We start from the raw sequence: 122911 nt of genomic DNA, 5'->3' as shown, positions 1-122911 counted from the left end.
GTCAAAGTTCTAAGGATTTATCAAGCAACCTATAGGCCTATTAAGATTTTAAAATAAATACTAAACCATTATCTAATGCTTGTGAAGAACTTTGATTATCTTCTTTGCAAGATATATAAACGATTGGTATATTGAGAGGGAAAATGTTTAAATAAGACTGGCGATGGAAGCGTGTTGACACACTTGAATAATGAACCTATCATTGTGGTAGATAAAAAACAACATGAATAGCGTTTTACTTTCGTGTGTACACAGTACTTGAAAGGAAGTCCTTCAAAAAGACAACTGAATCTCGGATTATCGATTATGAAGAACTCGTGAGCGGCATTTAAACTACTTGAACCTATATATCGGTGTTCTACGTAAAGTCAGTACCCGGTACGTGTACACAAGTATCCTGGAGACAAAACACAACACATTCGTGTACATAAAAGCATGTGTGGAAATTAAGGATTTAAATAGATCTATATCGGTCGCGGTCTATTTATAGACATTTTGGCTTGTGTTAGTCACACTTGTAGAATTCATCTCGACGAGATTTAGCATTAATTCGTTGATAACTATAGCCTACTGCAGAGGGGTTATTGCAGAATTTGGACAAGGTGAGTATAAGAATGCATTTAACCATTAATTGTAGAAGTTCAGTGGTATTGGAGCTACGGAACAATGACTTATTATATAGACTACCATCAAAGTCAATGACATGTTTGAAATTTCGGTATACTGCATTGAAGTTTAATGCAAGCTAGACCCAGTTAATTAACCATAATTAAGCATGACTTATTCCGTCAAACCAATGGATGATATTGAAAATGTAATGATTCTATAAAATCTTCAAAATTGAATAAACTACACGGAAGAACGATAAACAGCATGCATTCCTCGCGAATTCACGTTTGATATCAATATCATCAACATGCTATTCTTCGATGACAGTTAGCTATATCATTAAACAGGTGGACAGTGTATACATAAACATTTACTTACATACAATGTACATATAGATCATTTGTCTTTTATTAACGATATACTTCATGTGTTTGTTCTACTATCCGTTTGAATATAAATATGCATATTGAAACTAGACTGCTGCACGGAAAATAAAATCTCTAATGACCCATCCCAGGTGGCAAACACAAACACAAATAGGCTGTTCACAACGCACCGGCCTGAACTACGTTTGGATATAAACATGCATATTGAAACTAGACTGCTACAAGAAAAATAGATTCTTTCTTTCTCAGAGACCTAAATAAAACCGAAACATTAGGTAAGACATTTAATGTGTAATGGTTACCATTTTGTTGTAGATGGTTAAGCTTGTCATGAAGTATGGACCTTACCAAAAGTGAAACGGTGTGGTGACCAACCTGAAGATGGTCTCTGGCCTGTTATGTAAGTAAACGAATTGTCTAAAGCAACAACACGTCCAAATCTAGTTCCTGATCATATTGATAAATAATAAACAAGATTGAATATCCTTTTGTGAGTGTTTTTAAAAACCAAATAAACATATATGAGAATATGCTATATATTCTTACATACCGTGAGTAGACCGAGTTTCCTCTGACCACGACACCATATCTGTTGTAGGGCCAGAGCGCACTGCTTTATGTAACAATACTTTCCTCTGACCCTGACATCGTTAAATTAATTGCACTTTTTTGTAGGAAAGAATATAATTTGATTTTCTCATTTATAGGAGAGATTATATTCATTATAATTTAATGTACTTTTTTTTGCTGGAGAAAATGTAAATTTGATGTAGACAGACGTAGTTATTTGAAGGAGAGATAACAATTTTATGTAATATTTTTTTTGTAGCCGAAAATATGATTTGCTGTACGTTTTTGTAGGAGATAATCTTATATGATGTACATTTATTTTTCAATTCAGCGGCTTTAGCATCCGCAGGGTCATAAGGTCACCACACAAAAGACTCAGAGGGAGGAGGCCTGTGAGTTATACATAGACTCCCAAATGACGTGGTCGTGTAAAATCACAGAGTTTAACAAAGGTGGGTGGTTTTTCACTACCTGTACATTTAAAATCACTTCCCCATCCCTCCGAAATAAACAACTGACGTGCGTTTATACAAATATCTTGATTTGAGTCTTAGTATAAAATAGACAAAAAAATATTTTTTACATTATTAATTTTGGTATATTTTTCGCGGAGGCTTGATTTAAAGTTTCACATTACAAGGAGATAAGCTAACCGAATGATGCAGGTAGTGTAATCTTGGGCATGATTCGGTGGCTAAGCGGAGGGTAGATCCAACTAAAACAAAGTATCGTGGTTTGAATTCTAGCATACTGTTTTCTGTCAGATCAAAATGTATATATTTTTTTATTTTATAATAATTTCGAAACAAGTTATATTTAACTTATATCAAGTTGTAAAATTATATAAATATCGTATTTAAATATATTTATCACTCCCGTTATCTCGGATTGAAGCGCGCGAGTGAGGTGGGGGGTGGGAGCTGAAACCCGGGAGAAAACTCAATGTATCAAGAAGGACCCTCACAGCGCCTCTATCCTTGACAATAATAGTAATTGATGGTTTTTTTTTTTTTTTTTTTTTTAATTGTTATTATTATTGTCATTATTTTTCTTTCTGTTAAACCCCATCCCGTTTATAGTCCAAATATATTTCATCAATGTCTATTTCCAGGTGAAAGTGTTTCACGCAAACTGTGTGAAAATGCAGTAAGCGCCATTGAAGCGTCGACAGGATCGTCCAAATGACCGTAATACCATGACGTAATGTAAGTAATTTATTTACATGTAGTTTGATGAAAGATGACTATTTTCTACTCCAGAACATTTTTTTTTCTCTTCCACAATAGTAGTAACGCTTGCTGAATAGTCAATCAACACATAAAATGTTGAAATAACGTAACTTATTCAACATTATAATAATACAACCTCAACAGATTTCAATGATTACGTGATTAAGATTGTAATGTTATTTTGAATTTCAAAATATTTTTTTTATCATTATTACTTTCTATTTATTTTTTATGATTGTTATTTTTAAAGACATTTTTATTTCATTTAACATTATATAAACATCACATACACAAACATTAATCAATTCAATTAGGTTTAAAAATAAATTTCCATCCTCCTCGTAGACAAATATCAAACTGATTCAAATTCATTTCTCACTCTAACAGATGATGCTGTTCACTGCTACCTTTCTACCTGGCTACTTCTCCAATGAAGGTTCCGATCTAAAGCAAAGACGGGTCGGAGCTTGATGTCATGAGAACGTAGAGAAAAATGAAATTATATAAAAGTATACCATGTCTTTGTTGTGTGTATTATGTTATATAGCATCTTTGTTTAATATGTAATGTTGTCACTGGTCCCTCATGTATGCATGGTGATTCATTGCAATGACCTTTCAAACTATCCACCAAACCGTCTTCATACTGTTGTAAATGTTGCGAAGACGAAGCTGTTTAAAAAAAAAAATATTCATGATTGTATTGGCTAATCCCACCGATAAGGTATTTCCTTTAAAGAGGCTTGCCCGCAGAGAGATCAGAAAAATTGGCTAAAAGAAAAAGATTTTTTACACATGACAGATTGTTGGAATTGTTGAGTTTTTCATTTTATTTTCCTTATAAAACGCTGAAAAGTGATATTAAAACCTCATTTTTTAAATATTATTTATTTAATCGCAACCCGCAATAAGTCCCCGCTATAAAGTGGAGTCTAATTTGATTGACACATCAGAGAAACAATCACGTGCACAGTGCCGCACAATGATAACTTCAAAGGCAGCGGCGATTTACAAAGAAGATTTGCCGTTATATTCCATACATTTCCCTCTCAGGTTGAGTTTTAAAACGTCTTTTAAATACATATTCTGTAATTGTTTTCAAGAAATAAAGTCGGAAAGCCTCTAATTTTGTCACATAGAAACGTGTACTGAAGTTTATTTAGTGATCGGAGATGTGCCGTTTACCAGTCCGTCTGCGGGTAAGCCTCTTTAAAATGGTTATATACAAATATAAGCAATTGTCTTAGGTACAGTTCCATTGAACCAATAAGCATATCAACAATCATTAAACAAATCTGACTTCATATCGCATAAGGAAAAATCCTAAAGAAGATAATGATATCGACCAAAACCTTTTCCGTTGTCTTAATAAACCTGCCTCTCTCAAAAACCTTGTGTTATAACAGGCTTGGCCATAAATGCATTAATATTATTACTGGATGTTACTGTATCACGTGTCTTTGTTGCCTTTCTAAGACCCTTCATTGATACTTCGGACCAAAATGTGGAAAATCGTAAGGAAATCACATATATTGTCTTGTTCTTTACATTAACATATACATATGATATATATTCAAAAATTTCCGTCAAAACTTCTAGGACTGACAGTTTGATATTTTCACATTGTGGAAGAAATGATTTAAAAGAGTGGCGTATGCCGTCACAATTCCTGCCATGATCCAAAGAGAGCAGCTTTGCTCAAATAAATTTCAAATCATAGTACGAAAACATCCAATGCCGTAACGTTACTTTAAATAATAAAAAGGATTAAGTATTAAACAAGAGTCACATTTCACTAACGATAGAGAATTGTCGCTTTAGACGTAAACTAATCTCTTTGAAAAGGTAAAGAATAATATCTATTACAATTTCTTTATAACAGAACTAGACAAGATTATCACGATCTGAAAAAAAAAAAGATTTTAAATTTGTACTCAGTACACTATTTTGTATCCATGTTACCAGGGAGAGAGCTTTAAACAATATACATAAATGAAGCGATCTATATATAGATTGTGTATTGACAAAGATAGGGTGTATACATTAGGAGACTTCAAAACACACACGTTTAAATACAACAGTGGGTTTGGAAATTACATATAGAAACAGATCGATATCGGTCACGTTCCGTTTCACGAGCGACCCGTTAGTGTTTGGACTCGCGAGGAAACAAGACCACACGATTTTATAGCGTTCACGACACTGAAAGGATTATTTCAGAATTTGGACAAGGTGAGAACAGTTATATGTATAAATATACTTCACATCAGGAGGCATAAGCAGACAAAATGTGCATGAGATTATTCAATTACAATTTAATCACGTATAAGTGGTCAAGCTTCGATACATATCAGCAGAACAGTTTAACTTTAAATCCCCTTTTAAGTATGATTGTGCCCTATGATAGGCTAAATCATTCAAATTTTAACCAACTGGTGTCATTTTGCTGTGTTTTTGTAAATGGTATTTTTTCTTAATTCATTAATTGATGTCATTCATAGGAAACTTGGCTTACGCTGTTACTGTTAACGTTTGTTAATGAAAATATGTCGAATGCAATTTTGTTTAACATCTTGATTTATACTGATTTTTTTAATATGTATTTTTAGTATTTTATTTCATTTATTTTGGCCTTAGACAACACTACATGATGTTACGTTTCAGTGATTTATAATGGTGTGTCGTAGTTATGAAATTGAACAATTTATTATAGATGGTGGGAGTAACTTTGAAGTATGGTCAATGCAGGAGATGAAACACCGTTACCTATGATCTAGATAAGGTCAAGCCCATAATCTGTAAGTCCAATAGAGTTGTCTCCCTTCCATGTTTAGCTAACACATATAGAAAAGCATTCTTTTGAAAAGACAAGTGAACTTTTTAATTTATCATATCAAAGCATCATTTATTATTATAACTCAATACTGTAGTTTGAAAGGACATTCAATATGATAATATTTAATGTTTTCATTTGACATGAAGAGCTTGCTCTGAAATCAAGTGAAAGTGCTAGTGATTTCATGGTTTGTGTTTTTTTTATTCTTATGCGAATCTATCACAATGACATTATATACCTTTAATTATATACATACATGTATATTTAGAAATAAAACAATAATAACAAAAACAAAAATTAATATTTTCTATTTCTTTTTCGCATATGTTCATGTATTGATATATATAAATACATAATCAAGTTGAAAAGTCCATGTGAAGGAATTGCAATGCCCTGAAGAGCAGCATTTGAATATTTCTATTTTTGAAAGTATTAATATATATCAATATATCTTTACAGTGTAAATATAATATTAAACAAGCCAATATAATGGATTTGTGAAATGTTACTATATACATGGAATTTACAGGAAATAGTATTTATCATACATATTACATATGTATACTATTATACATATTACATATGTATACTATTATACATATTATGTATACATTTGTTATACATATTATGCATGTATTTACTATACATATAATATATGCATGTGTTATACATATTATATATACGTTTATTATACATATTACATATATATTTATTATAACTACATATTACATTTCATCACCCAACAGCGGCCATATCTTTAGCTGGTCACAAGGTCACTGTTCAGAAATCGCCAAAGTTTGGGATCTGTGCCGTGTACGTTGATTCCAAAATGGTTTGGTCAGGTGACATTGCTAGGTTACAAAAAGGTAGGTCGAATTGTCAATGATATGTTTAAAATATCCCGAAACTTGTGACAAGATAATAATTTAACTAACTAGGATATCATAGCCTTACCAAGAGACGTTTTATGTATTGTCTCTGTCGAAACAAAGGAAACAGGGTAAGATTATTCTTACTATGATTTCACTGACACTTTATTGACATAAACATGACAAAATGATTTGGCATCAGTCATAGATTATATAAGTCCTCTCCAGAAAACTATGATACAACCAGGCATGCCAAATCGTCGATAATATGCCCATGCATTAGACGTCAATACGTTAAAACCATTAGGTCGAATCTTAAAACACGGTTTATGCATTACGAGCCACAAAACATCAGCTGTATATTTCTTTTGATATTTTATTTTGAGTTTCACTTGAAATGTTGACAAATATTTTCCTAATATTTCCATCCTTTTTCTATTTCCAGGTAAAGATGCTTGCGATCAAATGTGTGCAGCGGCTGTAAAAGCTATTGGGGCATCACAGTCATCGTAATATCTTGATGTAATGTAAGTGGAACTATTTTACCGTGTCTTAAGTTAAAAGATCCTGTCGGTCACTAAACAGTGACTCTCTCCAGAGTGCATTGTGGTCTCTTAATAACGAATCTCTACACATACCGCCCTGGTCATTTGGCTGATGAAGATAACAGTGTACACACTGTACTAGTCATTTAAACGTCACGCATAAATTTTTTTTTGATATTTTACGAAAGTTCTTACATAAAATATCTGATACATTTTCCGACCGATTTCTTGGTAGGCTTTATAATCATGTCATAGGAACCGAAATGCACGCTGGGGAATATTTGAACAATTGATGTAGTCAACGATTGTTAAATGAACGTAATAATAAAACAGTTTCCTAAAAAGATAATAAAACACATAGTGATTTAATTTAGTTTGATTTTCAGCATTCTGAATAACATTTATCAATGCATAGATTAGTTCTGAAAGAATATTAATTTCTATAATATTGAATATTGATAACAATGGTACTTTATTACAGGTGATGCAGTAGGCCCATATCTCCAATGACGGTTCCTTCTTAAACAGAAGACGGGAGGGAACTTGAAGTTCTGAGAATGTGGAAATAAAATGAATATAGATTATCTATCATGCCTTAGTTATGTGATGTGTTACCCTGTAGTTCCTTCTGAGTTGCATTTGAACGATCTCACCACTTTGAAACGTTTTCTTATGACCACAGACGGTCTGTGGAAATACCAGCAGAGTACCTGCTAATATCAAATGCTCAGTGTTTAATGCTGTTTATTAGATACGATGTCTAAAAATTCAAAAAACAAAACAACAAAAAAAAACATATCAATTGTAAACAATATTGTAAGCAAACATAGTTTATAGATGGATGCATCTGCAAAAAAAAGAGTCTTTATAATCGATTGAAAACGAGAATAATCTGTTATATACATTACGCAATTACCGACCTCTAAAACTTTGAGATTTTTTATCTTTTGAAGTGAATAAATGATTAATTGCATTCCGGAGAAATTCTAACATACTCCGTCTCTTTATTTAGTACGAAGCTTCCGGTCTAAGTTTGTTGGTGTTCATCATATATTTCTGTACAGTTGTGCCATTTTATGCATTTTCGTGAACAGACTATATATACACTGTGGGCTATGTATAGGTATCTTTAATCATTTTCAAATGACATACATTTCCAATGGTTAGAAGGAAGCAGACGATAAAAACAGACATTTCAATATGAATATACAACTGCATCCTTCAATTGTTGTGTCTTAAAAGGGCTCGTCAAAGATAGCCAAAAGGCTTTGAAATACAGATAGCATGTTCTAAACATCAAATTGGGGAAGTACACAAAATGCAATGTTTAGCTATTGCATTTCTTTGTATGAAGTATATTACTTTCATAATTTCTATTTTCTTCAACTCATTATTTTTTAGTGTAGTCTTTTGTAGTATGATAGGGAAACACGTGTGATATCGTCATTGTTAGACTAAACCTTAATTCAAAAAAGCAACGAAAGAATAGAAACAGGGAAATACGACAATTAAAAAAAAAAAAAAAAAAAAACAATGAGAAAGAAAACGTGAACATCCAGTAAATTAATGTGACGCGATGTACACTGGCAGGTCAAGGGTTTGCCCGCACATTCTAATTTTGCTATATAATCTTACCGTTTAAACATATTTTCAAAGAATTTTCCTGGATTCGTTAATGGGCTGATTTTATGCTGAAAGAGGTTTTATTTACATTTCATTTGATAATATTTCCAATATTTTCCATTGTCATTTATTTGAGAAATTCAGATCTATTTTACAATATGAATTTTTTAATAATGCCATTTTGATGATAATTTGGCAAGTTAATGGATGACGGTGCCACGGGAAATTTGGCTTTGTTGTTACTTTTGATTTCTACCTACATATGATGTATTATGCATAAACATTTTACGTGAAGAATGTCTAGATATTTCTTTTTCAACACACAATAATCAATAAAATACCACCCTGGATGAAAGCAGGGCAAGTGATGGAAAAAAAAGTTGAAAACACAAAGAAATCACAGCAGAAATAGGTTGTGCGGAAATAATTTTAACCCGAAACTGTATATGTATTCATGTATGACTTATCATCAAATTCATTTTATTTCTCTTTTCACAAGATAATCAAAAGTATAATTACAATATACATGTAATACATATAATTATTGAAGCGTTCGTAGTCAATGCACAGCTGTGTTTCAAAATATGTCATTTACATTTGTGTCAAGAAGGACAAATAATGTTTTTAATTATCCTTATAAAAGTACACATTTTCATTAGTGTTTTAATATCATTTTAGTCATCCGTTCATTAAACTCAAAAATATATGGTCTTGATCGTCGGAGAAGCGGCGGATACACTCCACGGGTTAATTGTTTGGTCTAGTATCTTTGACATCAAAACATCACACTTCAGCCTTGAACATAACTGTAACAGATGTAGCTATGACCAATCATGCACATCAACTAACATATCCATGCAGCCCCTTGGGAATGCACCGACACTTTTTGTCTAAGGTGGAGGAAAAACCACAAGGGAAAACTAAGTGCATTCGCGAGGACAGACAATATTGCCCTTACTGGAGGAAGTAGCCTACAGCTTACGCTAGACTGCAATAAGGGACTCCTGCCAAACTATTAACGATCTCAGCCACCAAGACACCGATATCATCTCAACATTACTATAATCATATTGACTTATCTACAGATATCAACACGAGTCTTATTTATATTGTTGCTATGACTTATTTTCTTATTTTGTCCTCTGGGTCTATTTCTGTTGAGTCGTATGTGAAGGTCAAAGCTCATCATCGATTGAAAGTGACTTTTAGTGTAGTTCATTATCAGTAATACGATAAAAGGTGTTTCTCGGACGACATATTGTATAGGGTGGTCCAAGAGGCGAATGTCTAGTGTTTGATAAGTGTGAGGAAATGGGATTAGGACATGACCGTCATCTGGTGTCAAGGTAATTAGATGCCCTTTGACTTCGTCCTAGTTCCGAACTATTTAGAATTGAATGTCAGTAAGCAGGACTTTTCGTTTTCTATAGTTTAAATCATTGTTCAGTAGCAATCTTATTTGGCGGAGTGGGGGATATAATTGTGTGGTCTATTTTTTTGAAGTTTTTTTTTTTTTTTTTGTGGGGGCGGGTTGTTTTGTTTTGTGTTTTTTCAAGCAAGAAAACCGAGGAAAGAAGGCATTAAAACGTGTTTTAATGAAGCCTAGACATACCCCCTATTTCATGGTGTCTTATAAATGTACGAAACAAGTTCTACCAAGTTATATTAATCACGCTTGTTGGGCCGGATGAAAGCGCGTAAGAGGTCCTACTGTGGGAGAAAAGCGAAGAACCCTTGGAAAACTCTCGTAATCGAACCCTGACCACCTAGGTGTTACCCATAATAGCAAACAAGAAAAGGAACGATACGATGCCCACTTCACACATGTTGATTTCGCAAATATGGTGTGATAAATAAGACTGTTTCCAACAATCGCATGCTATGTAAAGCGCTCTGAAGAGTTTTATTCTTCATAATGTCTGCCACTTTCTCACTCCTGGCTTTAAATTGAAGGTTCGTCCCTGCGAGAGGGTGTTTATAGGTTCTGACCCCAGTCCGCGACAAACCATTGTCATAAAATTGTTACGCGTAGCTCCCTGATATAAATACTGGTTCGTCTGTTGTTGGTTTAATATGATCGGATGGGATGTCACTCTACAGTGTCCAGGTATGGCCTTGAAGTGTGATGGCACTATAAAAGTGTCCGTCACTAACCCCATAATTCATGGACAAAATTATATTAATTGGGCGTTAAACACTTCTAAAGGATGCTATATATCTGATCTATGAGTGATTCTGTCGTGGAAGGTACCTACATAAACCCTCTTGTTAATTTCATTTGCATTCGCTAATCACAAGGAAAATAGGAACAGATAGGTCTTACCATTACTATTACATAACAAGGCGACCTTCAACTTGGCATCTCTCCATTATATACAAGTACGTATACCTAATACACTGATGTCATATCGTTAACCGAAATGCACATCATATGGACAGACTATGCATGCGCTGTTTGATCTATATCAAAAACTTTTGTTCAGAGTACAATGTACAGTATATAATATATAAAAAAAAATGCGTGTTTTATAAAACTACATGCAATTCTTTCTTCGAATCAATATTCAGGCGTGCGTTTTGACGTTTTCATGAATTGAATATTTCTTTAGAAAATATAACTACACACCGTCTGGAAATTTTCATTTTGTATTGATCTGAGCACTGAACGTGCCCGAGTACGTTCATTTGTAAGGCAGTACGTGTATTTAATTGTCAGACGAAGACTCACGCGGGACTCGGCCGTATATCGATCTATCTTGCGGTAAATGGGACCTACATCCTTTACAACTCTGTATTACTAATGGCGACATAAACCCTTCTAAAATCCTCTTTAGTTCATCTAATGCCAAACCCCAAGCCCGTTTCCGTTTCGGAATGTTACTGATATTGAACATCCGACTCTGCTAAAAGAAAAATGAGTATGCGTCCCTTTCTTAAATGGAATCGTAGACTACAAACTTAGTCCATGTAAGTAAATACGTTCCCGTATCTTCAGCACATCTTTTATCTCATTTAATACCAACTTTTTACTTTTCTCCTTTACTTCCCATCATTGACAATAGACATTTATGTGTTGAATTTGTATCATTTGATATAATTAAACTTTTTTCTGCCTCTCGAGAAAGACTACAAAAAGTATTATATTCTTATTAACGTAAATGTTCTTTTTAAACAATTCTGCAGATGTATCATATATATTTTACATTAAGTTTAAAACAAACTTGGCACTATCTTTAATTTTCTTTGTAATTCTCTACATCAACTTTTTGTTAAATTTTATAATTGATTAAGATTTGTATACAAACAGCTACTTTACTGATCCTGATCTGTCCTTACGATGAATTACCGTTAATTAAGAACTTTGATCAATTAGTGTTCAAAACTATTTAGTATATTTTACAGTGTTGTCTACGGCATTGTCCTTTTTAACAATGAAATATCAATTTTTCAATTAAATACAAATTCAATGTCGATTTCGTGCTCGGAAATCAACATGCAGGTGAATTATCAAAATGTGATGGTTAGTTTGTTCGTCTAATCACGATACAGAAGATATTAACACCTTTCAACCCAATACAGTGCTAGGTACGTAAGAGCCAAAAATGAATTAAACTGTATTATACAGCTGTTTCGTTCTTCGAGGACTCGTCTGTGATATAAGATACATCATACAAATGTTTCGTCTTTCTAGGACTCGTCGGTGATGACAGGAACATATTACAGCTGTTTCGTCCCTCCAAGACTTGTCTGTGATATTAGGGACATCATACAACTGTTTCGAAATTCAAGGACTCGTCAGTGATACTATGGACATTATACAGCTGTTTAGTCCTTCTAGGACTCATCATTGATGCTAGGGACATCATACAGGTGTTTCGTTCTTCTAGGGCTCGTCAGTGATACTAGGGACATCATGCAGCTGTTTCGTCCTTCTTGGAGTCGTCAGTGGCGCTAGGAACAGCATAGAGCCAGATCGCCCCTCTAGGATTCATCAGTGATGCTAGGAAGAGCATACAGCTGTTTCGTCTTTCTAGTACTCGTCAGTGACGCTAGGGACATCATATAGCTGTTTCGTCTTTCTAGGACTCGTCAGTGTTTCTAAGGGTCTAAAGTGTTGAGACATACATGTAGGAGGCGATTAGAATAGAACAAAGGAGTCAAAATCTACATGAGGAGGTGCAATAGGGCAATAATTCAATAAATGTCATTTTGTTGTTTACCTTTGTATTTTAAAAGAATGCCAAGCTTATGCATTGTGTTATATTTTGTAATGTGTTATTTTTTGAATACATTAACGCTTGTCATCCAGTTTACGCAAACACTATTGGGTATTGCTTTTTGGATAATGTTACTGAAATACTGTTCAGTTTAAAAAAAAATAATCTTTTATTTGGTCTGTATAAGTCAAACTTAACAACTCGGCGTGATTGACGTTTACCTAATGTAAACTTTCCATTTATTAAACATTCTATTTTGTTAATGTTATCAATCATGTATACAACTTTCTTCTAGTCGTTATACAAAACCGGAAACCATAACAAAACCATACTAAATTAGGCCAAAATTTGAAGTGACAAGCAATCCAAACCACACAATGACCATTTTAATACTTTATCTGATTTTTGTATTCGGTTGAGTGATAATTATCGATTATATTAAATACATTAATCGTGTTGTTTACATGTTTCAGAATAGCATATATACTACAATCGGTCATTTATTTAGTGACTTCCTTCACCAAATGGATTTTATCGGCAGTTAGTCCTAATATAATCTTCATCACAATAAATACAAAGGTAATTTTTAAAGAGGTTACTTTAACGCACGATACATCAAAGCAGAGGAAACGTGTACAGCTGCACTGTGCCTTATTCCATTCATTACTTTTTTTTTTTGTTTCTCGGGAATCTGAGAAACGGACCGATCTGTGCTGTCATGGTTGTGTCCTTGTGCAAGACACTTTAACCTAATTGCTCAGGGTGGCATACGACGAGACTCCCGTGTTTTTCAGTGAGATAGTCACCAACTAATACAAGAATACCCCGCCTCAAAAATGACCCTGGCTGTTCACGGGGCGATAAACCCAGCCAACAAAACCAACCTTATTACATAGCACTCATTTAAAAGTATACTAATTAATAAGGTTGTGTTGAAAAATAATGACGTAATGGACGTAATAACGACATGTAAACAAAGCCGTTATTCTAGCTCAAAATCCATTAAACGAGGGCAAGATATTAAGAAAATACAGATTTCCATGGAAACATTTGAAAAAGTAGAAGGATAATAAGACAAGATGTTCCAGGAGAGTACGTGTCATCGACGACACAGTAGAAATCTAGGTCAAATAAGACAATGTCCTCAAACTGAGAAAACAACAGTAATATCAACGAGAATCAAATGGGTATAATTACATATCGCACAAGGAAATAAGAAAATCAAACATATGCACTGACATTCGGTAAAATCAGCTGATAATTGCGGGGATATGTCATTATCAAGTCATTAAGTGGTGTCATTAGCCTTCAGTGTGTTTTTTCCCTTAATGAAAAATATAAAGTACTCCGATTTATGAAAGCTAGAAACTTTCAGTAAACTATCAGAAAATTAATGACGACAAAAATTTTACGGATTTCGTCGACGTAAGATAGGTGATAACTAATCGATAACAGAACGCTTTGATTTAGATTATATGATAAAGAAATCTTAAAATGTTAGAATTTTTCAATACATGAAAATATTTCACACTATAGTTATTTTAAATGAAATGGTTTAAATACACACGCAAAAAAACAAAACAAACAAACAAAACAAATAACAACAACAACAATAACAACAAAAACAACAACCAAATGAAAAATAAGCAAAACAAAAAACAAAAAAACCTGGTGTTTACAAAAATGACATTGACTGGCGTTTTGATAGATAGGTATTGCATCCGCGTCCTCGTTAAAAGAAAAAGACTATCATTATTACATCATACAGGTAACCTGTTTAGCGGAATGTATTAACTTGCGATAGCATGAACTATAATTGGTGCAATTGTTTTGTTCGTGACTCGAACAAATTAAATTCTAAATCATGCAAAATGTATCCACAGGATACCAATTGAGATAAGCCACGTATCGATCCATTTTAATCCTATCCAATTAGAGCCACTTGAGAATTTGTTCAGTGCATTTTCATGAAAAACAACATGCAATCGGGTATATTTAGCTTGCGGTAAAACCTTTAAAATCATAGAAAATAATATTTGCTATTTATCAAAGTTAGAGCAGCATTCCACTCTTGCGAAAACATTGCTTCGATCATGGCGTCACACCTCGGAAATTGTATAGTACCCAGGACAAATTGCATCGCAACGTTACAAAAATAATCTAAGTTGTAATATCGATATTTGAAATTTGGTATCTGAGATGATATCTAAGAAATAGATTCTTACTCTCTTTCCAGTTTCATTTACCTACACATTCTCGAAACTCTATTGCAATTTGTCCTTTAGCAAGCGATCTCTACGAAGGGAATCATGTTTATGACTACAAGCTTTTGAACATCAGCTCAACTTCGTTACATATGTAAATGCTAACTTTATTTATTTTAATATGATTGCGAAACATGTTATACTAACTTACATTAGTCACTCTTGTTGACCCAGAGGTAAGCGTGCTAGGGGTCTTTCTGTGTAGGAACCCGGAGAACCCGGGAAAACCCCACGTGGTCGTGCAGGTGACGCCATACCACATCACGTTCAATCTCGGAATCGAACTGCGGCTGTCTAGGTGAAAGGCAAGTATGTTACCACTGTGTCACCAAACCAACCGACATGTAAATACCATATGCTGGGAAAATAGTTACGTTTATATCGAGAAAATTGAATACATGAGAAATTATACTATCGGGCTTATCATACACTGTTTCTGCTGGTCCTGTAAGGCTCAAGGTAAACAATTGGTGTAGTAGTTTCAAACCGGTTCTGCACACTATCCACTTGTTTTATAAACCAGCTTTAAATAAGGTTTAAACTTGAACTGATTTATCAATTTGTTGTTGGTACACTAAAACAGGTTCGCGAAACTAATCAAACCATCAAATGGTGAGATTTGGATTGTTTCGTCTCAAGAAAGAGATGGTGGATTTGTATTTAATTTTTTTTTTGTATTTCATAAGACATGGTCATCCAGTGGACTGGTGTTATAGTATGATGACAAAGGCATGTTTTTTCATGCTTTTGTTTGTTTATTGTTTTTTGTTTGTTTTCTTTTCTTTCTGGTGTTGTTGTTTTTGTATAATTATTTCATTTCGTATTTTATTTTCTCTTCATTTTTTATTGTATGCTAATCAGATCAGCAAAAGTGTCATTATTCATTCTTAACATTTTCCAAATATATTGTGTTTCCTATGCCCGCTTAATTGTGTCTGCCATTTTCGATTGTCCTATAATTGTTCCGGGGTCATCTTTGTTTGTGTTTTTGCCTTCCTTTTTTCAGTGACACATATCTTTTCCTATTTTGCAACACGTTTAAGTAGGAATTGATGCTTAAAAGAAACAACAAATTTTCTGAAAAAGACTATACCAATGGAATATACTACAATGTTCAGTGGGTATTTGGTTTTTAACCTTTCCAGTACTAGCAAATAGCTTATTTCCTCACCCCTATCAAGTCTATATGAACTAATCGTGTTATGGTTGATACCTATGGAAATATAACCGAAAAATAAAAATCTTTGTTGTAAACCTATCATTTTAAAGATTTTGTTATATTATTAAATAATATTATAGTTGGCTTTAAAGAAACAAATGTGTGAAGAAAATTGTGTGAAAATGGTTTCTGCCTTGACAGCCTCCGGTACCGTTGTACCCTTTATGCTACACACAATCATGTTATGACTCACCCTGTTTCATATCGTGACGTATTCCAATATCAGAGACAGTACCACAATGAGATTGTTATCCAATCCATTCCAACTGGAGCAGATAGGTGAGCCCTAAATGACGTTTAATGCTCCCGAGGGGCGTAAAGCTATATCAAACTGTAGATAGTTTAATCGCTTGATGGAGTACCATTCCCCGACCAACACTGAAGTTTAGTGTTTCAAAAATATAAAACATTATGCAAGCCATCATCGTACAAGTAATTTAACTCATGTTCTGAAAAGAAATCCAATAATCAAATAGAAGGTCGTATTTACACTTCTGTTCATCATCGTCGTCGTCGTCGTCATAACATCATCATCAGAAATCATCATAATCAGAAATCATCATCAAATAATCAGAAATCATCATCAGAAATCATCATCGTCATCAGAAATAATCATCATCAGAAATCATCAGAAATCATCATCAACATATATCATCAGAAATCAATAGAAATCACCATCATCATCACCATCAGAAATCATCAGAAATCATCATCAGAAATCATCATCATCATCATCATCATCAGAAATCATCATCATCAGAAATCATCATCATCAGAAATCATCAGAAATCATTAGAAATCATAAGAAAGCATCATCAACATAAATCATCATCAAAAATCATGATGCGTTGGAAGAAAAAGGTTACTTATTTGAAATATCTACCATCATATTAATAAAATGGTGGAAATTATCTGGCAGAGATTTATCTGCATGAAATTAGATACGTTATATCAATTCATACGTCACACACGCGTTCTGCTTGATGACTACATAATTAACATTGGTGCATCTATACATCGACAGACAACGGCAAATCAAACATTAGTATACTACTACAACATCTAGCCTATAATAACAAAACTCGTGTCACATAAGCTGGTGTTCTGCGACTTTAATTCCTTCATGTAGCTGTAGTCTATTTTCAAAATTACAAAATTCTATTATGAGATGATTAAACTGACGGCAATACCTTAACATTATAATCAAATCTATATTTCCGAGACACGAAATTAAACAAAACCACACTGTGTTTTTTAATCTGGATTTTCAATTAAGACGAATTGGTTTTAACACGCTTGTTGTATTTTGTTCGTATGACTCATAAGCAGATTCTACAAGCGATAAGATCACTACATGTCGGAAACCTGAGCCAAGTACCGTAGTACGATTTCGTGTACCGTTTGTTTTTATTGGACCATACTCATTTACATAATGCGTCTGTGTTTGGTCTGGTGCAGTTGAACTCCATTACCATATGTCTATATCAAGGCTTATATGAACAAAGACTCAGTGGTTCCATAATGTAGGCTTTTATAACTGGTGCTGTTAAAAGAACGACAACCATTTAATCAAACACAGATGTTTGTCAAGCCTGCATACTGTGGTTTATTTCAGAGTATCTAGTACAGCAAAAACATATTAAAGTCAGTACATCGATTGATGAATCTCATCAGAAATTTCTGGAGGCGAGATCGTTTTGTCAAGCCTTCTAGTAAACACAAAACAACAGTCGGCGCACTGGTTGATAAAATCTCATCTGGAAATTCTAGAAGCGCGACAATTTTGTCAAGCTTTCAAGTAAAAACAAAACAATGCGAAGTTAGTGCTGCATTGGTTGATAAAACCCATCAAAAGTTATAGAGGTGAGAACAAAACATTTTATTTGTATCGCACCATCTGTTCATTATCACTCATATTTCTGCTACAGCGTGATGAAGCATTTAGAACATATCTTTATCAACATGCTAACTTCACTTTCCCCTTAATGACTTTCTCCCCAATACTCTGCACCTCTGACAGATGTTTCTATATTTGGTTAACCCGTTCGCAGTATCATGGGACCGAGTTCGAATAGCATACTACGGTGTTATTGCTTTTCAGTGTGATAACACTCTAAAGCACAATGTATGCTGATAGTGTGCCTATTATTTTGGGACAAAGTCTTCGTGGTACCGAACCGTTGTCATTGAAAGTATTGACGCAAGAAAAGCAACAAAATATACCGACATTACAAAAAAAACATAATTCAACCTCTGAAATCGGTTAAACGAGGGCAAAATATCAGTAACAAAATAGACGCTAAAAAGTACAAGGATATTAAGACCAGGTGTTCCGCAACTGTGAGGCCGTCTGCTTTATCGAAGACTACCGCCATACAAATCAAGGTCAAGTCACGATCTCAAATAAGACTTGGAATGGTGCCAATTGAACCACAAGGAATAGCAACATGCATCGAATACATCAGACTTAATATGTCACAGGTAATTAGAATATTTGTAATGAGAACATGATGTCGACCGATGAACTTTCCAATATATAGATAGTTGTGTGGGTTTGTTATTTTCTGCTTATAACAACTGAACAGTTTGGTTCATTTCAGATTATTTGGTCAATGACCTTTCCAATCTGGGTTGCCAATTCGGGTTCTAACATCACTGAGGTGTACTGGAAGGACGAAACAGCTGCATGGTGTATATATATATAATCGACCTTAAAAGGTACAAGGTCACCCACCAAAAAAGTTTTTTTTTCATTTCTCAAGTTACATTTACCTGTGTTACATCCTGGTTTCCTCTGCGATCTCATCCGAGAAGACAAAAGTGTCCAACAGTTTTAATTGATAAAATATCTTTATTACTGTTGCACCATTAAATAAACTAAATAACTTATTGTCGGCACCGTAAGATACACCGTCGGATACCCACAATTGATTGTACTACGCTACACTTATCACTAGTGTAGCATAGTGTAGTCAACCGTGGGTATCCGACGATGCGAAAGATCCCGATATGACGTATCTTTGAAAACATTCTGTCTTTTTGTCCAGAAGATGCCGATATTCAGGGTATGTTTACTATTAAGGAAAACAGTTTAACATGTTGTTTGATTAGGACAATCAGTAAACAAGCCGAATTGTTGATGAAACATTTATTTTTAATATTCGAGGACAAAACATTCGAAAATATATGCCAATTAAAATCAAGCATAATTTGTCGTTTGGGATAGGACTACGTAAACATGAGAACAGCAGAAACTTACTGTACTTTGTTTCGCTAAAACAAGATATAACCAGTCAAAATTGACATTCTGTTCTGAAAATATAACTTCTCAAAAATTCTAGAACGACAGTATTTCGTTAACTTGAACCAGTTACTGATGTGTTGCTTCTTATGTAAGGTAGCGCGCTATTTATACGGAAGGCTTCAACTACAGAGAGAGGCCGAGGGAGGCCGAGGGAAGCCGATCGATATGTGAACTCTCACAGCAGACCCGGGATTGCTAGATAACGGTGGTGTCGGAGTGGCGAGAGAGACCGCCATGGAATCAGTGTTTGTGTACGTGTCGGAGGCACCCTAGATCTTTTTCTTCACACAGGCAGCCTAACTAATAATTACGACCAAGGATATTGAGCCATGGAAGGACAGACGACAGAAAAGCACCACATTGACACGTGTTTCTGAGGCAGTGCAGAATGTGCACGACTATGTTTCAATACATCCTTGCAGTTGTGCTATCGATTGCGTGTTGTCTATAACAAGCTTTGGCGGGGCTTCCTTGCCTTCTATCGACCGTGTGTGCTTATCCCTCGTTCGGAACAGCCACCCGAGATTCCAAACTCCAGCAGAGAGCATGCCGATTAGCTTAATTACAGGTAAGCTTTCAAATATATTTGACGCAGAAGCTTTTTAAAAACCAAATTGCTTTTTTTCTTTCCTTCTTTAATTATGGCCGGTGAAGTAATTTGGCATACATTTCATAATGCCCTAAGCAGCCTATACAGAATTCTGTGTAACATCACGCTTTGTTTCTGCTGCCTTTTTACCTCGCTTTTATGCTACGTTTTGTTGTCTAAGTTAATGAAATATTTGATTTTACTGATTTAAACGTTTTGGAATATTATTTGAATATTTCCCATCCCTGTGCTGTATACAAAAACATCCCATCAAACAAAACCTATATCACGTCGATGAATCATGCAAATAAGACAGATTTTTTTTGATTTTTTTTTAAATAATTTTTATGAAGATGCCTCATCGCGGACAAAAGAGTAATTATGATCGATTGAAAATTAGAATAGGCTGTTGTATATTTTATACAATACGAAAAAGTTACATACGTTACACTTTTGTCAACCTCCAAAACAACTCCTAATAATATCTTTTACATTTATAATAGATGAATAATTAATTGCACCGCGAAGAAATGTCACCATTCACTGTCTCTCTTGTGTAGTAAATTTCGGTCCTATAAGTAACCATTATTTGGATGTTATTATTTTCATTTATTTGTTTGCTTGTTTGTTTGTTTGTTTGTTTGTTTTTATATTTCTATACCAGGGGGCCATTTTATGATTTTTCTTTTGTGAAGCATTGTATACACTATCGGCGACATGGCATTTTTAGAGTAGGGGTTACGTGATTCATTATTATTATTCATGCTATTTACACCACTAGTCTACATCAATATTGACAACATCTGTTTCACTCACGTGTTAGATACAAACAATACACAAAAACACATATATACTGGCCTTACCTATGTCACAATGCATTTGCATTACAAATACGACACTTATATAGAACACTAAAGAACAGCTGACGCTCAGTTTCATGACATGTGAAATTAATGTCATCGAATTGATCGGTTTGATGAAAGCAATATGACTATCACACAGAACACATCCACAACAATTCAAAGGTATTGATAATACATTGTTAGTTTTGTTTAAGAAATTTAAGGAGTATTCCTTCGTTCGGACATCAGAACCATGTACAATATCTATTGATGATATCTATGTCCGAACGATGGTCATATGAGTGTTTGTGCCTGCAAGTATTGAAATAAGCACCAAGATGTACAGGAAAAAGGCATATCATACACAAATACCGTATGTCTTTTCGGTAATCAGTGATACGTCGGGTCGAATTAAGAATTTTCAAGACTTAATACTCGAAGATCTTTGGTTTATCTTAAGAGTAAATCTGCCGTTTTTATGTAAAGATTATACCTTTTACTACTTGGAAAAAATACATATTTTCCAGTAAATTTAATGATTTTGATGACCTAAACTTAACTCAAACTTAAGAATGTCCCTTTAAAACAATGTACACATGTATAACATTACTGTTTATAACGAAAACACGCAAGTCCAAACATACATCACCGGTTAGTACAACGTGGAAAGTTACATTACATTACGATGTAGATATATACACCTTTGATGTAACACATCACACCAAGAGTTCAAGAATGCTAAAAGCAACAGAGGATACCGACATTATTGGTACAGTGTCAGATGTATGTCTGACAATTATACCATTAGGTCCATCTTCAATTATAGCAACAGGCATCTTGTATAGAAAAAACATTATGTTTAGTATTTTTGGAATACATAACACGTATATAAAGTAAATTGGCCCTACTTAACACTTGACGAAAACAGAAATTGATTGTGACTATAGTATTTGCATAGCATACCATTTTATTAATTATGATATTCATCAAAATGACGGATTAGATACAAATGATACATAGGAGGGTCTATATTGTTATAAAGGCCATATATATTTGTTTTTCATCATTAACAGTTGTACTAGATAATGAGTCGCATGACCCAGCCGGAAATACATCTATAAATAGCCTATATTCTAAATACAAGCATTTCTATTCATGATTTAGTTTCATATAGAAATTAGTGATAGGTACATTACCTTCTTCTAGACTCTAGACTCTACTGTATCTTATTCTCAATTTACCTGGAAGGTGCTAATATCTTGTGTGTCTTTTGTACAATCATGCAGTTACAAAACCCAGTGATGCACTATCGAGTCTTGTTTTTAAAAACTCGGTCAGTTGGTCGAAATGTCACTACCTCGACAACCTAGCGAAACCTCCCGCTAGGTCAGACTATGCTGACAGGAGGCTGATAAAATTTGTCTGGGAAGAAACTAGTGAGACAAAAAGGTGATGATACAGCGATAATATGACTTGTCACATAACACCACTGGACCATTCTCTCTTAAAGTACACACAGTAATAGAGTACAATGTACTCTGAAAAGTCCACGGACCTGAAGCACGCCAAATTAGTCACAACATATCTTCATGTAGTTTAGTAAAGTAGATTAAAATATTCATCTCAGCATACACAGAATATATTAAGATATACACTAACTAATAAGATCATAGTATGTTCGGACTTTTCCATGTAAACTGCAGGAAGTGTGTCTTTGTTTTTGTTGGGTTTTTTGTTTTTGTTTTTGTTTGTTGTTTTTTTTTGTTTTTTTTTGGGGGGGGGGGGTCTTTGTTATTGGTATCGGTTATTACTACATTACTGCAAGTAAGTGGGTTTTTTTCAGTATTACAACACTACCAGCCAGTTGGCTATACATATCGATTGATATATATTCTATAAACATATAGTCATTGTTTAACCTAATAAGGTAGAAATCAATAGTGATATCTAAAAGAGTATGATTATATCCAACTATAAGGATTATCATAAATACTTTAACATGATGTTTCGTCTATTGTTTTCTCATTGTATAAACTCTCCATCATCAACATATTTAGATTGGCTTAATTGCAATAGCATTATGTTTGGCTCGGGAATATTAGACAATTAATGAGGCTACTAATGTGGAACAATCTTCACAACCGAAGAAGGATTTTTTCAGCGTCGTAAACACAGAGGACATCACATACATTAGTCTATTTCTGGCTTCATTGAACCTCTTAGATTTTCTATGTTTTCTTTGTTCTTGATCTGACGTCATCTCTTGGGAGAATGCTTAATGATCGATTTAGAAGTCATTCATGTAATCTCATCAAAGTAATAACAATTTTTATTAATCTTATTCATATAGTCAAGAGCGGAAATCTTTGGGAAAAAGGTATATTTTACTAATATCTTTCGAAAACAGGTAAACAATATCATATGTGACAGCCTACAAGTATGTTTGATGACGTTGAAATTTCTTTTTTTTTCTTTGTTTGTTTCAGCTTTTCTAGTCTATGATGCAAACTGTTATCACATGGAGGCGCCCACGTGATGCTCATCGAAATCTTCACTATGGAAACCCTTGCTTGTTTCTGATTGGTAATGCTCTGTGTTACATCATTTCCGGTCTGATGCTTCTTGTGATTGGCGTCATTATTACGTCACTAACGTTCCAGAACTTAGAACATCATGACAGTGAGACAAGCGAAAGGTATGCTGGTCCCATTCTAATTGTAGTTGGAGTACTTGTACTAGCGAGAGGGGCTCTCAACCACATCCGACCTGGAGATTCGACCAACCCACAGAGACTCGTAATTCGAAGCTACACCGGAGAAATTTCAACCAGACCCATAATGGAGGTATTTATCTTCTTTTCGAAATAAAAAATATCAATTAAAAAAAAAACTAATTGGGAGCATAAACGTGAAAAATTCTTTATGTTCTTGCTTATCAATATAAGACTTTTAAGTTAAACTTCAGATCCCTTACGGGTTCATTTTCTTTCAATTTTCGTCAAATCCGATCAGTTACTTCAACAATTAATAGGTAAAGCATGCACCCAATCCTTTTCTTTGCCTTCGTGGCAGCAACCAGTGCGTCTTGTTGACTTTGACCTTCTGATGAGTGTCTTTGAACGCCAGTCCGTCATTCTTCAAAACTCTCAAAATTCTGGTTTGCTCACGGGACATATTTTCCGCGGCTCATTTACCTATAGAGAGTGGAGCACCGCGTTTGAGATACATATACGTAATCAGTGGATAGTTTCCCGGATTAAATTGCAATTATAAAGAACAACGGTATTGATTATCATATTATATCATCATTAGGTTATATTTTCTATCATTCGACACATTTTTGTAATTTTGTCATAATTTGTATGATACAAACATATAGAGAGGCTTTAAACAAAGTAATTTCCTACTGAATCATATCTTCTCAACGCTTTGATGTAAGTGAAAAACATTGATATCCAGATCTAATCTCCAAAAGGAAATATTTGATTACTTGTAGCATATCTATGTGTGACTGCATGCCACTATATTACTGTATATATTATGTTTTAAAATAAAACCGGCAAATATCGAGTACAAAATACATTAAAATACGCTTTATATGATAAAAAAAATTCACAAAGATAAAGATATATATAAAAACATCATTTTCAAAAGTAAAACTACATTTCCTCTAAGCATGTTACTACCTAGCCCCGCCCAAGGTGTGGCACTTCTTTCTTACCCGATTCAGAGCTACTGGAATATATAACCCTATTGACCTAATTCTTTAGAAGCCTCTCTTCTCATTTGCAGTACAGTAGTAACTCCATGACGATGTGCAGCGTCGTCAGTATAGGCGAAAGCCATGAATATCCCAGGTAAGCTTTTAGTTGTTGGCCTAATGAACACATTTTTGCAATAATGCGTGCATTGAACAAAAATGCATCTGGCGCATCAGTGTACATGAATTACCCAATACGGCATCCCTTTGGCACTGGTTAGCTAGGCAGGAAATGAAGGCGATTAGACGACGGTTATTGTAACACACGCACGTCGCCAGCAATTAGTGCGGCCAGATCGATGGTACTATTAAAATACACACCAGACACAATTGATTGGAAATATTTCAATTTTTCTCCATATTTTTGTTTGAATCTGTTTTGCTACAGTTAATGTTATGGTCCCAGCATCAGTAAGCGACCGTTTACCATTATGGTCACTTGAGCTCTGATATCACCTGATACAGATTTTTTTCTAACACGAATAAAAATATCATTCAATGTGCTAAAACAATAAAACAGCCTTAACTATTGTCTACCACACAAATTTTTATGTTTGAGTATCTTTGAAAAAAAAAATTCAAGTATAAATCTATAATTACCAAGCAAATTATTTGTGTGTCTTAATAGCATACTAACACTTATAAGATGCTATCTCCCTTGGAACAGATTTTTAATCGAACGCGAGACCTACGTTTGAGTACAGCTTGTAAGAGTTATATGCCCTGTGAGCGCTGATACATGTTACATGTAGCCAGGATATTTGCTTGAGATAGGGATGCAGGATGGAGGTGTAATATCGATCGATGTTCTGTATAATTCTTGTTTACACTAAACATTCAGCAACGTCATATATGTTAGGAATATAACCAGAGGACATTTCAGTAGAAGGGAACCCACCTGCTTAGCAATACAGTTCGGTCATTGACACGTTTTGATAATATCGTATTCTGTAATTACAGTCTAATGTCATACATATCTTAAGATTTATTCATATATATTAGGTTGCAATTGTTTATTCGAAAAGGAAAAAGGAAAATCACACACACACAAACCCTCACACCGTCATCATCATCATCATCATCATCATCATCATCAACAACAACAACAACAACAGTAGCAGCAACAACAAAACCTGATAATTCCACAGGACATACATCCAACACTATCATTTCATTACTTACACGATGTTGATGTACAGAAACTGGAAAATGAAATTGCTTCTCATAAAAACATATCAAGGGGAAATCACTCTAAATAAAAAGCAGACATTTGATCTGTTGATTTCCCTTTAAAATGTAATCGATATTTCTCTATGACGAACAAATAAGGCTGAAATGCCTATTTTGATAGGCTGATATGATTTACCTTAAAAATTGCATTTTAATACATAACCGTTAATGAATAGAACCACTTGATAAATATGTTTCATAGTTTCCTTTGCACAACTATGTTTAGAAAAGTAGTTGAAACTGTCAGTAATGGATATTAATAAATGTATTATTTATTAACAGGTTATCTATATATAATGACGATCCACCTTCGTACGACGCAGTCGTGGAGACGACAGGCGACCCGGCGTGTATTAGTGAGTCGACGACGACACGAGACGAGTCGACGCAGTCGCCAGACGAACAGCAGGAGTTACCTCCCTCTTACGAGGAGTGTTTTCAGGCTGCTGCATCAACACCTGTCGACGTAACATCAACGTCACAGGAAACGGAAGTAGTTAGTTTTAAAGACACGTGACCAACTGTTTCATTGTCTTCCATAAGTTGTCATCAAAGTTCGTACGAAAATGGGATTTATCACTTCACTTTATCAGATTTTGCAAGAGATCGGCCTTTCTAATACTATGCAAATCAGAAAGCATTTCACCAGTCTCTTTTATACTAGGTTGTATGATGATAGTCATACATTCGTGCCATTTTCACACCATTTCTGAGACGCGAACGTAGGAACTGATTTGAATGGATAAACTTGATGTATGACTTCACAGGTTTCATCATATGAAAAATGATCATCTTTCACATACAGTCAAATGTCGTGTAATATAATCAGGTACGCCTTGTGTAAACCGATAGCCTTTATTGATATCAGTAATGTCCCAATTGTTTTCATTTAATCATTTTTGTGTTGTGGGCAGGCTACGACAATAGCGCAATTTACGTTTTAGCACAGGGATTAAGAAACACTATGGATATGTAAAAATGCTTCTGACGCTTGTGAATTAGCGGATAACATGCCTGAATTAGACACGTTTAAATGGACTGTTTTATGTGGGCTTTTCATTTTCTCACAAGGGCAAATGAAATTATGAACCTCGAAGTTTTTTCAACAACTTTTTATATTTCGTTTGTATAATGTAAAATAAATTGTGTTCTGTAAATGTAGTTATTCTTATCATTGTTGTTAAGGATGCTAGTTACTTCATAATATGCTCTAAAATTTCATGAGCACCTAATCTTATTACTCGCGTGGATACTGTTCATTTGGTACATATTCAAATTGCACGAAGAAAATCTAGAAAATGGTTTTTATATCAGAATCCATATACAAAATATACATTATACATACACATGTATTACTTTTAATATTTATTGAAATTTTAATAACATGTTTCTATGAAAAAATTTTGATAATTACTTTTGAGTATCATGTTTGGACATATAAGCAATCAAAAGAATTTTAATATTAACTTAGATTTAATGAACTTTTTTTTGTTAAAATATCTTTTTTATATAATTCATTTTGAATGCCCTGTCAGTAATGAGAAAAATTGCTGGCAAGTAAACGAAATCGTAATTCAAACTTAAATTCATAATATAGATTGACATGGAGACCCTTGAAAACGGAAAGGAGAATAAGACCAGGAGTTCCGCAATAGTGACATATCATTTGTTAAAGATCCTACCGTTTGATTTACTTTTTTCTTGTTCATAACATGTACGTTGTTTCTACTGGAATATTTCATTCTTCTCGTCTTCTACTCGTCGGTATTAAAACTAGTATGGTATCACCTATGTGCCTGGGAGTAAATGTTTTGGATTCAGTCCCGGGCCGAGTCAAACCAAAGTCTATAAAATTAGTAATACATGTTCTCTGCTTGGATTTCAGCTTGAAAAGTGGCGTTAAGGAATGGTTTGTTCGTTGTCAGTTTAACAAGACGGGATTGGGTCTCACATGATCGTGTTGAAGTGTGACATTTCAGTGAGAAAAATCAATCTGTCATTGGTTCCATCAGTCGTGGACACTGTACTTAAATGATCGTTCTGTGTTATAAGAACGGCCTCCCCGGTGTGCGAGATCTATGCATATGGTGAGTTATATTGCGCTAGTTCGAAACTGATGTCGACTTTATAGTGCTGTCTCACTGAAGTATACTGCCAAAGACACTCAGTAGGACACTGCACCTGGTTACATTATACCGACACTCCTGAAATGTTGAGTGTTAAGCAGGCATACTGTAAGTAGGACACACAACTCCAGTAAAATCAGTAAAGTTTATACATATGTATCCATAAAATAGAAACAAAAATAACGAAGGAAAACGTTTCCAGTCGTGTTATGACCGGATGTCGTCCTAACAATATCCCAAGCAAAACTGCCTTGTTATATAAGTCCCAGGGGGCTATCACTACGCCATCGAGGTCTCCTTGTCGTTTATGCTATTTTCAACAGAACACAGGACATCAAAACGCTTGACAAGCTTAGGTTGCTGTTGGAGATATGCAAATAACGTGACCAGTCTCCATGGTCATGAGTGTGTATTTGGTATTATGGTGGCCGTGCACATGTGACGTCATAAACCATTCAGCCTCGTTACTGTCCACCAAATAAGCGAATCCAGGGACTTGCTCTAAACAGACGGCTATCTTGTATATACATCGGACTTGGGCGAGACAATGCTCATGGATTTTAAACATCAGATAAGTGCAAAATATTAATTTACATAAAATTGTGATGTATGTTCTTTATTATTGGGAGAGTGAATGTCTGATGATATTACACGAATACCTAGATCGCTGTTAAAAATACGCGAACACGACAAAGATATATATTTATATCTATATATTTATGCCCCTCAACATATATCAAGAATAACTCAACAGATATATGAAATTGATATGGCCATCCACCAGGGTGACATCTAAATTTATTACCGAGAAAGCCACCTAGTGGCTTCTAACATGAAATATTTTTCATGATTGCAAAGTAGTTGCACTCATACAATAATGCCAACTACAGTACAATCAATATCGAAATGTAGATAAAAACATATAAGAACCTATGCTAGCCTGAGTGGGGTTGACATAAAAACCGCCACAAAGACCTTCATTGTATAACATATCATGAATGTTTTCCTCACAAAATATAAATACAGAACAATTATGGTAAGTAATTAATATCTTAACTCTGTCTAAACATACACCAGTGTCTATGATTCACTATAATTTTTGTCAATAAAAATGTAAGAAATCGATAAATGCCGGGAACTGACGACTATCTATCTCCTGACATTTACCCAGGAAATCAATAAAATGAACTATGATTTTCGTTTCTAATTACATCATTACATCATATTCACACTGGACAAAGTGTGCTAGCGATCCCACGTGTTTACCAGTCATGCTTGACAATGATTCATTTAACAACTTTGGTAATCCTTAACAAGCCTTCTGTTGGCAGTGTTCATGACATTTGATTCTAACAGGCGACACTCTAAATTGAGTACTGTAAACGTGGTTATTTTCGCGGGGGGGTTAATTTCGCGATTTCATTATGAATAAACTATACGCGTGGGGGTAATTTTCGCGATCGATCAATCTTCGTTGGTAGTTCGAGAATACACAAACTGATATCAATATAAACGCGTGGGGGAAATTTTCGCGATCAAAAGAACTCCGCGTACTTACCATGAATTTCGCCCTCGCGTAAATTTCCACATTGACAGTAAACCTGTGCAAAATATGAAACAGTAGGGAATTAATGTGGTGGCCAAAGAAAAATTACAGGAAGATTAAATGTTCCGGTAATACAGGTCTCCTGATATCTTCAACGCCGGCAGCCAAACCAGATTGCGATAACGAGAATGCAAACTAAAACAATCATACCCCTGAATATATTCCAGAGATATAAAATCTTCAACCATTTATGACATTTATCGTGCTGCATCTCGAACCAAATCTGGAAATTTAGTGGGTCGAGTATATTGTAATATTTTGTTTTCAACATTGAAGCAATGTCGTAAATGCAGACAATCATGTCTGCATAATTTGTCTGTCAGTTGCATGTTTTTATCTAAAATTTTAATTTACTTCGCCTCACCTATCCTCTTCCCTAATAGATTTTCTCTTTACACTTAACGGCTTCTAAAAACAGTGGCATATGCACAAGACAAGAATTCAACGGAAGTGGATGTGTCGCCTGCGCAGAAAGATGGGAAATTACAAGAGTTATTGCACTGAAGCAACAGTGACCTTGATCTTCGACCTTTGGACCAGAAAAGCAATACCAAGCAAGCACTTCTGATAAGAAAGATCTGCATGAGGTTTGAGTTTTCTCCGCCCAAGAATACTTGATTGATCGCACGGAAACAAATTTTCTATTTTTAGTAACAGTACCCTTGACCTTCGGACCCGAAAAGCAATCACAAGCAAGCACTTGTAGTAAGAAAGATATTCAAAAAGGTTGAGTTTGATCGGCCCAAGGGAAAATGAATAATCGCCGGGAAATAAATTTTCTTTTTTTAATAACTGTGACCTTGACCTCTGACCTTCGGACCAGAAAAGCAGTCAGTAGCAAGCACTGGAAATAAGGAGGACCGGCTTGAAGTTTGATTGGCCTAAGGGAAAAAATTAAGTTGAGTTATCGAACGAAAACCTCTGCTTTTTGCAGGCGACACAAAAACTGGAATATCACTACCGATATAGAAACAATTAAGAAAGAGACAATAAACCTTCACGTTTGTCAGTTCAGCGATATATCTATAATTGTCATGACGTAAAATAAAGCGATAGCGCAGAATAATACCTGTAGTATCATATTTCTATAACTGAACGAAAAATGACTTTATTCAGAGACTGGTATTCAGAGTGAAATGTATAATCCTTCAGCTTCACGTAAATGACAATACAGGTCAACCACACAAGATCCCAATTTCTTTCAATATTCTGTTGAATTATTCGTGCACCGAATTCAGCTAAATTAGTGATTCCCAAAAAGAACGTTTCTTTTTCAGTCATATTTCCTTTCAGATACCCACTACCATAAACGATTTGAAATACAAATGCATGCCACAAATGCGGCATACTCTCGCTATGGAAACAAGAGATGGTTTGATTTACAAATATATACAAACTATTCAACATACACTCACTATGAAAATCAGAGATGATTTGATTTAGAAAAGTACCCCACCAATTCGACATACACACGCTATGAAAATCAGAGATGATTTGATTTACAAATGTACCCCACCAATTGAATGCGCTAATTATTACTTCAGTTTTCGAATGTACCTTCCGGTTGAGCATGCGCTTATATTCCACACGGAAAAGGTATCCTTGCCGGACGTTTAAACATTACTTTATATTTGCGCCAAGATATTTTGTTTAAAGAAGCAACGTTATTCAACGTAGATAATGATGGTACACGAGCTCGATATTGATTATCGTAACTTAGAGTCTGATTAAGAACCAGACGAGTCGAGTACATCAAAAACTCTTTTTATTTATTTATTTTTTTTTTTTTTTTTTTTTATTTTTTTTTTTTTAATTTCCAGATGTTACTCATAGGTTTTATTTCATCTAATTATTTTTTTTATCATCATTATTTCAAAGAAGCTTTGGAAAACGTGCAGACGAAATTAATCAATATACATGCAATATGACATTTTATCTCAAGTGCTTACATTTCATAGGACAAGAAATCATATAACCGGATTGTCCCCAACTACAAAGGACAATGCTCGTACTACAGTGTGCAATCATCTGTCCTACATCATTGCATGAAGATTGAAAAATGCACAAAAAGAGACAGGTTGAAAAGGTTTGTTGAGTCTAGTACGTCCAGTGCATAAAATGTTGTAAACATATATATCATTGCGGTACCTTTTTTGGTAAATAAAATTATAACGCTGAACTATTATTGTCAATCATTGTATTAATAAAACAGTACATATTTAAGTTTTATGATAACTATTGTGGATACTCCTTTTGCACATCAAATATAACTTGCTTGGTCACATATATAATAATATCACATTCTACGAATTTTACACCAATAAGCGTAAGCATAAGAATGCGATGACGTCATAGCTGCAGCCATGAAAACGCCAATCCTGACGGATACCCCATCTTATGGTTACAACTACTGACAATGTATGATTTATTTCAGTTTTAATTGATTATGAATCCAAATTTGACAACAAATGATGTAGGGAATGTAAACACAAGCATTGAATGACTTTTCTATGGTATTAATAGTCGTAATAAATGACAAGGCTGTGCAGACAAACCTGACGTATTGACCTATGCTGTTTACCTACACAACTTTACAGACAAACCTGACGTATTGACCTATGATGTTTACTTACACAAGCTTTACAGACAAACCTGACGTATTGACCTATGATGTTTACCTACAAAGCTTTACAGACAAACCTGACGTATTGACCTATGATGTTTACCTACACAAGCTTTACAGACAAACCTGACGTATTGACCTATGATGTTTACCTACAAAGCTTTACAGACAAACCTGACGTATTGACCTATGATGTTGATCTACACAACTTTACAGACAAACCTGACGTATTGACCTATGATGTTTACCTACAAGGCTTTACAGACAAACCTGACGTATTGACCTATGATGTTTACCTACAAGGCTTTACAGACAAACCTGACGTATTGACCTATGATGTTTACCTACAAGGCTTTACAGACAAACCTGACGTATTGACCTATGATGTTTACCTACAAAGCTTTACAGACAAACCTGACGTATTGACCTATGATGTTTACCTACACAACTTTACAGACAAACCTGACGTATTGATCTATGATGTTTACCTACAAAGCTTTACAGACAAACCTGACGTATTAACATATGATGTTTACCTACAAGGCTTTACAGACAAACCTGACGTATTGACCTATGATGTTTACCTACAAGGCTTTACAGACAAACCTAATGTATTGGCATATGATGTTTACCTACAAGGCTTTACAGACAAACCTGACGTATTGACCTATGATGTTTACCTACAAGGCTTTACAGACAAACCTGACGTATTGACCTATGATGTTTACCTACAAGGCTTTACAGACAAACCTTACGTATTGACATATGATGTTTACCTACAAGGCTTTACAGACAAACCTGACGTATTGACATATGATGTTTACCTACAAGGCTTTACAGACAAACCTGACGTATTGACCTATGATGTTTACCTACAAGGCTTTACAGACAAACCTGACGTATTGACCTATGATGTTTACCTACAAGGCTTTACAGACAAACCTGACGTATTGACCTATGATGTTTACCTACAAGGCTTTACAGACAAACCTGACGTATTGACATATGATGTTTACCTACAAGGCTTTACAGACAAACCTGACGTATTGACCTATGATGTTTACCTACAAGGCTTTACAGACAAACCTAATGTATTGGCATATGATGTTTACCTACAAGGCTTTACAGACAAACCTGACGTATTGACCTATGATGTTTACCTACAAGGCTTTACAGACAAACCTGACGTATTGACCTATGATGTTTACCTACAAGGCTTTACAGACAAACCTGACGTATTGACCTATGATGTTTACCTACAAGGCTTTACAGACAAACCTGACGTATTGACATATGATGTTTACCTACAAGGCTTTACAGACAAACCTGACGTATTGACCTATGATGTTTACCTACAAGGCTTAACAGACAAACCTGACGTATTGACATACATGTATGATGTTGATCTACTGATCTACACAGCTTTACATACAATCCTAATGTATTGACATATGATGTTGATCTACACGGCTTTACACACAAACCTAACGTATTGACCTATGATGTTTACCTACAAATCTTTACAGACAAACCTGACGTATGATGTTTACTGTATAACGTGGAGTATATGTTGCGTAAAAAATCGTTGTTTTTAATGGTTGGTAAGGAATTACGAAATTAAATGCAATGAATTTAGTTCAAATACAAGACTACTTTTTGTTTATATTTTTTTTTATTTATAAAAGTTTGAACCACGAAACTATCTAAATAGCCAAAGCAGATATTGTTTATATACACTATCCGATAACCATAGGATAGATCTACATAAACATGAATATTTATAAACTAAATGGTTCCGATAATTAAGTTCAGTATAATGATACTTATTAAAAATCGCGGTAACGTAATTGATGCAGAAATAAAAGATCGGTGTTTCGGGGGCCATTCTTGCTACTTCTGCCATGAACTTATTGTCTCTGGTAAAGTCAATGAAAAGTCATCAAAGTCAGCACTGGTAATGAAATAGATTTAAAGACAGTGTCAGAAAGAGTATCGTGAAAACCGCCATGTGACGGAGCTCAAAATAAATATTTGTAGAGTTTGTTCATTCTTTTACAATTTCCAAACAGATGTAAATCGTATCAACACAACACAGGGCTTTGAGAGATACTGGTTGATGAAGACCAAGTGAAATATTAGAGCAGACATCGTTATCTCTTTGGTAATATGCTATAATTTTGTGTGATATCAAGTTAAGCGTGCTTTATGGCGTTCATTTTAAAGATGCACAAAACTTTGATTTGTCCTAGATTACATGTCGTCGATGAAGCAGACGCTACACTTTCCGGAACATCTGCTAATTTGATTCACCAAGAACAACTAGAACAAGTACCTTATCTTGTGTGTGAGGGGTTTTCAGTGTGAGGAGGTGAATGTGTGCATGTGTGTGTGCATTTTGGAAGGTCTTCTTAATTCTTATTTCGTAAATTAATATAAAAGTTCATATGTCCCACGAAATGTGTTTAATACAATGTTATATATAAATATATATGCATTATTATATTGTTTCAGTTTTGAAACACATTGGAAAGTAGAAGTAGTAACGTGGAATAAAACCCAGGTTTCAATATCTGTTTAAGACAAAGTCTGATGCAATTCTGGTTTTCCAACACTATTGAACACAATTATTCGAAATGGCACGAATTACCTTGAGAGCTTTCATTGCAAATACACCATCCTTAATCATGATATACTTACTTTCCTTTAGCTGCTTTTACCCATGCTTCTAATATTTCTTCCTCTCCTCAAGGGTCATCGACATCCGCTCTCCCAGTGTAGCATTCACTACAAAAGAATTAGAATTCATATTCGTTATTTCATGATATTTTGTTGCATATTAAATTGTTTTGATGCTTAGTTTATATATATCTGGTCTTTTTTGTTTTTTCTGGCGAAAAAAAAGCAATATCCAGAGGTCGAAAGGTACTAATAAACTATGAAACCAAACTTACTCAATTCGGTGGGTAGTAAACCTCATCTTCAATATGGATCGTACAAAAGATGCAAAATACATTATCTGCATTCATAACAAAATCAGAGTTGGATACAGTAGAACCAAATGAAATAAAATACATCATAAAGATGCTTGATCCTTGTAATATCTAGAAATAGTTTTGGAATTGTCAATACGACTTTCATTTAGATTTTGAGAGCTGACATTTTTCTGAAAGTAGATAGAAACATATAAAGTGTTTGAGAGTAATCGAGTCTATCAAGTGCAATACCCGTTCAACGCCACATCACTTCTCATTGATAACCGTATATCATTTCGCAGAAAAAACAGCTTTGTTTCTAAACAATCAGAAATTATGCAACTGTGAATAATTTGACGAAAGCTACACACGTATATGAAACATAAAATAAAGCCAAATATGTGCAAATTCATTTTATGTGGTTGCTATTGATAACGACATGAGGAACTATATTATTCCTTCTGGAAATTGGCTGTTCCGGTATTTGAACTGGACGGGTAAGCAATAAATTCAAACGCGTCATAAGCTACAGGAAATACAAAATTCTTAATAAATGTAAATATAAGCATTGAACTGTTACCAAATGGGGACATTCTATTTATCTGTCAGCCAAGTTGTATCCATATCGACTGTATTCTACCACTTGGTAACCGTTCAATGCTTATAAAGGTATACCTGGTATTAACTCCACGAATGTAATATATATTTGAGTGTATAGAATTGCAAGGCCAATAGAGACTACTCGGGGAAAAAATCTGCCTTTTGGCGATTTCTTGTAGATACATTTCCGGGTTTTTGAAGATGGTTGATACATTCACGAAAAGTGGATGGAGCCAAAACTACTTTACATTAAAAATAGATTTCTTTGGTAGAGAATTGAAAGAGAATTAACTCATGTCTAAACAATAAGATGAATCAGTGGGAAAAGCCATCACACCACTGAACAATTAAGGGGCCATCAATCAATTAGACATACCTGCAATTGCTGTATCAGAAATATTGATTATTGATAAGAGTGTAAGAAGCATTAAATGACGTCATAATCATTGGTGAGGTCATATTCAGTCAATATCACAAAATAGCAGTAATATGACACGCACATCAACTGATTTAATACTGATAAGTTAGGAAAATGTGCAATAAAAGAGGTTATCGGCGTACACGGTGATCTCATTTAAACGCCTCCATTTATCGACAAAGTGTCATCGGTCAATTATTTTAATAGCAGTGTAGATTACCACTTACCATATGCGTAATGGAAATGGTGGTCTTTTGGGAACGTGCACAAAGACGGAATAATTTCATAGTTAATTTCTCTGTAACAGAAATACGCAACATCAAATCAGTGACATAAAGTATGAAAGATTATTCTAAGCGAGACATGTCAAATAAACAAGAGATTTTCCAATACATGTGGTTCAGCGATAAGGCTATTATTATTCTTTTTGTAAGAAGTGTAAATATGGAAAACTATTTTAGTGTATTCTCTAGTTAAGGCTTAAACGCAATAATAGCACCGTCAAATATTTTTTTCGCGGTGATTTACCATTTAGATAGTACGTATTGTGACGTCATAATGATCTATTTGCAGGCAGATGTTGGAAACAATTATTTATGTATCATCATAATTCATTAAAAATCAATTGCATAATATAACCTGACTTATTTATATCAGAAATGGATCTCAACGGCCCTAATCATGTCTACATAAACTTTCATTTTATCCCAATTCGGTTTTTATAATAAAACATATCCGTATTCGTAGAAGGCTGTGAATGGTGATGCCACTGCTCCTTCAATAAGGAAGTACCGGATGTTTTGTCCAAATAAATGCTGATGCTAATCATCATGATATTAAAAAAAATCAACATGATGCATGTCATTAGATATCATTTAATGTGGTTTTCGGAAGACAATGAGGTAAAGATTGCCTTCCGCTCAGTTTATATCTATTTTTTTATCATATAATAAAATTTTATCGTACAGTTGAACATGTCTTAAGGCCGCATGCCCACATTATCCGGTTCCTAATGTAAAATGTAACACAAATATTGGACCTCTATGTAAAGGTAATTTGCCTTTAAAGGTCACTTTTCTTTAATCCCTTGGGTGGTCTTTGTTGACAGGTTTGACCACACCGATCGCACAAAGTGTATAATATCATATGATCTATATAATCTTAATACACGTTTAAGCTAAAGGCAAATACTATCATATAATGTAGGAATATAAAAATGTCGTCAAAATATTGCTAGGCACGTCTTCATACACTTATATATGTACCAAGTGAACTGAAATGTCATCTGACTTAAGTGTCATTCACTGACATGTCATCTGACCTAAGTGTCAAAGAGGATTTTAAAATGGAATGTAGCGATGTATTAGTATTCATCGACATGCGTTTAAATTCTGCCTTCAACTTTAATATAATTTAGTTACATGTACATTAGTAAAGTCAAAAGACGGAACGATCTATCAATTTCTTGATAAATGAATTCGTAGGTGAATCAGACGACGACGGATCTTCCAGAACATCTGGCATATATTAACCCGATACCTTTGCAAGTGTCCACCATGCAAATCTAGATTTGTTCTTCACATTTTGCCATCGTTTTAACAGTTTTTAATAAGAATAACAGTTTCGTTATGACGTCGGTATTCTCATTTGTTTCTCTATCAAAGAGCAACAAGATTTGTTACTCCATAGATTCCCCCTTCAGAATGAAGTCAGACATATTATTTGCAGTGATAAAGCCTACACGCTGATAATACATTCCATTATAATAGATGTAGTTAAACAAATGGGAACAAGTGCTGCAGATTGAAGTAAACGATTTGTTCTTTGTAGTCTTTTGACTGGCAAACGTCTGACGCACTAACCAAATATGTTATTTTTATTAAACAACATGCGTCTGCTTCTGGGTAGTATTTATAGAAAAAAAACTAATGGTTACCAGAAGCAGGCGCCTGTGATTAAGCAAAGCCATATTGTTAGCACATATGTATGTAACATTACAATATTCTTAACCGGATCATTGGTTAAGGGACATTAATAAATATAAGTGTCAATTTAAAGGAACTAAAACGCAACAGTGTCCAATCGATTTCCAAGAAGGGGTAATATTTCAAAGTAGCAAGATATGTGTACATTGTGAATACAGGGTATTCAGACTTTGCTTAAAAACAAGTTAAGAATTTGATCTTAAATCTGTTTAATATTATCTATGAAAAAGATAGTAAAATGTTTTATTCTAAACTCCCGCTCTTTTCAGACTTGTGTTTATAAAAAGTGTCATTTACCTGTTTCATCGCCCATCGTTGGTCCTTGTCTACAAGTTGTTAGGTTCAAATATTGAACGGTATATCTGGTACGAAAAACCGTAACGGTCGCTTCACACGTGTAAAATTAAACAAATTTAATATGCAAACGCAGACCGTTAAATTTTTCACATGCATTTCAGTTGGTTGCATCTACTGCTGTTCAACATGAATATTCAGCTAGATTTTACCGACTTCGTTTTTGTAGTAACTGCTTTTAGTCGATCCATGTACAGATAATATTACCAATAATAGATGTCGGTCATTGAATTTGTTAATTTAGTAATTCCAAAGTTCATATAGTTTTTGTTGGGTTTTGCCAAATGTGTTTGAAAATGTGCATAAAAGTGGCAAACTGCATCAGATGAAATATTCATTGGTGCTTTCTTTTGTGGTTTTAAACTATCCATACAGTTTTGTGGTAAATCTTTGGTAGGTAACCTGTATAAACGATATATATACACCTATTAGTTAAACTACTTTCGTCGTATGTATATTCGTGGCTCCAAAGTCGGTCAAAATATACAATGCTGACACCGATTAGCAATTCATACCACGACACAATTTTATATACCTATGTGATACGCAGTGTAATCTGAGTCCCATATGTTTCAATTGTTGCATTTTGGATCGATAATAAGTATCACCTTCCTGTGTTGATGAAATCGTTGAGTTTTTAATTATACGTCAAACAGCAGCTGTTTCGCCTATCTAGAAGTTAGCTTTGATATTAAAATACAACAAACACAAAAACTAGTGGTCATTCGCGGTACATTTGAATAAATATGGTACATTTTCATCAAAATTTAGTTCAAAATATTGCCCAGCGCTTTCATAGTACATGTATAACAAATTGAAGAATTTAGAAAATATGAGATGCTTGTCAATAATGGTCTGTCGGTTATAATCAACGGTCACCATGTCAACATCCTTAGGAACTTTATAAAAATGTTCATAATCTGCTTGTCACAAAATAATACAGCTCCTATGAAGAAAACGTAGAGGGGTGTTGTTTATCAAAACCAAATAAATAATGTATACAGTCATAATTTCATAATTTAGTGAAAAATCATGTATACAGATGTAGCATGTTGGCCGACTTTGTGGTGTATGCGCATGCGCCCTCATATCTAAATATCAGACAGACACAGAAGGCAATAAATGTGTTTCTTTGTATATTGAGAAGCAACTCTACTACTAGTATAATTGAACCGAGAATGATATTTAGATTATACAAAACGGACATATTTTACAAATACTACTAAGACAATAATGCATCCCTCTCATTCTCTCTCCTGTAATTCCTATAGTTTCTATTTCAGTGTCATTGTTTTGTTTTTCCTTTCTTTTCTTCTGTTTATTCGCTAGCTTTGTTACTGCCAGCATGCTAGATCCATCAGTGCTTTCCTCAAGTCCTCCTCACTTTCCTTACTTATATCCTTTAGAGGCAGACGCACCGGTCCAGCATCAACCCCAGATACGATAGAAAACATTTTCTTTGCAACCGGTATGTCTCCACCTAAATAAGTCAAAAATATTATTATGGATGCAGACATATCAGTATATAAATATGTTAACAAATAATATTGTCTATCCTAGTTTTATACTTAAGGTAAAGTTGTAATGGTGTACAATGATGACTAATTTTACATTTTAGGTGGAAGGAGAAAGCGGCTAGTGAAAGAGGTTAAATATGGTAGTCAATATTACATAATAATAAAAGAACGGAAGATAATGGTTAACTAAAAGATATGTCGTGTGATAATGATTTGAGTTAAAATTATAAACAGTAAATAATGGAGGTTTAATATAAAAATGATACTTTTATAATTCAGAATCAGACATGGGGGATGAATAGTGTACCATAACAAAGGACTGTACAGATGACACACATGATATTAACACCTTTCAAAACAAACCGCGACTTTGCAAAACTGACATATTGTAACTTAACACAAAATTTAAGGAGACTATAACATGTAGAGAAATTGATGGAAAATGATATTACACCGGACACCCTTAAAGTTTCACGGGGATGATGTTTTCGCAAATTCGCAGAGTGTCATTGAAAATTTAAACATTTTACAATTCGTGAAAGTTGGGTTCCTTATTGTAAGTGAAAACTGGCTATATGGCAATAGTTAAATACAAAATTTACAGGGAGACATTATATGTCAGTAAAACAATAACATTGTGATTGTTGAACATAGACCATGATTAACGCTCAACCGATCGAGTTAAGAGAAGTTGTAATGTCCCCAGTCGAGCGGTATATTTCGGCTAGTATTTACCAGTGACATTAATGTTTATAACACCTATTAAAGATGGGATATGTCTAATATAATCTAAAAAAATAAACAAGGAAATACATTTTACTTAATTTTAAGGATGATTGTAATAAAAATTCTTACCGAAACGATCTCTGACATTGTTCACCGCTTGTGCCTTTTCCTGTAAATGACAAAAATACAACCAAACGCCAATCAGTCTTTTGTATTATTGATAAAAACAATTAATACAATCGTTCACAATAAACTGTTTCTTTAATTTAGAACTTTCTATGAATTAAAATACACAAATCACCTGAAGTTGAAGCGCCGTCGCCATATCCCCTTTATCGTAAGCTGTCTTCAGCTTGAAGAAGAGGCTGCCTAAATATGATGCAGTAACCGGCACCTCGATTTTAAGACTCAGGCACGTGATGAATTGCTGAAACATTTACAGAGATATATTATCAATAATTTACTTAGATAAAGATGCCATATCCGTTGTCAAACCTCAGTGGCAGATCATTCAAATAATGTCGCTTGGTATATTAGATAAGTTGATACGTGTATATACAATGCATTATACATGTATCTATAATCAACTTGTAATTGCATTCTTTCATTAAAAGATATATCTTCTCATTATAAGATTAGATAAAATGAAAGTGATGACAAAATATTTGTGTTTTACATATAGTGTACAGGGATAAACCCGTTTCTCTTTAATGCTTCAATTTTTTAAGAAGATAATCCAAACATACCACGTCGGACCCTATAAGGACCTGAAAGCGGTCCTTATCCACCAAACTACAGTTGTGGGCACTAGGCAGTTCTCTGGAGGAATGCTTCAAACCGCACAGGTTTGGTATCTTATCCTTAGCAAGCCTCAAAAACTTTGCCGAGTTTACTACAAAGTCAATCACATGCCATTGTAAGTACCATTCTTAACACAATATCAAACTTTTATATAAATTAACTATTAATTTAACATCTTTCGCGTTGAAAGTACTCCGCTAAATATTGATTGCGTTATTTGCAACATCTGTATATATTTTTTTCACGGCAAGTATTGAAGGCGAGCCAATCGGTAATCCACTAAGATGTAACGTTAACAAAATATGTACGTTTCACGGAGCATTTTCAAGGTTTTTAAGGTTTGTCTTGATAACATCTTTTCTCATCTCCAGTAAGCGCCGCAGATGTTACCACGATATAGAAGAGGAAATATTGTTCAAACGACAAACACTCAGAACATCAAGTGCTGGAGCACTCATCGTGTACATATATATTCTGCTTCTTGCATATAGATATCTAATCACTAAAAGCGTAAATAGGTCATATTCGAAAATAAGCAGGAGTCCTCATTGGCTAAATGTTTAACCAAGAAAGAACTTCGCTGTTGTACATGTTGTTGTACTACATGAATACGATCAGTGAGAAAGAGATTTAAAGATGACACAAAAGAAGAAGCGCGAAAAAAAAGATACAGATGCTGGGGACTCCTGAGTTGTATGACGTTGTATGCTGAGATAGTGGATTTCTTCTCTCTTGGAAGGGTCCTACTAACTTTATCAATACGTAATGTACATATCATATACTTCAAACTTGTATGTAAAAAGGGGGACATAAAAGTGGTGTTGAAAATACTTACAGTAAATTCCGGTAACAAAGTTGATGCAGTAGTAATAGAATGGCGTGTTTGGTGCTGCTCCAGCCAGCTCAACCATGTAGTCAACCAATGCTTCTGTTAAATAGACATTGTTCTCAGTTAAAAAAAACATATAATGCATTCAACAAAGGTCTGTAGTAACTACACTTTTATCTGATAATGAAACACAATGCATCTCCATTGATTAGTTTTTAACAGCAAGAAGGAAATTACATTTACAATGACCGAAATGTTTTCAATTAAATTAATTATGAACCGCTGGTTAAATGTAGTCTATCAAAATGATATACGTACGGTTATTATAATAATGAAAAATAAGTCAATCCAATAACTTTGAATAAACAATAAATAATAATCAAATAACGTGTACCCCCAATGTTGAAAATGTTTTCATGACATAAATGATGAAATAGTGGGTATTTTTGTGAGTATTTATTTTTAAGAAATTTGCGACGCTATAAAATAATGGAAAATGCACCTCGCAAAAATAACACAATATACAGTAACTTGTTTTACAATTAATGCATACATCACTCAAACCTAATACCTTCATCCTTTGGTTTATAAAATGAAGGCGCGAAGGCCGCTATAGCCTCGACTCCGACCTCCTCAGCATGACGAGCCTAAAGCAGAAACGAATTAATTGTTGATTGTCTCATTCAACACACAATACGAATATCCTACCATTATACAATTGATTATTAGATAATAAATTTCTATGAATTATACTTTCGAAAATATATCGATGAAATTAGAATTTTCCAATTTTTCAGTCTTGCCAATAGACACCATACCACATGTATTAGTATAAAAGTCAAAGCCTACCGCCTACGTAATTTTCTATATGATGAAGATGGCAAAGTAAACTTATAAAGGCCATATACACAGACATTCTGCTGTTGTAGATTTAAATCTGATCAATAATAAAAGTATTTACAGGCATATAAGTATTCATGGTACATGTATATCAATATGTAATAAAGTTATATATATATATATATATTGATCATCCGTCTACAGGTAAATTAATATAGGTACGAACACTTACCAGTTCTTTGGCGTCCCGAAGGTTGTTTGTTCCTACGTGAGCAATTATTCCAATCCTGCAGTAAAACGCAGTATATAGAAATATAGAGTAACGTAAATCAACTAATACAAAACAACACGAAAATGTGCAGTAAGTTTAAGATAGCGATTAGAATTAACTTCTGCTATCGGCGTCGGAAAATATAGAAATCCATGGCCATAAGCGAGTTGGGTGGTATAACGGCTGGCGAAATAACGGGGCTTTACTGTAGTTAAAAAAACAACAACAACAAAACAAAAACAAAAACAATACCGATATGTAAACGAAATCGTGTGTTGTTGTTGAAGCAGAAGACGATTGCCCTTCCGGACCACCTGGTCACATCATTGTGTTGCTTCTATATTTGGTTCGTATATTTTCCCCTCGTGTTACCAATCTTTAGATAGAGTTTTAGTTTTCTTATCATGTCGGTATTCTCCGTTGTTTTTCTACCCCAAAATATCTAAACCTAAGATTTACTTGGAGACCCTTAACAGATGTAAAAAGAATAAAACCCGCGGTGTGCCGGAAGGTAAACGTCTACTGCTTTAACTACAAAGCATGTCGTGTTAATCTAGGTCAAGTTTAGAAAATATCATGTTCTCAAAAAGAGAACTGGGGCGGTAACAACAAATCATCAGGCATATTTACCAGTATCTTATTAGATAAATAGTGCAAAAGTATTAATGTACATGTAATTAAAGAAAATGTATTTACTGTTGGTATTTTAGACAATTTCTCAGTTTATTGATTATCCAAAATGTACCTAGATACGCAATAATTAGTTTGTACTACTCGAAATACAGGGACAAAACAAACAGTGAAGGTATGACATACTTCCCATCAGCTGCTTTCATCCATGCTTCTACTGTTTTCTTCCTCTCGTCCATTGTTTGTGACATTCCTTCAGCAAGTGTTCCATTGACTGTGGATGAAGTATTTTTATTACTGCAAATCGCTAAATATTCGTGAGATATTTGTTTTCGTTCCAACATCTTTCAATAGCTGTAGTTACCGTTTTATAAACAATAAATCAGACATATAGCTGTATTTGGAACATAAATTAAAATGGTATGTATGGTTTCGCAACTTAAATATTTTATCTTTTAAAACAAAGATTGGAATTTTACCATCTTGAGCTGCAATAGTTTACTGTAAAAACTCTTTTTTAAATCTACTGCTTTAACAAAACTGAAAACTTTAAGGATAAAATTTGATAGAGTTGTGTCCGTAGGGTAACTTACCGAAGGCATGTTTAAAGTGATGGTCCTGTAGGTATTTTGAATAGGCAGGGAATACGTCATAGTTGATTTCTCTGAAAACCCACAAATATGATCAAAGGCATATGTCAACTCTTTGAAAACCAAATCGTACACAATTCAAACTTAACAGTATCTCGGTGCACCAAGAGTACAGATTTCTTTACATCCGATATGTTGTTCTAAATTAATAAATGCCTACTACATCTCACTTGTAATATATATTTCCTGAATACTTCTCAAGTAATTTATTGGCTAGAAATAAGTTTATGAAAGAAAGAAAGAATATTCTGTGTTACTTACGATAACTCTGAATAATTTGTGAGATATTTTCAAGTTTCTCACTTACATACTGACGTAGAAATATTACAATATCTCACGAAAAATGCACTTTCAGCAGTATGTTAGCACAATTAGGTAAAAATACTAAATAAAAATGTAGACATTTTAAATTCCAAATCTTATCGGATATAAGGTGAACCTGACATTCAATTCCAGAATTAAAGATGTTATATTTCAATTAAAAGTAAAGGGTATGTCAATAATCTAAAGATGATTTTAACAGTACTCGATTTCAAAAGTGAAGACATTTGTGTGATAGTAGCATAAATGAATAAACTGTTTAGTAATTCTATTGTAATATTGTAATTCTGAGTGGGACGCAATAAATCATACCCGTCAGGTTTGAAGGGTGTAAAGGGAGCCGACACTGTCCCCTCAATGCGAAAATTCCGGAATTTCTATAAATGAAAAAAAAAAATACAATTATGAATACTTCTTTCAATAACTCAGAACAGCTAACAGAAACAATGGAATTAACTTGATACTTATTAATTTTGAATGTATGTTGACATTCATATTTACTTGGAATAATACTGACAATCATTTAGATTATGAATACATGTACATTATCGTATAAGATATCTTAAATCATGTGACGTCTTGTGCAGTATTTTTTTTTATCGAATGAAAGATACCTTAGAGTCCTTTTTGATATGTCAATAAGCGAATCAGCTACATTTATACAAGTAACTTTAAATTCTTATTTTAATAAGACACCTCGAAACGTTAATAGATATTATATTTTTATATATACAGCATGTACAGTATATAAAAATAAAAATATATTTAAAAAATATATATATCTCAGAAATATGAGTTATTATATAAAAGACATAATATCGGCCTGACATTGTCCCTTTAATACATGTCAACTTGGCCTCTCATAAAATTTGTACGTACATGCCAAGGTGATTTGTACATGTCAGTGCGATTTGTACACGTATATACTGCAGTATCCCTGATAACGAGGCTAAGTAAATACATCCTATAGATACTAAGTATACGTATACCCTATTTACAGGTATGCAGAGATTGAAATTTCTCTAAGTTATAAATCATTTCACGTCAACTCAAATGAGCAAATATAGACGTACGTAAAACTATATTTTTATCTCCACTGGAATGTTAAACATTTTTTAAAAGATATTCTAACTATTCAACTCACCTGTTGTTCTCCCATCTTGTTACCTGTTGCCTTTCCGCCAGGTGTGTACCGGGTAAAGTATACCTGAAATGTATCGTCGTATACGACTGTCCTACCTGTATATGACCTTTTGACCTATAACATGTGATATCGTATTGTGCACACAACAGCGTATCTTCTCCAGTAACCGTCAACTCGTGACGTAAATTGACAGAAATATCATAAACATTTCAACAAAATAAATTTTGCCTCTTACTGCATTCTGCAGACGAAGGGATAAGGTTCCACTTTCGAGTTTTCCATTATCACCCCTCTTACAGACAAAATGGCCTGTCGTTTTCCTCTGAATGTTTCATCATACCACTTTCTTTTATGTGATATCATAATTCAAAACAAATGTGAAATCTACGACCAACGTAATTGTAAGTATTCCATTTGTAGATAAAATACCCATTCCCTGTATGTAAGGTTTTCATTTATTAGTTCAAGATTTGGAGCCCAAAATCACGAATTCTGTGATAATGGAAAGATGGTCCAACATCCAGGGTAGTATATATGAGGATGGGTGTCAATGAGACACCAACAGCCAGGGCCATACATATGCGGGCGGATGTCAAGTAGAAATAAATAGCCAGGGTAATATATATGAAGGTTGTGTGTTAAGGAGACACCAACAGCCATGATCATATATCTGAGGATGGGTGTCAAGGAGACATCAACAGCCAGGGTCATACATATGCGGGTGGGTGTCAAGGAGACACAAATAGCCAGGGTAATATATATGAAGGTTTGGTGTCAAGGAGACACCAACAGTCATAGGCCATATATTATGAGGATGGGTGTCAAGGAGACACCAACAGCTATGATCATATATCTGAGGATGGGTGTCAAGGAGACATCAACATCCGGGGCCATATATATAAGGATGGGTATCAAGGAGACACCCATCAAAAAACAAAAATGTATAGATTCTGCAGACTCGCTATCAGACATATCCTTTAAACAACATGTAGTGGAATACACAAGGTTTTATGCTTGGACACGCAAATGTCCCCTAAAGTGACGGTATTAGAGATACAGACGTTTATATATATCAGTCATCCGTTTCGACATGTAGGGAGATACAGCAGGCATATACAAGTTTTGGTCTACATCATTACCCCATTGGAAAGTAGTGATGAAGCAAAAGACGTTTTCCCTTCCGAAACACTTGGTCTCGTGACTTTATCTAGGGTCTCCGTGTAAATCTATATTATGTTCCTATCTTGCCCTCATTTCGTCATTTTTTTGAGTAAGACTTGCGTTTTCGTTCGTACATTTGGCAATCTAAATTGTGTACATTAAGTAGTTTTAAATTTCATTTTTCAGATCCATATATTTACATATATCTTTATTTATTCAATGGAATTCTTGATGCGGCTGGAAATTGTCGTAATAGTTTTAAATAAAATAGAATGTACCCCCATTGCATTCATACAACCGTAAACGCAATAATCGCACAGTTCAATCCTTATATTTTCACAATGTTACCTCACATGAAATGGTGTTTATGTACGTGACGTTCGATCAAGTTCCTTTCTTAAATAAATGCTATCTTGGCTTTCCGTACATGTATATGGAAATCGATCATTATTCAGGATCAAGACAAATTATTCTAAAAACCAGTTATGCTGTTTTTTGTTTATTTTTGAATGTTTTCTTTAAGATTTCGCTGGACATTGGGGTACTCACCAATCTGGAGTTTTCTCAGGCTCTCGCTCGCCTATAGATGGAACAGTTCTCAACAGTCTCGTTTTTTAAAATCAAATGTAGATCACGGTTCGCCAGTCTGAACGCTTCGGACAAGGTACTTGCGTTTTTGCTCGTGTTTTGAAATAGTTTACCAACTAACGTCTCGGAATTTTTAATCTCGTATTGAAATCCGTCGAAAGCGATGAGGTCATTCCAAAACTCGAATTCAAACAACTTTGATGTAAACAAAAAGAACGGAACGAGACAATGAAATGTGTCTGTTGTTTAAACGAATAGACAAAATCCATGTACAATTGTGTTAGTGTTCGAATGAAAGCATCACAGTAATATATCACATTTCAGATTAAAATACATAGTGCATTAAGCAAATTCAATATAACAAGTATTAGTACAATACAATGAGCAAATTCAACATAACAAGTATTAGTACAATACAATGAGCAAATATCAACATAAAGTTTCCAGTGCAGAAATCCAAGCCACTTATCTAAAACTGAAAAAAATCCAGAAAAGAAAACTATTAACAAACCCGAAATATTATCATTGCTGTCAAATCAAACCCATCTGATTAATAAATAACAGACCTTTTTTTTTTATTCATTTATTTATTTTTTATTTTATGGGGTGGGGCGGGGGCTTTTATTTGAAGAGTTTGGCGGGTTTATGATACAGAATTTGAACATTTGAACAGAAATAGCTGACAGAAACCCAAACATGTTTTGTTCAGTTTTAAATATTTTGCTTGTGACACAGCATTGGAAACATGATAGTAGGAGCATGCATAGTACTCACGTGGGGTCTTGTAAACCAATCAATGTCGTGAAGTTTTCTTATTTTCTGCATCAAGTAGACCCGTGGAGATCTGTGGAAGGTGATTCTAGTCCAAAGTCAAAATTCAAACTACTTTGGTTTGAGCAACGAGGAGGTACATATAAGAAGTCATTCAGTTCATTGCGAATTCGATGACGCCGTTTGCGATGCAAGAAACGAATCATCGTTCTTCAATATTGTATGGAATGAAACTTCAAGTTGCCCGGGTCGATCTCTTGAGAGAAACCTCTAAATATGTTAGCTTTTTTTTTATCCCGTAATACATTAAAACTTTTCCCGTTTGTGAATGTATGAGTACAAACGTAGAAGTATCACAAGTAATACAACTGCGGATGAATGTCAGTTTGTTTGAATTATATGCATATACCTTGTCATACGGTCCTTTCCTTGACATAATATATTCTGTCTATATAAACAGTCAAACACTGCAGACTTGTTCGGCACCGGGGGATTCATAATGCTTACCAAAGCACATTCTCAATTAAATAACCAAATCTTCAGTTCCTGCGCCGTAGACAATATCCATGAATGTGTGGGCACGTGCAGTTGTGTATGACAAACACGTGGCTATCTTGTTAGAGATGGGTACATGTATACGATATTCGCCCGATTATGTGTGTTAGTATATATGTCAGGATGGCCGAGCGGTCTAAGGCGCCAGACTCAAGGCTCAACCTTCTCACTGTTAATAGTGAGACGAGTGTTCTGGTCCACGTATGTGGGCGTGGGTTCGAATCCCACTTCTGACACTGTTATTTTTTTTTTTATATCAATTTTCTATTTTGTTTTATTGTTATCATTTCATTTTAATTGTAACAAAAAAGAGAGAGAATTTTTTCCGGACAAACGAGTGACACCGAAACTGAGTTATCTAATTACATTCTCAAATACAAATTATCATCCAAATCTCGCTTCTGACTATGTGCTTTTTACCCTTATTTATTTATTTATTTATTTACATTTTATTCCGAAGAAAAGAAAAAAACTTGTCAAGAAATTGAATATGGGAAACCCCCTGTTTATTGACAATTTATATGAGATATAATTACTGTCCTAATAATATAAGTCAGGATGGCCGAGCGGTCTAAGGCGCCAGACTCAAGGCTCAGCCTTCTCACTGTTCATAGTGAGGCGAGTGTTCTGGTCCACGTATGTGGGCGTGGGTTCGAATCCCACTTCTGACACTGTTATGTTTTGTATATCATTTTTTTTATTTTATTTTATTGTTATAATTTCATTTTGATTATTATAAAAGAGAGAGAGATTTTTTTCGGATAAACGAGTGACACCGAAGCCGAGTTATCTAATTACATTCCCAAATAAAAACTATCACCCAAATCCCGCTTCTGACTATGTGCTTTATTTGTTTGTTTATTTATTTATTTATTTTATTTATTTATTCAGAGGAAAAGAAAAAACTTATCGAGAAAAACGAATACCACCTGAAGTTATATCTTAAATATGCTGTTCTAAGGAGAAACGCCTGTTTATTGACAGTTTATATGATATATAATTACTGTCCTGATAATATAAGTCAGGATGGCCGAGCGGTCTAAGGCGCCAGACTCAAGGTTTAACCTTCTCACTGTTCATAGTGAGGCGAGTGTTCTGGTCCACGTATGTGGGCGTGGGTTCGAATCCCACTTCTGACACTGTTATTTTTTTTTTTTATCTTTTTTTTTATTTCATTTTATTGTGATCATTTCATTTTAATTATTATAAAAAAAGAGAGAGAATCTTTTTCCGGACAAACGAGTTACACCGAAACCGAGTTATCTAAATACATCCCCAAATAAAAATTATTTTTTGTTATTTATTTATTTGTATATTTCATTGTTATCATTCAAATTATTGAAAATATGCTTTTCTGTGAAAACGAATGTCACCAAAACAGTTTTATCTAATTAAATTCTCAAATTAAAATTATCGATCGAATCAAAATTCTGAAAATGTGCTATATTTATATTTATTTTATTTATCTTATATTTTATTTCGACGAAAAACTTCTGGAGAAACACGAATTGCACCGAACTTTATACCCTTAATACGCTTTTCTAATGGAAAAACAGTATCTTTATGACAATTCATATGATATAATATATAATCATTGAAACTATAAGTCAGGATGGCCGAGCGGTCTAAGGCGCCAGACTCAAGGTTCAACCTTCTCACTGTTCATAGTGAGGCGAGTGTTCTGGTCCACGTATGTGGGCGTGGGTTCGAATCCCACTTCTGACACTGTTATTTTTTAACTTTAATATATTTTTTTCTTTTCGAACAATAATTTTTATAACACATTTAATATACTTTGCCGGAGAAACATTTTCTCGGACATGCAAATGCCACCGAAAATATTTCATGTAATTGCATCATCAGGTAACTTAGTACTTGTTCAAAGTCAGGACTAATTAAGGCGCCAGACACAAGGTTCAACCTTCTCACAGTTCATAGTGAGACGAGCCTGTTCTGGTCCACATGACATATGTGGGCGTTGTTCCCCCGGTATTCTCACATATACGTCATATGTTTTAATTAATATCACCACAATATCATAATGTGTAGTGAAAAAGGCTATCATCGGAGCTTTTCTTTACGCGAGAATTTTTTTTATCTTAAAAATTGTATCAATTATAATTGATCGAGTTATATTTAACTGACCCAATTCATGGTCACATCATTGGTATAAATAGATTGAATTGCAGAATGCTTCGGTAAGAGAATGACTTCAAATAAACATTTCCCCCAAATAAATATAAACTCTTAAAACATTATATTTGGATATATTTCAGTATTTTCGAGATAGGGATATAAGAAATAACATATTCTTATCAGTGTATTGTAACCAAAAATGACATAGTAGATCCTTTATAACATTTTCGTAGTAAAAATGTCAACTTGCGCCTTTTAGCATTTTTTTAATTGTTGATTTTTTTTCTTCATTTTTTCTCTTTCTGGCTGTTCTCTGTCATGATGATTTTTTTATTGGCAAAAATTAATGCTTATCCTACAGTACCATTCTTGATTTTTTTAAACGGGACTCTTCCGGAAAAAATGTATCGTTATTCGTTTAGGAAATTAACTTATATTGCCTCAAATCACAGTCAAACACATGCTTGATTACGAAAGGAGAAAATGACTGTCAGTGTTTAGTTGACGGAATGTCCTCACAATGAGTGCTGTTGAACTAAAAGATCAAGGAAACAAATATTTCGCTTCCCGAAATTACGACAGTGCCGCATCATGTTATACAAAAGCTATCGTAAGTTCGTGAAAGCGGAAGGGAATCCTGGTTTATATGACGACATCATGTCACTTATCTGCTCATTGTTTCACTTCCTTCGAGAACAATCCAAGCTTGCATATATGAGCCATTGCCGACTTTAATTTTGTTACCTTATACCTTAGTTTTAAACATTCTTAAGCTTCGTCATGGGTGTAAATTTTATATTGCCTGTGTGACGAAGGCTTCAAAACAACAGCCTTATACATGAATCACAGGGGCATGTCTATTCTTATATTAAAAAATAGTCAGTAATACCTATATATAAAGACTAATTTCAATATAAGACTAGACATACCCCTGTGAATGAATAAAGAAATATTCCTTTAAAAGTACCCTAGTACCACAGGGGCATATCTATTTCTTAATATAGGGTCTATAGGTATATCTGAATATTGTTTTTGTAATATAAGATTAGACATGCCCCTGTGCTTGTACCATATACATGTGTCAGGCATTCAGTCATGGATAACTATTATCCAAGTATCTCAGTATAAGAGTGTGGATTTAAAGATCCCTGGTTAACCATCTCCTATACTACATCTGCGGTATAATCTGTCAGAATGTCTAAGCCTGGTGTCGAGAGGGCTAGAGGAATGTGGGGCTAACCAATGCCATGGTTTGTTCACTGCTGTTGTGGTGAAAAAGCATTGGACATTTAATTGGTGCATAACACTTAAGACATGAATGTCGATTGCTTTTCCTTTACAACAGTAGCTAGCCATGTGCACTGGTGGTCTGTTTGGTCCAGTTCTGTGATACTTCTCCTTCTTTTAACAAAAAAAAAGAGAGATGATAAAATTTCACTTCAGATCTATGGTCCAAATACAGCAAATATGAATTTTTCAAAAAAGAAGGTTTTAAATTTGATTTCGACCATATAAATGTTTGTTATTGCTATTTCTTTGAAGTTAGATAATACAATTTTTTGTCAATCTCATATTCAAGTTCCCTTTAGTGCTTTTGAGACTGATAACAATAACGAAGAAAAAAATGCCAAAAAGGCAGGATAAGATGACTGTTATATATAAAAAAGAAATAAAGAATATTATTTTATTCTGTAGAACTACTAAATCCTGTTCAGTGTTGTCATCATTATGATCTGACAATATTATTTAAATTAATTTCTTTTTTTTTTTGCAGATTAAAAGCCCAAACACACCCACATTTTATACAAACAGATCATTATGTTACTTAAAACTAAAGAACTGGGAGGCAGCTATCCAAGATTGCAGGAAGGCACTGGACCTAGACAGGGCGTCGGTAAAAGGACATTTCTTCCTAGGTCAGGCTCTGGTGGAGATGGGGCTTTATGATGAAGCCACAACAAGTCTTAACAGAGGTATACATACTTACTATGTAAGCACAGGGGCTTGTAATGAAAATAATAGTAATAAAAAAAGGAGACTCGAGATCAATATAAACATGGTAGAAGATTGATGGTATTAATTGAAAAAGTTTATTTGAATCTAATAATTATAATGGAACAAGTGAGCATAAATAATGAGTTGATTTTTCTGAAGATTGGTCCCATATAGATTCCATTCTATACAAAACATGAAAAATGCAAATTTTTGTCAATGATGCATTCCTTGCAACATCAATTACTGATATATACCTCTTTATAATGGATTCTGCTTATAATTATCATCAGATTGTGGGCTGTTTAAACCACTCTTTCTCCGTCCTTATAAGTAATCAATGTTGTCAATATTTCGTAAGAAATGCTAGAAGGATCTCTTTCAAATTTACATTTTTTGGTCCATGCATTTGTCTCTAATTATATCAATTTTCAACATCAAAAGAACTAAATGGATGACAGGCAGTCATCTTTGATTTTGACAGGTGAAGAATATCTAATATTTATTAGGAAGTTCTGAATATATCTTTTTCAAATTCTCTGTGTGTTCCCCTTGGTCTCAACTTGTGAATGGTCAATTATGAGACTAATCAGAATAGCAAAATGGCCAACAGGTAACCAGTCTTGATTTAACTGTTTCAATAACAAAATGTTAATCAGTCATAACCCAGATGCCAGCGATATGCTATGCTCTGGATGCTTCATTTTCGCTAATCTCTAAAGATGTTGCACTATCAGTAATTTGGATCAATGCATATTTTGATAAAAAGAAAACTTCAAACAATGAAACTGGAAATTTGAGTCTATACAACTTTTATTTTACGCATTTTATTTTTTTATAATTCTTTTATTTTTTGAAGATTTTTCACATATTAAACAATAGACATGAATGACAAAGGTTTAAAAAAAAAACAAAAAAAACATACACACACTCTTACACATACATGCTGTGATCATCATCATCATGCATCATGCATCATCACGTATCATCATCAGATACGCATTTTATGGTTTTCTATGTTTATAACAAATTTTAAATTCTTAACTTGTATATTTTTAGCACATGACCTTGCGAAAGAACAGAAATTGAACTTTGGAGATGAAATCACTGGTGCCTTACGGATGGCCAAAAGAAAACGATGGAATGTTATAGAAAATAAACGCATACAGGAAGAAATTGAACTTCAGACATATCTAAATCGCCTTGTAAAGGAAGAAGCAGAAAGGTAAATTGTTATCTTGTATATGGGATTTTTTTTGTTTTAAAATGTCCTTGCAAAAGCCAGGGTCATATGAGGATGGGTCTGGTAAGTGAGACATTAAGAAATTAAAAATGTATACATAAATATTAATTAATAATGAAATGTATCGGAAGAATGAGAAATACATTGAACAGAAGTAAAAAAAAATAACAAAATTCAATATGTATGATTTTTTTTCGCTACATTTGTTGAATGACAAATTACTGCTTTAAATTTCATCATAATCTTTTTCAAATTAAAATGGCCAATTAATCATCCTGGACAATTGAAGTCTTTTATACCCTGTTACATGTAGTTTGGCATACATTTGCAGGTAAGGACTACAAGTAATTTCTGATTTAATGTGGCATACTAAAATAAATTCAGGTCTATTATACAGAGTTACCGCCCTTTTATTCATATTTGAATGGTCATATCAGAGTACCTAATACGTTATCAAAGTCATATTGTATTTAACTTTATTATATAATTAAATAAATTATTGGTTCAAGCAAGAATGATAAATTCATGGATTTAAAAGTCCTGTTTAATTCTGACGGATTATTTTAATATTCTGGGCTTGTTGTTTGATAAAATTCTGGATTAAAGATAAAGTCCTGTTTACCTGGTAACTCTGACAGATAATTTCAATATTCCGGGCTTGTTGTTATGTTGATCTCTATCATTTACACTTCAGACAGAGGGACGCAATACTAAATAATACAGGAGAAGAAAATGTAGAGGAGAGATTGGGCAGTGTGGATGATGAACATGTAAGTAAATACATATCTGATATATCATTTAAATGTTGTTCCATCTTCCTAATCCACCTCACCACTAGGAACAGAAATCTTTTCTAGCATAGAGTTAAAGTAATGTAAACTTTATTTATTTTACAACAATTGCAAAAAAAGTTCTTCTATCGACTTACCGTAAAAACTTGTGTAACTTGCGCACCAGTGTAATTTGCGCAGGTACTTTTTGGGGCTTAAAATGCTGAAAAAACTTCTATCTGTATATTTTGCGCATGGTATATTAATCACGCTTGTTGGCCCGGATGGAAGCGCGCTAGGGGTCTTACTGTGGGAGGAAACCGGAGTACCTGGGGAAAACCCACATGGTCGGGCAGGTGACCCCATACCTTTTCACATCCAAGCGGGGAATCGAACCCGGGCCGCCTAGGTGAAAGGCAAATGTGTTACTACTGTGCCACCCGACCACCCCAGAGTTAGAGTTAGAAGGTTACAGTGGCAATATGCAATTAAAACCGTATTTTTAAGTTAATTGAATTACACATCAACTGTATATATAATGGCAGAATGGTAGACATTACAAAAAGTTGCATATAGTGTTACTACACTGGATCATAATAATCACAGGGATTTGACACAAATTCCCAACTCATAGTCCATATCTATGTATCATATAGGAACATGGTTTTGAAATATGTGCCAAGTCCCTGTGATACAAGGTATCATTACAATCTGCCATCAAGCAAATTTCACATTTAATTAACACTTTAAATATGCTATACATGATTGTATATACATGTAGGTGCTATTTTACTTTTGGTTTTGCAGGAAAAGAGACTTAAAGAGGTTAACGATTTATTTGCACAGCTAGATGTACGGAGAAAGGTAAGCACACCCAGATCGATACACCACAAAATGTACACCTTACTCATATATACTCCGTGGTGTTTATACATCTGACTAACTTACTACAGATTTAGGGAACCCTACACATTTTAGGTCATTTCAAATTGGTGAATCATTTGAATGAATAATCCTTAAATCATGTTGCAGAGTATATAGTAATCTGGTAATAAGCCCATGCCTGGTAATAAGCCCATGTCTGGTAATAAGCCCATGCCTGGTAATAAGCCCATATCTGGTAATAAGCCAACTTTTGTACACAGAAAACAAATAGTATTTTTTCCAGCAATTCAATAAGCCCATGTCTGGAAATAGGCCAACTCGTGTAAACAAAAAATAATGTATTTTTCCAGCAATAAGCCCATGTCTGGTAATAAGCCTACTAATGACTAATCTAATTAAAATCTGGTAAAAATTTAAACAAATGCCATTTTATTGTCTTGAAATAAACTTATCCCCCCAACTTTGGTTAAATGTTAAGCATTAATTTGCTCCTCAGGCTAATATGGTAATTTGACTTTAATTACCTTATGATTAATATACCAACATATCTGTGACGTTTTGAATATCCAAATGATAATTTTAGACAGTGTTAATTAAGTGACCGTTGTTTTCAGACGAGAGACGTCCCTGATTACCTCTGTGGTAAAATCAGTTTTGAGCTGATGAGAGAACCTGTGATAACACCTAGTGGAATAACCTACGACAAAAAAGATATTGTGGAGCATTTACAGGTTAGTGATATCTTCTTTTGTCTCCTCAGCTTTGATGTTATATTCGTGTTCACTATCTTAATTGTTCACTCATCCCTAGTCACTAGTTGTCATTCACTTATTGTTATTCACTAATTGTTATTCACTCATTCTTATTCACTAATTGTTATTCACTCATTCTTATTCACTAATTGTTATTCACTCATTCTTATTCACTAATAGTTGTTCAATAATTCTTATTCAATAATTTTTGTTATTCACTAATTGTTATTCACTAATTGTTATTCACTAATTGTTATTCACTCATTCTTATTCACTAATTGTTATTCACTCATTCTTATTCACTAATAGTTGTTCAATAATTCTTATTCAATAATTTTTGTTATTCACTAATTGTTATTCACTAATTGTTATTCACTCATTGTTATTCACATATTCTTGTTCACTAATTCTTATTCAATAATTCTTGCAAAAGCACTAGTTATAGCCTGTCTTAATGGCGAAACGGTCTTAATTTTGTTCCAATTCCATCGTTTTTTAAGAATCAACAGAAGCTTTTTTAAAACAAACCATAAAAAATGAACTTGTTTCAGATTCTAATTGGATCTTTTTTTCTGCATTTCTTACCTTGAACAAAATTCATATGAAAACAGATTTTATGAAAATGGCTCTAATTTGTTGGAAGCTGTGTGAAAATCTGAATATCAGAATAAATTTATCTGAAATGTCTATTTGTTTGATCCTGACAGAGAGTCGGCCATTTCGATCCAGTCACCAGAGCAGACTTGAAACAGGAGCAACTGATTCCTAACCTGGCTATGAAGGAAGTCATGGACATTTATCTGGAGGAAAACCCTTGGGCTGAAGATTTCTAAACACTAGTCTCTCTCTTACAGTGATATAATGTTTAATAATCAAAATAATAGAACTCTGGTCCCAGGCTCATGAAACAATCCTATAAAATAACAAGATGTCTTGAGTTTTTACTTGGCCAATCACAGGAAAGGTCATGAACCTTGTCAAATGTGATTTGTTAATTAAAAATAAATTGAAAATTTAATTAAAAAATTGTTTCATGATCCCGGAGCGAGGTCTGCTGATATGAGGGTAGGGTTATCACTGGAGTTGACAGGGTAACATATTTAATAATCTGATTAGATTATCCAAAAGTGAAAAAAAAAGCTTTTTCTAAATTCATTTAACAGTAAGTTGCTTTTATATGATAACCAACCACCTTCTTAAAAAGAGTCATGTTAAAAAAAAATCAGATTGTGAGATAACTTTTAAAAAAGACTGTTTTATACTCCAAAACACTTGCTGGACAGTAAGGCAACCCGATTTAACGGTGGTGGTTGCAGGGTTATGGAGTTTGATTTTTAATATTCAGAAATGTAACAGATGGTTTACGTTTCATATAAAGTGAATAAGAAATAAAAAAACAAAGCAGAAGTCTTTCTTTCATATTGACATTATCAAAATTATTCATCAATATTGTAATTTACTTTGATCTGTCAAAGCTTTAAATGACTTGGGAGGTTTATATTTGTCTCCAGGAGGGTCAATTATACATTTGTCTCGGAGCGCTTGTCTGTGACAGAATTTCAACAATTGAAAATCAGATACCTTGTAACTTAGTCTTCCTGAATGTACAACTGTTCTATCATACAATCAAAGGATTTTTATTTATCTTGACCCCCATAAATATTTTTATTTTTCACAATAGCCATGATTTCATGTGTACAAAGTGTAATCGTCAAAGTGCCGAAAGTATACACACTGCTTAAACCAAAAATATATAAAATGGCATCTATGGTAGATATATCTAATTAACACCAACAAAGGAAAAATCTTAACAACGGTGTCCTGAAAGTGATTTCTTTTAAGGCGAAAGTTATGTACAAAAGAGGTCTGGAGCACAAAAGAATTTCTTCGGTTGTATTTATTATTCACTTCGAACTTAAATGATAAAAAGAGAAACTTGAGCTTTTTGAGGAGGATAACGGCATAAAGTATAAACAATGGGTATTGTTTGGAAATGTACAACAGCCTATTCTTGTTTTCCACCGAGATGTAGCATATTTAAGGGAGGGTGTGTTCCCAAATGTTCAGCAGTATATTATGGCTGGCCTGTCCCAATATTAAGTTTTACATATGATTTAGAGGGGACACAGAAAAAACAGATTATCTTGCAGCGTAATTAAGTTATATCGTTATTTTTTGAAAATTTCAAAACATTGGTATTTTCCCTTCTAATTCCTGTAGGCTTAAACCATTACAGTGACAGATGATTATCAGTAACCATTGTATTTAGACATTTTTCGGAGATGTAAGTCATACTGCTGTTGAAAAATGGCACCAGAATAATTTAAAGTACCAATATGCTCAATTTGACCTTTAGAGGTTGTGTTTAAATTCATGACATCATTTTAATGAGCTGTTAGATCTAGAGTCACTTTGGGTATGATGGCTGAACAAATACCTTCCAGACTGCATAATACATATGAAAATGAGAATTGTTTTGGATTGTATACAGTATATCACTTAAATTTTTGATGTAGATTAGATGAACTGATATTTGTGAAATCAATTAAGAATTTTAATTATAAGCTGTGTATATTTGGCTATCAGAAAGGCATTCAAGTTGGCAAGGTTAGTGTTTTCTGAAGGCATTTTGATCAAATGTATGCTCAGAGTAATACAGTAGTCTTCAGGAATGCCTTAAAACCAAAACAAAAAACAAAAAATCAAAAAGTTTGGATTCAAATGGGCCATAGGCAGATTTTCATTCAATTTGTTTGTCTGAAAAAATCTTTATCCTGCAGAATGTGTTAATTATTTGAAAGTTTCAAATTGATAGATCTAGGCTATAAATGAATTGGGGTCTTATGTTTTTTTATATATATAATTTTGGTCACTCCTTTTCCAAAGATATACATGATAATGTAAGTCAGTGATTTTTCCGCTGGTCATTTGACATGCTGGACAGACCAGATCTAGGTGAATGAAATCAGCTGGATGATCAGCTGAAAGGTGACAAACTCTTATAGAAAAACTTGTATTGAAAATTGTTTTAGAGCAGTTGAGATAAACAATTTGTTATTTTAGATTGAAAGTTTTGAAGAGAGAATTCTTGTTGGTTTGAAAGTTTGGTATGTATCATTTTACTTAAGTTGGAAGGTTATTTTATTATTATTATTAAAATAAACTGTAGATTTGAGAAAAGTTTGAATGAATAATGTAAGGATGAAGTTAAGGAGGACTGATTTTAATAAATCTTGCAAAAAGCCTGAAATTTGAGGACGTTCGTGAAAATGGGATCAGTTTTGAATGCATGTTGATGGATTTGAGGAGAAGAAAGTGAAGAGTTTGGAATCTTTGTACAATATGGTCAATAGGCATGTTTATGTAAATTATTGAGAAATATAGAATTGTTGCCAGAAACAATGGATTATGATTCATTAACATAATTCATGTGTTGTGTGTGTAAATTGTGATGGTGAGGGGTGCTTTTCGTTGTTGTGTAACGATATATATATATTTTTTTTTTCAAATTGGACATAAACTCATAGTATTGTTTTTAAACATGATTGATTCAAAGAATCATTAAGGGTTGTTTCAGTGAAATATATATCCAACGGGAGGACAGAATTCTATGCATGGTGCGTGCTGGAGAAATCACTACTTATGATAAGGAATTGTTTGTCTAATGAATAAAATCACGTCTCTGAGTGGTCCCTGTTTGACAAACATGAAGTTCTTCCATTGGTTATTTAATTGTTTTCGAACAAACCGGAGGTTTATCGTATATATAGATATTATACTGGAATAACTCTTACTGTCTGTGAATGTTTTTGTGTATAAAGAGTTTTATTGTCGATACAAGAAACAGAATATGTGACGTCCCAGTTCAGTTTGTCTGATGGCATATTCTTTGTTCTACGTGTGTGTGTAAAACTTATAGTTGAATATACATGTATGTTGATTAATATCATGTTATGAAACTCAGTATATACCATTTAGAACACACAACATAGCATGTACATGTGTATAGTAAAAAAAAACTCAAAAAAAACATCATAAATGTTAAGATTACAATACATGTATATGCATTTCGAAACTATACAGAGTGTAAGAATTTTTTTACCATATGATTTAATCAGTACTTATTTTAAAAACTGTTTTAGTTAATCTAATGCCATATTATTATTTTGAATGTTGTTTTCATTTTGTTTTACTTTTCAATGAATGTACATGTATTGAATCCCAGATGTTGGATGGGTTTTCCTTTTTTAAAAGTAAGATTTAGTACTGCATATAAATACTTTAATATTTTCTCTTCAATTTTCACAAAATATATAAATGAAATCTAAAAATATAGACCATGGGTAATTTGCATAACCAAGGCTAAAATTGGAACTAATGGCAACCACAAAATCATATTTGAATACAGCATGAAAAATCAGTTCATGTTGAATCTAGAAATAAGGAGAGGGTAAAAATGTGATCATTGCTGTTCTGGTCTTTCATACGCCCGTCAAATCTGACGGGAGTATTTAAGTTCAGGTATGGCATCTTCTGTTCAGTGTAAACTTTCATTTGTCCAGAGATCACCTTCATTTTGCAACTAGAAATTTAGTAGGCTGTATAACCATTTTTCAATTGATTAAATTATATAATCAAAAACCTTGTTTTCTACCGCACTCATCACCTACAAATAATTTTTTTTCCTTTTCTCTTAGATATCATATCTCTCCCACATTAGACTGCCAAACCCTTTATAATGCCAAATATTTCACTAGACAAATGATGGCATTGTATCTGAATGAGTAACTGATCAGATATACTGGTGAGTATATAATGTACTAGTAAGAAAAGTTTCATGTAAGTAAAAACTGGAGGATGGATATTTTTTTCTTATAAAATGTGTATGCACCCTGGTCATTTGTCAAATTACTTTTTAGCTATTTAATTTAATTCTTTATTAATCGTAAACTGATACAGTTCATGGATATAACATTTGCATACATTAAATTACAATAAATATGTCCAGGGTCAATCATACAAAATCTAATTTTCTGCTAAATAATTTCCTCGTAATATGTTTGTATGATGAACAAATTTTCCTAAATTACACAATTCTTTTGTATTACAAGATGATAGAAATATAACTAATTTGAAGACGGAGGGATTTACATACATGTATTTAAAGATAGGGCTCAATATATTTGATTCTCAGCTCACATTACAAGGGGCATTTAAAAATGAGGTGATATTCATCCTCGATGTCTGAGTAAGACAAACAGGGCAGGTTCTAAGATACCTAGGTACGTTTCTATGTCTACCTGACTCGATAAGGAGACAATGGGAAGGTAAACGTAATCTAACAATACCTTTTTTTCTATAATTAGCAGGAATTAGTTTTAAAAGATATGTTTGCAACGTTAAATGATCTACAACATGCCTGTATAAAACACATTTCGGCGATGACACACAAAAAAAATGTCAAATTCTTGTTTGAAATTGTCTAACAATCGTTGTTTTACTGTAGCTATGAAATAACTTATATTTGTAACGTGTTGGGAAACCCACATGTTCATCATACCTAGTGAGCACAGCTCGTGTTTTACTTTGGCAACCCAGTTTTTACAATTTGGGTTCACCTCACAATAGTTGTACATATATTCGTAACATGCATTTAATATACAATTTTTGGTAGAAGTTAATTTACCCCAGTATTTGAGTATTCAATTTACGAGAGAGGACCATTTAAAACCTTCCCAATTCAAAGTATACCATAGCATTTGGTGTCAAACTCCAAAGAATATTTTTACAAAAATCTAAATGTAGCTAAGACCTGCCTCAATTTTGTGTTCATCTCTCTTCATATTAATGCAGTTGAATGCAAACTGTTTATAATCTGGGGATTATCAGTAATAATCTGAGTATGGGATTATCAGTGATAATCTGAGGATGGGATTATCAGTGATAATCTGGGGATGGGATTATCAGTGATAATCTGAGGATGGGATTATCAGTGATAATCTGAGGATGGGATTATCAGTGATAATCTGAGGATGGGATTATCAGTGATAATCTGAGGATGGGATTATCAGTGATAATTTGGGGATTATCAGTACAAACAAGGTACATACTATGCTAACTTATTTGTTGTTACCATATTTGTAGAATAATGAAGCATTCTATTTCTCAAATTTTATGTCTTGAGTAGCCATGTTTGTCTGCAAGTTTTAATATGTTGTATGGAAGAAGTGTTATTTTTTGACTGGTAAAATAAAATGCTATATTACACAATTGAATTGTATTTCTCACTGTCGTTAGACAACCTAGGATTTGTGATCATTTTTAGCTCACCGGTTACGAGTAACCGTGAGCTAATGCTGTACCCCCAGCGTCAGCGTCCCACCCCACTTAAAAATTTTGGGGCAAGTTTTTTGGAAAGCTTGTAGGTCCAAAAGTATGCACCTCACACCCTTCTCATTTGGTTTATACATGCATTAGAGGTTCAGGAGTGATGTTATGGCAAAATCCTGCAGAAAAAATTTGTGTTTTTTTTTTTTGCATTTTACCATTTTGTGGACTTAATGTTTTTGGCACCAAAAAGATTGAGAAATAGCTATAACTCGCTTGAACTAATACTAAGAACAAAGGGGAACTTCCACACAATTTATAAATATCCTTCCAGTACAATGTACTTAATTCTAAAGAAATCTTCAACTGGCAAAATCCAAGATGGTCACCTTCACCATTTTAACTTTTGGATCACTCGGAACTAAACAGGCACAACCAGGGACTGATTCAGAAGGAAACTTGTATATTATCTTATTAACGTCCTCTAAACATGACTTCTTTCCTTGAGGGATGGCGGCACTGACCACTGAAATATCCTTCCAGTAATAATCCTGGTGCCGTAGATTGTGAATTCTAGGCCCAGTCAGGGCATGAGTCGTAAAGTTGTCTTCCTTCGTCATTTTGTGTTACTATGTTATAAATATATATATATATATTTTTGATAATATGTAGAAACAACAGCACAAATTTGACAGGATTAGCACTAACGTTTAATCTGTACAATCTGTACACATATATACATACACAGCATCTAGGCATGAATATATACAATCACTCGTTTATGTCTCACAGATATGCTTAACAAATAATATCACAACAGCATATAACAAACGCTAAATCTAGGTCACAAAATGGAAAAAGATATGGTTTGATGGATACAGAGAGGGGGCCAATATTTAGTTAAGTCGACAACATATAATGTAACAGTTGTAATGGTAATGTTGTAGTCTGGGTCTTGTAGACAGGTGATAATGTACAGCTGTACTGATGGCATATTTACTAAAACATAATTGGGGTTATTGCAAAAAAAAAAAAAAAAAAAAATTATTTATGGCACATTTTGTATTGTCAAAAATACATCCAAAATGAAAATTAAACTTATTTCTGGCATATTTTCCAACATGACCTCTCTACACAATTAGGTCTTGGTATAAATACCCAACATGCTATTAACAGGTATTGGTAAAATATGGCTGTGAGTAGTGATCAAGCAATTGTAGGTTGCAAATTACAATATACAAAGATGTCTTAAAATTTTGAATTAAACAACAGTTATAACTAATTAGGCTTTCAAACCTCTCAAAAGTATCTCAAAATTAAAAAAAAAAGAACAATGACAAGATATATGGGTTATTTTTACCTTGAAATTTAAAGATCAAGAAATTTGTTTAATATGAGACGATTCAAATTATGTATGATATGCACATTCACAAATACATGATTTGGTTAGAATAATTGGCTATTTTAACTAACAATCATCAATAAATTTCAGCAACTTTTGAGAAAATCATATTCTCTTTGTACATAACAATCCGTTTATGTATGAAACTAAAAGCAAACAATTGAAACTAATAAGCAAATATATGCATAATCAAACGACATAATTTATACAGAAAATCTCTTCTATCGCTCAATTCTGATTAAAAAAGCACAGCTAAAATTAGCATTATTTGTAAAAAAAAAAAAAAATCACTGATTCCAAGAAACCAACAACAAAGATTTTCTATAATTCCAAGATACCATCAACACCAAAGATTCAAGAAAAGAGTTTTCAAAGATTTCTGATAATACCTCGGTCACAATGAATGATTTATTGGTTGGGCTTCAATTTTCCCTAAATTTGTACTTAATATGTACATTTGTACATGTATTAAAATTTCAGAGAGGATTCAAATCTTCATTTTGAAATTATCGAATAGCTACCTTGCAACAAAACATAACTCAGGCCCTGAGGATGATGACAAAAAAAAAAAAAAAAAATCTGTATAATACACATGAAGCATAATTCTCCCATTTCTATCCATCATGCTGACAATACAATATTAAAATAACATGTTATGGAGCAAACAGAAAGGTAAAAAAAAAGAATTTGCACAAAAGAAATGTTATCTTACAGAATACAATGTACTTCAAAGGCAGGTTCAGCAGGATAAATACATCAAAATCATTATTTTGTTTTCATTTCACAGATTAATGATGTGAAGTCAAGTTACTGAATACCAATGACTTTACAACAGGAATTTGAGAGCTTTAATCACTTACAGAAGATGGAACCTGCATGATGTGATATAACAATATGTCAACCAGATTAAATTTTGTATGTCCTTCAAAAAAATTACAATTGTTAAAATATTTTAAATTCATTAAGATTGAATATCCGGAATGTATATAAATTTATATGTCAAATACTAATACATTTTGTATATGTAATAACTTTTAAAATCACTGTGTATATTTTCTTTTAATAGGTAAATGAATCATTTTGTCTCATATTTTAAACTGACAAAAATTTCAAGTATAAATCTTAATGAACCTACAGAGGTTAACACAGGCCTTGGAAGTTTTTGCAAGAGTGTAAAATAAGATCATTAGGTCCGACTTATTATTTAAATGAGTAACAACAGTCCAGTATTACCCAACCGTTTAGACTGCAATAAACTGTAAAAAGGTCCGGAGTTCAGGTTTTATCGGTCACTTATTGTAAATACAAATTATGGAGCTCATGCTCATCGGTCAGTTACTGTAAATACTAATTCTGGAGCTCATGTTTATCGGTCAGTTATTGTAAATACAAATTCTGGAGCTCATGCTCATCGGTCAGTTACTGTAAATACAAATTCTGGAGCTCATGTTTATCGGTCAGTTACTGTAAATACAAATTCTGGAGCTCTTGTTTATCGGTCAGTTACTGTAAATACAAATTCTGGAGCTCATGTTTATCGGTCAGTTATTGTAAATACAAATTCTGGAGCTCCTGTCTATCGGTCAGTTATTGTAAGTACAAATTCTGGAGCTAGTGTCTATCGGTCAGTTATTGTAAATACAAATTCAGCCTGTGCTATTTGAAGTTTCTTATTATCAAACTATAAATCTGATCAATGGATTGCCATGTTTGAAAAGTACTGTCATGTAAGTTTCAAATCTAAAAAACATAATTCATCAAAATTTCAAATGAGGTTATATATTACAGAAATTTTCTGTCAGAATTGTGTGGATCCACTATCATTTTTATTTTCGGATATATTTTAGCCCACAAATTCCTATTTCACAATGCTGTATTGACCAATGCAATCTTTAAACAACTATTATTAGATATAATAATATTATCCATAGTTATGAAAATCAAACCTCTTAAACAATTTCTCTAATTTTTTTCAAGTGTGACGAATACAAAGATGATTTCACAAAAAAAAGATGAACATAAATGCAAGTTCTAACACATTCAAATAAACAAAATTACTCAAATATCTTTTTCATATCTTAAATGCTACAATCTGTCTTTAAAATATTACAGTATCACCATACAGCTATAGCAAAACACATAAAAATTGCAAGAAATAAGATGTTTTAATATAACACATGTCTTAAGATACCAGTTTTTTCTTCAACAGTAATACATGTGCGCATAGGTATACATGTATAGACTAAATGCACATTGTATTATTGTATATAATGCCACAAAAAAGATTTGAAATATGACAGCCTTGATCAATCCAGTCATGACTACTTAATGATGAAAATGAAAATATGTATTTGAGCATGTGCAGGTAAAAATCCAATAATGAAATCAATACATTTTTTACATACTAGTTTAAGTTTCTAATACATATCAGCAAATTTAAAATTAAAGACGATCTAAACGTATGCTGCACTGAAACAAATCTTTGGAAATAGTGTTCTGATTATATATGGGTTTTGAGGGGCTAAGTTGTATACCGACCAGCCGAGGTTCAGTATTGCATACCACTGAATACAAGAATGACAGATATGATACCCAGAGTGGGACAGATTAAAACTTAAAAAAAAATAAGTTAGGAAGAATCAAAATAACAAGTAAAACAAAGATTGAACAGAACCTAGATTCAAAATAAATTTCAATAAGGAAAATTTTCAAGGATTTTTTTTTTTTAATTTGAAAAGAAATGTTAACAAAATTTGTTCCAGTTATAAAATGCCCATGTGCAAACATCATTGATAATCATGGCAATTCAATCCTGAAGATAAGACAGTTACAGCTTCACAGATCTGAGCCATCCCGAATGATTGCTATTTATCTTAAATACACTGAGAAATTGGTACTAATCAATGAAGCAAAGCATGTGGTGACTAAACCGTCACGTGACTGACAAACTGTCACATGACTGTCACATGACTGACAAACTGTCACCGAAGGACCTTGGAACACCTCGGAATAACATTAAAACTGTATTATTTTGGTAACAGCTACAGGTAGTCATTGTATTCTGAACTATCAACAGACAAGTTCCAACAATAAACAGCATTTCCACAAGACACACATATTAACTAAATTTTTACTGAATTATGTAATGCGCCACCTCCAAATGTTCATAACACGGTACTCCTGTAACATAAGAAGCCACTGTCGGGCTTCACTCCAATAACATAAAGAGGCCGCTGTCGGGCTTCACTCCTATAATATAAGAGGCCGATGGTCGGCTTCACTCCTATAACATAAGAGGCCGATGGTCGGCTTCACTCCTATAATATAAGAGGCCGATGGTGGGCTTCACTCCTATAACATAAGAGGCCGATGGTCGGCTTCACTCCTATAACATAAGAGGCCGATGGTCGGCTTCACTCCTATAATATAAGAGGCCGATGGTCGGCTTCACTCCTATAACATAAGAGGCCGCTGTCGGGCTTCACTCCTATAACATAAGAGGCCGATGGTCGGCTTCACTCCTATAACATAAGAGGCCGATGGTCGGCTTCACTCCTATAACATAAGAGGCCGATGATCGGCTTCACTCCTATAATATAAGAGGCTGATGGTGGGCTTCACTCCTATAACATAAGAGGCCGATGGTCGGCTTCACTCCTATAACATAAGAGGCCACTGGTCGGCTTCACTCCTATAATATAAGAGGCCAATGGTAAGCTACACCCCTATAACATAAGAGGCCGATGATCGGCTTCACTCCTATAATATAAGAGGCTGATGGTGGGCTTCACTCCTATAACATAAGAGGCCAATGGTAAGCTACACCCCTATAACATAAGAGGCCGATGGTCGGCTTCACTCCTATAACATAAGAGGCCGATGGTCGGCTTCACTCCTATAACATAAGAGGCCACTGGTCGGCTTCACTCCTATAACATAAGAGGCCGATGGTCGGCTTCACTCCTATAACATAAGAGGCTGATGGTGGGCTTCACTCCTATAACATAAGAGGCCAATGGTAAGCTACACCCCTATAACATAAGAGGCCGCTGGTCGGCTTCACTCCTATAACATAAGAGGCCGATGGTCGGCTTCACTCCTATAACATAAGAGGCCGCTGGTCGGCTTCACTCCTATAATATAAGAGGCTGATGGTAAGCTTCACTCCTATAACATAAGAGGCTGATGGTTAGCTTCACTCCTATAATATAAGAGGTCGTTGGTTTGGCTACACTCCTATAATATAAGAGGCCGATGGTAAGTCCTATAATATAAGAGGCCGCTGGTCGGCTTTTTTATTATGCCACTTAATTATGCCCAATACAACAAGGCTCCAGTCATAAGTTTCTCATTGTGTAACCCTCTAACATTATTGTAGTACATCAAACTGTTGCTACACTATTTAACAGGGGAGGTAACTTGGCCTTATAACAAATATATTCTAGACCTACTTAACCTGGAAAGTGAAAACCCAAATTGTAGTACATTTCCGCTGTATGTGACAAATTGAATTCTACTAACATTGACTGGTACTAGCTGTAAATGTGCTGTTATGAAGTCGTCAAAATACCAACATATCCAGAATTTGTTTATCAACAAACCATTTCAAAATGTTTTTTCCTTAACTAGCTGCAGGGCTATTCCAGGAAAATATATATATTCCATGGAACTCCAGGAACAATGAAATTATATGCATGGTGGGTGCTGTCAAGTAAATGTGTTTCTATATACATGGCACGTTTTTCATTAATACAATCACTTTTATTGGTGGTTCTTATTTGGCAAACCTTGAGTCCTCCAATTTTGTAGACATTTTACTGGAATAGCCCTCAAATATATACCTGATATTTTCAAGCCCATTATACGATGAACACAAGATCAAACTTATTAAATCAAATTTAATATTTTCCCAAATAAACATTATGTTAAATCGTAAAGGAGTCTCATTAAAATATGTACAGTACAACCTTGATGTAATGCCCATTGTTGAACTTATACAATAAGGTTCCTTTCCATGCTCCTTCATTTGTTTTTCCGCCTATTTATATTGCCAAAGTCTTTTATATTGCCAATTGATCACTTAACTTACATTACAACAATATAACAAGGTTGATCAAAATTGACCTAAACTACCATTGTTTTTTTTTTGTTTTTGTTTTTTGTTTTAATATTTTTATCAGGTCATGACAATTTTTTTTACTTTATTCTATATCTAACACATTTGATATAACCTCAAAATAAAACCAAAATCCAGGGACGGACATACTTGAACCAATATCCTTCTCACAATAAGGTTGGGACAAACCCTAGGACACAAGTCCAAACTATAACCGGGTATGAAATGATATATAAGAAATCATGGTGAATTCTTTCTCCTGTTTATCATAACAAGTCTATACACCTCAGTCATGATACCGAGTCGAAATAACAAAAAAACATGACTCGGCTCTCCGCAACAAGACACGCAATCATTTTCCTCCCAAACTATATTTCACAAAACTCCTCTTTTTACAGCAGAACTCTGTTAATCTACAAAACCACCTGTATCCACACACTCTGTATCTACACAACAGCCTACCTCTATAAACACCGGGCTAGATCGACAAGGTTCTACTGTAGTACTCGCACAAGTTAACAATGCAATCGCCTCTAACAACTTACATTTCTAATACCAACTGCTTTCAATTGGGTCTTTTTCAAAACAACAAAGTTCCATCTTACTACTCTCATAAGTCAACAATGCAAACTTTTCCAATTACGAACCGACGGTTCAATGCCAACATCCTTCAATTGGATCTTTTTCTACACAAGAACTGAACAAGAATGTCTATGCTTGTTTATCGAGTCAGTTCAGAAGGCCTCTACATTTGTTTGTAGTTATTGACAAAGACTTCAAAAGGTCTTACATTTGGGAAATTGGAACAAGGTTCCAATATCTAAGCTTATACATGTAAATGAAAATAGCATTAACAAGAAATTCGAGATGATCATCATCGCACAATGCATATTTCAACTATAATAAACAGATGTAAATACTTAGACCAGAGGAAATATTGTTTTCTGATGTAATCCTGGGATACAGTGATGTCATTCATGTGCTATCTTTAGAAAACAGAGGTTTTCTTTGTTAGTTTTTGGTAGAAATGTTATTGACATACATGTCGGATTAGACAGTATGTCAGAAAACTCAATCAGATTAGACAGGTTTCACTATACAATTTATAACTGATCAAGAACATATAGACATTGATCAACTATACAAGTCTGCTTGCTCTGTCAGCTTTCTTTAGAGATTTTTTTATCAAATGCAAGCTCTGCAAATCAATATGTTAAGATTTCAAAACTGTAGATGGTGGAGAGGAAACTCAACCAAGTTGATATGAGCCAAGAAACATTAAAATCAGCGTAAACAGGAATGACGGCGATGCTGCAGTACGGAAGACTTGTCAAGGGTATACCAAATCACAAACACGTAGAACGAATGTTCTTCCGATACAGATAATTAAATTTTACAGATACAAGCATACACCTTATATTATCACAATGAACTAATGATTGGTTATAATTATTTAGAACATACAGTTAATACAATTCATAAGATAATAAAGGAAAACAAATATTTTCCAAATATTTTCATGTTTTTCAAACTACGAGACAATAACAAGCTAAAGGTACAAACATAACTATCAACCTTCAATTTCACACAGAAACATCAACAAAAAAATTCCAGGCTATCTCAAAGAAGAAAGGCAAATACATGCAGATTAAATCAAGACATTATCCAGAAAGATGCTTAACCTCACTTCAAACAATTGTCACATAGCCCAATTTTGATTGATCGTGATTCACTTTTTTTATAAGTCTGTATCAAATACTTCTAAGTTTGTATCAAGTATTATCCAAAATGTTATCGAACACCAATTCTTAGACTTTCAAAACTTTTAGTGTTAATAAATAAACTAACAATTGCAAGAATTCAGTTTCTCATTTGATGAAGCTATCTTCTAAATGACTTCTCTGAAAGATTAATAGAAACATTTTTCTTCAGTCTGTTAAAGTTTTGTGTATATTTTTATACACATTTTTTTTAAGAATTTAAAAATGTTATTATGGAAGAATTGTTTATTAAAGATCCTTAACTATGATCCGGAAGTAAGATCTGAAATATGTTTCCTAGTTAAGATACTGAAAGTAACTATTTCATTATTTAATGTTATAATGACCAGGGATTTAAAAAAAAATTGTTTTCCATCAGACAAAAAAAAAATGTTCATGAACAGATTATGAAATTACTCATGTTCAAAACAAATATTACAGATTTTTGATTAGAATTCAAGTCTAGGTACTGTAAACTCCTGATTGGCAGAAAATGACAATGACATTTCCCCAACAGAATAATAAACTTAACAAAAATATCTTATCATTCAGCAGAATTGATGAATATCCCCACCCATGAACTATATACCTCATTTAAACCTCTACACACATACAAGCACACACATTCACCAAGAGTACAGGGACTAGAATGCTTCATAAAATACCTCCACATTTGGTTAGTAAAACGAAAACATAAACCACTTCAATAAGTGACCTTTCTGAAAATTGCAAAATGGTACCTTTCCAAAAATCAGAAATAGTATCTGGAAAATAAAAAAGAGAAATACATTTCTAAATTCTATTCCCAAATCGTCCGGCCACAATTTCCACTGTTTGGTAATTATAACAGAAAGGGCACTAATTAGCACCTCATGTACGGACTGCAATCCTCTCTTCGATGACACTGCGCGATGATTGATCACCCTGACAGTTGTGGTAGGTAAGCGTTAGTAGGCGTGTACAGAACACTAAAAGTCCACAGGAGATATAGCACCAACGAAACAGTCCTGGCAATGAAAGTCCAAAAATGCTCGACAGCTGGAGCTGTAGGTATGGCAGCAGGCTAGATGGATGTGCTCCGTATGTTGATGGACCAAGTCTCAGGTTTTCTCATTTCTCTCGGGAAAACTACTGGGTCGGGCAAACTTGTCGGGGCTTGGCCTTGCTTTCTGCTGTAAAAGAGAGAAAATTACATGCATAGGAAGGTACATATTATTACAGAACTAAAAGCTGATTGTATCTAAATTTGTTCTTTTTATGGAAATAGAATTTCAAATATACAAACTTCAAAATGCAGATGAAGAGCATGGTAAAATTTTATGGTAAACCTTATGAACTCATTGGAAAATATTCGGTTTTCAATATCCTTATGCCATATCAAGTCAGATGTTTGATGTCCATTGTTCAGTCTGGTTGATCCATTGTCAACATCCTAGTTCTCAATTAAGAGATGTGATATAACCTGTATTTGACCTAAACCTAGACTTGTGAGTCAGGTAATTCAACGAAGCAAAGACACAATATTGAATGATTTCCCATTGAATATAACATATTATGACATATTATTACACGAGTATGACAGAATATTGATATTTTTCACTACACATAATTGCCTTTCAGACCCATATCAACATAATCAATTTCATGTTGTCTGAAATCAACACTCACATGCATGCTCGTCATATGGCTGTGTACTGGTGGTGAGGAGCTCGGCATCTGAGAAGGAGGGTGGAAAGGAGAACTTCCCGTACTTCTTCTCATGGGACTAGGGGGGCTGAACGCTGGGTAGTTCAACCCTGACAAACAGAATATACAGACAAAATTAATATAGAATAAAGATAGAGACCTAATATCAACTTACAGAGAAAACTTCAATCTTAATATACAGTATTTAAGTTTAGCGAAAAACCAAATTAAAACAGATTAGCAGAATAATTTAGTAGTGCACCAACAATGATTGACATAAAAACCAACTTAGATAATTTACAATTTAATTGGCACAACCATAATCTAGCGGAATGCTTCCAGTGCAAAAACGCTAAAATAAGATTACCGCTAAAATATGTCCGCTTACAGTATGTTGTGAAATCAAGAAACAGTTGCTGACTTGCGGCATCACATATATATTTGTTGGATTTCATAGGTAGGAATGCACATTTTGAATACGGACATGAGTTACCTGGTGACATAGGTCTGGATGTGTTAGGAGAACCGTATGGGATAGGACTTGAAACTGTTCGTGGTCTGGCTCCATGACCTATCTCCTGTTGTTTCGTCATCTCATTAAAATGTCTACAAAGAATACACAGAAAATGTATAGATTTAACCAATTGATACCAACTTAAAATCTCTGTAAAAGATGTATTTGTTGTCCAAGAGATGATTGTCTTACACCAAATTAATTATGAGAACCTCCAGAACAAGATTCCGCATTGAATATGAAAAATAAAGTAACACATCATCTTTAATTAATTAACAGGTTAAGTCTGCAATACAGGTAAAAGCTGTACATTTTTCAAGATGGATATTTTTAGGAAAGTTTAAAGTGCATGAAATTATTTTAAGACACAAAATTAAACATAAGTCTCAAGAACAACATTCAAGTTGAATATGGAAAGTTAATTCACAGGAAAATCTACAATTCGGATAAAAATTGTTTGCATGTGAGGAAAACATTTTCTGATTCTCTTTTTGGGATTGCCATGAGAAATATCTTAACTGTGTTTTAATTTGTCTGATACATAACAAGTAATAATGGGATAAGGCAGTTTACCTGCAGAAGGTGTTGGAAGATATACAGCTCCAAGTGATAAAGAGTTAACAGGCCCCATTCCTCCCAAATGAAAGTATTTCCTACATAGCAAGTTACACTTTAAAGATATCTACCTTTCATCATCCATTTCTAAGCTTGATTCACTTTCTGAAAGGTGGCGGCAGAGACTTTCTCTTCGCTCCATCTCCATTTGGAGTTTTCTTTGAAGACGTAGATTTTCTTCTCGGATATGTTTCTCTTCCTGTGCATACTGTGCCATTTTCTGCTCATCTGTAAATAAATTCACACTGTAGCTCAACCATCATAGCTTATCTCTCTCAGTAACCTTTTAATTGACCGCTGCTGTGTTTGGTTTCAATGTGTTTGGTTTCAATTCAATATGTCCTTACTTGACTGCTGCTGTGTTTGGTTTCAATTCAATATATCCTTAACTTGTCCTATACAAATCTGACAATAAATTTAATCATTTTGACTTACGTTCCTGCTGTCCAGCCCGCAGCATGTCCTTCAATTTATTCACCTCTCCCCTCAGGTTCTCTATGTGTTGGGCGAGGTTGTTGGCAGTGTCTCCGTTGTTCATCTCCCGTGGCGACGGTGGACCAGTAACAGGCTGGTCTAGCTTTTCCTGTAGCATCCTATAACATACAAGTCATTCGACTCTTGCTGCTTTTGTTGTGCAATTACATTGCTTCTTTAGGAAGCTTATTCCGTGTCTATTTTAAAATGAAGATTTATAATTCACGCTGTTCGGGTAATAAAACACAAACCTGCTGTGACGCAATCAGGACTGTTTGTATATTGATCAAGCTAGATCAAAACAGAATTTCTACAAATCAATTATGTAATACTGTGTTTTTTTTATTTGGCAAACTGATGTGTACAATTTCTAAAGAACATCAGTAGATCCTTTTGTCACTTTTTTATGAATAAAAAACATATGAAATATAAATACTAAACCCAGCTGACCAATTCACTATCAGGGAACAAAACAAAAACCAAGAGGTATCATAAGGAGATTTGTGTGCTGGGTTTAGCTCCTTGTGAAAAACCAAGGTTATGTTGAGGGAGAGTTGACTTTTCAGAGATGGTGGCTACATCTAAACAAGATATTGGAGGCCAGCCATATGCCATCTTGAGCAGTTGGGGTAAAGCCACATTCTGAAAGACACACCAGCCTGAGCTTTCATGAGAAACACAAATTGCCCAAGGTATGATTCAACCACTCCCTGTGTATCTTAAACTGATGCTACAGTAAGACTTCAGAAAAGAAGTGGATAACTAATATATGTTTTGAATTTCAATACTTCAAATTCTAACGAGGAGGTAGTTTTACCTACACATCAATTTTCATAATAAATCATAAACACTTTATCTGGCCCTGAGTTAGTGCAATATTTACACTTTTGTTCCTTCCAAGTTAAAGACAAAATGTACTGATTCAGAACTGAATAAGATTACCTTTTTTCTGTCTCTAACTTGTCCATGCGTTTCCATAACCTATTGACCAACGATTCCTGTTCCTGCTCCAATGCGTTCTCCAGCTCTACTTTCTCCCGACGGAGCTGTAAGAGGACAAATTCAGGATTACACAAATGTCACAATTTTTAAAACCAATATGAAGTGTTTTTCCATTAACTACAGAAGTAGATATTCATATCAAAGATGATCTTAGATGAATTTCCATTCATATGAAACTTGTCTACAAATTTGTCAATTTACTGTGCCTATAGTATAAGGGGGTGGGGTTTTATATTTTATTACATGATATATATGCAGATACGGCATCTTCCTACAAAATATTTATTATGCTTATCACCAATTGCAAGAATGGCCAAAATTGGCATTCATTCAGTATTAAAGATATAGAAGAAAACATTTAACATTTCTTTTGAAATTTAGATATGTTACTAATGATGAGGATTAATCCATAGAAAAAGCTGAATGGTTTATATTATCAGTAAAAGTTTCTCTTGTAACTCTGATTAAATTACAAAATTGTCAACAGGACAACGCCCATTACATCAACAGATCATGGTGATGTTATGTTTTTTGTTTTTAATTCCATCAAAACTTGGCAATGTAGACATGTAGGCAAGTGTGAGTCTATTGCATAATAGTCAATAATCTTTTTAGTAATTTACCTGTTCTAAAGTGGAATGTTTTGTGAGAGTTTCTCTTTCTAGTAAATTATCTGTTCTAAAATGGATTGTTTTGTGAGACATTCTTTTTCTAGTAAATTACCTGTTCTAAGGTGAATTGTTTTGCGAGAAACTGTGAGAGTTTCTCTTTCTAGTAAATTACCTGTTCTAAAGTGGATTGTTTTGTGAGAGTTTCTCTTTCTAACTTTTCTATCTTTCTCATTAATTTGTTAACTTGGTACTCTTGTTCTTTCTCCAGAGTATGTTCCAGCTCCACCTTCTCTTGTCTCAACTAGAAAAAAGAAAGAAAAATACATTGAAATATTCTCTGTTAAGTAGAGATTTCACTTCACTGTTGAGAGCATTTTTTGACTCCCAAAAGTTTGATTTGACACATGTTTACAAGGACATATGTATTTGACATTAGACTTCTGAAATTGCTATAGACATCCAAGGTGTTCAGGAATAAAAACTTTTCTGGATACATTTTATTTATTATTAAGTGTTATACACAGTGGTTATCCCCTTTTGTTTAGTTAAATCATTCCAAACATTTTTTTTTTTTTTTAATTGCCAAGTCAATTAATTAGGTAAAGATTGGTCATTGAAAATTAAAATTTGTTTGCAATTTCGAATTCGCAAGTATAGTTTTACCAAACAGACATTTACGACCAAAAGTATCTGCATCTTCAGGTCACTGGAAAGGGAGATGAAAACTGCTAGATGCTTACCAAAATTTGTTGAACAAAAATTACTATCAATAGGCCTATAGCTTATCATCTTCATAATTACAAAATCTAACATCAATTGGGAACCAATAAAATGTAAATTATGAACCATTCAGCATCTATAATTATATATATATATATTCATTATGTCCCAGAAAGCATATATACACATGACGATTTAAAACTTATGTTACAAAAAAAGATACATTCCACTTTGTTAAATTCACCAACACATGCTCTGTCCCTGAAAATATATACCTGCATCAATTTTCTCGACAAGTCATTTGTAAGAAATTCTTCCTCCTGTTCATAATTCATAGCTAGTGCTTCCTTTTCCTTTTTTAATGCCTGGATTTTCTTTAAAAGTGTGTTACTGATGAATTCTTCCTCTTGTTCTGCTCTGGCTTGCTGAAATTTTAAAATAAACACTTCTGTCTGTATAATGTTTGATCAGTCTTGTTTTCTATTTTTTTTTCACCTAAAAGGTATTATTTTATTATTGATCTTTGGTGATACGTAGATGGGAATAGTATGTGATTTGGCGTGGTTGTATAGATATAACTATATAAGATGCGTCATGAATGTTACCACGTGCACCTTAAACATAAATATATAAATGACTCATTTTTTTTTATCACAAAACACATGTTCAATACGCGACTATCCTATGCCCATGACAACAATTGACGACTAGATAAATTCAACAAATATACACATTTATGTGTAAATCAAGGCTTTGGAATACATTTGACAGACTAATAAGATTGATAATATTGATCTGAAACAAATGACGATAAAATCACTAACAATATTGACACTGGCTTTTTGGAGTTCTTTTTTCTCTTCTTGCAACGTTTTACACTTTAACTTATACGTCTCCAATTCCATTTTCAGCACTCTATTTTCCTGTTGAATTGACTCCAGTCGCTTTTGCAACTGTTCTAGCTGAGCCGGAGATGGGGGTTTCATCGTCGGTCCCCCATCAATAGAGCTGGTATCGCTCTCCAACTCACTCGCACTGTCCGCCATTGTCGATTGTTGTGTTTGGCTCGCAATCAACAATGTGCACTGCCACAGTTGCGAATTTAAGGGTACACAATAAATGTTTTGATTAATTAGTTAATTTACAAAAAACTATTTTAAGCAAATTTTGTGCCATAATTTGCATAGTTCATCATTAAACAAATTGGTAATACGAAACTAAATATATACTACTTTGTGGGCTCACAAAAGGAATTATACTTCTATTTTAAATTATATTCCTTCAAAAAAAAGGAACAAACATTCACAAAAAGTAGCACAATAATTATCTCTATGAATAGTTTAATTGAAAAACTGCAAATAATTTGTTGTATACGGCAATAATAAATATTATACATATATAACCCCTTATGGCACCTCAAAGTTTAATTTCACCTCATTAGGTCATAAGGTCAACAGGTCAACGTACATTTAATCGTACCACGCTGCGGCGGCTGTGATACGGATAGGCCATGGATTTCCTAGAGGTTGTTTATTATTTAAAATGCTGTAGGCCTATCTATTATGTATTCATAACGTGCATAATCGTATCTTTTGCATTTGAATAATACATTATTGTACGAAACGGATGTAAATAGGACTACAAAGCAAAATGTTCTTGGTTTGAAAAAAAACAAACCAGTCGTTATCTTTAACGTTACTGTACAGAAGGCCTACAGTAGTCTACTGACACAGGCCGAAGTAGCAAGTTAATTTATATATGTTATAGGCAAATACGATCGGCATCATGAATTTAGTTTTTAACCAGTTTAGCTATAATGAATTAATGACAGTCGGTATATACGCACAATGTATGGGGGGATTCGATTACCAGATGTCTGTGGATTATATGGATATGTCCAGATTTGATAGGCACAGCTGACAGTTTGTCCACAGGGGTTCGCTACAAATGATGGGATAGATAGCACATTGTAACGAGCCCCTGTGGTTTGTCCATTAGGCCTACAGCTAGATTTTAGTCCTTAATGATAAGTAAAAATGATAAGAAGACAATTTTTTTATGATTTTATTTTTGCTGTTACCAACAGGACTTGTCCTGGTGGGTGAAATTCCGTCACCCAGCGGATATTTACAAACAGCACCCCAGCTATCTAAAGTTGGAGTTTATGACCTATTTCTGTGCATTACTCACTCTCATCCATGGTAAGTTTTTATTCATCTGTTTATTTATTTAAATCAAATGTTCAATAATGCATTATACACTAGTTATAAGTGGTTAACTTTAATATTTAAAGTAAATACATACCAGATCACCTCATTTTTGAGTAAGCTCCAGTTGTTAGTTACATAAACTATTAATTATTACCTATAATAATGATTCAGGAAAAAAGGGTTTTGAAGGAGTAAGCGTTAACAAACTTTGAATAACATTTTGTTTTATGTACATTCTTTCCTACATAATTTTATTGGACAGATTTAATAAAACTGAATTAGCTAGGTTATAACCAGTAAAACCTATCTTATAAAACCAGGACTTTTTTTCACTACTTTTGGAATGGGGCCTATGGCTTTGGGATCGGGAAAAAATGTACGGCAACAGGTAAATTGGGAAAAATGGACATAATGGTAAAAATAACAAGTAGACACAAATATGGATCTAGACTCTATGCTATATTTATTTAGACTCTAGAGCATTATCTCCCTTTATCAGGCCAGAATAACCAATAAAACATAGACGGGACGGCACCATCCAGATTTTTAAAGACATAATTGTTTTATAGATCATTCGATTGCGAATTTTAACTGATCGGATTGGGGAAAATATACAATTTTGCTGTGGGGAATGGGGCTGAAATTCGGCTCCTAATCGGCTCCAAAAAAGCCCTGACCTTAATATGAATAGCTACAGATCAAGTTCAAGTTTCAGGAATTTTGGGTTAATGTCAAGGTCACTGTTACTATTTTAAGCAGGGGCTGGTAGGGGACATGTATTGCTTAAGCAAAACCCAGAAAGCTTGTTCGTATAGATGTGCAGGCTGCATGAGTCCTTTGATATTGAACAATTATTATTTCCCATGTTTTTTTAAGCATTGAGGAATGGTGGACGCTTCAAATGGCTCTGGCTGGGTGTCATCTTGCACGGACTCGTTGTGGAAGCAATCAGCTACAACCTTCCGGAGATTGACAATTTTTGGCATGCCCAGGGCACGATCATGTTCCTAGGGGGAAGACTTCCACTTTACATCGTCGTCATCTGTAAGTCTGATCTTATTACTACAGAATCTACCAGGTAACTTATATACATGTATAGGTAATACTTAGTAGGTAGAGAATTAGTCCATAGAAGCTACTTGTAATGGAGGCTTACAGTGGTGTCACGACTATTTATATTGCTAAATATTCAACATTGGGTGAAGATTGGAGACTTGTAGGTTTGACTGTTTGTGTTCCTTAAGAAGCTTCAGTTTAACTTGCCCTTTTTTGAAAATCAATATTATTGTTAAATTTCAAACAGTGCACAGTGAATATTTTTCAAGGGCATGACAGCAAAATTCATTGTGGTAAATACCATAGACAGATTAAATGCCAACAGACTCATAATTACTGCGATACATAATACTGTAAAAATACTTAATTTGATGCACTCAAATTTTAATGCAAAAACCAAATAAAAACAGACAAGCAGGATGAGGAATTATCTCGCCAACAATGATTGCCATGGAAACCAATGTAGATAAACTACAACACACAATCGTAATTTAGCGAAATTTTTCCAGTGCGAAAAACCGCTAAAATAAGAATAAGATATGAACGCTTACAATCGAGGGAATGAAATATATACTGTTTTCTTTGAAGTTTTATGGTACAGAAACTCCACTAAAATACTTGACTTTATACTGAAGAAATGTCAACCATATTCCAGATGCTGTGTTTTTGTACACTGCCTCCGTAGCTGTTGCACACTGGAGGCTGAAATGGTGGGCGGAGCCTTTTGCTGGTAAATATCCTAACTAACTCGAATTAATATCCAGAGACAGAGCTAACACTGTGTTTTCTAGTTTGGAGTCGATGGGTTCATTACACCACTTGTTTGGATACCTCTGTGTATGCAGGGCAATTGAGGAATACAGACAAAGCATCCCCACTCTAGAGAATACTAAATTATTAACCCTTTCACCCCTACTGACCAGAATAGACTTTAAATGATGAATGCATGGCAGAGTTCACTTAGGTTTCTTAGGGTGGAAAGGGTTAAGAAAGTTAAGGAAGGAGAGATTAAAAATTTATCAATACAGTACAATTTTGAATAAAGAAAAGGGAGGGGGGGGGGGTTGAATAGAAATGTCTAGAAGTTATAAATCCAGACTCTGCCAATCGTTCATTTTTCATTGCCTTTGGAAAAAAAATTATTTCAGTGGGCCTGACCGTAGTTGTCATAGATCTTCCGTATGATATTTGTGCGGTCAAGCACCTCGCCTGGACATGGCATGACACTGACCCCAACATTTATGACCGCATGTACTGGGCACCCTGGACAAGCTACTACTTCCATGCCTCCTTTGCCTGTGGATTCACTTTTGCATTCCACGGCTTCCACAAATTGTTTGGTGGAAATGCTAACAGATTCCAGAGTAAGGGGTGAGTAGCATTAGTGAAATTCTATTAGGAATTATATTAGCTTCTAGTTTTTATACACATCCTAATTTTAGATAGCTGAAGATCTTTTTCCTCAAATCCATTTTTTTCTTCTTTTTTTTTTTCTTTTTTTGTAGGCTTATAAAATTTATGTAATATGTGTCATGTGTTTCAAAGATAGCATCAGCCAAGAACTGTACTTTTTTAACAACTTCTTTCTATACATTGTCAGGATCATAGATAGAGTGCAGAATTTGAATAGGATATTTTCTATTAAAGTGAAATCATTTTCAGGTTAAATGTATAGGTTTAAAAAACTTCCAGGGGTCCTTTTCATTTTAAGATTGAAAAGGCTAAACTGGGCTGAACTAGTGGCCAGGTAGTTCATATGGTAAGAGTGTATATCTAGTGTTCAGATGTCCCAGGTTCCTGTCCCAGGCTGGCCATTGTAGTTTTCCTTTCCTTTTATGTTTGACGCCCAACTAAATACCCACAAAGGTGGTATTGGGCCTCGCATGTGTCTTCCCGGTCAGACTTTGTTGACTGAGGAAGGAACGTGGCGGAATTAGACTGGACTGAATACCAGTGGCCAGGTAGTTCAAATGATTAGAGCATCCGGCTAGAGTTCGGAGGTCCGGGGTGCGAGTCCCTGTCTGGTCGTTGCATTTTTCATTCCTATTACTATAATGCTTTCAGAAATAATTATGCTACATCTGCAATAGATTTATGTTTCCATGTGTAAGGACACATGTAAAACTGTATTCATGGATGATTTGATGAATATTAGTCTTTAAGACTACAAAGCTAATTAAGGTCACTATCTAAAAATAGATCAGGGGAAATAATTTCAGAGAATATATACAGTCGGGCATAAAGCAGAGCCCTTAATTATATAGTGTCCTGATTTTATATGGAAGGTGTTTTGATTTGGATGTTACATGTATTTTTTCAGATTTTTTAAAGAGGTACCCAACACCATGTTTGCAGCCATGTTGGGTTTCCCCCTGGGAACTCTCCAGTTTCTGCCTAACTACCACATCCTCCATGACAACTATAACATCCACACCGAAGTTTGTGTCCTCATCTTCTTCGCTGTGTATGTGATGATTATATGGAAGGGAGACCGAGCAGCATGTCTAGAGAGGTCGCTGAGTGCAGAGAAACTCAGAAAAAGTAGGTCTACATAAAAGAAAGATATATCTGGAACTTTTCCAGTTTTTTTTCCAGATGAAGTTGATTTCAGATGTTTGGAAAAAATTGATGTCTTTTTAGTATTTAAGAATGTTAACCAATACATTAATTTAAATGATATTGCAGTCTTTGTCTCACATTGAATCTTGATAAGGTTTAATCATAATGTTGGCATAATGTAGCTGACCTAAAAGTGTATTTTTTAAAGAAAATGAATTTTGCAAAATGTCTGCAAAATTGGAAAGACAGGTTTTCCCCCAGGATTTGCATTTACAGACCATACAGAGTTTATAGAGGGATATATATTGCCCAGTTCATTTATAGTGACAATTAATAAAGTAATGTATGACATCTGTATTGCTATCTAGTATGTTAATTAGAAGTTAATAGAGTTCAGTGATGCATATAAACCAAGCCTTTTCTCACTGGTTTGGGACGGGCCCTTTTGTCTCAATTTGAAAAGAAAATTGGTGAATTGGGAAATATTTTTTCAAGAGTAAACTGCAAAATTTGGGAATTTAGCTTGAATATGAAATAATTTCAATTGGGCATGAAGCCCTTTAACGGCCCCAACAAGCCCTCAGAAAAAGCTCTGTAACAAAGTAGCTGAGAGTTCTAACAATAGGGTATTGTTTCTCTGTCACTACAGCCAGCTGGTTCAATGAGATCACAATCTTGGCCGTTGTCTACTTTGCATTCTTCATGCATCTTGTGGTGACTGGCAAACCCGAGGAGCAGGTCTCCATCGGCTTACATGAGGTCATAGGACCCTGTAATGAGACTGTTGCGATGACGGCTGCATCTGGGCAGGTGAGTAGTTGGGAAGGGTTAATAAAGCCTTTGTCTTTATGGGATTGAACCAATTCAAAGTGTTCTAGACATGTATCACAGTAAAAATAAGGAACCTCAGTGATGTCCTGAACCACATTCACATAATGTCATACCAGTAGAGGTGTTCTGTGTTAACCTAATGGCCTTTCATATCATCGTAGACTTTACACATCAGACAGTATTCAATAGTACAACGGAATTTGAAGTTTCCAGGGTACACATTTTCATATGGAGCCAGTACCCAGAAATTTTGTAAGCCCAATCTGTATTTCATAATAAGATGAATATGTTTTCTTATTTTGATTTAAAGTCCACTTACCCCTGGGCATTATTCATGGCTCTCAAGTTGGGGTTATTGTAAACTGCAGAAAAAAAATGTATTGTTTGCTGCTAGTAAGTCTTAAAGGAATATATACCTTGGAGTAAATTGAAATCAATCTCGTTGGCGAATTCAACTTTATTCAATGCCTGTAATCCTGTATATGGCCTCAATATAGGTCACCTAAATTTAGAGTCCTCCTGTTGGGGTAGATATTTTACTGGAATAGCCCTGATTTTCAAGACTGCTCATGTAGCTTTAAAGATTAACGAAGTTGTCTCCCTTGATTCAGATCCTGACAAAGAGAAAGTACCTATGCCTGAAGGATTATGATGAGGACTATTTCGACTTTCACTGCATCAAAGGCAAACCTCCTGTGGGGAAGGAGTGGTACACCACATGTGGTACCCCGTACAGGAACCACATGGAATATATCGTAGTTGTCGGCTTCTGCTGTCTCTTCGGACTACATTGGATATTCTCTCTGATTGGAAGCGGCGGGCTACCGAGGGCAACCCCAAGTCCTGGCAAAGAACCTAAAGCTAAACAGAACTAGACAAGGATCATGAACATTGTAGCCCAGAGATGCATTAGTGCTATTTGAATAAGTTATTAAGTAAAATGTTAAAAATATCTAACGGTATTTAATACTTCCTTGCTTATTTCTGAAAAGTATTGTTACTAACCTCTTCATCTACATATTAACAAACCTTAATATAAAGTAAAATCTTTTATAACCAACATTAAATCTTTACATGATACCGAACACCATTTAAAAATGGTATTACCTGGTAGTAAAATTTTGATGCATTATTTTCATTTACCATGAATTTACTAACTTAGTGCCAACATATTTGAAGGACTTCTGTTAGCTTTTTATTACTAGTCCCATTTAATTGTAGACTTTGTTTCCCTTCGTGTTACTCTCTGTTTATTAACTTTTCCTTAATTTATAAACCCATTAATGCCAAAATATAATGGCACAGACAGTGAAATTGAAGACTGGGACTTTATAATTATTTTACATATCAAAGTTATACTGAGATTCTGAAATCTTTTTATCCATATTATAAACATGACCTGGGAGAATTTGGTTATTTCCTGCATTTCTCGATCCATAGAATTTTAGTAATCTACTGCCTTGGGTTTGAATTTGACTCCTAGTGAGAATAATTTCAATAACACTTAGAAATAATTTGTTAAATTTGCAAAGATGAAAGTTTGGTGAAGTAGGGGTTGCCATGCCTACATGTAACAGTATTTATTTGAATTGTTTTGATCTCAGACCATAGAGAATGTTGTGTGCAAGTTAGAATAGTATACATGTTGTGTACATGCTGTTGTCAAGGGTATTAAATGTTATTGGTGCCAAAAATTTGTAGGGATTGGTGAATTAGCAAACCAATATAATTTATGATTGTAGTGCCATCTAGTATTAATTCTCTAAACATATATTTTGTCTTGTAAAATTATATATTTATATATACTTGTAGTCTGTATAAATTTCCATTGCAAGTCCTATAAGTAAACACACCCAGAAGAAGTGGCGTTGATAGCGCTATGAATCCTATAGGATCAGAATATTTTTAGCCCACCATCATCAGATGGTGGGCTGTTCAAATCGCCCTGCGTCCGTGGTCCGTCGTCCGTCCGTCCGTCCGTCCGTCCCTCCGTCCCTCCGTCCGTAAACAATTCTTGTTATCGCTATTTCTCAGAAAGTACTGAAGGGATCTTTCTCAAATTTCATATGTAGGTTCCCCTTGGTGCCTAGTTATGCATATTGCGTTTTGAGACCAATCGGAAAACAAAATGGCCGACAGGCTGCCATCTTGGATTTTGACAATTGAAGTTTGTTATCGCTATTTCTGAGAAAGTACTGAAGGGATCTTTCTCAAATTTCATATGAAGGTTCCCCTTGGTACTTAGTTATGCATATTGCGTTTTGAGACCAATCGGATAACAACATGGCCGACAGGCTGCCATCTTGGATTTTGACAATTGAAGTTTGTTATCGCTATTTCTGAGAAAGTACTGAAGGGATCTTTCTCAAATTTAATATGAAGGTTCCCCTTGGTGCCTAGTTATGCATATTGCGTTTTGAGACCAATCGGATAACAACATGGCCGACAGGCAGCCATCTTGGATTTTGACAATTGAAGTTTGTTATCGCTATTTCTGAGAAAGTACTGAAGGGATCTTTCTCAAATTTCATATGTAGGTTCCCCTTGGTGCCTAGTTATGCATATTGCGATTTGAGACCAATCGGAAAACAACATGGCCGACAGGCAGCCATCTTGGATTTTGACAATTGAAGTTTGTTACCACTATTTCTGAGAAAGTACTGAATGGATCTTTCTGAAATTTCATATGTAGGTTTCCCTTGGTGCCTAGTTATGCATATTGCGTTGTGAGACCAATCCGAAAACAACATGGCCGACAGGCAGCCATCTTGGATTTTGACAATTGAAGTTTGTTATCGCTATTTCTGAGAATGTACTGAATGGATCTTTCTGAAATTGCATATGTAAGTTTCCCTTGGTGCCTAGTTATGCATATTGCGTTTTGAGACCAATCGGATAACAACATGGCCGACAGGCAGCCATCATGGATTTTGACAATTTAAGTTTGTTATCACTATTTCTGAGAAAGTACTGAATGGATCTTTCTGAAATTTCATATGTAGGTTCCCCTTGGTGCCTAGTTATGCATATTGCGTTTTGAGACCAATCAGAAAACAACATGGCCGACAGACCGCCATCTTGGATTTTAACAATTGAAGTTTGTTATCTCTATTTCTCAAAGTACTGAATGGATCTTTCTCAAATTTCATAAGTAGGTTCCCCTTGGTCCCTTGTATTGCATTTTTGGACCAGTCTGTCCTGAAAACAATCTGGCAAACAAACAGCCATTATCGTTAAATCTCAAATTTCTTATATAGCTAGGATTCCCTTGTTTGAAAAGTACTGGAGGGATGTCTCAATTTGCACAGATTAGTAAAATGAAGGGAAAAGTAGAGAAAAGATCAATCTGACATGGAACCTATGAAGATCATTCAATGGTGGGCGCCAAGATCCCTCTGGGATCTCTTGTTCTTCATAGCTTTACATGACACATTAAATGAATTGAAGGTTTAGATGACATTTCACTGTTCCAAGAATTTAATTTGCATTGATTATAAAACTACAAAACTGCAATATTATTAGCTGTTTATACTTGTTCATGAATAAATAATTTGAAATGTAGATACCAAGTGAAATTTAGATGTAGTATTTATTAGCATTGGTGTTTACGGTTAAACATATAATGGCATTTTCATCAGAAAAATAACAAAAAATTATTTGAAATTAATCTGCATATGTAAAAAAAATCATTTAAATTATATAGAAAATGACAGTATCCCACCTCTCTTTTCTCTGGTTGATTTTGTATGTGTACATAAGACTGAAAAACAGGCAACAACATAGAATATCATTCTTCTTACCCGTCTCCCGATCAGTTGTTGGATCCAACATTAATTTTTTCATTTGAGTTAGATTGCAAGTCCATCAAAATATTTTTATATGGTTATTAAAAGAAATTTTTGTCATATATCAGCCTCTTTTTATGTCTATTCTTAAGAGATTTTGAAAATCAATGACATATTGTATGATGATCATAGACTAGGTTAGGTATTGTTTTCTTTATATATGTTGTATACCAGGTAACCTCAGAGGTGTGTTAAATCAGGCGTACATCATTTCCTATAAGAAGGGGGATGTCCTGTTTCAATTTTGATGTATATATGAAAGGTTTTTCTAGTAAGTTTATAAACATACACTAATATTTTATACTTTTGACCTGTTTTGTGGAGTCGGGAAATAAGTTGAAAAGCTCAATAACAATAATCAAACGGAGAATCTATGCTTGTCTCCCTTTCTACCATTCAAATATTTTATATATGCAGTGCATGTTTTTTATAAGGAAAATATTAAAGGTCAAAGGTAATAATTTCAGAATCATGCATATTTTTCAGCATAGCCCATATACAATTGAAGATCAAAAAGATACGATTTCACCATGTATAAATTTTGTATACCAATATTATATATTTACTAAAGCATACTATAGCAACTTGCGTTTTAATTTTCCAATACTTCTATGTTAAGTGGAATTATTCCACTCTGTAACATTCCATGCATCAATAAACAATAAAATACTCAATTAAAAATGTTCCTTTTTTGTGTCTTCAAATGAAATGGTTCATTACTTAATAATACAAGTTCCATATACACATAAGAAATGACAAACTGTGTTTGTGATTGCATATATATATTAATTTTTTCTTCAATTTCTCTCTGTTTTTATGGCCTTAGAGACTTTGATCTTAAAAACCATGGCACAAACAAGAATGGTGCTGGTGACATATATAATATAATATTTAGAACTGATTTCCTATCCTGATTTATCAGACTTAGCCGTCGCATGATATTCCTACAAAGTTGGTTTGGTGGCACAGTGGTAACACTGTCTCGCCTTTCACTTAGGCGACCACCGTTCAATTCCTTGATTGGATATGGAAAGGTATGGCATCACCTTCCAGATCATGTGGGATTTCTACGGGTACAGCCGTTTCCTCCAAGAAGACCCTTCGGATGTACATCCAGGCCAAAAAGAGTTATTAATATATAAGTTGTTTCGAAGTTTTACCAGTAAGTTGCAGTAGAATATTGAATTGCAGAAGAACAGAAGTATAACACACTATACGTAATTAAAAATAGAAGAGGTTTTATTGATGACATGATATACTGTAACAATGGAGTTGTGACGTAAATTTTCTACAACTACACGTACTCGACTATAAAAAACGAATTACAGTGCCTCTGCTCATACTGAGCTGTAACAGATCCTTCTAGCAATCTGACAATCAACATTTCTGGACTCTTCCAATAAAATACTTAACATATATGCAAGACCCAGAAGGATTTCTTACATCAGAACCTTCAGGACCTTCCAACCCTACAAGATTACTTTGTTTTGAAAATCAAATCCTCAATTCTACAAATGAATCTGGACTAGTCTCTGTAATTGCTACAAATCAAGCATGGGAAACGAATATCATCTACAATCATTTTATAATAGTCGGTTTATATTTTTCTGTATCAATCTTCAAAAAGCTATCCATATAAAGGTTTTCAAAGATTTCTAATTCAATCTTTATTTTCCTAAACTTACTACATGTACATATAGCTGTCTGTGGTAGACAAAATAAGGACAGTACTGACCTCACAGGAAATTGAATATCACTGATAGACACAACCGATTTCAGTAGAAATTTCATACACAACACAATTACAGCTATTTTAACGTAAAATTTGCCACAATTATATGATTGCAATATATCAATCATTAAATGATAATGAAATTTAAAAAAGCTGTATAAAATGTTCAAATCACATTATATACCTGCATGGTAATAAAAATTGACAGCTGCAAAAATTAGCAGACAAAGAACCCATTACAGATCTAGCCGAGGAGGGTTCCGACAAACTGAGGTATAAATCACAAAGAATAATCAGGTCAAATAATTTTCATTTGTTGGTTTACAGCCAGTATAATAATTATGTTGAAAAAGATTGTTACCAGGTATTCAGTTTAATTTTGACAAACCAGCCTTGAAAATAATTATATCTTAGCCTATTTCTTGTTTCATAGAAACTCAAAATGTAGTTCACACAGTAATAGTGTATCAGGATATTGCAGGAAGATTTAAGGGGAAAAAATGCTTTTTGCAACTGTAAAAGTATCCAATACTTCAAAAAAAAAATAAAAAATCTTCAAAAATGCGAAAACCAACAAATGAAAAACAATTGCCCTAAAATCGTAGCTGACTAAATACAAAGAAGCAAAATTTTGTCACAACAATTAAGCACTGGCATCGTCTATCACAAATAAATTGAAAGAAGTATTTGCCATAACAAACAATCTTTATCAGACAAAATATAAAATCATAATGAACATAGAAACCTAAACATGGACATTTCATTTCCCCATATCTTATTGCACTGTATGTAGTTTTCTTAATTGGCAAAATATTTCTGATCACAACATTTTAAAAAGAGTATGTAAATCACCCTCCAGTATGAAAATTGCTTCATGTTACAAATATGGGAAACTTCTAGTTTTCCGTAAATACAGAAATAGCAGTCTTCATTATGTCCATGTTTTTATTAAATAATATTTCACAAAAGTGAACACAATCAAAATATTGAGAGAAAAAAAATTGTAATCACTAATTTAAAACAGGGCAAGTGTGACTAGACAACAAACTAATCATTATCAATTAAAATCACAGGGACTTGGCACATTCTCAAAACCTTGGTCAACTTACATGTATAATGTATTTCCATCATGTTAAAATACATAATATATATATATACATTGTATATCCATCGATGGTAGGGAATTCGTGCCATGTTCCTGTGATAAAATTCTGATGCTTAATAAAAATAAAATTTGGTAAAAGTAAATACCCAACCCTACAAAACTATATTGCTCTTTGTAAAAGGGTTGGATATATAAATATAATCACAGAACCTACCACTACAGCATTGCCAGAGATATATGAACTGTGTCGCTGATTTGGTAAAATGGGACTTTTAAACATACAAAGCTTATCATTTAATGTCAATATTGCTCAATTAATCAGCCCAAACATCTACAATCTCAACACACACAAATACACACAGATACAAACATGTTTTCTTCCCTAATTCATGTTATGGAATTGAATTTCTCTGTTTCATTTTAATTCAATTTGGTTGTTCAAATGAAAATTTATTTTATATGATATCCCATCTGTACTCTCGATAATGTATACATTGGATGTATTAAACCAGTCATGTCTACTCACAGGAACTTGAAACAAATTTGGAAATTTGAGCCAAGACCATGTGCATCCAACATGCATGTTAATAAAAGCATTAGGCTGAATATAAAAATATGTGTTTCCAATTCCTATCTGGAATTTTTTATCTCAACTCGAGTATTTTTTAGACAACATCCAAGAATCATGCACCTAATTCAATTGTTATGCCAATGTAACTATCGACACTGAAAATTTCAGCCAGGTAACAAGAAAGACATCTATATATCTACTTGGCCTTGTCATTTCACTTTTCATCTAAGACTTATAATACATGTAAATTGTGGTATAGTGTCTGTTAACATGTTACCGCCAATATGTGTATTGAAAAAATGATTTATTAATGGCACACTTAATTCAGGTAGAATTTAAATATATTTTTTGAGTAAAGATAATAATTTCCAGTAAGTAAAAATCATCTTGCAGATAAACCTTGAAGAGTACATGGAAATTATATTATCAAAGGGGAACAACTCTGCAAGCCCAAAGTCATGGTAACAAAATGACCAATACAATAAGTCAGATTTAGCAAGCTTAAAATCTAAAACTTTAATTAGGATTCAAAATGACATTTCCAGAATTAAAACTGCCCTTCAAACCCTGATTACATGTAGAATTTACCACACCTCCCCGTCTGAAGTCAATGATAAGGCACGGAAGTTGTGTATTTTTTCAACAAGTAACATTTCTTAAAACTCCTTGTATGATAATTTATCATTACCCAAAACACCTATGATAATTTGTTATCACCCAAAAATTTGTTATTACCCAAAACACCTTCTATGATAATTTGTTATTACCCAAAAATTTGTTATTACCCAAAACTTGGTTTGTTTGGTTTGTTTTTGTTTAACGTCCTATTAACAGCCAGGGTCATTTAAGGACGTGCCAGGTTTTGGAGGTGGAGGAAAGCCGGGGTACCCGGAGAAAAACCACTGGCCTACGGTCAGTACCTGGCAACTGCCCCACGTAGGTTTCGAACTCGCAACCCAGTGGTGGAGGGCTAGTGTTAAAGTGTCGGTACACCTTAACCACTCGGCCACCGCGGCCCCAAAACACCTTGGATGATAATTTAACATTACTCAAAACACCTTGTATGATAATTTAACAATCTTGATAACATCTTGACATATGCATCAAATCAAATATCCTGTAATGACTTTGTGACATATTCAGGGGGGTTGGCATTTGAATAAACACTTACTAACAGACACATGTGTTTAGAGCTTAAGACATGTATAAATACAAATGTACAATGAATTTGCAACAAAATGTTGAAATGATGGGAACATTGTATAGTTCTACGGTGGGTAAAGACAAAATACATACTAACTCTTCTACGCCTCAGATGTAATTGAAGTTTTCGTATACAGTAATGAAAATACAGTAGCTATCCTGACAACTAGTCACTAGGGACTTGGAACAAATTTCAAACCCACAGTTCATATTTGTATGATATTTGTCATAATATAAATGAAGCATGGTCTAGAAATTTGTTCCAGGCCCCTGATCCTTAACAAGTAAATTTTCGTTTTAACTTAACTTGTACGTGTAATAAAATTAATTTTACACCAATCTGTACATCGCCATTAACTCTCAAATACTGTAAATACAGCACAATTTTTAAAATACATGTATATAAAAAAAACATTCTAAACAATGTTTCTGGTTAATCAGTATTTAGAAAACAACAAATGATCGTTAACATCAAATTGAAAAACATGTCTAAACTTCAAACATTTTTCTCAAACTCCCTTCGGTGGTCTGGCGTTTCTACTCTAAATCTGCCATGGATTATGTAAAATGTCCAAGCTGCCGATTCATGTATCCTAGGAAACACATTAACATCAGGGACTTTAAAAACATACAAATCTTACATCACAAAGCACAACAGTAGATTGTGCCAGATACAGTTTGAAGTGCAAAGATACAATGATATTGTACATATTCAAAGAATAACATTGTATCACCAAATGTTGCTTTGAAAACTGTGACTGACAATTTGACAAATAAATATCTGTGAGTTAATATGTAGACACTATCAATATGCCTTGAAATGTGAAAATATCTAAATTACTTCATACACATACAAAACAAATTGTACAGAAACTTTGTCGATCGAGTTAATGAAACTAATTAACCATTTACAGTACAGCTGTAGTAATCTTTAAGGATAAATTTAACCTGATGAACAAAAGTTATTGTTTTTCTCTCTTTATACACAACTTTCTTTATCAACCAAGATAGCATGATTAGATATTTAATTCTTATTAATGAAGTGAGATAAATTAAAGAAATGTCACAGTAAATTCAGAGATCTGGAACTTTTGAAGGAAAATGCTACATTCGATCTAGACAACACTCAACCCAAACTATGTTGCTATGGTGATAACATAGTAACGATGACAACTCTGTTGCTAGGGTGATCACATGGTACTGATAACAGAGAGTCAGCATATAGGATCATTCACAACTCTGTTGCTAAATGGTAAATATTTTACACTTACATTATTGTTACCATGGTAACCACTTGGGAAAGCAAAATGGCTAAATACGAAAAAAAAAAAAAAAAAAAATTGAACCATCTAAGAAATACATGTACATGTATTACCATTCTCATAAAAGCTTTATTTCAAAATTTACAAGAAGTATATCTTTTATCAAATCACTATGTTGAAAAGATGAATTTCATGTAAATGAATATGTTGCAATCTTGAAAAGGCAAGAAAAAACTTTGACACATATTTATCCAAAAAACTAATCAAACAAAATATCAGGTTTACTTCTCAATTATCACAATCAATTTTCAATGTATATTACCGTCTATCTTCTTCAAATTCAGTGGATAAGTGTTCAATAAAATTTTAACAGCCTACACTCATCCCACGTGTAATACAAAAGTATAAAGTTATATATAGCCAAGTGTTCACATACAAATACACATAATATCTTATATGTGCATCAAAAAACAAAACAAAACATTTGATACATTCATTTAGCTTCCTTAGAAATCACAACATCAAAATACATTATGTATTTCTTACAATTATGTACAAACATGATGATTTTTCATGATTTAAAACATAACATACATTAACAGTTTTATACATACTGTACAGTCATTTTCAAATTTTGTACAATATTTGTACATTTAGAAGAGTAAAACATCAAAGTATTTAGCGTGTAAATCAAGAAGGTCGTTGTAAGAGGTTTTGTTTCCTTTGACCAATTTTTTTCTTTAAAAGTCATGTGCCTTTAAAAATGATGGCTTACTATCAGTGAGGAAGTCTTTTCTGTAAAAATCATGCGTCTTTAAAATGTCATCTAATGTGACTGGAGATTCTTGTCTGTAAAAGTCATGTGTCTTTAGAAATGCCATCTACTGTTAGAGAGAAACGATTTATAAGTGAATGTTCTAATAATAGTGTTTGACCTTTGACCCAGCTGCTAGGGATATCTCCACTTGGCTTTCTGTGCCAGTATATCACTTTTGAGGTTATGAGCAAAACAAATCCCCAGTATCTGTAAAAAGAAGAAAAATAAATTTTGTTTAGAGTTTTAAAATAAAGTAAAAAATGCTTTTCAGAGAAAATTAATTGCGTTCAACAATGATTAAATCAGAATTTAGATCATATAATTATTTTCGCAATTAAAGTTAACTTTGATTCAATGTAAATCTGGGAACAAATAATCAAGTCGGTTAAATCAAGGTAGAAGAGTACCCAAAGTCTGGACTCAAAAATAATGAAATCGAAGAGGAACTGTCCTGCCATATTTTGTTTCTATGGGTAGTTTCATATTTACAAAACATGGAGTCCCTCTGTAATACGATAATATGCTAGAATAGGCCTTACAGAAATGATTTATTTGGAAGTAATTAGTATTATAATTATGGTTTGTTTGTTTGGTTGCTGGGTTCTCGCTCCGTGAACAGCAAGGGTCATTTTAAGGCTCCTTGTAGTAGTTGGTGACTACCTTACTGAACAACATACAGGATGCCCATTGCATGCCATCATGACAGTAGAGGCTAGTCTGTTTCTCAACTTCCCGAGAAACAAAAACCGACGCGGGTAGAAAGTGTCGAACCACACCGCAGATCATCACCTGAGATAACGATGTTGACACTCTTACCGACTGAGTTATCATAGCCATTATAATCATTATAAGTTTACCTGAAGGACAGCCATGCCAACTAGTACTGAGGCTACAGGGATAAGATTCACCTCCATCCACTTCTCCCCCTGAGGTATACAGCCGTCTGTATAAATTGTTTGACTTCTGATGTCGTCCTGGAACACAAATGTTCCCCAATTTTATTTACTACAATTATATAATTATTATCCTAAAGGATAAAACGCCATAAATCATATTTATATCTAATAATGATAATAATTTGGAGTTTTATATAACACTATACCACAGCAAAATCTCAAAGCGGATCACAAATTATGGTTAATGGGCCTCTAGCAAGTGGCCAATGTCATTCTCAACTCCCTGGGGAGTATACAGTCGGAGCTGCCATTTCAGTGCTAATAGCTTTACAGTCGGAGCTGCCATTTCAGTGCTTACAGCTTACACACGACATTACTTACACTGCTCTACCACATACTCATTTACAGCTGAATCAACTGGAAGACAACGAAGTAAAGTATCTTGTTCAAGGATACTACAAAGTGCCTGTGCTGGACTTGAACTAGCGACCATTATCAATATCAATACCTTTAACAAGTTGTCAAGGTCAACATCAGTAAAATGTGGAAAGAGGTCAGAAACTCAGGGGTTGGCTATTTTGATCTTCAAGATTTCCACTGTCAAGTCGGATAAGTTAACAAAACAAGCATACTGGGAATTGCTAAAGCAAAACAAGTCCATTACCGCCCCCCTTAAAAAGTGACCTTGACCCAAAAACCCTGAAACTCAAACGTGTCTGAGATATTATGGTTCTTCATCATTGTGTGAAGTTTGATAAAAATCCTCTAAATCAATGAATTGAATTCAAAGTGATTAGATCTAAAGTACTGACAAACTTTGGGGTTACATAAACTAGTTACATGGAGAGGGAACCTATTTTTCGAGTCTTAAGGGAGAGCAAATACTGAAATTTTAGAGACGCATTTCATAAGATGTCACATGGAATGAAAACAACATTAGATATCATACTTTTGATCACAAAAGTCAGACAACTTTATTTTGACAGGTTTTTAAATCAAATGGTGGCAGTCATTATTCAGCACCATTTCAATTCATCACGTTACATCACTGTCCATATTAACTTCAAGATCAACAAGGACACTGCTATATGACATAAATGTGATTTAGAAATACATGAATACATTATGAGTTATTGTGCTTGACATTTGATGGCTATTTCATAACTTAACAGTTACTGTATGTCAAGAATATACAAATTTGATGTTTTTTGAAAATTAATACAAAAATACATACATTGCATTATTTAAATTATTTACCAAAATATTTCTTTCACATAAGATGTGTTTTTGTTTTTATTGGAGTTTAGTCAGACATCAAAAGCAGTGGTCATTTAAGGATATATTACAGATGGTACAGGTACACTGCTGTATCATACAGAGTTTCGGTTCTTGACAGTCAAAGGTCAATGTGCTCCACCTCGGTATTAAGACCACCCGGCTTTTAATTCGACCACTTTCACTCAGCCCCCAGGTGGTCTTAATAGAGGGGTTTCAATGTACTTACACGCTCTGGTTTGGAAATGTCGAAGCCACAGTGTCGATTCTGTATAATTTCCTGAAGAGAGAATTATAAAATGAGGATATAATAATGCAATATGAAATGGGGATGTAATACAAAATGAGGAATCTTGACTAACATTTGTAGGTTTACATCATCGGACCCTATACTCACATTTGTAGGTTTACATCATGATACTTTATACTCACATTTGTAGGTTTACAGCAGGAGAACGGTACTCCACAAGCCTCAGCCCCCGGGGAGGAACAGTTAAAGTATCGGTTCAGTTCCCAGTCTCGGTAGTCAGTCATTCCACAACATAATAACTGTAACATAAGTATCATTTATGGACCATTTTTATCCACAAACAAGACCCAGCCCACAAATAAGTCCCTGCCCACAACCAAGACCTAGCCCACCAATAAGTCCCTGTCCACAACCAAGACCTAGCCCACCAATAAGTCCCTGACCACAACCAAGACCCAGCCCACAAATAAGTCCCTGCCCACAACCAAGACCTAGCCCACCAATAAGTCCCTGTCCACAACCAAGACCTAGCCCACCAATAAGTCCCTGTCCACAACCAAGACCCAGCCCACAAATAAGTCCCTGACCACAACCAAGACCTAGCCCACCAATAAGTCCCTGTCCACAACCAAGACCTAGCCCACCAATAAGTCCCTGCCCACAACCAAGACCTAGCCCACCAATAAGTCCCTGCCCACAACCAAGACCTAGCCCACCAATAAGTCCCTGACCACAAACAAGACGGGTGGATTTTGCGTAAAAATACACAAGGTTTTTTGACGTAAGTTAGGAATGTTCATGATGTATAAACAAAAGTTTGTAAGTTTCTAAGTTTTGTCAAACACTTAGTGATTTGTAAATCTGACTCACGAAAATCATTAAGTTACGAAGCTTTGTGAAACAATACCCAGGTGTCCTAGTCTGAAGTGAGACACATGGCCACTAGGGTTTCCTAACTAGACAGCCACTCATATTGGTCAACAACCACACAGCTTCTACTTGAGCAGAGTGAATTTTATAATCTTTGGCACATTAAATGTTAATTTATTTTTAAGTAGATTTCTTAGAGTTGATCGAGGGCACTATGATATCTTAGACATCACATGACAGAATACTGACTTCTCATTGGCTACAAGAAATTGAATGTAAATCTTAAAATGTGACGCCATCCCTTAATTCTTACTGAGGTGCTGGGGATGCAGACAGCTAAAATGGCCAACATTGGCAGGCCGTCGGGCACTGCAGTAAAATATTCAGTTAAATATTGAAATAATAGAAATTTAAATTGTAAGCTTGATGTAGCAAGCCCCATTATGGACTTTTTCAGAGGGCACTGTTGTCTCATAGTTACAGATTGTCGATATGGAACAGCTATATAAGTGCCCCAGTCGGTAGAAACTCATGTCTTTAGTTCCAGTATCCTCGCATCTCTCTACAACAATATATTTGGCCAACGACATAGAAGAACTCAATTCCAGCTCTGGCAACTCTTCTATACCATGAAATGATGTTTTAATTCCTCTACGGGAGGCGATATTGATTCAACCTAACATCACCTACCCAGTCCTCCTGTACCCAGTCGATCAGGTTCTGGAGGTCAATATCTTCACGGTAGTTAACAATCATAGTTCTCACTTGCATCTCAATTTCACCACGAACCTGTCAATTAGCCAACCGCAGAATAATCAAAACATGCAGGCTGATAAATGCCTTATAAATTAAAGTGTAATTATATTCAATTTGAGATTCTTCAGCATAGTCATGTTTGTTGTTAATGTATACTGTATACTACTGACTTATAAATAGATTAATGATGGGAATTCATATTCAAATTATTATCAGTTATCATAAGTTAAACAATTAAAAGCAATAAAGCTGGTTTTATATATAATAAATATTCTAAACCAAGATACATTACAGGTATTTTAAGTACTGAATAAACTGAACAGAAATGCCTAATTAACAGTAATAATTAAAACCTTATCCAGTCTAAAGCAGTTATAAGATAGAGTGACCCAAAATAAACCTGAGCTTAATATATTATTAAATAAAGTATTATATTAATTTGTTTTAGCTTCTTGAGAAAAGACAATGTCTGTCTTGTTTGGTAATTTCCAAACTGACTGCCAAGTATTATTAGCAAAATATTTTTTTTTGTTATTGATTAATTGCTTTCGTTTCGGTTTTTGTTATTAATTTTAAATTTCTAATTTTAGGAAATTTAAAATTAATAGCTCAGGCAATCATCAAGAATACATACCCAATCCTTGTAAACGAACCCCAGGATCCCAATCAACAACTCGACACAGAATATCAGGCCCACCAACACGCAGAACTGAAAACAAATTAAAAACAAGTTGAAATAAAACAGGCCTTACATCCTTTTACATTATATTGGAGACCCTGCTTTCTATCTCATGTAAGGCTGTTTGCAGAATCGAATTTCTGATGTAAAATCATGCACTTTGATCCTAGACTCTGACGCAGTTCCTCTTACATGTATGAGTACAATGATATGTACTTCTCAGTCAGTGGATCAATGGACATAAATTCTAACGTACATTTGTACATTGATATCAATTACAGTAGCATGGAAAATCAAGTACATTGTACCTTTATACACACTTTGATACATCAAAGTTATTTTTATTAAATTGAAGTATGCATGCATGGTGAAATTAGATTTAACTGACTGGATCAATATATTATAATTTGTGTCACTTAATAATTGTTAATTAAATCTAAAGCAAGAGGCCAAATGGGCCTGTATTGCCCACCTGCTTCTACATGCTCCAATGTGAATGCTAGGCTGATTACCACATTATTGAAATATTAAGAGTATTGAGTAGTTGTCTTTAGGTACATTTAAGGCTGAGGCCATTCATTTGAACGATCTTAATTGGTAGCCTTCATCCCACCATCTAATTACTGGACCAATATAGCTAATTAGGTCTATGAGCCTCTGAGTTATTGAGAAGAAGTTGCTTAAAAGATTTTATCACATTTTTACTCATGTGACCTTGAAGTCGGTCAAGGTCAAACTTGATAGCCCTTCCTGCAATCATGCTACATGTACATACAGGCCCAATATATCATGTCTCTTGGCATCTTGGTTATTGAGAAATTGTTAAGAGATTTTAGAACGATTGACCCCAGTGACCTTGAAAATAGGCTGAACAAACTTGGTAGCCTTTTCTCCCAGCATGCAATGTTAATAGATCCAATATCATAACACTTGGCCCCTTGGTTGTTGAGAAGAAATTGTTTTAAGGGAAAAGTTGATGCTGGACGGACAAACACAACATCCAATTGACAGACAAACAGAAGATGGACGGATGACAGACTGAAGATGGACGGACGGCAGACACAGAGCACATGATGACATACATGAGTTAACAAGGTTTTGCTTGATTAAGTGTGATGAAAGGAATTCCAAATAAAAAATATATATCAGCAGCCATATTGACATACATTGTAACAAGAAATATTACAAATCCTCCACACATCAATATCAACTTCCAAATGCTGTATTTCATTAATTAAAGCCCCTTCCCAAAAGCGTAAAAATTTAGAAAGAAAGCTTATTATCATACTGTTTTGAAACTGATGCTTCTACAAAAATGAATTTGAGAGTAAGGGGATTATTTGTGGGCAGGATCGAGCTAACTTGTAAATTAATACAGTATTTGTTTGCATACTTTGATGAAAAACATAGTTTGTGTATTAGGAGTTAATAGAAAATTCTATCAGCAACTGGGCGGTTTGAAAGCATATAAAAATATACAGAACTCAGCAGAACCATTGATTGTCATATCAACAATACAAATGTCTATTAATTAATTTAGTAACTGATCGTATTGATTGTATTTGTACCATAATTCATTTAATACAAATAAAATTGAAATTGAGCTATCATTTCTTATTTATAAAAAGTAACGACATGACATCGGTAGTGCCCAAGACCAATATTTATATGTGATGAATACCATTTTGATTATACACATTGATGTACAAAACAAACACACCAGTTCATCTATACATACAATACCGTGTCATCACCTATCTCTGTCTATTTTTGGCTATGACAAACTAGCAGCTCCAAGATTCATTAGAATTGTTTCTGGATCAGCAGAATGAAATGAATGAGATCCTGGAGTCTGTGTGTGGGTTGAAGCTGACCAAGTCCCCGGGGCACCTGGCAGGTTTCCCAGTGACGACACAGTCAGACAATTTTGAGCAATATCCTGGACCGGACTTTGGCATTATAGTAAATGTCCTTATATTACTGGATAACGTACCTGCATATCATTATGCATCTTCGTTAGCCAAGGCTTCTGATTACGTTTCACTCCACGAAGAGGATCCGGAGTGAAACGTAATCAGAAGCCTTGGCTAGTGATCATGAAGATGATCATTATGATACACAGAGGATCTTCATATCTGTCAGTGTTTTATAGAATATATTACACAAGTTTAATAAATTCAGAATAAATGTGATGTACATGAATTGACTGGATTGACTTGAGAGTCAGAGTCCTTTCTGAGACACAAGCAGAACTCATATTCGTAAGAAAATTCACAAGACAATTTTCTTGTAACACAGACAAAATTTGAACTGCATGAATATTTTTCTCCGTCGAGACAATCGCTTGTGATGATGTCACAACAGAACAGTAGTATTTTAAGCATATGCTAAACAGTATTTATGATATCAGTGTACAAGTGACAGAACAGGCCAATTATATGTGATAAATGTATAATTAGTACAGAAGTAATTTATATTTTGTATACTGTCCTTGGTCTACACATCAATAAAGTTGTCATATTATAATATACCTCGGTATGCAGACAATGTTATTAGGCAAAATTATTTCACAATAATTCAATTTTGTATAGGTAATTCATGTTTATTTCTGAAAATAGTTTTTAAATGGTTTCATAAAAGTAGGAGGGAAACAATTACCTTATCATTGTAATTTAGCCAATCTTTGTTGAAAATTGTCATAAAGATTTTAGGATTTAGAAAAAAAACTCATGATCAGTTGACTTGAAAGGGAAACTGAAATCAAAAATATTTTATGCCTTTGATTAAATTATAGAAAGATCCCTTCAGTACTTTCTGAGAAATAGCGATAACAAACTTCAATGGTCAAATTTAAGATGGCTGCCTGTCGGCCATGTTGTTTTCCGATCAATCCCAAAATGCAATATGCACAACTTAGGATCAAATAGAACCTACATATGAAATTTGAGAAAGATCCCTTTAACACTTTCTGAGAAATAGCGAAAACAATCTTCAATTGTCAAAATCCAAGATGGATAATTGTCATAAAAAATTTAGGATTTAGACAAAATGCTCTCAGTCGACTTTATAGGCAAACTGAAATCAAAAACATTTTATGACTTTGATTACCAGTAGTATTTATTTATGAAATGATTTTTTTTTTGATTTTTTTTTTTTTGCTTAAACGAAAAACAAAGTCCCACTCTCAGTGAGAAATAATTAAACAATCCGATATCACAAATATACTGAAATCATGTTTAACAAAAATTTCTCAGATTGACATAATCATAATAGGCTCAACATAAAACGTACACATGTTTACCTCAATTTAACCACATGTTTAAAATCAGTAAGACTTACAACTTCCAAAACATTCCTCTGATGCAATCGTCAGTGCAGGTCAGACATAAAAGCGACAAGCCCCTTTTGTACGATTGCCCTACCGCAGTAGCAGCACTACAGTGACTCAATGGCTAATGAGTCTAGGCCTCTGATCTACAGTAATGTACAGCTGTTTAGGTCCGCTGCACTTCACAAAGCTTCAAATAATCAACACATTCTGTACTCAAGTCTTAAATGATTGCTTCTAATAGTTAATCTTGATTTAATCAAGTAATTTGTTTCTATTAGTGTTTACTTTCACAAATCTGTATACATACAGTATCTGCCAAGATTAGTCCACATGAAGATCATAAACCTGTTATATATTGAGAAAGCATTAATTACCAGTATACCGATTTATCCAGAAATAAGCCCATACAAGGGGTCCTTGCACAGCCGAAAACCCAGTCCAAAGTAATGAGAGGAGCCATATTACCTACAATTGCTTCCAAATGCACAGTAGGTTATCAAAAGTTGTTTAATCACAGGTGACCGACTCGTTTTATAAAATAATAGCTTTTATATGTACTCTTATATGTTATTATTTTATAAAACGAGTCAGGTACCTGTGGTTTAATATTGGGCATCAGGGCTTGTTGTCAGATAAATATATGGTACATCCACTGTACAACGGGATCAGTTTAAATATTAAGGGATTAGTGGTATCAAGTGAAATTTGATATAAAGAGAAAATGTTATGTAAAATGTCAGCAACATAAACAAGATGTGAAATGTGAAAAGTGAAAATTTAAACCTAAAGCCCACATCAGATTTAAACAATTAACATACCTATGATATGAAAATCACTGTGGACAGAAAATGAAAATATCTTAAATCTTTTGGAAATTTTACAAACTAATCCAAATGTACATGACAGTCTGATCAAGTCTAATGTATTATTGTGTTCATAATTGTATTTTTGTCTTGTACATGTATTGTAATCATCATGTGTTGTAGCATTGTCATGTATTGTAGTGATCGGCTGTTGTTTTTGCTACAGATGAGTTACTCTAGAGTATGCAAATTTTTTTCTATCTATTGTGCCATGTTTAATTGATTTGTGTAATCAACAAGGTTGGATAGACTTTTTTCTACACCCACAGCCACAACACTAACAGTAACCTATATCATCCAGTATTGATGTGTACCCAACTGAAGAGTGACTTCTGTATATTGATTTTAAATTAATCTAATTAGATTTAGAGATTAAGAGATATCTGTAATTTCACAGTGATTTCAGCTGGATTTCTTCATGTTGTACTAATTATAAACTTCTGGTTGATCACACAAAACAAGAGGCCTAATAGGCCTGAGGTATCACTCACCTGGTATTTTAATCTGAGAAATGGGATTAAGGTGATCTGTATATATAAGCCTTTTGAGTTTTCAGAAGAACCTGCAGTTTAATTGTTTTAAATAACGTCCCCTGTGACCCTGGATATAAGCCAAGGTCATTCATTTACACAAATCAGGTAGCTCTTCATACCAGCGTGTAAGATCCCCAACCTAAGGCCTCTGGGCCTCTTGGTTATTCAGAGAAGAACTCATTGAATGTAGGTCAAGGTCCTTTAATCGAACGAATTTGGTATTTTAGTACATTTGACCTGTTACCTTGAAATTAAGACAAGGACGTTGACATTCATTTGAACAAACTTGGTAGCCCTTTAGCGCTTCACCACAGCATGCTATAGGCTCAATTATCAATATCAGGTGCCCAATGGCCTCTTAATTGGTTTTTGAGAATTTGAATGAACGGACAACTCATGAAAGATGATGGATGATGAATGATGTACATCACACCATGGCACAAACTTTAGGTTAGCTAAAAATCTAACACCATCTTTCAAATTCAATTTCAAATACTGCAAATTTCACATAATATATATTCTTCCACTTGATCTGTTGAGCTAGCTTTTAATTACGTGTTCAGAATAATCATGAATAATTGTTAATTAATTGAATAACTAATAATTGATTAATTGATTATTCAAATACTGATAGCTATATATGTATATATAGTTACATTTTTGACCAAAATTCAACCAAAGACCAAACACCTTATATACACTTAAACCTTGCTATAAGTCAACAATATGCCTTTTCTGGATGAAAATTGACTACGTGTACTTGAATTGGAATTCCAGACATCTTATTTTTTTTTCAATCGCGGTAACTAGAGGGTACAGAACAGTATGAACTATGATATTTCACGTTGTTTGTCAAATAGGAATCATTATGTACCTTTCAGACATTCTTTGACACATTGATTTCTCTTCAACAGAAAATGTGAAAGCAAAAATGTATGGCACAATACTCCTAAAAAATGATATATGTGTTTCTTCTAAACAGCCAGAAGAAATACATGTATAGGGAAGGTAGACTGAATTTTTTTTTATTAAATTTTTACCACGGTTATACATATGAAGTAAGGAAATCTTGACCCAATCTCTCTTGGAATCGTGCACAAAAATGTTGGTAGGGTTAGTTTAAAAAATTCAGTATAAGTATACATTTTGTAAATTTTTTAAGGCACTTCCTACCAAATATTCACATCAATTGAAAATATAACAATCCTACTAGCTATAGGTTACTTGCTAAAGAAATACATGTCTCCTACTGGACTCTGCTAAAAAAGAAGCAGTGACCTTGACCTTGACCTTGACCCCAAAACCTGGAAACACATACCGTACTTGTATTTGATAATCAGGTCCTTTATCATTGTGTGAAGTTTGATAAAAAATCCCTCCAGGAATGAAGTTGCTAGATTGCTGAAAAACATTGGCATTACATACAAATGTAACTCATGATCATCATGCATATGGCCTGCATGAGAGGAAATTTAAACATAGCCCCCTCACTGTCACTGGTACTTTCAGGCTTTTAATTAAGTATTACATTACTATATCTGTTGTGGTCTCTGTATAATGTGGTATCTGAAAGCTGCAGTGATCTTATTACATTTGGCATAAACCTTCTTCCTTTATCAGTAAATTAAACCTTCTCTTGTTATGGGTCATCGGCTACCATGCCCAGTTATTTTGGCAATAACAATTCAATTTAATATATCTTTCTTACCAACATTGTTAATAGATAATCTTTCTTACTCAAGCTCTATATAGGGAAATTGCTGCAGTGACCAAAATTTGGTCGAAATTTACCTCGAACTTTGTGTCCTCCTAAGATATTTTGTAAGATGTATACATTAGGCCAGGCTGTATGTACATACAGATTCATAAGAACTGATACTCATTTCAAAAATTACATAAAAGAAGTTTTCTTTTAAATTCCAATTTATGTTGATTAATACCAGCTAGCTTCTACACAGATTCAAACATATATGTTGTCTTAAACACATGGAATGACTGCCTTCCTAAAACTGTGTAATTTATAAAAAAAACGAAGATGAGACAGCAGGTGACATTTCGTTCCATAAATTAATTTAAGTGTCACCACTATTCCTGTCCAAAACACTAACATCCCCCTGTGTGTCTGTGTGTATCCAGAGTACAGCCTATAGTTGTATATACTGTCCACTGATACAGACAGTAAATTACAAAATGTCACAGCCATTATACTGCAACAGTATTTACATAGTTTGATTTACTGACAGGGATATTGCTTTATTGTGTATCTGCCAGAATAAATTTATTGCTTTCAATAAACTCAGATGAAATGAGTGAATGATATTTACATAGAAAAACAAAGTAAACAAATTCAGGAGAGGTGATTAAAATAACGTAAATTATATTGTCAATCTGAAGTCTCCCATCTCTGGAAAAAAACTTTGGTATCAATAATAACAAAAGCCAATCTCTGTATAATCAGTCAAAACTCCAAATCGAAATTGTAGAATTTGACAATTGATCTGAAAATATAATTCAATCTGATACAACATTAGGCATTTGCTAGAAATGCACATTCTCCTTATGTAACAGCATATCATATACACTATTATACAGAAATCATCAACCATTTCCTTAAAAGTTTTTAATAATGATGAAATAATATATAATGTGTTACTATTCTCTAATACTGCAGTATTGATGTCACAAATTATACATCTGCAGAACTGATATATACTGGTATACTTCGTAAATCAGTTCAAGTCCCATGGGCCATGTTTTACGATTTGTAATAAAGTCGTTCCCTAGTACATATGCATTTACAACCATCTGTCATTGGACCATAAAAATGTTAAAATGATAATAAACCAAAAATTTTCAGAAACAGATTGTCCAATTATACTTTATCTAGATAAGAGATTGTTTTGTAAGAAAATATTCCTTGTGATATAAATTGTACTAAAATGTATTTGCACTGACAATTTCCACTTTCAAATGAAAATTTATTATCGATGGATTTAAATACTATATACAATATATAAGGCTGTACAGCACTAACCTTAATATGCCAATAAAATTCTATTTAAAATTAGCAGTGTAGATCAAGGTTTATTATTTAGCTGGCGCTGGCAGACTCCTTGGATCTTGGAAAAGATATTAATGGGGCCACATTTATGAGGAAGCTTAAGAGGAGTGGTGATTCAAATCCCACCCCCACCCCCCAAATCCCGTTAGGAGCATACACTGTTTACAAAATCTACAGCACATGTATTGTACATGTATGTGCTTATATTAATGATCAGAGACAAAATTACGATGAATATCTGCAGGCAAATGTGCCAGCTACATGCATTTACACATTTACACATGAACATGCTTCTAGTTAAGTGGAATCCTAAGAATAAGAGGCAATTACATGTTCACAACTTACAAATGTGAGCAGACATGTGTTTTCCCTGAGAGCACCAACACAGCCGGAGAACCCGATAATAAATATGACTAGACCAATCAGAATGAAGAACAGTGCAGGGTCAAGGGTGATGTTGGTCATCTTGTTGATATTGTTGAACATGTCTTTTTCCGTCCACGCCCACAATCCGATGGCCAACACTGTTGCTCCTATCAACTGAAATATAGAAACAATATTCCATTAATAGCACCTTAAATTATTACACATTTCAAAAATATACAGGACGCATTGTCTTCAAACAGTTCTTTTGCAGAATCGAAGTCACCCAAACCCATCTCACTGGTGAATAAAATAACTTGATTCAAGTTATCTCCCTTTTCATCATCCTGTATACCGTAGTCTGAAAATTGTCAACCTTTTCCATTTCTGTTACTATGTTACATATATATGGGGTCATGTATACTGTATGTGCCTTTAATATCAACTCTTATATAAATTGTGAAAGTTTCACAAGATTCAATTGCCAAGCGAAAATAGTACACATGCATGTTATATATGTGTTAGGATGACAAAGTTCACATATATTATATCCCTAAAGATTAGATTAAAAAGAGAATAAATATGATATTTTTTATTCAAATCAAGGTAGATAGTTCAATAATGGGTAAAAATAAACTGAAGCTTTACATATCACACATGCATGGTTTGTAATGTTGGTAATACATTTTGTATATATGGTTATCATAATTCATTAATCAATAATTATAAGATAATTAAAAAGTGTTGATATCTATTTAACTGACAGGTTAATATCACAATGTAAATTAAGATTTTAATTAAATTTACTGTTACAATATGATGTGATTAAGTTTTTTATGATAACAGGAACATTGATATATACAAAATTAAAAATGCATTTCAAATATCAACTTACAGACTGGCTTTAGCTTGCTATATACTTGTAGCTTCTATTTTTAGTTTTTGTAAAGAATTGTTTATCTGAATTCTAATTACATAATGTACTAGCTTCATTTACATTTGTCTCCCCTTAGATTTTAGAATGTTAACTATGTCTAATTTTTATTAAAATTTCTTAAAAATCCTAAAATATGGACCTGAATTTGTCCAGTAACAGATCAGAGAGAGTGCTAGAATTAATGCAAATTACTGGTAATGATTGTCCCCGTTAAACTTTTAAAAAATATATTGAGTTGATACACTTCTATGGCTCTATACCCTGCAGTAATATATATAGGTACACTTTTTTACACAACGTAAAAAATACATAACAGTCTATAGGGTTTCTGTTTGTACAAGTACAAGCTTGTTTTCCTATCATTAACACCTTAATGTAAACACTCTGAAGTAATTAGGACTGGAAACGTACAGGAAATCAAAACAGGTGATTCTTTCGACTCAACTCATTAGCCAGCTGCTCAAGTGCTCTATATACCACTCAGGTTCATAATTCTTTCAGTTTCAGTAAAGAGGAAGAACAATTCACACAGGTTTATTTGGTAACTTCCTTATCCTACACTTAGCTGTGATTGTTGTTTATACACAACAGTACTCAAATACACCAATCATTTTTTCAGGTTTAGGTTTTTAATTGTACATGTATTGTATTCCAACCTATCAACAGCTATGGTAATATAATTTAAGGAGACAACTTGTGTGGAAGATGCATGTGTGTGATGAGTGTATCATCTAGTTAAGTGTGTTTTGAAAGCTTCAATAATATGATCATGTTTAAAAATTTCTTTCTGCGATACCATAAAACTGATCATGATGTCAAATTTATAGTGCTACCTCACTGAAACATACTGCTGAAGACCCAGCAATACTGGCCATGGACACCCCACCATGTCACATTATATTGACAATGGGTAAACCAGTCATCTTACTCACAAAATGCTGAGTAGTACAATTCAAAGCAGGTGTACATGTAAATAAAACCATATCATGAGACTCTAGTATGCCCATGGAAAGATTCCAAGCTTAAGACCTTCCTCACAAGGGCAAAGGTAATTGTGAAGGTCAAAAGTAATTAAGGCAGCCTGAATAGAAACATTACAATAAGGAGAAAGTTGTTTAGGAAGAATTAAAAGAGAAAAGATAAAATCCCAAACTTAGTCACCTCTCAAGAACAAACAAGCAATGGGGCAGCAGGTACAATTCTTACTCCCAACCTGGCAGGGCAGTATCTTCTTTAAGGAATATTTTACTTATTTATTCATTTACGAATGACATGACATCAGACTCAGTACCTCAGTTTTTTTTTATTATAGACTGCATTTGTAGACTGATTAAAAACTGGTCACCATCGTAATTTGTGTTAATACCAAGGTACACGTTGATCCATAAAGTTATTTAGAATATTCATTTGGAAATATTCTATTTCCTTATGTGATATATGAAGGAGACATGTTTGATGCTTGTTGGATATGCCTATTGCTTCCGTTGTCATAACCCTGTAACTCTCATTTGAGATTTGATGATATACATGTAATTATATATATAACTCTGCATTTGGTCTAGCTTACTCTCCAGAAACACCTGGTCTTATAATTAATAGACACTTATTCTCCTTGTACTTTTTCAGGAGTCTCCATCCAAATTCATATTTTCGTTCATATTTTGCCCTTGTTATATAGATTCTGAGTTGTATTAAAACTTCCATATCATTACGAAATATGTGTTGTAAGACAATCATATTGGTGCTCAACACATTCTCTCACTAAAAATATAATTTTGGTTCAAGAATCTTCTTAAAATGCATACCAAAACAAGAAATATCTTTAAAAAAGATAAACGGCATAGTTTTAATGCTGGTGGTTTTAATGTAAAACTGATGGTGAAATAAATAAACGAACTAAAGCGTTTTAGCACGAATAACAAAATTATATCAGTTTGAATCATTTTTGGTAATAATAAAACTGCATTGTAATCAGGAATATGATTTTATTAATGTGTCATTCAAAAAGATAATCTACTTATTCACTAATTCAGCTTGCATTCAATCTTATCTTTGTTTCGTTTTTAACTGCGCATGCATATCTGCATTTTGCATTGACCGCGTGTACATTGACCAATTACATACTTCATCTTGACCAGTAACGCCACCTGTCGCGTCATATCCGGGGCCAAAAGAAAATTAAACGGCTATGCCGAAAAACATGTAGAGTACATTATATTATTAGTCATAATCATAATGATTCCCCAATCAGACTCAACAAGGTGTAGAGGTTGAAATCTTGAAACATTAACTCCAAATTTCAATTTCATATTGTGACTATTGTCATACTTTACTTTTATGTATAAGTTTTGTTCATTGATGAGGCCAGAAAAAACTGTTAGATGTAATTGCAGAAATTTAAGGCAAGCAGAATTATTAACAGGTAATTTCATTACAAATTAAAACAGTATATACCTTGAAAACTATGTATGTAAATTTAAAAATATAATAAAATTTTGTGAGAAAATTTTAACATAAGTGACAAAGACAGATCATGTAATTACCAACTATATAACTGATAATTAAGATACATGCCAGGGCATCCAGTTGACCCTTGACTTTTCGCAATTTCAGAAGTCAAATCACAATTTCTGAGCAATCTGAACAAAACATATGTCAAATAGACATGTCCCTTCAAACTCAAGAGTCAGATCTCAATTTTGGGAGTCAAAAACATACTCTCAAGGGTCTACTGGATGCCCTGCATGTATATTGTAATGAGTATATATTTAACTGGTGATCAATTGTAATTTCAAACTAAATCCAAACACAAATTTCCATGTTGGGTTACACTATTTCTTCTCAGATATACACAGTGAACTTATACATGTCTTCTATGTCCACATAGAACAAAAATATTGAAAATATTATATATTGAGTCCCTTAAATTATGAAGAGTTTATAAGATCCCATTACAATGTACTGGCTGTACATAAATGTATATTTTTACGTATATATATATATATATATATACATCCAAAAGATACATGTTTACTATTAAATGTCGTGATCATGTCATTAACCTTTTAATTTTTCTCCGATTTCTACGAAGCATATCAAGATCACACCGAATTCCACGCATCAATAATTTCTCTAAATTTCAATAGAAAGGAACTAGAGCCCAGATCTTAAAGCTATAGATGGAGAAACAAATATTGATCCATCATGTCACTGACGTATATATACATGCATGGTGGACAGGTATATACATTGTAGGTACATTAGTCCATTGGATGACAGGAAACAAGATACACATTATTATCAAACGTATATTGATCAAATAGTATACTTTAAGTGTATATATTAAAGCTACTGTATCCGTATTTACCCATTGTTACCTTGGAGACAAGATAAACAATTTAAATCCTTGGAGAACTAGGCTATATATACCTGATATTATTGATCAACCTCTTGGCAACATTATAGATTTCCAATAAAATCCATCAAATTTTCATAAGGATTTCTAAAACCCCTGAATGTCTACTTTAACATTGTATACATGTTTATCTATAGTTTCAGTAGAGCAATTTGTTTTTAAACCAGGATTATTTCACAGGTCAAAACTTTAATGTGCAGACAGTGGATTTTGTATCTGCTGTGACACAGATATTAAGAGTCATCACCATGTCACAATTGAGATATATACTACATTATATTACACTGTACTGTAGCCTTGTTACAGTGTTACAAAATTCCAGATATTCACGCTTCATATAATTATGTTCCGATAAATAATCAAACATTAAATAAATCAAGCACTCAGATGTTCAGATTTTATTACGTAATATTGTTTTCATTGATTTTCAATTAACAAAAATTGATGGAATTCTAAATTTAGAGGTACAGGTCTTGCAGGCTTCAATCTGCATAATGATCAAAATATAAGTCTTCATTTTAGGAAATCCACCACCATCATATGAATTTTTAAAATAAAACTGTAAGTTATAAGTAATATTTACAGTTACTGAGGGCTGGTACCTATTGTTCTACCTTGTTGACTTGTTTATGACCAAATCAGTGACCTACAGGATAACCCCTTCATCTCTGTGACTTAAGTTTTCATTGTCTGAATTTGTCCTTGGCTTGAATTATTGTATTTCGTGTCCCAGCGACTTAATTAATATAGTAGCATCATCCATCACAGCACTGTAGGGTTGTGCTTAGGATAATTCTTATAATAAATATAAGCTCTCACCTTTATCCTATAGTACCAGGGCATCCAGCAACAATTAATTGTCCCTTGATTTTTAGCAATATCAGAGGTCAAATAAAGGAGAAATCTGAAGGGTCAAAACATATATTTTTTATATATCAAATAGATATACATGTATGTTCCTTCAATCCCAAGTCAAATATGATTTTAGGAGTCAAAACATACTCTCAAGGCCTAGGGTTTACTGGATGTCCTGAGTATGATACGCGATCATGCTATATGTTTAATGTACATGTGCCACTATGAATATGGATTGATTCCAACACTTTGATTTTTGACAATGGTGTTCCAAACATTGGTAGCAAATTTCTATATAGAAGAGCTAAGATTTAAAAGGAACATAAACACAGATTCATCTTTGTCCTTCTGTAAATTAAAGAACTGAAAAAATTCTGATCAATGTTGATGTAATTTTGTTTCAATAATTTACATGGTCTTTCATGTTCATTTTTCTCTCTGTCTCTTCTTTTTTCATTCTGTTTAAATGAAATATCAAAAGCAGTGTGCATCGGTTTAACTAATAATAGTGTTTCGAATTATTTTGAAGACCAACAATCATCTTTGCTGTCTTAATATGGAAGTGTTTCGGGAAAATCCAATTACCATATTTGGAAAATTCAACATGAAAATTAATTATGTTAAAAACTGTTCATGCTAAGAACTGTTTTATGAGAGAAGTGCTTCCTATTTTTATAATGCAATGTAAAATCTTAAGGTTCACATGATTGCACAACCCAAATTTGACCCTTGACTGTCCTTCATGCTCTGATACCAATATTTGCAGTTTATTTTTTATATTTCATAAATTCCTTTATTTTTTCTGATTGTTTGTATTATGGACTCAGTTTGGAATTTTTAATTTCTTTCACCAATTTTCTTACCAAAATGAGGCAAAAAGACGCCATCCCAAACCAGAGAGAAAAAGCATATATATAATTAAGCCCTAGATTGTCATATACGTATACCATAGGACTTTCTAGATCTCCAAGCTTGAAATTTAAATGACCATTTATCATTCTGTAAATGTCTGCCCCTATTTTTCCACAGTGATGTTAACGTTGTGCTATATCTTGTCCAGTATATATCCAGATATGACATTTCAGTGTGAATTAATATTTACACTATTAAAGCTTCTATTCGATCAGTGGCCTCAAGATGAATCCATATGGACACTGTCTTTTTATATCGTATGTATATGGCCTTATTATCTGTAGCGGGAGTGTAAAAATCCTACTCAAACGATTCCTTCAAAATTACAGGAATCAAACTGTCATTTGCTATTTTTTTTGATAATTGATAATCAAATTGTCATTTGCTATTATTTTTGATAATTGATAATAAAACTGTCATTTGTTAATTCTTTTTTCTGCATAAAGTGCATATATATACTGTACTTTACAGTCCTTGAAAAGAATCATACTATCTGCAACCTACATGGATTCCAGTCTACCTCATACCAAAACTTAGCCAAACTTTTCAAAAACAAAATGTATACATTGTATATAACATAAAAATGACTAGCCATATAATGTGTCATTGAAAAAACTTAAGCTAATGAATGAAAATTCAACAGTGGGGTATTGAACCAGTCATCAAAATGATATAAATAAATAATAAATGATGATTCATCTTTTTTTGCAATTCTTCTTTCTTTTTATCCGTTTGACACTCCAAATGAGCAGAGCTATATAAGACATATCTCATGACTGTCTATACATGTATGTATATGACACCTACATGCAGACTACTAAATCTAAATGACCAGATGGTCATGAAATCATTGATTTTTCAAAAGTGCACAAAATGAGTAGATTTTGATTAAAGCAGATGTCAAATGTACCCGCCTGCTACAGTTACACCATTCAAATGTAAATATCCATTGTAAAAATCAGGGTAACTCTTTCATTGAAATACAAAATGTATGCATGAAAAAAAAAGTTCAACCAGAAACATCAAAATCAATAGACAGCACATCTGATTCGAGTGTTATGTATTATCATGTATATCTCAGAAAAAAAATCGTGTGTAAATATGATATGTATGAGCGCATGGAAATATCGTGTAGATGAACAGAATTAGAATATATTCTTTTTTGTTTTATATACACGTGCATATTGCTCTATTAAAATCTCAATAATAAGTGAACATATTTTCATTTTCAGATAATGTTAATTTGATTATTATTGTTTATATGCCTTAATACAGATACAGAAAGATTGCGTAGGTGGTAACACTCACTCACTACTATATAGTCATTGTTAACTCACCCAAAACAAAACATTGAATCCAAACATCAAATATTTGATGCAGCAGCTGACTTCAGACTTGTCCCTCCGCGGGTTCCTCGCCATCGGGGCCTCTTTTCCTCGACTCATGGTCACACTGACATGTGTCTCGACTTTAACAATCCTTTTTCACGACACAGAAAGTCCCCAAGTGGTCATGTAGAGCGACTCTGTGACAGTAACGTTCTAACTCAATCCATCTGGAAAGTAGGCATATGCCCTCTCACCTTTCCTAACCGGAAGTATTGCCTATCAAACAGACGCTTGAATGGAGTGCTGAATGAAAATCAAAACTATCAAAATAAAGCATTTGATGTCATGTTAACTGTTGAATGTCAATAATGTAAAAACAAAACAAAAATGTGTTTGAACTTGAATTCATAAAATATGTCGTACAGCTGAAAAAATATAAAGGGAACCATCAACTGTCATATTATGGCCAAGGTCGATGAAATGTTTGACAAAAAAAACACCTGTTGCAGACGATATTGGAAATGATACTAGACTAAATACATTATTTAAACCGACTGGTTATTTGTGGATGTATCAGAATAATCAAATTAATACCAGTATCTTTACCTGAAATTCACATCGAAAAAAATTATTTTCAACATTCAAAAAGATGTAAAATTACTGCAAACTGAGACACTTGCACATGCATGGTGTAGGGGAGACAAATCTACCAAATCAAAAGCAATAGACTTGCTTATGCCCCTTGTTTTCAGATAAGTAATCGACTAGCATGATGTTTTCTTCTTATGATATATTTCCATCTTCTAGATCTACCAATGAAATTGTATACGGTGGTAATTTCAAATTTTTTGTTTGTTTTTGTATTTGTGTGTATGTTTTTATAAAAAAAAAATTATATACATGTACATTGAAAGCAGGTGTAACATCACAGGCGCTTGCATAGAAAATGTTTTTTATTTATTTTTTTTATATCACAGCGGTATGTGTACTCTGTAAAGTACAAGGTTGGCAACTCCGCCACGAGCGAAACTGCACCCAATCTCTCTTCAATTGACTAAAAAAACCACATTTATTCAAACTAACACGGCGCATACTAGATCTATATCCTTTTAACCATACTAATAAAAAATAAATAAACTCTCTTTCTCTCTCTCTTTCTTTTTAAATCAGCGCCCATGTGCACCCAACAACCAAACCACTCCACGAAATCGTCATTATTGACGGAAGGGAGTTATCATAAGAAGAAGATATACTACCGTCATCTAGAAAAATTTATCTTTAACCTACCGTGTCACTCAATACGAATTGTTACATCCAAAACACAATAATCCGTGAAAACATCGCCGAATTCCTCCCAACAAAACACCATTTTTCAAACTGCTCCCTCAGCCTGTCCAGATTCTTCATTTACATACGGGGTTGAAAGGTCATGCGATTATATAATCGACTGTCACCAGGTGCACTTGTTGGGGTCATCTCGGCATACTTTATTTTACAGGTGACTTTAAACATATTTTATTTACACATATTTGCAAATAGGATTTGGCACAAGTTATTACAACTTACGAAGCCATTTCCTTACAATAGTTACATAGACAACAGATGATATTACAGACTGATCAACTGCAGTACGAAAGAGATATAGGCCTACATAACATTAGGCACTCACACAAAATAATATAACAAAGTCAATAAAAGTTTCAAACATGTTAAATATTGTTAAAAACTTGTTAAAATCTTCCGCTGGATTTTATAAAATTTTGTACTTTGTTAAATACAACACAATTTAAATCCAGGTACATGTACAGGACGTCGTTTGCGAGATCACGGACTAAGATAGCATGTATTTCTGCGATTAATTTGCTGCAAGTTATATATGTATGTGAGAACGTTTGTTGGAACGATTGTTTAAAGACCAGTCGCGCATAGATTTCACTTTTGGGAACAGAACTAGCACCAGAGACATAGTGCTGTGCTCTCTTTGGGAAGTAAACCTGCAGCACAAATTTTATTTAACGCGTTTCACACATCGTAAATGTTTTCTAATTGTTTAATTTGTTTGTTTTAATTTTTCTTTACTGTTTTCCTGATATTGTGACGCCCTCAATACAATTTTTGTTAAATTTTACAAGGACACGAAGTTTGCATGCATTTGTCGGGTCAAAAAAGCGAAAAGGCATTGTGAAACGGCTGATCCGAAAAAAACGCCATTCTTTGTCGCTAAAAGCGAGATGCTCATACGGCGTTTTTTCGCCTTAAAAGCGCTTCTTTGCTTCAAGTTTATTGATATAAAACGACTCTTTTCTAACTGAAAAAGGGCAATGTAAGAAAATCAAATTGCGGGTTTAAGCTTTTTCGACCGTTTAACAACACAGTTTTCCTTTTAAAGTAGAACGACGTTTTTTCGCTTCAAATAGCAAAAATAGCCGTTAATCAGGGTGCATTTATGTTCTTCACAGAAATTATCATATCTTCATTATAATAATTGATCATATTAAAGTTAAAATAAGGATTTTTTGATAATGACAAGAAACTCTGCTGAATTAGATTCTAGAACTTGGTTATGTATTTGAAATGAATACAACTTAGCGATTGTTCCGACATATTTTTTTTCTTTTACAAACATTAAATATGACTGCAAAGAATGTGTGAAATGTCTTGTGTTTTGATGGATTTATAAATAACACTGTCGTCAATAAAAATATGAAAATAAATAGAAGCTATTTTGTAAGATCGTGAATCTCTAAAGGAAAGGATAGGCTCGAGATACGTACCTTAAAAAACACCAGGATTTGATTTTTAATAACAGACTGTCTACGGATTTTGTTCTGGTACACAAGAATGAAGAGATTCAATTTAGAGTATAGTTCTTTATGCCATATGATTTTGATTTGTAGAGAGACCAACCAACCAATTGTTTTCCCATAGACTTTAGTGTTAACGTTTTGGATTATTTCATTCAAATTCTTGAATTGAATATGACGATTATGGTTTATAACAAAAGTTTAGGGTCTGATATAACACCTAATCAAAAAAAAAAGTTGGGTCCTTCAGCTCAAATTTTCTCCAGGGTAGCCATTTTGAAAATAGGTGAATTTCGCAGTAAAAATTCTCAAAAATCTTAAATTTTTACCTGTTTACTATTATTACGTGAACTTTTGGGAAAAAAAAACAATCGGACTTGCGAAATTTATATCAACATTTCTTATTGATAGTTACCTATCAGGCTACATATCTATTTTCTCACTTCATAACATACTGGCCAATCAGTGGCTGCCAGACATTTTATCCTTGGCTCAACGTTCTATACATAGGGGCTGTTTCAAAAATATATTTTTTTCAATTGGTTGGTTGTTCCCTATAGCTACTTATCAAATGTTTTAGTAAATTCCATAGGTCATCTATCTATACTTTTTTTGAGTATCTGTATAGCGCTTGAATGCTTTAACGGAGGCTTTCGTAAGGTAGGTTATGTCTACCATTTTCCGTGGAAAGAAAAAGGTGTTGAAAATTTCACTTTTAGTTTCAGAATGTATTAGATATCTCCACTTGCGGTTTCATGAGTATTTCTCAATATTGGTCACATCCCCGGGCATATCTACGTCGCTGATGTTCAGAACATTTCTTTCCGGCATTGCATTTGATGAGCCTGAACAAGTTTGAAAAATAATTTTAGTCGTAACATATGACGCCTGCGATCTGATGGTGGAGTCAGGCCCTTGAGCACTAACAATGAACCTTGCAGTCCTGCAAGCGAAGTTCTGCATCAACGACCAGTTGTCAAGACAGGGAGTCTCAGTCTGAGAGGAGAGAAGTTCTTAAATAAAATATGCAGATTCCAGGCTGATAAGTCGGACTTAATGTGATCATCATTTATTTTCATGACGAGTACAAGTTATATTGTCTATGCAATTTATTTCCTGGATACGTTTTTCGCCTATAGCATTATTCAATGAAGACCTTGCAGTATTCTCACTAAAAGTGTTATTTTTGCATATTGCCGGGTGTAGTTTTTTTCTTAATCTGGACTTTTGCTAGCCGAGTTTCCTCTGGCCCTGACACCATGTCTGGTGTAGGACATGGTGTCAGGGCCAGAGGAAACTCGGGCTAGGTATCGTGGGATACCCAACGTTGATTGCGTACACTTATCATAATTATGATGATATAATATCACCTGTGAGTATCGGAGGATGGTTTTTATATTGCTTCTCCCATTCCATCCATTATACTTGTCCTCCAGGTAGGGCATAGAATGCTGCCCCAATTGCAAGATCTTTAAGAGGTGACTATAGGGATATATATGCTCTTCTTTCTAAATAACTTTCGTCTTCCAAACACATCCCTGACGCTGCCTCACATTTGGGTTTAGTTGAGCGTTACCCCTTTGATGAAGACTTTGGGGTTCAGTTCCCTAGTTGAGACTTACCCTCTCTCTAAAATTGGAAGTTTCTACCCCTGCTAATTATTCATTTACAGCTCAGCATTTGGAGTGGAACGAGTAGTTCGACTCTTGTTGTTTTAGTCTTTATATTCCTTATCTACAACTTGTGAAACAAGTTTGTACATTTGTATAAATACATTAAAGAAAGAATAACACCATTGTCTTTTTTCAAATCCTTAATGTACAATCATAATTCTTGCAGATTTCAATTTATATAAGAACTTAAAAATTAATGTTATAAACTATTGAAGACTGTGGTCCAACAGTACTTATATTGTACATAGTGAATTTATTTACATACGTGTGTGCTTGTACTCTCTCTATAAAAGGATATTAAAATATATAAGAACTATATTTGATTCTGATAAAATTAATTTATTGAGGCTCAATCACAGTCACGTTACCTTATCAAACATAACACTGATTATAAAATAAAAATCATCCAAATATATCAACACAGACTTTACATTAGTAACAGTACAATTGTTTTACAGAAAAAACTCAAATTGTGCATTAGGTTATATGTTCCGTGTACCTGTAACCTACAGTGGAGTTATCTCCCCTATTTTTTAAAATCTCCAACTAGTAAAAAAAATTAATCAATGTGTAATTATTTTATGTGAACCATTCTAAAATGTGACTAATGAATTTTAATAAGTTCGAGAATAAATATATATATTCATTCGATGCATTATATTGTTTAGAATTAAAAAGGAGGATTCACACAGACTTAATTGGCAATGAGGTAAGAACATAGCATACACCCTTAAGTACATCCTTCACTAATATCCATATGAAAATATACAAATACATTAACATTCTGTTACCTGCATATATTATAAGTCCTGTTTTATGTTTATTAAAACAATAGATTTTTAATTTATTACTGCATATTCATGTAAAATATACAGGTATCCAATGAGAGGACTTCAGAAATAAAGAAAATTTACACATTGGTAGATGCCGGAGAAATTATTTCACCATTTGGATAAAATCATTTCTATGACTGGTCCCTATTTGACAAACCTAGAGTCCTCACATTGGGTAGATATTTCACTGTAATAATTAAAATTAAACCTTTAGCGGTATATTCTGTAAAACAGTATAAATACATTGTAGTATTTTGTGGTGTGTAATATATTTATAAAAGGAAAATATGCCATTTGCTGTCAAACCAATAAGTTTGACGACTTACAACTGAAAAATCAATAGGTGCATATATATGTACTAAAAATATGTACAAATCTCTGTTAAATTGTGGAATGATTAATATAGGTACAGATATTGACACATTGCTGTAGTTAAGTTTCCATTCAACACGTCTACAAAACATCTTATTTCATATTGCAAGAATCTTTTCTATATTACATTGTTAGTTCAAATTCATTTAACCCTAAATTAATCAAACATAATTTAACTTAAAAGACATACCTAAAATATTGAAAAATAAGCAGCATCTTATACACATGTACTAGTATTTCTTTTCAGTAATTATTCAATATGCTTATTTCACCTTTGGCTTTATATTTTCAATACCGTCTCATTTTCAAGGTGTTTTTTTTCTTCTGAAGGGCAGTGCAGCATATTCTCAATAATATATTATAGCACAATTATTAGATGTTCCAAGCCGAAGGTCATTACTAATTTAACAAAATACAAGTAATATTTTCTGTATAAGGGTAAAAATTTCAATTGTAAATTACTTCAAATTATCTTTTATAATAATAATTCAAAGTTCATATCATATTTTCCAGATTGTTGTATGTTTAGAATACTTTTCACTGTAGGGAATCCCTGGCTTATTTTCAAGACTTCCTTATTTTCAACAACTGCTTATTTTCAAAATTTTAGGGCATGATATCTAAATCACAAAGAAAATCAATGTCGTGCAATTGAAAAACAGCTAATCATCAAACAGCCTCTAAAGAGTATATCTTTTCACCAATCATATTTCGTCTTACAAATCACATCCAATAATGTAACAGGGCAGTTGATTGGTTGATTAGAAGTTACACTTTGTAAGAGATCTGAGACTAGCATCAGTATTACACTCACAAGTATAATTACCTGAGCATTTCATAACTTGAGAGTTTTTTTTCTTTCTAACTAGATGGACAAAAATTGTTTCAGTATCTTTAGAAACCATTTTTTTACAGTTTATGTACAATATGTACAGGTGTAAATTGTCTATAGTGTTTTTGGCTCTCTGCTATCCTCCTATTAAACATTAAAACACAGAACAATAAACAAACACAATTACTCCATTTGATATCAATTTCGCAGTGTATTGTTTGGTTAAAACAGTTTTCTTTATTTTCATTTGACCCGGTTTGCCAACAGTAACTATAAAGTTGCTGTTTCAAAACACCTAAAAATTGGCAGTTTTTCTACAAAGTTGAACAATTTAAGCACTTACAAGGCAAATATGTATTTGTATATTAAAACAAGAACGTGTAAATGTGATTTTTTTGTACAGTGGTAGGGTCACTCCAGATGTGGTGATTTTCTTGTTTTTGTTTTCTTTTTTGTTTAATTGTTTACAAAAGATGGAGAGCTGAGGTACATACACTCAATGCTATTACAAGGTAAAGTATTATAATCTCTTTTCAATTAAAATATTATGTACCTTAATATATCAAATTCCATACACCTTATAGACATGTGTGAACTATATGAGCTCTGGCCATCATTATAAATTACTTATAACACTAAATACCATTGTAGACTTATAAGTCTAATTGTTTTTGTTTGTTAAATATTTACAGAAGGAATGAGAAAGATATTATTGAATGAAACCTGACCACTGACTTTATTGACATCCTATAACATCTGACCTTATTCACCTGAATGGCTATGTGTGCCACTGTCATTTCCGCTTATGACTTTAATGACCACTGACTTAACCGACACACTGACTTTAACGACACACTTACTTTACTGACCACTGACTTTACTGTCTTTACCGACCACTGACTTTAACGACCACTGACTTTACCGACACACTGACATGACCGACACACTTACTTTACCGACCACTGACTTTACAGACCACTGACTTTGACATTACCGACCACTGTCATTACTGACCACTGCCTTTACCGACTACTGTCATTACTGACATCTGACTTAACAGACCACTGACTTTAGTGACACACTGACATTACCAACCACTGACTTTACCGACCACTGACTTTACCAACCACTGACTTTACCGACCACTGACTTTACCGACCACTGACTTTACTGACCACTAACTTAACTGACACACTGACATTACTGACCACTGACTTTACTGACCACTTACTTTACTGACCACTAACTTTACCAACCACTGACTTTTACGACCGCTGACTTTACCGACCACTGACTTTT

The 122911-nt window shown here is 33.8% G+C and overlaps 6 protein-coding genes, 2 long non-coding RNA genes and 4 other non-coding genes across 13 annotated transcripts; 9 read left to right on the top strand and 3 right to left on the bottom strand.

The window, feature by feature from the left end:
- The first annotated feature begins 443 nt into the window (after positions 1 to 443).
- Positions 444 to 3306, top strand: LOC117328300. Its single transcript, XR_004532971.1, has 5 exons — positions 444 to 602; positions 1311 to 1395; positions 1897 to 2017; positions 2677 to 2770; positions 3182 to 3306. It is a non-coding gene; the product is annotated as an uncharacterized LOC117328300 (long non-coding RNA).
- Positions 3307 to 4845: 1539 nt separating this feature from the next.
- On the top strand, positions 4846 to 7634 carry LOC117328268. Its single transcript, XR_004532948.1, has 5 exons — positions 4846 to 5025; positions 5507 to 5591; positions 6376 to 6495; positions 6944 to 7025; positions 7525 to 7634. It is a non-coding gene; the product is annotated as an uncharacterized LOC117328268 (long non-coding RNA).
- Positions 7635 to 19827: 12193 nt separating this feature from the next.
- On the top strand, positions 19828 to 27247 carry LOC117337156. The gene is made up of 4 exons (XM_033898001.1): positions 19828 to 20238; positions 23588 to 23944; positions 24893 to 24957; positions 26373 to 27247. The coding sequence occupies exons 2-4, from the start codon at positions 23600 to 23602 to the stop codon at positions 26605 to 26607; spliced, it is 645 nt and encodes a 214-aa protein (XP_033753892.1). The 5' UTR covers positions 19828 to 20238; positions 23588 to 23599; the 3' UTR covers positions 26608 to 27247.
- Positions 27248 to 39735: 12488 nt separating this feature from the next.
- Positions 39736 to 49092, bottom strand: LOC117337144 (N-acetylneuraminate lyase-like). 2 transcript variants are annotated; one of them, XM_033897980.1, is made up of 11 exons: positions 49027 to 49092; positions 45672 to 45736; positions 44982 to 45052; positions 44575 to 44662; positions 43720 to 43774; positions 43219 to 43294; positions 42654 to 42746; positions 41764 to 41909; positions 41319 to 41444; positions 41147 to 41186; positions 39736 to 40254 (listed from the first exon to the last, which is right to left on the bottom strand). In XM_033897980.1, the coding sequence occupies exons 1-11, from the start codon at positions 49075 to 49077 to the stop codon at positions 40109 to 40111; spliced, it is 957 nt and encodes a 318-aa protein (XP_033753871.1). In that variant the 5' UTR covers positions 49078 to 49092; the 3' UTR covers positions 39736 to 40108. The 2 variants fall into 2 exon arrangements, with proteins under 2 accessions (XP_033753871.1, XP_033753879.1); XM_033897988.1 differs by lacking the exon at positions 49027 to 49092 and adding an exon at positions 46504 to 46597.
- Positions 49093 to 49695: 603 nt separating this feature from the next.
- Trnal-caa lies at positions 49696 to 49814 on the top strand. The gene is made up of 2 exons: positions 49696 to 49733; positions 49769 to 49814. It is a non-coding gene; the product is annotated as a tRNA-Leu (tRNA).
- A 316-nt stretch (positions 49815 to 50130) lies between these two features.
- Positions 50131 to 50249, top strand: Trnal-caa. The gene is made up of 2 exons: positions 50131 to 50168; positions 50204 to 50249. It is a non-coding gene; the product is annotated as a tRNA-Leu (tRNA).
- A 349-nt stretch (positions 50250 to 50598) lies between these two features.
- Positions 50599 to 50717, top strand: Trnal-caa. The gene is made up of 2 exons: positions 50599 to 50636; positions 50672 to 50717. It is a non-coding gene; the product is annotated as a tRNA-Leu (tRNA).
- Positions 50718 to 51184: 467 nt separating this feature from the next.
- Positions 51185 to 51303, top strand: Trnal-caa. Its single transcript has 2 exons — positions 51185 to 51222; positions 51258 to 51303. It is a non-coding gene; the product is annotated as a tRNA-Leu (tRNA).
- An 862-nt stretch (positions 51304 to 52165) lies between these two features.
- LOC117337138 (E3 ubiquitin-protein ligase CHIP-like) lies at positions 52166 to 63626 on the top strand. Its single transcript, XM_033897966.1, has 7 exons — positions 52166 to 52324; positions 53489 to 53687; positions 54766 to 54931; positions 55644 to 55719; positions 56527 to 56583; positions 57219 to 57335; positions 58064 to 63626. The coding sequence occupies exons 1-7, from the start codon at positions 52235 to 52237 to the stop codon at positions 58187 to 58189; spliced, it is 831 nt and encodes a 276-aa protein (XP_033753857.1). The 5' UTR covers positions 52166 to 52234; the 3' UTR covers positions 58190 to 63626.
- Positions 63627 to 70175: 6549 nt separating this feature from the next.
- On the bottom strand, positions 70176 to 78637 carry LOC117337131 (coiled-coil domain-containing protein 6-like). The gene is made up of 9 exons (XM_033897956.1): positions 78408 to 78637; positions 77859 to 78008; positions 77036 to 77164; positions 76193 to 76296; positions 75212 to 75369; positions 74848 to 75004; positions 74141 to 74253; positions 73630 to 73757; positions 70176 to 73133 (listed from the first exon to the last, which is right to left on the bottom strand). The coding sequence occupies exons 1-9, from the start codon at positions 78627 to 78629 to the stop codon at positions 73062 to 73064; spliced, it is 1233 nt and encodes a 410-aa protein (XP_033753847.1). The 5' UTR covers positions 78630 to 78637; the 3' UTR covers positions 70176 to 73061.
- Positions 78638 to 79026: 389 nt separating this feature from the next.
- Positions 79027 to 85201, top strand: LOC117337126. The gene is made up of 8 exons (XM_033897927.1): positions 79027 to 79108; positions 79670 to 79784; positions 80670 to 80837; positions 81505 to 81579; positions 81998 to 82220; positions 83170 to 83390; positions 84058 to 84218; positions 84851 to 85201. Exons 1-8 carry the CDS (start codon positions 79094 to 79096, stop codon positions 85112 to 85114), a joined length of 1242 nt encoding a protein of 413 aa, XP_033753818.1. The 5' UTR covers positions 79027 to 79093; the 3' UTR covers positions 85115 to 85201.
- Positions 85202 to 92608: 7407 nt separating this feature from the next.
- LOC117337130 (tetraspanin-5-like) lies at positions 92609 to 115346 on the bottom strand. The gene is made up of 8 exons (XM_033897942.1): positions 115108 to 115346; positions 107634 to 107828; positions 99456 to 99530; positions 98756 to 98854; positions 97378 to 97494; positions 97175 to 97225; positions 95632 to 95748; positions 92609 to 94981 (listed from the first exon to the last, which is right to left on the bottom strand). Exons 1-8 carry the CDS (start codon positions 115213 to 115215, stop codon positions 94907 to 94909), a joined length of 837 nt encoding a protein of 278 aa, XP_033753833.1. The 5' UTR covers positions 115216 to 115346; the 3' UTR covers positions 92609 to 94906.
- Between the last annotated feature and the right edge of the window lie 7565 nt (positions 115347 to 122911).

This window comes from Pecten maximus, chromosome 1, assembly GCF_902652985.1.
Source record: "Pecten maximus chromosome 1, xPecMax1.1, whole genome shotgun sequence".
NCBI classification, from domain to species: Eukaryota; Metazoa; Mollusca; class Bivalvia; order Pectinida; family Pectinidae; genus Pecten; species Pecten maximus.
The sequence above is the reverse complement of the archived record's forward strand: the minus strand, read 5'-3'. Positions and strand labels throughout refer to the sequence as shown.

What these genes read in the sequence shown, in the direction of transcription:
- LOC117337156 (XM_033898001.1), top strand. Translation starts at nt 23,600, where the DNA reads ATGATGCAAACTGTTATCACATGGAGGCGCCCACGTGATGCTCATCGA. An exon ending in CAACCAGACCCATAATGGAG is followed by an intron (nt 23,945 to 24,892) that starts GTATTTATCTTC and finishes TCTCATTTGCAG; the next exon opens with TACAGTAGTAACTCCATGAC. An exon ending in GAAAGCCATGAATATCCCAG is followed by an intron (nt 24,958 to 26,372) that starts GTAAGCTTTTAG and finishes ATTTATTAACAG; the next exon opens with GTTATCTATATATAATGACG.
- LOC117337138 (XM_033897966.1), top strand. Translation starts at nt 52,235, where the DNA reads ATGAGTGCTGTTGAACTAAAAGATCAAGGAAACAAATATTTCGCTTCC. An exon ending in GTAAAGGAAGAAGCAGAAAG is followed by an intron (nt 54,932 to 55,643) that starts GTAAATTGTTAT and finishes TTTACACTTCAG; the next exon opens with ACAGAGGGACGCAATACTAA. An exon ending in GCAGTGTGGATGATGAACAT is followed by an intron (nt 55,720 to 56,526) that starts GTAAGTAAATAC and finishes TTGGTTTTGCAG; the next exon opens with GAAAAGAGACTTAAAGAGGT.
- LOC117337144 (XM_033897980.1), bottom strand. Translation starts at nt 49,077, where the DNA reads ATGCAGAAAATAAGAAAACTTCACGACATTGATTGGTTTACAAGACCC. An exon ending in ACACCCTTCAAACCTGACGG is followed by an intron (nt 45,053 to 45,671) that starts GTATGATTTATT and finishes GTGGGTTTTCAG; the next exon opens with AGAAATCAACTATGACGTAT. An exon ending in CTTTGTTACCGGAATTTACT is followed by an intron (nt 41,910 to 42,653) that starts GTAAGTATTTTC and finishes TTGACTTTGTAG; the next exon opens with TAAACTCGGCAAAGTTTTTG.
- LOC117337126 (XM_033897927.1), top strand. An exon ending in GTGGGCGGAGCCTTTTGCTG is followed by an intron (nt 81,580 to 81,997) that starts GTAAATATCCTA and finishes AAATTATTTCAG; the next exon opens with TGGGCCTGACCGTAGTTGTC. An exon ending in AACAGATTCCAGAGTAAGGG is followed by an intron (nt 82,221 to 83,169) that starts GTGAGTAGCATT and finishes GTATTTTTTCAG; the next exon opens with ATTTTTTAAAGAGGTACCCA.
- LOC117337130 (XM_033897942.1), bottom strand. Translation starts at nt 115,215, where the DNA reads ATGAGTCGAGGAAAAGAGGCCCCGATGGCGAGGAACCCGCGGAGGGAC. An exon ending in ACTGGGTACAGGAGGACTGG is followed by an intron (nt 97,495 to 98,755) that starts GTAGGTGATGTT and finishes CTTATGTTACAG; the next exon opens with TTATTATGTTGTGGAATGAC. An exon ending in ACATTTCCAAACCAGAGCGT is followed by an intron (nt 95,749 to 97,174) that starts GTAAGTACATTG and finishes TTTGTGTTCCAG; the next exon opens with GACGACATCAGAAGTCAAAC.
- LOC117337131 (XM_033897956.1), bottom strand. Translation starts at nt 78,629, where the DNA reads ATGGCGGACAGTGCGAGTGAGTTGGAGAGCGATACCAGCTCTATTGAT. An exon ending in AAGTTAGAGACAGAAAAAAG is followed by an intron (nt 75,370 to 76,192) that starts GTAATCTTATTC and finishes TGTATGTTATAG; the next exon opens with GATGCTACAGGAAAAGCTAG. An exon ending in TTAGAAATGGATGATGAAAG is followed by an intron (nt 74,254 to 74,847) that starts GTAGATATCTTT and finishes TATTCTTTGTAG; the next exon opens with ACATTTTAATGAGATGACGA.